Source organism: Cucumis melo, chromosome 6, assembly GCF_025177605.1.
Source record: "Cucumis melo cultivar AY chromosome 6, USDA_Cmelo_AY_1.0, whole genome shotgun sequence".
NCBI classification, from domain to species: domain Eukaryota; kingdom Viridiplantae; phylum Streptophyta; class Magnoliopsida; order Cucurbitales; family Cucurbitaceae; genus Cucumis; species Cucumis melo.
The window spans coordinates 12,249,814-12,393,992 of record NC_066862.1 but is presented as its reverse complement, the minus strand read 5'-3'; the positions used below and the strand labels follow the sequence as shown (position 1 = coordinate 12,393,992).

General features: G+C 32.9%; 9 protein-coding genes across 13 annotated transcripts in view; 3 read left to right on the top strand and 6 right to left on the bottom strand.

Moving 5' to 3' along the window:
* The window catches only part of LOC103496194 (pathogenesis-related homeodomain protein), a 17,344-nt gene extending 11,454 nt beyond the window's left edge, over positions 1 to 5,890 (top strand). For all 4 annotated transcript variants that reach the window (XM_051086256.1, XM_051086255.1, XM_051086257.1 and 1 more), the window contains exons 7-10: positions 1,441 to 1,767; positions 2,797 to 2,886; positions 2,965 to 5,087; positions 5,381 to 5,890. In XM_051086256.1, coding sequence (XP_050942213.1) covers positions 1,441 to 1,767; positions 2,797 to 2,886; positions 2,965 to 3,402 — 855 coding nt within the window. In that variant the 3' untranslated portion in view covers positions 3,403 to 5,087; positions 5,381 to 5,890. The remainder of the gene's footprint in view (positions 1 to 1,440; positions 1,768 to 2,796; positions 2,887 to 2,964; positions 5,088 to 5,380) is intronic.
* Positions 4,299 to 5,220, bottom strand: LOC103496238 (zinc finger protein 7-like). Its single transcript, XM_008458013.3, has one exon. The coding sequence runs from the start codon at positions 5,218 to 5,220 to the stop codon at positions 4,591 to 4,593; it is 630 nt and encodes a 209-aa protein (XP_008456235.1). The 3' UTR covers positions 4,299 to 4,590.
* Positions 5,891 to 31,352: 25,462 nt separating the features above from the next.
* Positions 31,353 to 36,720, bottom strand: LOC103496193 (alpha-L-fucosidase 2). Its single transcript, XM_008457954.3, has 10 exons — positions 36,248 to 36,720; positions 35,511 to 35,656; positions 34,195 to 35,060; positions 33,766 to 33,898; positions 33,365 to 33,523; positions 32,940 to 33,164; positions 32,743 to 32,844; positions 32,528 to 32,663; positions 32,102 to 32,297; positions 31,353 to 31,971 (listed from the first exon to the last, which is right to left on the bottom strand). The coding sequence occupies exons 1-10, from the start codon at positions 36,510 to 36,512 to the stop codon at positions 31,662 to 31,664; spliced, it is 2,538 nt and encodes an 845-aa protein (XP_008456176.1). The 5' UTR covers positions 36,513 to 36,720; the 3' UTR covers positions 31,353 to 31,661.
* A 22,224-nt stretch (positions 36,721 to 58,944) lies between these two features.
* On the bottom strand, positions 58,945 to 60,909 carry LOC103496192 (uncharacterized). Its single transcript, XM_008457953.3, has one exon. It carries the CDS (start codon positions 60,638 to 60,640, stop codon positions 59,060 to 59,062), a length of 1,581 nt encoding a protein of 526 aa, XP_008456175.1. The 5' UTR covers positions 60,641 to 60,909; the 3' UTR covers positions 58,945 to 59,059.
* A 924-nt stretch (positions 60,910 to 61,833) lies between these two features.
* On the top strand, positions 61,834 to 64,101 carry LOC103496191 (LYR motif-containing protein At3g19508). Its single transcript, XM_008457951.3, has 2 exons — positions 61,834 to 63,710; positions 63,802 to 64,101. The coding sequence occupies exons 1-2, from the start codon at positions 63,516 to 63,518 to the stop codon at positions 63,853 to 63,855; spliced, it is 249 nt and encodes an 82-aa protein (XP_008456173.1). The 5' UTR covers positions 61,834 to 63,515; the 3' UTR covers positions 63,856 to 64,101.
* A 1,962-nt stretch (positions 64,102 to 66,063) lies between these two features.
* On the bottom strand, positions 66,064 to 69,518 carry LOC103496190 (methylthioribose kinase). 2 transcript variants are annotated; one of them, XM_008457950.3, is made up of 7 exons: positions 69,059 to 69,408; positions 68,695 to 68,928; positions 67,947 to 68,256; positions 67,633 to 67,807; positions 67,028 to 67,229; positions 66,721 to 66,935; positions 66,064 to 66,520 (listed from the first exon to the last, which is right to left on the bottom strand). In XM_008457950.3, the coding sequence occupies exons 2-7, from the start codon at positions 68,878 to 68,880 to the stop codon at positions 66,352 to 66,354; spliced, it is 1,257 nt and encodes a 418-aa protein (XP_008456172.1). In that variant the 5' UTR covers positions 68,881 to 68,928; positions 69,059 to 69,408; the 3' UTR covers positions 66,064 to 66,351. The 2 variants fall into 2 exon arrangements, with proteins under 2 accessions (XP_008456172.1, XP_050941733.1); XM_051085776.1 differs by having other exon boundaries at positions 68,695 to 69,518.
* Positions 69,519 to 71,649: 2,131 nt separating this feature from the next.
* LOC107991464 (uncharacterized mitochondrial protein AtMg00810-like) lies at positions 71,650 to 73,059 on the bottom strand. The gene is made up of 2 exons (XM_017046408.1): positions 72,933 to 73,059; positions 71,650 to 72,806 (listed from the first exon to the last, which is right to left on the bottom strand). The coding sequence occupies exons 1-2, from the start codon at positions 73,057 to 73,059 to the stop codon at positions 71,650 to 71,652; spliced, it is 1,284 nt and encodes a 427-aa protein (XP_016901897.1).
* A 32,644-nt stretch (positions 73,060 to 105,703) lies between these two features.
* LOC103496188 (cinnamyl alcohol dehydrogenase 1-like) lies at positions 105,704 to 107,643 on the top strand. The gene is made up of 5 exons (XM_008457948.3): positions 105,704 to 106,094; positions 106,184 to 106,297; positions 106,382 to 106,609; positions 106,713 to 107,152; positions 107,238 to 107,643. The coding sequence occupies exons 1-5, from the start codon at positions 105,787 to 105,789 to the stop codon at positions 107,438 to 107,440; spliced, it is 1,293 nt and encodes a 430-aa protein (XP_008456170.3). The 5' UTR covers positions 105,704 to 105,786; the 3' UTR covers positions 107,441 to 107,643.
* Positions 107,644 to 115,195: 7,552 nt separating this feature from the next.
* On the bottom strand, positions 115,196 to 141,977 carry LOC127149687 (uncharacterized). The gene is made up of 7 exons (XM_051085548.1): positions 141,843 to 141,977; positions 140,977 to 141,673; positions 140,751 to 140,897; positions 140,253 to 140,684; positions 139,928 to 140,055; positions 139,689 to 139,836; positions 115,196 to 115,846 (listed from the first exon to the last, which is right to left on the bottom strand). The coding sequence occupies exons 2-7, from the start codon at positions 141,670 to 141,672 to the stop codon at positions 115,196 to 115,198; spliced, it is 2,202 nt and encodes a 733-aa protein (XP_050941505.1). The 5' UTR covers position 141,673; positions 141,843 to 141,977.
* Between the last annotated feature and the right edge of the window lie 2,202 nt (positions 141,978 to 144,179).

The following is a 144,179-nucleotide window of genomic DNA, read 5'->3' as shown; positions in this document are numbered from 1 at the left end:
TACCTCTTGGGGGCCGACTATGGAGTTTCCAACACTGATCCTTGGTATGCCGTTGTTTCTTGCAGTACGCACAAACGAGAATTAGTTTCCCATTATCATGGATCAAGGATCGAGCACTAAAGGCAACAGAGTTAGTTATATAGTTTGAAGGCATGTTAGGAAGCGAAATTATCAGGTTCTTGGAATACATCGGTAGATCGGTCTTTGCCAAGGATGCACCAACTTCAAAAACAGCCTTCTGTAGTTTTGGTTAATCCCGAGACCACAAACATATGGCTGTCCATAACCGGAGAGTGCTGATGACTCGCCCGCTTCATTCCCCAATCTGTTATGGTGTTGGTCAGCCCCGTTCTTATAGAAGAAATGTTGTGTACAGATTTGCACTGCTGTACAAATTTGACAGTTTTGAAGTTTGCTGTCCAACGTCAATGGGCGGCGCGTGCGGCAGCGGATGACTGGAAGGGTGAGACGGTTGAACAAGCGACAACGCGTAGAAGTGGATGGGATGGGTGGTGAGATTAACGGACGGCGGCGCGTGGCCCCACGCGCCTGACAGAGGCCACGTGTGAAGTGGTTTCTGGTCGGAAGGTTGTGCAGACGGCGGCGAGGGTTGGCCCATTGGATAGATTGACGGCGTCTTAATCCATTGGAGTAGTTTTTCCATGGTGGTTTCCACGGCGGTGGCGGCGGCTTCTGTTTTGGTCTGGGTACCCTAAACTTTTTCTTAGGGTTTTGTTGTCGCTTCGCTCTGATACCATACTAAAAGCAATAAACACGAAACCGGTTTACGTGGAACCCCGAGAACCGGGAGAAAAACCACGATGTTTTTAGTTTTATTATTTTCTAATAATCATACAATAAGTACAAAAAGGGAATAAATAGAAAAGTACAAAAAGATAAAAAAAAGGAAAGAATATTCAGGGTAAATCTCTCCAATGGGCTACCCACTAATTCTAACAATAACAACCAATATTCCCTCACTTCGGTTGCTGCGAGTTACTCTTTATTATCATTTAGGGCAATTTTTTTCATAAACTATTGTTTATCATAATAAACCTAATATTCTTCATAGTGAAGAGTAGAGAGATTTGTTTTCCATGCTTTTTAGCAGGTACAGAAGTACGTCCTATGAGTTTTTCCATGTTGTAAAATGCGAATCAGTAGCAAGTTATTTCTCATTCTTTTATTCTTTTGTAAATAATTGTTTTCTTACTTTTATTGTATGTACTTTGTCGAGAAATAGTAAAAGATAAATAAAATCAAGTGGCCTTATCTCCATCAAGATGTGTTTATGTAGCTTTAGTATGTCATGTTTGTATGTCGTGCATTAAATGCTTGATAGGAGAAAGTCTAGGTATTTATCAGGGTTATTGCTTAGTTTTGGACTAAATGAGTTAACATTTCTATTCACTTAAATTTTTGCCAATTACATTATTGAAGGAGACATATGGGAACGTTCCTACTGAGTCGAGCGATGACACCTACGGGAGTACTTTGGACTCAAGTGATGACAGAGGCTGTGATAGTGGTACAAGGAAGAGAGGTCCTAAAACTCTGGTTCTTGCATTGTCAAACAATGGATCCAATGATGATTTGACTAATGTAAAAACTAAACGCAGTTATAAGAGGAGAACTCGTCAAAAGCCAGGTGCTATAAATGTGAATAACTCTGTGACTGAAACTCCTGTAGACACTGCAAAATCTAGTTCTTCTGTTAGGCAATGCACATCATCATCAAATAGAAGACTCAGTCAACCTGCATTGGAGGTAACTTTTCTCCTTTTATGTGTGCATGTATATTCCATTGGTCTGGGATTTCTTGCTCCATTCTTTGTCTTATTTGTCATGCATCTTTTTTTTTTCCTTTTTTCTCGGGTGGGGTTGGGAAATAAGGGTTTACTCAAAGATTTCTCCCATTTGTCCCCTTGCATTTTAGAATGCATTCTGATGCGTAGAGACTACATCAAAGGAGACGAATATTGGAGTTACTGTCAGCCATTCGATCTAATATATTTGCTGTTTCAAAATATATATATATATAGAAAGAATTCTTGCTAAAATAAATATGTCATTCTAAAATTTGACTTTGAAGCCAGTCAGGTGGTCTGAATAATAGCTGAGAAACTCAAAAACAGTTTGCTTCTATTCTTCTGTCTTTCAAGTTTCATCTTGCTTTCATGAAATTTGGAATGAAATTCAGACTGAATCCTGTATTATGTTTCACATTCTCATTTAGCTAGTTATATGTAAGAAACATGATAATTAATTTAAATTAAGATGTTATTCCTTCTTGTAACTGGAACAAGACTTTTCTTTGTTGTAGCAAATAATGAGCATTTTAGCTCTCTTTATGTCCTTGGATCTTCTCTTTGCAAACGACAATCTCAATTTTGAGCAACTATACTCTTGATTTCATCTTAGATGCTTTACTAAAAATCTATAAGTTATCAGCTTGCATGCGTTGTTAATTAGATTAGCCATCAGCACCCTTCCTGATCTTCGAGTTTGGACTACTTATTGTGAATATCAGTTTCCCGCACTTGTATAGTTCACTTGGCTTTTAAAACAAACACACCTTAGATTTGAAACGTCAAAATGATTTCCACACGAAACTAGTCAGTTTTGAGTAAGAGGGCCAGAAGATAAGATGAAAAAGAGCCATTGAGATCTTTGTTTCTCTGTCGTGAGAAACAAAATGTATCAACTCCGATATATCAAGTTTTTTTATGCAGGTTCAACATTTTAATGGGAAGAAAATGGCATGTATTGTTCCTAATATTGTTGTAAATGTTCCAGAGACTTTTTGCATCATTCCAAGAAAATGAGTATCCCAAACGAGCTACAAAGGAGAGTTTAGCACAAGAACTAGGCCTCAATCTGAAGCAGGTTGTGCATTGGGTTCCTTTGAAGTTTTAGCTCAAATTTTATTCTAGTGAAAGGCTCAATAATCTATTCCATTTTCAGGTTAGCAAATGGTTTGAGAACACGCGATGGAGCACACGCCATCCCTCAAGCGGTGGTAAGAAAGCAAAAAGTTCCTCAAGAATGAGCATTCATTTATCTCAGGCAAGTGGAGAACTATCCAAGAATGAGCAAGAATCTGCAACATGTTTCAGAGATACTGATAGCAATGGTGCTCGACATCAAGACTTACCAATGGCAAATAGTGTTGTGGCCTCATGTCAGAGTGGGGATACAGGGGATAAGAAATTGACAACTCGGAAAACTAAAAGAGGAGAATCTTCTGCCACAAAATCCAGAAAACGGAAGGGCAGGTCAGATAACACGGCATCAAATTCAAAAGACAGGGAGGGATCACCAAGGCCTCCTGCCAAGTCACCTAAAGTTAATGAAACGCAAACAGCAGATAGGTTTAAGACAAGGAGGAGGAGGTCCATTTAGATTCTGAAGTATTGATGCGTTCACAGGAATTTATTCGACCATTCACCCTCTTCCAAGAACACATTAGATCAGATGCGGGGATTGTTTGAAGGGAGGTAATTATGAGAACAATCCCAATTGTTTGTAGGTTTTTGTGATCATATTGAAATTCCTCCTGATCTATTCCCTCGCGCATAAATGCTCAGTCTTAGTTACATAAATCTAGAGTTTGTTGTTAGATATTTATTTGCATTTTCAAGTGAATGTTCTCATCAGACCCTTCTCTTGATATGTGTTAAACAATCAATACCGCCATCCATTTAGTTGGAGAGATCCTTCAGTTAAACAAGCCATGTCCAGTATGAGGTGACATGAATTCATATCAGCTGGTAGTAGTCCATTTCTTGAATCTTCTGCAGGGCCATCTTTGACTTTTGCAAGCCATGCCAACTTGAACGCCCCTGGGAAGGAAGCCAGGCAAATAGAACTATAGAGCTACAGCTACCCTTTGGCCTAAGAAGCGATAGATCACTTATGGAATATGGATGCAACATCGCTCTGAAGTCCTATTCAGTAGTTTAATGTCCTTATCTTTATTGAAAAATTTTGCAATTAGTCCGGTTATGAGATTTTGAACTTTAGATTTGGCAAAATTGACACTAATGTCGAATTAGTTCTGTGTACACATTGAAAGAAATTGGATCTCCTGCAGTTGGAACCTACATTTATCAAATTTAATGAGTAAAAGTGTTGTCAGCGACTCAAATTGGTATCAAATGATCCTCCGTGTTGATGGAGCTTACTTCCAAGTTTTCTAGATGTTTTCATCTTGTAATTCAATGGAATCTTAGCTCTGGGTGGCCGTGATCTAGTACTGGGACATTTCTCCCTAATGGGAGACCACAGGAAGAGATGACTGAAGCAAGAATCTTAAAGTTTATAATTATTATTGTTCTTTTTTTCTTCCCCCTTACAGCCTACTTACTTAGTTTGATGTAATTTGTATACACTACATCTTATGGTTGAAACAAATCAGGCCTCTTGTGTTTCATCAAGCAGAAGAGATATAACATTAATGATGCATCTTCCTGATTTCACATTGGATTCTAGCTCTTCTCCTAAGTTAGTCATGTGCTTGATATATATGAATGAGCTATTGGACGCAATAGGAATGAAGAAGACAATCCCATATTATTACAACAGACAGAATTAAAGTCGGAGATTCAGGTCGAGCTTGAATGGTTCCATTGGTGGTTCTCGTGGTGGTGGTGGCTCTGGGAGAATCTGATGTTGAGCGAAACGGAAGCTTCCTGGCCACATAAAGTCCGTGGCATCCCCCAACATGAAAGGTGCTGCCCACGAACCATTTTTAACATGATTAAATCTTGCTACAACTGCAGTGTCTTCCCTGCCTGGTTTGTGCACAAGTGAATGTGGTTGAACACCAAGTGATCTAACCATAGAATTATGAATTGGAAGACCAAGCAAAGTCATCATTTTATGAGCTTGGTGCCTTCTAGCTGCACTTCTCTCCCTCTTGTGGGCATTCTGGTGGCCTCCTAATGCTTGTGAACTGTAAAATATTCTTTTACAGAAGTTGCATGAAAAAGTCTTGGTTGAAGCAGCAGATCTTTGTGAATCATTTAAAGGCTGTTTGTTCCTTCCCAAGCTCAAGCTCAGCCACTCCAAAGCTCCAACACCATCAGGTTGGTCTCTTGCTTCTTCTTCTAATTCTGCTTCTTCATCTAATTCTTCTTCTTCTTCTTCTTCTTCTTCATTTGATTCATCTTGTCCTTTGTTCTCTTTAAATGATTCAATTTGTTCTCCTTGAAAAATCATCGAAAACCCAATTTCCAAATTAGTAGAGCTAGAGATGATATCGAACTATAAAATGGACAGGAATAGGATTGCTTAGCTGATTCTGTCTAGTCTTAAAACTACTACTACTACTACTAAAAGCTTTGGTGATAACAAATTTTTTATTCTTGCTTTTCCCCAGATGAAGAAATGCTGAGAAAAACTATAAGGATGTAAGTGCAAGTTTTTGGTATATATGTTTTTTGCATTTCTTATCTTCTCATTCTCTCCCGACCATTAGTGGTCCAGTGGACAATGCTTAGGTCATCTCTACTGTTTCCCTTTCAAACTAAAGGATTCCCCACTACTTCCATCAATCTTTCCCATCCCAATTTCTCAAATTATACCACCTTTTTTTTTTTTTTTTTTTACGTTTGAGATGCTCTCAGAAAATCAGATATTCAACTGCTTTGATTGGATTATTTATCTCGACCGAATCATTATCGGTTAATCTAGATATCTTTGAAGTGTTAGGTTCACATCATGGTCACTAACTTAATTTCTTTAGGATATTGAATATTCTATTGAAATTTTCTACGCTAAATGTTTGAAATTAGATAGTTTTCTTGTGAGATTAAATGCCAAAATGTTATAGTTCTTTTGATGTTCGCCATTATGAAAATTAAAAAAAAAAAAAAAAAAAAAAAAAAAACAGTCAAAGTTTGAATTTGAAATCACTTCAATTATTTGCTTCAACCCCACAAAGGAGAAATGGTTTGATTTTCTTTTGTCTTTGTATTGCTACCTTCATAGCCACAGCTTTAGGAACAAATATACCAACCTTACACAAAAACTACTTTTAGGAAAGTTTGTGAAAAATACATGATTGAAATTCGTACAAAACCACAACAATCAATATCAGTCTCAGTCTCAGTCTAACAATCTAACAGTCTACTTGAATTGTCCCTCCAAGGCTACGAAGGAGTGCTTCTTATCCAACACATGTAAAACGAATCACTTTTAGAAATTACTTTTCTAGGATTCTTTTCAAGGCTGATGCTTGTAATACATATCTAAAACCAAGTATTAATTTTTTTAAAAAAAAAAAAAAAGAAGAAGAAGAAGAAGAAAGTTGGTTTTGTGAGAAGAAGCATCAGACAAAGCAGATAATAGTGGTTTGAACATCTTTATTTGATAGATTGGGTTTGCAATCTGACCTAATTGTACATGATTGGGATAATTATGAGGCCAGTTTTATTATCTATCTGATTTTTTTTTTCTCCCCCAACTTTTTCTGCGTTGGCCAATCACATGACTTTCTGCAGGGGAAATCCACTGAAGAACCACCTTTGTATTTGCAAATAAGTTCTTTCTTTCCATTATAATCTCATGAAAAGGGTGGCTAACCCCCACAAAGAAAAGATGGTTCTTTTGGCTAGTGAAGGGCAATGTTTCCAAATAATATTTGATTGGATGGTTTACTGTTATATATTTATATTTGCTATTACTTTATTTTATTTTTATTTATTATTATTTCTTGTTTGATAAGTTATTTTGATGGTAGCATTTTTAAATATAATAATTATTAGTAATATAGGCTATAAGTGACAACCTCTTATGTTTGTAAATTCTTTTGCATTTTGTTATATTTGTTAATACTTTAGGTTTCATTTTGCAATAGTTGTAAGTTCAAACGTAGCTTAAATGTGTTTATTACAGTGTGTATAAAACAGGGACAGGGAAATTAGAAGAAGTACTTATTCATGTCCTCTTGTCTGCAAAAACTTGAGGGTAAGACAGTATCTTTCTCTCCCTGTCTCCTGGAGAGAAGAGAAAGGAAGGAGACAATTCAACCTTTACCTTTCATGAATTTACTTATTGTTGTTTAATTCTTTTTTATTCAGTGTTTGCTTTACTTAACTAGAATTCGTGTTAGTTCTTTATGGGTGATAGTTTTCCTAGAAAAAGCTGAAATATGATATAGAACTGAAGATATTCTTAAGCAAATGTAAATAGTTGGTTAATAGATTATGGAAACCTTTTCCAGTGAAACTAGAAGGCAATATATGGAGACCTACTCAAAGAACTTCTTAGATACAAGGAGTTGTGAAAGCAAGTAGTGTCGGACCAAAAAAATTTGATCAGGCCACATCAATATTATATTTTATATTTTAGGAAAAAGGAAAATTCTTTTGATAGAAGTTACAAGCATAAGGGAAGAACCCATTTCACCAAATTTTGGTGAAGAATCAAGGAAAATATCAATTTCTATTCCTAAACGCTAAAGAGTAATAGTTTGATCAATTTAAATCTTGAATTTTCTTGTATCTCTTTCAAATTATCTTCATATAATCTAAGACACTCACATTAAGAACAAAATATGCTCTCAATTCACTCGGCAATTGTCCATAGGACAATAGGTTGTATTTTGAATGAATTTTTTTAGTTTAAATTACAATAATAATTTATACTATTTAGTTTGTATTATAAATGATGATTGAACGAGATGGATTTAAGTTTTATTATAACCTAAGGTAGATTAAAATAATTAAAACACCAACAATACTCAAGGTAAAGTTAGGGGCCAAACACAAGCCTCGTACTAAATGACCTTACACACCTTGGAACTTGTTCATGTTAACTAATTCGCAAATGGATATAACTAATTAGTTTGCCTTAGTTTATCTTCTCATTGACAAAAGAAGTCTAGTTTTCTTTAGTCCACTGATTTCATTAAATCAGTGTTTAGGTTTAAAGAAAGCTGGATAAACACTTTAATCAAACAACACAATCGTAAGACAAATGTAAAACTAGATATTAAATATGATGGAAATGTGAGTTGCTATTTGATGACGATAGTAGCAACTAAGTTTGGAATAAAGGTTCTATAAATCATGCAAAGTAAAAGAAAGTCGAGTGGGTTCTTTCTACTTTGTTTAACTGCACTTACTTTCTAACTTGGGTTCACAACACTCCTTTTTTCTGTTTATTAGATTAGACAATCAATCGTGCAAAAGATAGAGAGAAGAGAGAGTTTTACGATTTGAAATTCTAAATCTCTCCATCCACTAAGAATAACTACCTACTTTTATTGCCCAATCTTTTATATGTAGTAGCTCAAAAAAGTTGGTTTACTTCTAGAAGGAAATATCAAAGAATTATCTTCAAAACTCACCTCATTCTCAAAGACGCGTCGCTGGAAACAAATGAACATTAAAAACTTAGATGGGGTCAAAGAAGAGATCGATACTCGAGAGACCATCTCCCTCCTCACCCTGTTCATCATTTCCAATCAAGTGAGAGAGAATAAGTGATGGGGTTCGGAGGTCCACATTGATGAATAGCAGGTAATATTTTGGATTAGGGTCAGTCCAGTTGTAGGGAACAAGAACACCAGCTTGGCTTAAGGGTATGGGCCATAAAAATCAACAGAGATCTCCAAATGCTTGCTCTTGCAAGCAGCCATCCATGAATTGCATTCCCATTGTGGACCAAATGAAACCATAAAACCATAAACCTGCCTTTATAAACATATGATATGTTAGTGTCAATCAAATCAGGCTTTGGCAACCCCATGTGCCCGTTGCTATTGGAGCTCCCCACCTACAACATGGATTTCAAACACGAGCACAAGCTACAACACCCACTCAACACCAATCAAATTTTTATCACTCTTCAAAGCTTAAGAATATAGACAAGCATTTAAAACCTTACATGATTCTACTTCGTGTCTATTATTGGATATGTGATTACAACTATTCCATTCAAAACCATGACATACTTTAATCTAATTGGTGCTTCAAAAGCTCCATGTCCCTATGAACGAATATAGTTCACTCACAACTGAATATATGGAAAATGAAAATACATGTGTGTACACTAGTTGTCCACATATGGAAAGCCTTAATATGTGTAGAAATACACACAACCTTGTGTGAAAGGCATATATCAATCAAGTGTTGACACATTCATGTTGCAAACTTAATCTTCTGGGAATGAGGTATTATTTCTCCCTGTTGATCTGTGTCCAAATCGATAATTCTCAAGCCGAAGGTACTGGAGTGGTAATGGAAAGAAAATTTACATAACATAATTGTAAATCCAGTAACCGCCATGAGAGTATAGTCACAAAATTCAGGCCCAGAAGAAATAAATCAGGTCAGTAATCATAAAAAATTGATAATTTTAGGGAATCCGTTGGCAAACTGAAGCCTTGAACAGCTTGAAATTGTTTTATTACATCTGCCTACCTAATAAAGTTACCAGAAACTCCCTCTCTCTCCCTCTCTCTCTCTACTCAACTTCACCCCACATAGAATTGCTCACATGTGTGCATCTACCGGAGATCACTCAAGTACCTACAACGTAAAACAAAAGGGAAAAGCATAAGAACTCGATAACAGGCGGGCATCTTACAATTTTTATTAGCTTTCTTTGTAATTGAAGTGTGTTTGTTCGATGATGAAATGCTTCATGACTCTGAAAGTGCATCATAAAAATATCAACAGCACAAATTGTTCTGCTCTATAGTTTCATTTCTAATGAATGCCTTGTTTCTTTCATATTTTGTGATTGTCACATAGACTACAAATGCCATTAACTAAAAATGACTGCTACAAGATCCGAAAAAATTTAAAACCGAAGTTCCCTAATCCAGGAAAGCCTATAAGGGAAGAAAGGGAATACCTGTGGACGTACCAAGAAAAGATTAATATAATAATAAAAAAGACGGAGGAAAGGATCAAACTTCACGGTATAGATAAAATTTGTGTAAGATTTACACTATGAACAGGAAAAGGTTATATTATTTTCGATTCAACTCACGGAATCCGATAATGAACAGAGTGTGCAAACAAGTTATCAACCTTCTCAGCCCTCTAGTATTGTACTTGTGTCCAGCTTAACAGTACAGCACAGATTTTCCAGGGAAATAAGGCATGATTGAGATGAAGTATCATTCATCATGGCAGAAGCTTCTAAGTTTCTAACACCATTCTTGATAAGTATGCCCCCATCAATCTCAAATACATTTTTTCTGAAATAATTTAAGTGAGCGGGCAATATAACTCACTAATATCACGCCTCAGTAATTCCCCAATTTCTCCATTAACAACTAAAGGAAGTTAATTCATTAAACAGGATTTAATATCCTCTCTCTCTCTTCGCATAGAGGTACCTCCTTCCTTCTCACCCACCTCAACAGCATAAATTCACCATCACCATTCACCAGCACTGCTTCAGATATATATTCTTTTTAATGAAGTTTAGAAAAGTCCACAAAAAAAATACTAAAAAATGGAAATGAATAAAAAAGGCCAAAAAAGGGGGACCTACAAATGTTGCGACAGTCTCCCGCTTTCGAACGATAGAATGTCTGCGTGCATCACCCATCTTTTCCATTCCTCCCTATCAATCCCAATCCCAATTTCTTCTTATTAATGGCATTTTGACGGTAAAAAAATAACTTCCTAATCTATGCCACATCATATCATCCAAACACAAATCTCACTGAGATGTTATGATATGATCCTTATAAAAGATGATCACACACAATAATGGCCTCATGAAGAAACATTTAATATTATGTTTTTCATGTTTCCTGTAAACAAGACTCACAAAGAGGATACTAGCGATCCTGACAAGTACGGTAGAAGGTACCATGAGACAGCTCGCAAAAAGCCCGCATGTCAACACATAGGTGGGATGTCAAGCAGGTAGTACCCAGCATGGGCAGGAGAGAATGTGTGCATCCCAGTTCTCCCAAGTTCCTGTAAAGGACATTTTGAAACAAAAAGGGTTAAATCGTGCATCTAAGTCTAACTCGTGAGAAATCCAGAAATTTGCATTCAAGCACCAGAGAGTGAATATCACAAAGATCTTTTTAACCCAGATACTGTATTAAAAACAAGAGAGTGAAAAGAGGGCATCCTAGAGCCGGCGAAGAGGAAACCCCCTATCCCAAAAGGAAGGACCACAAAAACAAGCCTACCAATGAAAGTTGATCAAGAGAGAGAGAAGATAACAAGAATTAATGTAAATAAAAAAAAATCAATTAAGAGATGGTAGAGGAGACTAGAGTATAATGGAAACATTTCTGGGGTTCCCTTTCATGTCATTAAAAATCTTTGATTTCAGTATGGTTGAGAAGGCCATAATAAGGTAATAAGAAACCTGACAGGCTGTGTATACCTGAAAAGTTATTCTCCGAAAGTTCTGAAGTTGTTAAGGTTACATTACATACATTCGATTGAAAAAATGGCCGTATCTTTCTCTTCTAATGAATAATGTGGTCAATAAAAACCTTCTTTGGTGGGCCATACAAGGCACAATGAAGGTGCTCAAGTCTACCGTATTGATAGAAGGCAATGGTTTCTCATCTAGAACGCAGAAAACCAAGCTGGTGCAACATGATACTCAGAAAATTGGTAATTACCAAGCTTCGATTTTCAACACCTTTTGTAATTATTCTACAGGGACAATTTTACGTAGTTGAAGTCCTTTCTTATAAAGGTAGTCCCCTGTTTTTGTGGTCTAGGTCTTTTGTACGTCTATGTATTCTTTTTTCAATGAAAGTTGATGTTTTCATACTAATATTTTTTTTTTGGGAGGTAACTCAACTACCTTGAAATGAGTTGAACTTGAGAAGCATATAAAGTGGTGATGATATTTCCCCCTGGTAGTTGGGAAACAGATGTTAGAATTGGCAGGGTCTACCAGAAAAAAAAGCACCGAGTTTGCTTCAAAGCCAAAATTTAGTTAGTAATTTGGAAGGGGAGATATTTAAAGCTACTACTGAGTGAAAAGAATTAGGCTGGGAAGATCATCGTCAATCAACTAGTGTGGTTAAGATCCCTTGATCTCTATATTGTTCCCATCCCTGCAAAGAAGGCAGGGAGGAAAATCTCACATACTTCCACTCAGTTTTCAAAGATCCAGAAAATGTAGTTACAGATATATAAAAGCCCTTTAAAGATTTTCTTCTTCAGGAAAGGGGTAAACTAAGATTGAGAGTGCCATCTCATAAACTGGAAGATCTGCTTCCTTCTTTTCAAGTATTTCCATCTCATAAACTGCATGCATTCCATGACTCCATTCTAGGAGGTCACTCAGGCTTTTTGAGAACTTATAAGAGAATGAGTGGGAAACTTCAGTGGAAAGGGATGAAGGCAGATATCAAAAAGCATGTAGAGCAATGTGATACTTACCAGAGGAACAAGACAAAAGCTACACGACCAGCCGGTTTGCTACAACCAATTCCATTACTCGAGCGCATATTAGAAGATTGGTCAATGGATTTCACGGGGGATTGGCAATGGCTGGGGGAGTTAATGTAATTCTGGTTGTGGTGGACAGACTGAGCAAATATGCTTATTTCATCACATTGGAACACCCTTTTTCAGCTAAACAAGTGCAGAATTGTTTATTGATCAGGTGGTGAGAAAACATGGCATTCCCAAGTCCATCATCACAGGCTGGGACAAAATATTCTTAAGTAACTTCAGGGAAGAATTATTCTCAACCATGGGTACTATCTTGAAGAGAAGTACAGCCTACCATCCTCAAACAAATGGGCAAACTGAAAGGGTCTAGCTGTTTGGAGACCTATTTGAGATGCTTTTGCAATGAGCAATCGAGTAGATGGCACAAGTTCACACCGTGGGCAGAATTGTGGTATAATACCACGATTCATGCTTCCACCAAGACCACTCCTTTCCAACTGGTTTTTGGCAGACCTCCACCACCTTTGATTTCTTATGGAGACAGAAAATCCTCCAACAATGAGGTAGAACTAATGCTTAAAGAAAGAGATTTGGCAATCAATGCTCTGAAAGAGAATTTGAGTGTAGCTCAAAACCGTATGATGAAAATGGCTGATTTGAAGAGAAGAGAGATGAAGTTTAAAGTGGGAGAGACCCTATAGACAATGCTCACTGGCTAGAAAAAGGAGTGAAAAACTTGCTCCTAAATTTTATGTACCTTATAAAATAACAGAGGAGATTGAAGAAGTTACCTACTGTTTACAAACACCACCTGAAGCTGTTATACACAATGTTTTCCATGTGTCCCAATTAAAACTCAAGCTTGGAAAACAACAGCAAGTGCAACACCAGCCATCAATGCTACTAGAGGAATTTGAATTACAGTTATGGCCAGAGACAGTTATGGAATAAGCTGGAGCAAAGAGTTGGGGACAAATGAATGGATAATCAAATGGAAGGGCATGCCAGAGAGTGAAGCTACTTGAGAGTCGGTATACCAGATGAACCAACAATTTCCCACGTTTCACCTTGAGGACAAGGTGAATTTGGAACCCAAAGGTATTGTTAGGCTGTCGATCATCCACACATATAAACAAAAGGGCAGAAAGGTCATTAGCAAGCAAATAAACGATGAGGAAATGATTGGGGAAAAGATCGTGACAGGTGGGGCCCACGGGTAGAGAGATATGAATAGAACATTATGGGGATTGCTATAGGTAGGTTTTCTGTTAAGACACTTCCACTCCCTTTTCTATTTCCTTTCAAAATTCAGAGTACAGCCCAAGAACTAAATGACAAAGTAACACTAAGCTTAATAATATCGTCCCACCGAGCTTGAAAGAACACTCAAGCTTGTGAGCAATACACACAGATACGAAATGAAAAGTAACACCAAAACACAATAACAAGGAATTTCTTCCCCCCGTTCTTTCCTACCAACCTGCTACTTAAAACACAAAAAACCAAACGGTAACCTGGTGCTGCACTCTCCCCTCTCAGGAGGTGGCAGCCCTGCCTTCTGCTTCAAAACATTCGTACCCCTCTCTGTGCCTCCTGTCCCCTTTTTAATTCCCACTACTAACTGACTGTGGGTCCCCTCTCTGGTCCCCATCCCCCTTGCTTTCTTCCCCTTCAACACGTGCCTGCTCGGGATTGGTTTCATGGCCATGATCTTCTTTGCCACTTGTCTCCCCCTCATTGGTTTCATGTTTTTTCTTATTCTTCCTATGATACGTAAACAGAATTGGTGGCCTAGCATCACTCTCCTCTTCCACAAGGTGGAATTCCGGAAACTGATATTTCATGTCAGTGCAACTCTCCCATGTCGCCTCGTGTGGGGGCAGTCCTTTCCAACTGATCAAGGCTTCCCATTCCCTAGTAGTTGGATTCTTGCGATAGCCGTAAACCTCTTCCGGTTGTGTAATCCATTCGTGGTTTTCATTCATATATGGATTCAATGAGTGTACAGTTTCTCCTCTTCCGACCGCTTTCTTCAACTGGGAGACATGGAACACGGGGTGGATGGCAGCCTCAGCGGGTAGTTCAAGTTTATATGCTACCTTCCCGATCCTTTCTAAGACCCGATATGGTCCGAAATACTTTGGAGATAGCTTTTCATTTCTTTTCTTTCTGATGGATGCTTGTCTGTAAGGACGCAATTTGAGAAACACCATATCCCCTTCCTGAAATTCTACTTCCCTTCTTTTACTGTCAGCTTGTTTCTTCATCCTTTCTTGTGCTAGTTTTAGGTGTTCCTTTAAAGCCCCCAGCGTTATATCTCTGTCTTTCAGCTGCTGGTCTAGCGTTGAATTAGGTGTCTCCATATCTCCATGATAAATCAAGGGAGGAGGTAAACGTCCATAGACGGCTTGAAAAGGAGTAATTCCAATCGAACTATGATAGGTTGTATTGTACCAGTATTCGGCCCAATGTAACCACTGGCTCCACTCCTGCGGTTTTTCCCCACAAAAGCACCTCAAATATGTCTCGACACTCTTATTTACCACCTCGGTCTGCCCATCCGATTGGGGGTGATATGAGGAGCTCCTGTTCAGCTTAGTACCTGCCAGACGGAAGAGTTCCTTCCAGAAATGGCTTAGGAAAACCTTGTCCCTGTCGGACACTATAGACCTCGGGTACCCATGGAGTCTGACCACTTCCTTTACAAATGTTTCAGCCACCATCTTGGCCGTAAACGGATGCTTCAGCAGCAGAAAATGACCATATTTACTCAACCTATCCACCACCACAAGAATCACATCCCATCCCTTGGATTTTGGTAGTCCTTCAATGAAGTCCATGGAGATATCACTCCATATTGCATCTGGAATTTCTAAAGGCATCAGTAGCCCTGCTGGGGTTAATGCTGATGACTTGTTTCGTTGGCAGATGGCACACTCTTCACAGTACCGCATAACATCCTTTTTCATTCCTTTCCAATAAATTTCCCCAGTCAGCCGCTTATAAGTTCTTAAGAACCCCGAGTGTCCTCCGAACACGGAGTCATGGTAGGTGTGCAATATCGTTGGAAGCAAGGTGGATTTGCTTGAGACTACCAACCTGCCCTTAAACTTCAGCACCCCCTGCTGCAGTGTGTAATGGGGTATCTCCATCCCTTGTTCTTCGATTAACCGGATGATTTCTTGCAGCGCTGGATCGTGCCTTGTTTCTTCTTTGATGATCTCTACATCTATCATAGCAGGGGCTGTAATTTGATTCAGTCGTGCTGTTGGAGTTATCCTGGATAAAGCGTCGGCTGCTTTATTTTCCAGCCCGGGTTGGTAAACCACCTCAAACGAATACCCCAAGAGTTTTGCTACCCACTTCTGGTATTGGGGCTGCACCACCCGTTGTTCCAACAAAAACTTCAGCGATCTTTGGTCTGTCTTTACCGTGAACTTCCTTCCCAGCAGGTATGGCCGCCATCTCTGGACTGCAAGGACCACGGCAATTAATTCTCTTTCGTACACTGGCCTTGATCTGTCTCGCATACTCAAAGTTTTACTGAAATACGCCACCGGTTTCCGGCATTGAGTCAGCACAGCCCCCATTCCGAACCCTGAGGCATCGGATTCAATTTCGAAAGGCAGGCTGAAGTCTGGCATGGTGAGCACCGGAAGAGTCATCATGGCTCTCTTAAGTTTACCAAAGGCTGTCTCCTCTTCTTCACCCCATTTGTACGCACCTTTCTTAAGCAGCTGGGTAAGTGGCGCGGCTATTGTTCCATAATTCTTAACAAAACGCCGGTAGTAGCCCGTCAGTCCTAGGAAGCCTCTAACTTCCCGCACATTAGCCGGAGCTGGCCATTCGCTCACTGCCCGTATCTTTTCTGGATCTGCTTCGATGCCTTGTTCCGAAATGAAGTGCCCCAAGTAACTAATCCGCGGCTTTGCAAAGCTGCATTTCTCCATATTCACATATAACTCCTTTTCTTGGAGTAGTCCTAGGACCACTTCTAAGTGCTGGACGTGTTCTTCCATCCCTCGGCTATACACTAAAATATCATCGAAGAATACCAGCACAAACCTTCTCAAATACGGCTTGAACACCTGATTCATCAGAGCTTGAAAAGTTGAGGGAGCATTGGTTAATCCAAACGGCATCACCAAGAATTCATAGTGCCCTTCATGAGTTCTGAACGCGGTCTTCTCGATGTCTTCTGGGCACATTCTGATTTGATGATAACCGGCTTTGAGATCGATTTTGGAGAATACACTAGCCCCCTTCAATTCATCAAACAATTCTTCTATCACCGGTATAGGGAACTTGTCGGGGATCGTGACATTGTTCAATGCCCGATAGTCTACACAGAACCGCCAACTCCCGTCTTTCTTCCTCACTAACAGCACCGGGCTGGAGTACGGGCTTTTGCTCGGACGAATAATCCCTGAGGTCAACATTTCATCCACCAATCTTTCCATTTCTCCCTTTTGTTGATGCGCGTACCGGTATGGCCTTACGTTTACTGGATCAGCTCCACTCTTCAAATAAATATGGTGATCAATGCCGCGCTGGGGTGGGAGTGTCGAGGGCCATTCAAACACGCGAGCAAACCGCTGGAGTAGGGCTGCTATTGGTTCCGCGTTTATCTCCCCTTGCTCTCTGTCCTGTTCATGCTCTTCCAACGGCCCACACTCTAGGGTTCGGCACTCCACTAGGAACCCCTGATCATCAGCTCCCCACGATTTCATCAGATTCTTCAAACTTACTCGAGCTTTGGTAAGGCTCGGATCCCCTCGTATCACCACCTTCTTCCCCTGATGATGGAAGGTCAACACCAGCCTTTTCCAATCGACTTCGGTCACTCCCAGAGAGTGGAGCCACTGCATCCCTAGGATCATGTCAACTCCTCCCAGTTGCAGGGGTAGGAAGCTATCTGTCACCTTCCAACCTTCCAAGTGCACCTCGACATCCCGGCACACCCCCTTACCCTTGACGGCTGTTCCCGACCCCAGGATCACTCCATAGTTTGGTGTCTCCTGCAATGTTACTCCCAATCTGGTCACCAAATCTTCCGCAATGAAGTTGTGTGTCGCCCCACAGTCGATCAGAACCACCACTTCTTCTTCTCCTACCCTTCCTTTGACCTTCATAGTCCCCGGGTTATTCAATCCCACCACGGAGTTAAGTGACAATTCAATGTTTAAGTTCTCCACGCTTTGCACGTCTACTTGTTTCATCTCAGCCTCAGCATCAAAGAACTCCTCCTCCACAATCTCTAACTCTTCCCCTCCTTCTTTGACTACGAGCATCCGGAGCTCCTTATGTTCTTTCAATTTGCATCGATGCCCTGCAAAGTACTTCTCCCCACAACGGAAACACAGGCCCTTTTCCCTTCGAGCTTGGAACTCTGCGTCAGACAACCTTTTCGTGGGCCCTTCCCGACGGTTATCCCCCGTAGCTACCTCTCTCAGGGTTATCGTTCTCATTGGCCAACTTCCACTGGTCGTTCCTTCTTTCATGGCTGTCGCTATGGTGTTCTTAGTTTGCAGGGGTTTATGGCCCGTTTTACTATCGTAGGCACTGATCAGCCCACATTCCCTTCGGACCAATTCTCTATTTTCTATCTTCAAAGCCAGCTTCATCATCTGGGCCAGCCCATTGGGCTCCAGGGTTTCTACTTCAGACTTCAACCACGGGCTTAACCCGTTCATAAACGTTTCTTCTAGCACCACCGTAGGTAGGGAAGCCACCGGAGCCAGAAGCTTGTCGAAACGATTCCGGTATTCCTCGACCGTGGTCTCCTGCTTGATCGTTAAGAATCTGCCCACCAACGTTCCTTCCCTGGTCGCTCGAAACCTCACCAGCATTTTCTGTTTTAAATCATCCCAGCCGGCAAAAGCTTCCCGCTCTTCTTGTGATCGGTACCAGTCCAACGCAGGCCCATCGAAACTGATCACTGCCACCGTGAGTTTCTCTGAATTCGTCAGGTTGTGTATCTTAAAATATCGGTCTGCTCGGAAAAGCCACGAGTCGGGTTCGGTTCCATCGAAGACTGGCATCTCCACTTTCTTAAACTTGCTCCGATCTACTGATCTCTCTTCCTCTGTTTTCGTTTCCAGCTTCGGCTCTTCAACAATCGCTAGAGATGACGCCTCTGCCATGGTGACCTTGCTAGTAGATCCTTCGTCTACCTTTCGTCCGGGAGAATCCTCTTTAACGATTCCTTCGATGTACTTCAATATCACCTGCTGCTGTTGCGCCTGTTTGTCGATCTGAGAGTTCATTTCCGCGATGCTTTTGGCTAACAAGGCTATATTCTCCTCGATCACCGGTAGCCTTTTCATTTCCAACTCCACCGTCTCCAACCTTTCTTCCACTGCCTTCGTCATGGATACGTTTTGCCCAGGTATGATGCTCTGATACCAAAATGTTAAGACACTTCCACTCCCTTTTCTATTTCCTTTCAAAATTCAGAGTACAGCCCAAGAACTAAATGACAAAGTAACACTAAGCTTAATAATATCGTCCTACCGAGCTTGAAAGAACACTCAAGCTTGTGAGCAATACACACAGATACGAAATGAAAAGTAACACCAAAACACAATAACAAGGAATTTCTTCCCCCCCGTTCTTTCCTACCAACCTGCTACTTAAAACACAAAAAACCAAACGGTAACCTGGTGCTGCACTCTCCCCTCTCAAGAGGTGGCTGCCCTGCCTTCTGCTTCAAAACATTCGTACCCCTCTCTGTGCCTCCTGTCCCCTTTTTAATTCCCACTACTAACTGACTGTGGGTCCCCTCTCTGGTCCCCATCCCCCTTGCTTTCTTCCCCTTCAACACGTGCCTGCTCGGGATTGGTTTCATGGCCATGATCTTCTTTGCCACTTGTCTCCCCCTCATTGGTTTCATGTTTTTTCTTATTCTTCCTATGATACGTAAACAGAATTGGTGGCCTAGCATTTTCCTTTTGTGTAAGAGCTGCAAGAGCAAAGGGGAGAGGTTTCCCAGCCCTCTTTAAAGGTGCTGGGTACGTTATTACTGTTTTATTTGTTATTTTCCTTGTTGAATCATCTTGTGGATCTTATTTTGGTTAAGTAATATAAATAACAGAGTGCTGCCTCTATTTTTAACCCTCTGTTAGGATTGTTTATGCTATTTTAAGGTAGATTCCTAACAGAATGATAACATGGCAACAAAAAATGATATTAACTAGCTGTGGAGATACACAGTGGATTCTGTATGGCACAAAGTTGTTAGAAGAATATACTACATGTGACATTGGAAGCTAACCATGAAAAAACGAAAGCTAGGGCTTGAATTCTTGAGTTCTCACATGCTTTGAGAAAGAAGCAACCTTTTCTTCACCAGTTCATCTGTCATATAAAAGGAAATATGACTATCTTTTTCGTTTCTTCTTTTTAGGTATATTTAAAACCAATGGGCGTTGGTTAAATATAAGTTTCACAGTGTCATGCGGTTCTTGTCCTCAAGATATTTCTTTGTCACGAACGCCACACCCCTATAATAACGGTAGAGTAAGGGGTAGCCCCAAAGCAAAAAGTGATCAATGGCGTTTGGGTGCTAGAGGGAGTGGCCACTTCCAAACGTTCGGAACTACACCTACACTCCTTCCTACATTAACCTCCTTTCAGTAAGCTCTTGAAGTGTTGTCTTCCATCAGTAATATATGGCTAAATTGATTTTCAGCTGGTTCCTATACATCTAAAGTTTACCAGACATCCCCGACATTAGTGAAACGTAAGCAGTGTAATGTGTAAGGTTATTTATAGATATTTAAAATGAATACCATCAGCTGACAGTCCGAAATTTTGTTACAATAACCTAATGTGGAAAATTTCAAGCGACAAAGATCATGATTTTAACGCGGCAACAGAATCTAGCATCCAAATACATCGTCAAAATCTTCAACTGCATTTCTTCCTCAGAAATTCATTCATTTGACGACAGAAATCAAACAGGTAATTTAGAAACTTTTCTTTTCCTCTTTTTTTGTTTTTTTTTTTTTTTTTTTTTTTTTTTTTTTTTTTTTGATGAAGAGGTAAATTAGAAAGTTTGAGAAGTACCTGGAAGGGGAAAAAGAAAAGCGACGAGATTGAAGGGCAGGACGAGAGGGGAGAGGTGGGGGGCGGAGGCGAGGAAGAGAAGGAGTTGATCGGAGAGAAGAAGCCCTAAGGGAGGAAATGAGGGAGCGAGATAAAGATCCGGAAGAGCGCCAAGCCATTTTAGTTTAGCAATGGAGTTGTTGGTTAAGTTTTGATGATGAAAATTGGAGGAAGATGGAGACGAGGGTTTCCACGACGGCGCGGCGGGCGTTACTAATCTTTTCTTTCCCACTCAATGCTACAAATGCGTCGAATGTCATGTGCCTTTCGCATTTTAAACCGCACGATTCAAATTGGACAGTCCGATTTCATTTCTCTAAATCCTACCATTATTTTAGGATTATCACTATTCTATTCTTCTCTACTTTCTCACTCTTACTTTCTCTTTATACCTCCACCACCAAATCAATTTTCATCCTTTAATTTAAAACAAGTTTAAAAAGAAAAATAACAAATTTTCAAATTTTAAAGAATGTTAATAATATTACTATTTAGTTATAAAATAAATAATCAATAAACTAAATAAGAACAATGCAGCAACAAAAAAAAATAGAGAAGAGAGGAAATAAAAAACAATTGAACTCAATTTGTGGTGTGTCTTAGAAAGGCACCACACACCTCTATTTATAGAACATATCATAGTATATAGGATACATTATGAAATTCAATGGGATGAATGTTACAATATGAAATTAAACCGGAGTTATATGAAAATTGTAACTTATGTAGGTCATGAATATCTACCATTATAATATATCATTATATTTACAATACTAGAGATATCCATATTATATAAAAATAAATGCATCGTTAAAACCTTATTAGGAAAAAACCGAGGGGAAAAAATCCTAATAAAGGAAAAAGAGTACATCATTTTCATACATTAATAACTGCCTCACTAAAAACTTTGCAAGAAAAATCCAATGGAAAAAATCATAGTCAAGGGAAAAAGAGTGCAGTATTCTTATTCCTTAATGACAATATTTCTACTCCCCCTTATGAATACATCATTTGAATTCTTTGAGTCGTCGCATTCCAATGTTATATACCAGCTTTTCAAATGTTGATGTGGGTAATGCCTGAGTGAATAAGTCCGTCAAGTTGTCTTTTGAAGAAATTTGTTGAACACTGATCTCACCATTTTCTTCAAGGTCATGTATATAGAAGAGTTTTCGGTGAGATATGTTTTGTTCTATCTTCTTTTATATACCCTCCTTTGATTTGTGCTATACATGCTCTTCAAATAATATTGTTGCTAAACTTTTACTGAAAGACAAACCACATATTTCTCGAATATGATGAGTCATTGACCTCAACCATACACATTCTTTACTAGCTTCATAAATTGCAAGAATTTCTGCATGATTCGATGAAGTGGTTGTAATGGTTTGCTTTATAGACTGTCAAGATATAGCAGCTCTACATGTAAACATCTAACATGTTTGAGATCTTGCTTTGTGTGGGTCAGATAAATATCCACTATCTGCATAACCAACTAGATCTAAGTTTGATTTATTTGAATAAAACAAACTCATATCAATTATCCCTCGAAGATAATGAAGTACATGTGTAACTCCATTTCAATGTCTTTTTGTTGGAGAAGAACTATATTTTGCTTATAAATTTAATGAAAATGCTATATATGGTCTCGTGTGTTATTAACAAGATACATTAGTGCACCTATTGCACTAAGGTACGGTACTTCAGAACCAAGTAATTTTTCGTTATCTTCTTGAGGTCGAAAGATATCCTTTTTTACATCTAGTGATCGAATCACCATTGAAATGTTCAATGGGTGTGCTTTGACATGTAGAATCTTTTTAAAATCTTTTCTGTATGTATCGATTAATGAATAAAAATTTCACCGGCTAAATGCTCGATTTACAAGCCAAGGCAAAATTTTGTTTTGCCAAGATCTTTCATTTCAAATTCCTTTTTGAGATATTCTATTGCCTTTAAAAGCTCTTCAGAAGTTTCAATTATGTTTAAATCATCAACATATATACTTATAATCGCAAATCCTGATTGTGATTTCTTAATAAAAACACATAGACAAATTTGATTATTTTGGTAATTTTCTTTCAATAAATATTCACTTAAGCGATTGTACCACATTCGTCCTGATTGTTTCAATCCATATAATAATCTTTGTAATTTGATTGAACATAATTTTCTAGAGTTTGAATTATATGATTAAGGTATCTTAAATCCTTAGTATGTTTGGGGTGGGGTTTTAGGGGGAAAAGGATTAGGAAATTGGGACAAACGCGTTTGGCCCAAGGATTATGATAAATGGAGATTACGGTTATCATAATCCCTAAATAACTCTATCTTATCCTCTCTTTTACTTTCTTACAACTCTACCTTACCCTACCCAAATAACTCAATCCAAATTCTATTATTTATTTTTAAAGTACTACAATCATAACTCTTCCCCCAAACACATATTATTATAACACTACTATCATAATCTCTCCCCCAAACACATATTATCATAACACTACATTTCATATTCTTTCTCCCAAACACATATTACCATAACACTACCAATAATAACTTTTTCCCCAAACACATGTTATCGTGACACTAGGATTATCATAATCATTTTCCTCATCATTCTTTCCCTCCCCTAAACGCACCCTAAGAGATTTTCATATAATTTTCATTTTCCAAATATCCATACAAGTATGTTGTAACTACATCCATAAGATGCATATCAAGATTTTCACATACAGTCAGACTAATTAAATATCTTAATGTAATAGCATCCACCATAGGAGGATATGTTTCCTCATAATCAATGTCTGGTCTTTGAGAAAATCCTTGTACAACAAGTCGTGCTTTATATCTAGTGACCTCATTATTTTCATTTTGTTTACGCACAAATACCCATTTAAATCCCACAGGTTTTACACCTTTAAGTGTATGAACTACAAGTCCAAAAACTTCACATTTCGTGAGTGAGTTTAATTCTGCTTGGATGACTTCTTTCCACTTGGGCTAATCCTTTCTATTACGACATTCATCAACAAATTTAGGTTCATAATCCTCATTTTCATGAATGATATTATGTGCAACATTATACGCAAAAATGTTGTCCACGACTACATTAGTTCTATTATATATTTTTTCCCATCATGGTATAATTTATCAAGATCTCATTATTGTCTTCATATACTTGAGTCTCTTCAACATTTTTACCATTAGCCGCGTTCAGAACCCTTTCTTGAATGTTTCTATTGTCAATTAAGTCATTTTGACTATTGGTCACTTTTCTTTTTCGAGGATTTTTATCCTTTGAACCTATCGATCTACCACTCTTTTGGTGCAACGCTGATTCATTAATTGTATCAACTTACTGAGTTGGGATTTCAATTCTAGATGGAGCATTTGTAGTTGGAATATGTGACTTGGTCACTTTCTTAGGATCTGTAAATGCATATGACATTTAGTTTGCTACACTTTGTAAATGAATTATCTTTTGAACTTCAAATTCACATTGCTTTGTATGAGGATCTAAATGAGACAATAACAATACATTCCAGATAATTTCATTTTCCAACTTCTTAATTCCTCCCCCTAATGTTAGAAAATTTGTCTCATTAAAATGACAATCAGCAAATCGTGTAGTAAATACATCTCCGTCAAGGGTTCAAGATATCTAATAATTGATGAAGATTTAAATCCGACATACATTCATAACCTTCTTTGAGGTCCCATTTTAGTATGTTGTGATGAGAAAATTGGAACATATACTACATAACCAAAAAATCGTAAATGAAAAATATTTGGCTCCTAGCCATAAGGTAATTGTATTGGGGAATATTTATGATAAGATGTCGGTCTTATGCATATAAGTGATGCTGCATGCAGAATAGCATGACCTCATATAGATAATGGAAGTTTTACTCTCATAAGTAATGATCTAGCAATCAATTGTAAACGCTTGATAAATGATTCTGCCAAACCATTTTTTATATGAACATGAGCTACGGGATGTTCAATATTTATCCCAATTGACATGCAATAATTATTAAATGCTTGGGATGTAAATTCACCAGCATTATTGAGTCGAATGTTTTTTATTGTACAATCAGGAAACTGTGTTCTTAATTTGATTATTTGAGCAAGTAATCTTGCAAATGCAAGGTTTCGACTTGATAATAAACATACATGTGACCATCTACTTGATGCGTCAATTAAAACCATGAAGTATCTAAATGGTACACTTGGTGGATTGATGGGTCTATATATGTCACCATGAATCCGTTCCAAAAATGTAGGTGACTCAACTCCCACTTTGTCTGGTGATGGCCTAATAATTAATTTTTATTGAGAGCAAGCAATACATGATTATTCATTGGATTGAAGAATCTTCTAATTCTTTAGTGGATGTCCATGAAAATTTTCAATAATTCTTCTCATCACTATTGACCTAGGATGACCCAATCGATCATGCCAAACATTAAACTTATTTAAATTCATGAATTTTGGGTTCATGGTTGCATCTGTTTCAATTACTTGTATATGAGTATGATATAATCTAGAAAAAAAGGCAGACAATGTTTCCAATATACGTTTCTCATGTGAAACAATAAATGTAATATAAAGATATTCTATATTATTTTTATTATTGAATAATAACCATTTTGACGTATATCTTTGAAACTCAATAAGTTTCTTTTTTATTTACTAGATAACAAAACATTACTAATTGTGAATTTTGTTTCTCTAGGCAAAATAAGGTTTGCTTTACCAAAAACCTTCAATCAAGTTTGTAGAACTTGATATTGTATTGATATTTGTTTCAAGTATTGTCAATGTAGAAAAATATTTTTTACTTTAAGTATTGTGTGCGTAGTTACACTATCTGCCAAACATAAGCCTTCATTATTCATCTTCTAGACAGTCAAAATATGAGAAATGTCCATAACTCTTCATTTAAAAAAAAAAAAAAACGATTACAATAAGTCTCTTGGGCTAAAAAGAAAAAAAAACTAACATTAAAATGTGAATAATATAAATAAGCTTGTAAATGTTAAATAGAGAAAACACTAAAACATAATGCAAATATTAGTTTTAGACATTATCATAATTAAATGAATTATTTGCTACTCCTTCATTAACATCATTTTCTCTTCAGGAGACTCAAAGAAGTCTGCCACATCCAAATGGGTCATGTTGGAAGGGTCAAATATATCATCTTGATAATCAAAATTTACTTCCACATTCTTTCCTTTTTCCTTCAATAAGGCTTGATAGAGGTCGACTAAGTGCTTGGATGTACGAAAAATACGAGTCTAATGACCATTCATACCACAATGAAAGCATTAATTTTCACCACTTTTAATTTTCTTATTTTGTGGAGTCTTCCTTCTATGATCATCATTTGTGGTTTTCTTGAAATCTAAATGATTATTACCAAGTAAAGTATAATTACTTCTTCCTCTACCATGGTCACAACCTCGGCCACGACTTCGACCACGACCTCGATCTCGACCATTAATATTATTTGAAAATACAACATTCACTTCAGGGAATGGTGTTGCTCCAGTTAGTCGAGATTCATGGTTTTTCATTAATAACTCATAATTTTATTCAGCCACAAGAAAACATGATATGAGTTTAGAATACTTTTTAAAACCTCTTTCTCGACATTGCTGCTGCAGGAGCATATTTGAGACATGAAATGTTGAAAATGTTTTCTCTAACATACCTTCATCACTAACTTTTTCTCCGAATAATAATAATTTTGAACAAATTTTAAATAATGCGAAATTATAATCACTTACTGATTTAAAATCTTGTAACCTTAAGTGCATCTAATCATATCGAGTTTTGTGAAGAATCATACTTTTTTTATGATCATACCTTTCTTTTAAACTTTATCATAGTTCATAGGGATCTGTTACCGTAAGATATTCAATCTTTAGTCCCTCATGAAAAATGATGTTGAAGGAAAATCATGGCTTTCGCCTTTTCTTCACTTGAAGTCATGTTTCCTTCTTTAATCGTTTGTCCAAGATTCATGGCATGCAAATGAATTTCAGTATCAAGCACACATGATAAATAATTATCACCGTTGATATCAAGAGCTAAAAATTCTAATTTGGTAAAAATTGACATGGTAAAACTACAACAAAGCACATAGAAACTAACTTATATTAGAAATTTAATAAACATGTCAAACATGCATTATAAGACAACTTAGATAAATATCATACTATGCACATGATACAAAAATGAATGAACCCATATATAATAATTCAAAACATGCATGTTAATGTACAATAATTAAAATTACAATAAAAATTACATATACATATTATGGAAAGTTAACAACAATACACACAAAAAACGTTAATTTTATAACATTCTTATACATAATATGTTAAAACAACAGACTTAGGTAAACTGATAAAAGCATTTAGATCATAAAAATAATTACAAAAACTTATACTAATAGAAAGTAGACAACTAGATTATAGACACAAATCATAAAAACTCCATAAACTATATATAGATCTTAAAATAATTGAAATAAAAATCAAACACAAACAATCGCATAAATCATAAAAAAGTTAAGATAAATTAAACCATAATCTTATTATGAGTTAATAATATTTTTAATAAATTACAATAATCATGTAAACATAATATGTAAAATTACAGCATCCAATGGTTATAAAAGATTACATTCTCAAATATTTGAACTATCAATGATGCATACATGGATCATTGCATGCAATGTTCACAAATATATATAAAAAAAAAATAATGATAATAATAACTAATATTATAACCTACATTTTGCAAATGATAGAATTATAGAGACTCGTGCTGATAACGTGTTATAAAATAAATAACAAAGAAACCAAATAGGAACAATGCAACAACGGAAAGAAGAATAGAGAAGAGAGGAAGTAGAGGACAATTGAACTCAATTGTGGTGTGTCTTACAAAGACACCACACACTTCTATTTATAGGACATATCATGGTATAAGTTACATTATGGAATTCAATGAGATGAATGTTACAATATGAAATTGAATGGAAACTTATGTAGATTATGAATATCTACATTTATAATATATCACTATATTTACGATAACTATCATATTATAATCAAAGTTATTAATATAATTTAAATAATAAAAACTTATAGTCTAAGTAAAATATATAAAATTTAGAAGTTTAAACAGAATTTTTCGAAATTTAAATAGTATAAATAAATATGTGAATTTAATTAATTAAAATAGCATTTAAATATTCTTAGTCTGATTTGTACTTTTTATCTTTACATGATTTTCAAAGGTGATCTCATGTTCACCAAGCGGTCATAAATTGCCATTAACTCGATACTCTTATGACATATCATGAATAAAATTCCTTGACTTATGTAACGAAAATCTATTTTTTATCATTAATTATTGTTTTTCATAAAAAAGAAAATATTATTATTTGAGTTATTTTTTTAGCTGTTTGTTGACCCTTCTTTTGTCCAGATCACTATATCGACACTAATTAGCGGTTCATCGTAGTGAAAAATCCTGTTTGAAGCTCAATTTATTGAATGAACATCCTAATTAACCAGATTTAATAAAATCAATTGAAGAAAAATATGCAATGTACGTAAAAAAGAGTAGTGCAAAACCCAGATAATTATAAAAGTCGTCATCTCAAACACATATTATAATAACATACACTATATAATAATCTACACACCAAACATAAACTATAATAGTCTGCACACCAAATGCAGACTATTATAATTCTTAAACTATTATAATACTCAAACTCGCAGACTATGATAATCTCAAAACTATTATAAGTCACTCCTTGCTACAAACACTCTTTTAAATTTCATTTTCATTTTTAATTTATCAACTGTAAAATCCTACCCTCCTTAAAATGTTAAGTTACATTATATATAAAATAAAGAACAAATTAAAGAACTCTCAAATTTGTATTTATTTTAAGACTTAAATGGTTTAACGAAGTTGTATGTTAGTAATTTAGTATGTGTTAATAGTATAAAACATTAATTAGTATGTTTAAAGATGAAAATTTTATTTTCAAATTTTGCAAAATTGCGTGGATTTTTACGTTTTAATTTAAAAATTTTATTTATATTTTGAGTTCTTAAAAATTCGATGTAAAAATCGCATTAACGAAAGTATTTTTTTTTTAAGTTTAAGAGTATTTATAAAACCAATTTAATAATTCAAAGGTATTTTTTAAACAAAAATTTCAATGGTTTCTTGCAAAACTAATTTCTTTTTTCGATCCAAAACCAATTTTTTCCATTCAAAATTAATCTTTTACCTTTTTAAAAGTTAAAGAGTAATTTATGGACGTTATTTACATAAACCGAGAGTTTCTGTGATTTAACCAAAATGATAATAATAGCATACCATAGCATAGCTATCCATACTCGAATTACACTATGGGATTTAATTTGATGGGGTTGGACTCCACTCTTCTTTCACATTTATTCTTTGTCTTAGTATGTGATCTTAAAAAAGTATATTTGAAGTTTCAACGTTCATTCCTCATACTTTTGGTTTTAGATATGGATTTTTAATGTCTATGTGATCTCTAAGATTTCAAAAGCAACACTTTATTCCTTTAAGTTTGAAAAACCTTTGTAAATAGTTTCTAAGAATTAGTTGACCTAGCAGAGATATGATGTGGCAGTTAATTAGAATGAGATTTTGTTGATATGGCATATGTTAAATGAGCCAACAAAAAAATTAATATATATTATTTATCTCTCTTAACATCATTTTCTCTTAGTGTTCCCCAACAAACATATCTTGGGCCATCATTGGTAATTATTGTCATTGTCTATGGCATCTTTATCCTTCCTTCTCTAGACATTAGTTAATCCTTTTCATCTCCTAAGTTATACTTATATATTTAATTTTATATATATAAAAATAAAGCGGTTCAGTTCGGTTTTAGAATCAGTTTAATGTCTTAAACCAAATTGAACCACATAAAAAGCGATTTTAATTTAACACAAACCGAATCGAACCACGTGAATTTAGTTTTGGTTTGGTTTGTCAATCTATTCGATTTTCAAAACACCCCTATCATATGGAGTACACACCCTTCCTACTAACCAATTGATCAACATAAATTATTCAAATAATACAAAATGAAATATACCCTAATTTGTATAAGTCAACTTCATATTGACATAAATTAACTAATGGTTACTACTAATTATTGAAACAAAATTACAGAAGCAAATAATAATGATTATATATATTGTTTAGAAAGGATGAACATTATTGCTAACTTCATTATCATTCTTCCCTCATATACCACATGTATGCTTCCCAAAGTTTTTTGCGTTTAGGAAAAATGAAGAATATTAAAAGAATGCCCACAACCAAATGAGATAAAGAAAGCTGAGGATTGTTAGTTTTAGTTTTTGCCATCTCCTTTTTAATTATACACCAAATCATACATCCGTTACGTCAACTAATTAACTTTAGGGACCATTTTAGAACGATTTTCTAAACTTCGGAGACTAAAATATTGCTTTTGAAATCTTATAGATCAAATACATATTAAGCACAAACCTTGAGGACCAAAAGTACAATTTATCCTTAAATTAATTAATTTTTAAAATAATCCAATAATTTATAATTAGTTTAAAGTATGTTTATAATACATTTCCAAAAACAAATTATTTTGAAAAAGAATTATGTGTCTAACGTACCTAAAATGAATTTAAAAAAAAAAAAGGTTTACAAAATTAGTTGGTTCAAAATAAACGTCTAAAACTTACTTTAGAAAAATTAATTTTAAGTTAATTTTGAGTGTATAATTGTTAGTCTCTCTTTGCTTTGTATCAAAAACTCTGACTCAAATTCCTTTATAATACTATAAAACTAATAAACACTTTTAGTATATAACAATCCAAAAAGACTTTTATGTACAAATTTGATCTATCGAACCTAGGAGTAAGTTTGGTGTTTCATGTTTGGCTAGGGTCCCTTTACAAGGTACATTTCGATCTAAGCCAAAACTTGTTCATTTTCTCAAGGCCAAATTTGATCTTTAGTTTTCACTTTCAATCTGTGTCAAGCTTCTTCTTGATTTTGCCGTTTCTTAATGTCAAGCATTCTTTGGTCCAAAATCAACCATAACATCTTACATTGGAATCTCAAAAACCTATGTTTAGTCATATAAAATTATTGAGATGTCACGCATCTTCAATACTTAGATATTTTACGTTTACCACAAAAAATGAGTTGGGGAATCTAGAATTTACACAAAACAACTAGGTTTAAAGTGTAGTAGTATACTCTTAAATTTCAACTCTCTTTTATTTTGGTTCTTCAATTCTTAGTTTGAAATGCTAATTTATCTTTGAATTTTTTTTTCTAAAATATTTCTTTTAGTACCTGAACTTTTAAAATATTTAAAAGCAACTATTTAGAATTATCGTAACGTACGTAATTTGAATAAATGTTATCATTTGATATGTTATTATTTGATATACCAACAATCCTCCATACCATCATGTTACTAAAAGGTTTTCAGAAATACATTTCTACTTAGTTAAACAAAATCAACATTTTAAAGAAACAAAAAGTTGTTACAACTTGTGGAGAAAAATTGAACCTCAATCCTAAGTGCATAAATAAAAGATCCAATTATAATTCAAAGCATAACATGCTTTTATTAGTACAACAACCAGTTGTGATAAAAAATGAACATATCAATTATCAGTTTATGTCCATATGCCAATTATTGATATGACGTTCACAACTCCTGTTTTTGTTTTTTGTTTTCTGAGTACAACAATAACTTACACTTGCAACTTCTTGAAATTGATCAAAAGTATGATTCTTCATTTTATTATAATAGATAGTAAAAAAATCAAAAGCATTTCTAAGAACATAGTATTATCATTACCATTATGTGTGAATACAATCATCTTCCCCCCCCCCCCCAAAAAAAAAAAAAAAGTGGTCATAAATAATCGATTGACAATCATTGTGTAAATAAACAAAACGAAATTGTGGCCTTCCAGATGGAAAGAAGTTTCTTGTGCAGATTCTGAAATCTTTCATGTTTCTGAAAGAATCAAAGAACATCTTCAAAGATTTGGAAACCCATCGTTGTTGTGTTGTAGAAAATCATTTTGGTAGAGAGTATGTTCTAACACATTTCAACAGCTTATTGAAAGTATAGACTTTGCCAGATGATAAATTTGCTGCTACTGTAGTTTCTCTATAGTGTAATGTTGTAAGGGAAATTTGTTCCGACGACCAAAGACCGACCTCATCCAGATCTCCTCCTGTCCAGCACATGTTTACCGTCAATCCACCTCGTGCCTTCAATCCTTTAACGCAACCGTAGGGCCAAACATGACGGGGAAGAGCAGGAAGTAAGTAAAGATCGTTAATGGTGCTCTGGACGAGCATTTCAGCAATGGCAGCTGAGAATCTGGATAGGTCAGCAGCACCCAAGAGGAGCAAGAAAGGGTATTGTTTCATTAGGCTTTTAGTACTTCATTGGCAACTTTCACGCACAAAAAAGAAGTGAATACTACACAAGTGTAAACTATGTAGCTTACCCAAAGTTGGCATCTATTTGGAAAGGGGGGTGAGCAGTGAACAAATTGCTGTATAGACCACCTTCATAATCACTTTCATGATCTGGGTCAACAAGATCGAACAAATGTTTGACCATCCGGTATGCATGCTCGCTGTTATGAAGACGAGCCCATAGAGCAATTTTCCATGCAGTTGACCATCCTGGACCTTCCTCTCCTGTTTTGCAAGAGGAAGTTTATGAGTATTGTTGTTTAGCACAATGATCAAATTATGTTTATCTTATATCCTTTCAGATTATAACATACAAACCAAAATAATAAAAAATTACTGATTGCTATTTGCTAATCCGAAGTATAACAGATCATGATTTTTCATCCCTATCTGGCTATGTCTAATAAAGCCTAAAGTGGAAGGAAACCCAAAAAAGTTGGTTGACAAATAGAAACCTCTTTTGTGAAGAGTATTGTTTGCAGCTTCTGAAATGTTGGGTGTTTTCTGAACAGTTATGGTGTGCCCCGGATACAGCCCGAATAGGTGTGATACATGTCGATGATGCACTTCTCGGTCCTCAAAGTCAAGGGCCTAATCCAAGAGATGTTGAGTTAGGGCAGTCTAGATAATTCTTCAAAGCTCCCGATTAAGAGATGAGATACTTACATACCCATTCCATAAGAGAACCATCTTTAGCTATCTTATAAGGTAATAGCCTAGCTTGAGCCTTCCGAACCTTGTCGATAAAAGTATCCTTGCTTTTTCCCAGAATCTGTTAAAACATGTAAATTACGAAAACATAAACAAATACATCCAGCAGGCAAAGTAAAACAGTTTCATTTTACGAACACAGAAAGAAAGCTTCACCTCTGCAGCAGATATGATGGATGAGAAAACCTCTTTTGTGATAGCGATATCCATTGTTGTTGAATAACTCACACTAGCAGGTTTACCATCAGGAGCTATGAACATGTGTTCTGGGGATGTTGATGGGTTTGTTTCCAAATATCCGTCCTTGCCATTAATTAGCCAATCCAACAGAAATGATGCGCATCCTTCCATCAGAGGATATGCCTTGTTTTTTAAAAAGTTCTGAAGGTGGATTGAATTATATAAGATAATGAACAGAAATTTTCATTTATAAAGAGGTGACAGTTCACTGAATTTGCAGTACACCGGTAATTTATTTTTATCTAGAAGTAACACTGTTCTGTACTCAACTTCAGTACAAAACATCTGCTCAAACAAAACACTGAACAAAGACAGCCATACAATTGTAGGCAGGAACTTACTTTGTCCATTGTGTAAGTGTAATGCTCCCACAGATGGGTACAAAGCCATGCTCCACCCATTGGCCATAAAGCCCAAACAGCCTGTCCTCGATCCGGAGAGCTTTTTGCCCATATGTCTGACACCTGATGAGCCACCCAACCACTTGCTTCATAGTTCACCTATAAAATTTAAAAACATGTGAGGACAATGTCACAGACAAGGTAAAGAATGTTTGCCCTATAATGGAAACATAGGTGATAGGACAACCCCTAAAAACGACGGCTTCCAAAAATCATCAAAGAAACTAAAACAGAACCATGTATTTTGATTATTGATTTCTTTCTAATATCACTAAAGGGAACTAAAATTGAATTATTAAAACAGCATAGAACAAACAAGTATCAAAGGTACGGATGCTTACTTTTGCAGTCTTACGTCCATTGACAGATAAGAAGGATGTGAAATCAAACAATGGTTCCTGGCACTCCTTAAGGTTGCACGGAAGGGATGGCCAATAGTTCATTTGTAGATTAATGTTCAAGTGCGGAGCACCACTGAAAAAGAAAAAGAAGGGAAACCAGATAAGCATCTAAGAAGATGAACCAAAGCAAAATGTCTATGGGAAACATAATCTATCACGTTTTGTCATTAACCGTTTGTATTGAATTTCATTTTGTTATGCAACATTCCAAACTGTGAAGTGTCAAGACAAAGGTAGGTAGAGATATACAGTTACGGTTCACTTGGATCACTTTCTCCTATATTTTTCTTGAAAACTTACTTCTAAAACGCATTAGATGAAAATATAAAGCAACAGAACATTAAAATAATGATAAGGCTAGAAACTTACTCCCATGCTGGTTCGACATTCTTGTTCCATATACCCTGAAGGTTGGCCACCTGAGTTCCAGGCCGTGAACAAGAGATAAGTAGATACCGACTATATTGGAATAGCAGCTCTACCAAAGACGGATCTTCATCATTCTGAAAAGATTTTACCCTCTCTGCAGTAGAAGCTACTCTAACTTCCTTTCCTCCAGAATTAGTTGAAGAAGATTCGTTCTTCGAGCTCTTTGAAAGATGCAACGAAACACGTTGAAAAAGACTCTGATAGTCATTCAAGTGCCGTGCATAAAGATTGGAATAAGACAAATTTTTTAACTTCTTCATTGTCGCAAGAGATTCAGAAGAAGGATCCTTTCCAGACAACGAAGGCTGCGTAAATGGTCCCTTAAAAGAAGATGAAGCCACCAGACGCAAGACAGCCCAATCTGAGCCATTAACCTTTAATTTCTTTTCATCTAAATCGTGTACTACTCCACTGCCATCACTAACCTGTAAACTAAGAACGGCAGAATATTGAATGCCCTTGGGATTGTCATCTAATTCCATTTTTGGAGGGATCCTCACACCTCGACAGCTTCCATGTAGTACAATTAGACTTTGACCATCTACTACATGCGAGCTGTGATGTAACTTGCTATCAATGGACACGATAAATGACAAAGATCCTGGTTTGCTTGCAGCAATCTTGGTTACAATTGCTTGATCAGGGTTAGAGGCAAAATGTTCCCTTGTAAATTCTACATCACCCACAGAGTACTTCACCCTTGCTGTGGCTGTATTCAAGTCTAATTCTCGATGATAAGTCTCAGGTGTATATGACTGATGGGAAACTTCAAACTCTAGCTTAATATCACCCAGGAGTTGATAAACCTGCATGATCGCAAGATTGTCAGAATAACATATATTCAAACAAACTGCTTCAATTTCAATGCTCTATCAAGTCTTCAGTATGATAAGAAACTAAAGCACCGAAAAAGAAAAAAACAATAAATAAGATTTTTGGAGAATGACAAAATTGTTTTTGAAATGCTAAAATAGGCATCCCTTCCTATTAAGGTAAGTTGGATGAGTAGAACCTATTCAACTAGAACAAGGCATTTGATGACCAGTTACTTATAAGCTTTGCACAGTAGTTTAAGAGAGCATGAAGCACATACATGATGAAAAAGGAGATTAGCTTAGCAGAGACTGGAAACAAAAAGATAGCAAAGAACTACAACCAATGATTCATAAAGAGCTGCTTTAGCAAGGGATTAAATTCATTTAAGGATCCCATTTGTGCACAAGGAAAGCGTATTATGAGGAGTTGAGAAGCATTACATCAGAAGGCTTTCCTGACAGTTTGACTGCAGCTTCGGTAGCTTCAGCATACTTTCCATCGTCAACAAGCTTTCTAACCTCTCTTAGAGCCTGAGGAGCATCTGGGTTGGTATAGTTTGCAGGAGTTCCAGTCCAAAGTGTGTCCTCTGCATGAATTTTTATTAGCCTTCAGATGGTATAATTGAAACTTAAACTGTAACATTCATTTACTAGGTTTGCATGAAACCAGTAAAGTTCAGTAGGATACCCAAAAGACAATTTTCCCAAGAAAAAGTTAAAATGACACCAGATCCATCCAGCTAGAACAGAAATATACAACTCTGTAGTCTGTAATATTTTATATCTTTTCCATATCCTTCATAGCCATTCAAAACACAGCCTACCAACAATGAAGGAAGGAAAATCTAGACAATGTGTTAATTATATTCCCAACTACATTGCTAGTTGACAAATTATAGAAGTTAAGTAAAAAAAAATCCACATCAATCACAAATATTCTACACAAAGGAATAGGTTTCCCCATCAAAAGTAATATTCCCAAATTAGTAATGGCAAAAATTAAAAAGAACGAAAGTGAAAGGCAGAAACTCATATATATGATATAACGTCAAACACACACACACCCATCTGACTTCTCAGTAACCAAAACTGCATACTGCATCCAAATACATCTCTATTTCTTCCAAATTAGTTCAACCAAAACGAAAAAGACCTCAAGAGTTAAAGGGGGACCAAACCATTAAGCTGAAGAATCTCAGTATCGACACCACCCCAAACCATCGCTCCAAGCCGTCCATTCCCAATAGGAATGGCATCAGTCCAGTGCTTGGCAGGAGCATTAAACGTGAGCTTCAAAGGGTCGGAAGAATCCGACATTCCCACCAAACTCGACCTCCAAAAGTCCTTCTCCGCCATGGCAAAAGGGAAACAGAGAAGAATGAGAAGCAGAGAAAAAAGAAATCCATTTTCATGGAAATGGGTCTTCAACATTGGAAGCAACATGAAGAATGGAAGTGGGTAGTAGTAAGTGGGAAGATGGAAATGTGGGTCGAGGTGTGGTTTAAAATCAAAGAAAGAGGGGGTATTTCTACTGTTCTAAAAACGCCATTTCTATAAGCTAATTAGATGCGTAGAGGCTAAAAGCTACAAGGCACGCGTAACAAGGACTAGTGGCAGAGTTTTCACGGGAAAAACCAGGATGATTTCAGATCATTTATCTTTGCATCTTAATTTATAGTATCAAGGAAAGTATCTTGCTAAGGAAAGACGGTGCTTTTCTTTTCTTTTCTTTTCTTTTTTTTTTCTTTTTTTCCTTTGAGTTTTCCAACACTTCATGTGCTGTTTAGTTGGTTGTGTTTCAATGTCGTGTTTATGATTGAATTATAGGGCTTAATTTTCGTTTTAACTTTTCTTTAATTTTGGAAAAGTTTATCTTCTTCCTTTTTTGTCTCAATTTTTCGATACACCTAAAATGCTCAAAAGAAAGTTTGACTACCATTGCATAAATAAGAAATATAACAAAAATGAAAATACCCCAAATAAAAAGAATTTTTACAGTGTAAAAAATTATTAAAATGGTACAAAAATCCCTTCTTAACCATATAGTTTCTCAAATTATTATCTACTTATACAATATAATAAAGTATTGTTTATTTTTACTGGTGGTAGAGGTTTATCACTCTCTTGAACTTTGTTAGGTGAGACACATTTTAATATACTGTGGTTGCAATGATAATGTGATAGGTTAGGATAAGTTTGAAAGCTAATTAATTGATATATACATACCAAATGTAGGCAGTAGTGAGAACAAGATGTGAGTTTGTGGGATGTGTAATTGTGATAGCTAGGTTGGGATGTAATTGCGTCATTGCAGCAACTCTTTTCACCAAAGAAAATGGGGCGAGGCGTAGGGCTTCTTCCCTCTCACTCTTTCCTCTAATGTTTTGGATTGGAGTACTCATGTAGCCACCTTGTCAACCATAGGTTGTTGCATGGGTTCTATTGATTTGTGTTTTTCATAAAGTTTCTGATCAAACCACAGCACACTTAAGTGTCATTTTTCTTTTACAATATTTTTTTAAGCACTGATGGAGATAAAAGTGGATTGGACCCACAAATTCCGTCGCTACCAAGCAACATTCCATTTTTTTTTCCCCTACAAGTTCTTGGCAATTAAGGTAGGTTTAAATTGAGAATGATAGTAAGACATATATATATATTATTATTTTTGTCAAAAAAAAAAAAAATCAAAAGTTATAACTTTACTTAAATATTTTCTTTTGAAAGTTACTTTTAACTTACTTAAACCATAACAACTTTATTGTTAATCTTATTAATATTGTCAACGCCATAAATAAATTTAGAATGTAAAGTTGCTATGGGAATAATCATGCATAAAGGAATAAATAGGAAATTTTAAACAATACAAACAGAATTTAAGAATGGCAAAATTTGGTAGAAAAAGAATTGTATACTTAGGCACATAGAAAACGAAATTGCATAATTCATAACAAAAGTACGTTTATCAACACCTCATGTATTAATAGCTACAAAAATTATAATTTAAATCAATTTCAACTTTACGATCATTCTTAAATACTGCGAAATGAATAATATCTAATAAGTATAGACGATGAAAATTCGCTTCTATATCAACAACAATAATAACAATCATAAAATGAGAAACATGCTTGATAATAATGTGGGTCAAAATTAATAATTGCAAGAAAGAAAATCAAAATTATATCTAATGAATGAAGATTAGAGATATAGAAATGTGTCATTGTAAACTAAAGGATCTTAATTATTGGGAACAAACATATCTAAAAGGCATGAGGGAGTGCCCCCTCGAGTCCAATATTAATTAACTAACTAATAAATATGATTAGACAAATTAATAATTTAATACAGCTAAGGAATATCCACTGCTTGATTTTTTTTTTTTAAGAAAAAGAAAATACATTTCTAAATATTAATTGAATGTTTGAGAGTAGTAAATAGTGCTTTGTGGTTAGTTGGTTATCAATAAACTGGGGATGCACTGTTTCAAAAAGCTAGAAATTCAAATTTATATTCTTCACTCATTGTATTAAAAGGAAAAATAAAAGTACAAATAAATTTGAATTCTCATGAATAAATGGTTTATTCATATTTATAAATTTGTTTATATGTATGTTATCTTACTACTCATTTACTTCTTATACTATTGTATTTTCTTATTGTATTCTTCGTTATCAGATACATATTATATAATTAAAGACGATTAGATGTCAAATTTTGCATAAGAGTAAGTATAATTGATTATTATGTTTCAATAATATTAATAGTGAATTTATTTGAATAAGGGAGAACATGAACTACAAAAGAAAAAAATATATCCTACACTGGTAAATATATATGTTTGCCACGTACACTCTGATGCCTACGTCTGAGAGTGAAATTAAGAGTATGAGAGCTAGACTCAAGCTTATATCATATAAATTAGTTGTAACGATATATCTTTATAGAAAGTTGACCTCTACATCGCAATAAAAAGTAAGTTGTACCCAACTCTTCTAGATGAAGTATAAATGCTCTCAAAATATGGTATTATATGCTTGTATTCCATATTAGAAATATTAAAAATTTTATTTGAATTCAGAGATTGTTCAATTTTAGTGTTTGTACTTTCAAATGTTCAATTTTAGTCAACAACCTTTCAATAAATCTTAACTTTAGTCTCTACTTTGCTAGTTTATTGTAGTTTTTTTTTTTTTTTACTTTTTTTTTTTTTATCACATGAACTAAAATGAAGCATCTTGGACTTAGAGTGTTATTTTAGACCGGAGCATATGTAAAACATATCTCATTGGACATCTGACAAGGAAAAGGCCTAACCCAAATCAAACCCTTTTTTCCTAATCCCACTTTAGTCCTGATTGTTACTAATTTCAACATTTATCAGGCTTCTTCCTCACTTTGTTATTTTTAAAAGTCAATTATATTTTTTAGTTCAAAATCGTAAATAACAAAAAGACTACACCATAATTTTTCTTTTTTAAAAAAATAATGTTACACTAAACTCGAGAGGTGCATCAATTTAAATTTCAAACTAATAATTGTATGAGAGTTAAAATTTCTAAACTTTCACTAAATTTTATTTTAAAAAGACGAATGAGCAATTTTATCAATTAGTTAATTTTATCTTCTTTAAATTATAAATTTTATCACTAATGTCACGTGTATGCACAACTTTCTTCCACCGATAAATTTGGCATCTAACACAAACAAGTACCCAGAGTAGCAATAATGAATCACCGATAGATAGTAGTCAATATCAGTGATTTCAAAAGTATGTTTTAAGTATTAATGATTAGATGTATATAAGTTTATGGTAAGACAGAATAATAATTGTGTAAGTTGAAGGGATGGAGAAGATAAAAGGTGGTGTTGTTTGCTGCACATTAATTCTGATCACCAAACCCTATCAAATCTATTTCAACCACACACCTATTTATATATAAAGAAATTTCTTTCTTTTCATACAGCTACAAAGTTTAATACCAAAAAAAAAAAAAAAAAAAAAAAAAATTGTGTTGTCCCACCTATCGACTATAAACATTACTTTTTAGATCATTTGGAGTATATTTATTGAAATCATTGACTTTATTTAGACAAAAAAAAAAAAAAAAAAAGATATTTCACTTTATTATAACTTTTCAAAATATCAAAAGGAATATTCTGTGCCCTAGGTAACATGTGATAGAAATTTTGGTTTAGAAGTTTTTTTTTTCTTTTTCTTTTTGCACAAACGTTGATGGTGGTTGAAATATCCCAACATGTGGTTGTGACGGATATTTATGAAGAAAAAAAAGTTCAAATTATTTTTTAAAGAAAATATTTGATTAATAAAAAAAAAAGTTATCAATATTTATTATTTATAACCGTGTTTTTCTTTTTCAAAATATATTTCACTCAACGATATATATGATTAATTTATCCATCCATACCGAACTCAAATAAACATATAAATACTAATGAAAATGACAACATATATATATTAATGGGAAATTTAATATTGCGATTAAAATCATGTGTTATTTACTTGTATCGATGAGATGCCGTATAGGCTTTGATGTCTAAGTTAATATATGGAGTATTTAGCTCAACCAAGCACAAATATGGATAAAGTTTTTGATATGAAGTTTAGTTAGTTACCTCCCATGGAGTTTTTAAATAATGCTAGTCATGAAACCCTTTCATGTGAGGGATGGTTGTGGCCCTCAAAGTTGCAAAGTGAAGTGTTGAGCTCAACTCAATTATTTTCCTTTTTGTACAATATTCCTTGGGGCAAGTCAACTTAGAATCTAATGATCAACTTTTCCATCTCTCAATTATATAATAGGAATAGACCAAAAAAATAACATTTTTTTTAAATCAATAAAAGCAAAAAACAGTAGACAAGAATTTACGTGAAAAACTACAAAATTGAAGAAAAAATCATGGACCATAAAAATACTACTATGTAAAAAACTATTACAATTACGCACTGTTTTTCCCTCACTATCTTCAACTAGAAACCACTCTTTTCAAATCTTTTGACCATCCACACCTTAGTGTATTGGATTAGAACATCTATAAACAAAGGAGATGAGCTTTTTTTTTTTTTTTTTTTTTTTAATAACATTTACTCTTAAATTAGATTATAGCATTTACTATTAAATATTGGATTAAAATATTTACTCTTAAATTTAGAAAATACAAAACAGAACTTAGTTTGAGCCAATACACAAAAGTTTAAAATGTATTTGAGTAAAATATTTATAACTAAAGGAGATGAGCTATTTTGATAGGCTTGGAGCCACTCATCTCTTGCTGCAAAAATAAATAACATGGGATTCTCACATCTTGCCAAACCTAACACTCTTATGTTGCATTTTAATTTCATTGGACTTAGTCTTGCTCGTAGATTTTAAATCTTATACAGTAAAGGTATGTAAACTATTATTTTTAACTAAAATTAATAAATAAATTTAATAAATAAAGATGAAAAATGAGACACCATATTGAATTGATAACATATAAATAAATTAAAAGTTAAAACCATAAAGATCAAAAACTTGAAATTGAATCAAAATAATTATTTAAAGATAAACGATCAATAAAGAAGAAAAAGAAAATTAAGTTTAAAATATACCAAAAGAGTAGTTTTATTGTTCCAAAATAAAGGAAGTCCATGACAATAAATAGCAGCGTAGTTTATAAGTTGCAATTAGTGCGACAATGACCTTTTCTTTTCTTTTCTTTTCTTTTTTCTTTTTTTTCTCTCTTTGATTTTTGCAAAATAAACATGTCATTTTAAGCTGGAACTATATCTCACCTTCCATTTTAATAGAATCGGATAAACGGTGATGATTAAATCATTTCCAATCAATCAATTACATTTCTTAACTAATTAAGATTTAATTACCTGATTGATGAATAAAAAAAAGTTCAATTGTTGTAATCTTCTGTCTTTGGAGAAAATCTCTCCATTATTTTCCATCAACCACACTGCAAGAAAATGAGTTTCCATGACACATTTTTCAAAGCCCAAAACAACAAAAAGAGTGAAAAATCTCATAAATGTCAAAGAAATGTTTTTTTTCACTTAAAAAGGCCAATATGTTTGGATTTTTGAGAATTTATGTTACTTTTTAAGTACCATTAGATATAAATACTTAAATTCTTTTTTTCAAAAAATAGAAAAAATCGATAAACTATTTACACTCCATCAAACAAAACCACTAAAAGACAAAATTGATTGACAATAATCTTTTGTATGAATAGTAAATATTTTGTCTAATGTTCTATTTTTTTTTTATAATTTTTTTATAATTAATTAATTTAATTATAAATATTTATTTCACTTGAATAAAATAACTTTTTACTTTTTTTTCCTCCCCTCTTCCCCGGACCCATGCCCGGTACCATTTTCAGTTTTCCCTCTCCTTTACCTCACTCTTTTCCTCCCTTTTTCACTCAACTTCATTACCAACAAACAGATCAATAGTCAGCAAACATAATGACGTCAACGAACTCGAATGAAGAGGGAGATTTTTAACCGTGGAAGTTACTGTTTGTTAAAGTATTTGTTTTTATTTCACTTTGTCTCCCTAGTTTTCTAGGAAGGTCTTATACGGACCGCTTCAAACTTTATGGTATCTTCTATTTAGCCTCTCTATTTTGTAATTTGAATTTGGGCATGATGGAAAGCATACAACCGCAACGGAAATTACGAATCGAAACTTTACTCTAGATTGCATCTAACTAATTAGAAGATTAACATGCAAATTACCCTAATCAGAACAAAAATAGGGTTACAGGAAATACATACCTTTGTAGCTTCCCAATTCCTCGAAATCTTCTTACGAACACGGTCTCGGACCTCCACTAGAGTTGATCCGCTATTCTCCAAACTTAGAACCGGGTTGTGGGACCCGTTCAATGTGGAGAAATTAGAGAGAGATATGGAAAATTTGGAGGGAATTATGTTAAGATATTTAATTCTTGAAGAGAGGAAAAAAAATATTTTTGAAATTCAAAAAATATCAAATGGCCAAAAGTGTTTTTTCAATTTGAAAAGAGGACTATTTATAACTAACAAATAGAGAGAAAATGTATATGGAAAGCTTTTCTTATTACTTTCACTTATTGTATTTACACATTTCAAGTTCCTTTTATAGAAGAACTTGTTAGTTTGTTTAACTAATTTACAACTGGAAAATACAAACAGATTCAAACAGAATGTAACTGATATATTGTTGTAACTGTTTAACTGTTTTACTGTTGATACTCCCCCTTAAGTTGGACGATGAATGTCAATGATTCCCAACTTGCATATTAGCTTAGACAAAGTAGATGTAGGCAATGCTTTAGTGAACATGTTGCGAGTTGTAGACTTGATTTGATAGGAAGAACCTTAAGGAATCCATCAACTATCTTGTCTCGAACAAAATGACTATCGATTTCTATATGTTTTGTTCTCTCATGAAATATTGGATTAGAGGCAATTGCAATGGCAGCTTGATTGTCACAAAACACAGTAGTGGGCAGTAGGATCTTAATCTGAAGATCTTTTAGGAGCTGAGAAATCCACATTAACTCACTTGTAACTGAAGCTAGTGCTCTGTACTATGCTTCTGCAGAAGATTTGGAAACTGTGGCTTGTTTCTTTGATTTCCATGATATGATAGATTCCTCTAGGAATATGCAGAAACCTGTAATGGACCTTATCGTATCAGGACATGATCCCCAATCAGCATCCACAAAAGCTTTTAAGTGAAAGGAAGTGATAGGACTAATTAGAATGCCTTGTCCATGAGACCTTTTTAGGTACTTTAGTAAGTGATGAGTGGCATTTAAGTGATCTTTAGTGGGACTTTAGATGAATTGGCTTAGCCGATGAACAACGAAGCATATGTCTGGCCGAGATATTTGTAAATATATAAGCCTGCCAATTAATCTTCTATAACAAGTGATATCATCTTCCTTTAGAAGTTCTCCTCCATTCTTTAATAGTTTTAAATTGGGATCCATAGGAGTTGTAGCTGGTTCAGCTTCAAGAAATCCAGTATCTTCAAGTATTTGGAGGTAATATTTTCTTTGGGAAATCATGATCCCTTGTTGAGATCTTGATAATTCTAATCCTAGAAAATATTTTGCTTGTCCTAGGTCCTTGAGTTTGAAATGTCCTTTGAGGACTTCTTTGACTGAGTTGATTATTTGGAGGGATGACCTGGTTAATAATATGTCATCGACATATACTAACAATGCTACAAAATCATGTCCATGTCCTCGGGTAAAGAGAGAGTAATCAGATTTGGATTGATGGAAGCCATGTGAGGATAAAGCTGTTGCAAACTTGAGAAACCATTGTCTTGAGGCTTGTTTAAACCCGTATATTGATTTGTTAAGTTTGCAAGCTAGTTTCTTACCTTTCTGTGGTACTTGTGAGGTTTGATAGCTCAATGGTAAAGACATATGCACTTCCTCGAATAAATCACCATTTAGGAAGGCATTATTGATGTCCATTTGAGTGAGAGACCAATTGTTGGACGCAACAAGGGCTAAGAAGATTTTAACAGTGACAATTTTCACGACAGGTGAGAAGGTATCTGAGAAGTCTATTCCTTTTTGTTGATTGTAGCCTTTTGCTACAAGTCTCGCTTTATATCTATCAACTGTACCATCTTGTTTATACTTAAACTTTGTAGACCCATTTATTGCCTACGGTATGATGATTCTTTGGAAGGGAGACAATAGTCAATGTATTAGTTCTTTCCATGGCTTCTATTTCCTCTACCATAGCTTTCTTCCAATTTTGGTGATTCACAGCTTGGTGGTAATAGGTGGGCTAATAGATGGAGGTGACATTTAGGATGTATTTCTTGTGGTTTTGGTTGTAATTGTTATATGAGGGGTATTTTTCAAGAGAAATGGGGATTTTCTATGGAATGTGAGGTTACAGTGAAAGTCTTTTAGGTAAGAAGATGGGCAATGTGGTCTTGATGATCTTCTTGGAGCTATATGGGAATGGTTATTTGGATGGGATGATTGGTTTCTTCGAAGGTTTCAATATGAGGTTATGGATCATCAATACCGTGGTTATGCTCGCATAGGCTTTCTAAGGTTTTATCAACAAGATTTTCAGTAATACCTTTGTTTTCCAAGTGATCAAATAGTGGGCTTGGTATGATGAACTGATCAATAAAGTCATGTGAAATGTGCTTGTTGTCTTCTTTGATCGATTGGAATGGGAATCTTTCTTCAAAGAACAAGACATCCCTGGAGATAAAAAAATTTAATATTAGTCATATCATATAACTTGTAGCCTTTTATACCTGATGGATATCCCATGAAGACACAAGGTCTTGCTCTTGGATCAAATTTGTTCCTGTAGACCGTTGGTGTAGAAGCATAGGCAAGGGATCCGAATGTCTTTATGAACCCATAGTCAACAGTTTTGTTAAACAGAACAGTATATAGGGTGTTGTTGGAGAGTAAAACCATTGGTGTTCTATTGATCAAGTATGCTGCAGTCAGCACACATTCTCCCCAAAAAGTGAGAGGAACATTAGATTGAAACATTAGGGCTCTTGCCATGTTGAGGAGGTGTTGGTGTTTCCTTTCAACCACTGCATTTTGTTGAGGAGTGTATGCACAGGAAAACTGATGAGTAGTTTCTGTTTTGGTAAAGAATTCTCTGAAGTTCAACTCAGGGGCATTATCAGAACGAAAACTTTTGATTTTTTTTTAGAATTGAGTTTCAATAAGTTTGAAGAAATTGGGAATAACTTGTAGAATGTCACTTTTATTTTTCAAAAGATGTATCCATGTGTACCTTGATTTATCATCAACAATGGTGGTAAAGTAGGTATGACCTGCATGTGTTTGGGTTTTAAAGGGACCCCATATATCATAGTGCAGGTCAAAAATATTCCCAGCAACATTATTTAAGGCAGGAAATGAAAGGCGCTTCTGTTTAGCTAAGGGACAAATATGACACACTTGTTTACAATTTGAGAAATCATAAATCTCTATTAGTTTGACAATTCTTTTATTCTACTAATAGAAGGGTGTCCCATACGTTTATGCCATGTAGTTGCAGAAGCTTTACACAAAAGGACAGCAGATTCGATAGAGCAGTCTTTATTCTTTTCATCATTTACTTTCAGTAAGTATAAGTCACTAATTAGCTCAGCCCTCCCAATCGTTTTCGAAACTGACTTGTCCTGAATCATACAGTTGGTGTTAGTGAAGGATATAGAATATCTTCCATCCTTAAGTAGAGCACTTACTGATAGTAGGTTGTATTTGAACTCAGGAATGTATAAAACATCCTTCAATATAAGTTGTTTTGCTATTAGAATGTCACCTACATACTCAACCTTTAAACGAAATTTAGTTGGTAGTATAACTGACATATTCTGAATGTTGTGTAGTTGTTCAAACATAGATTTATCATGGCATATGTGGGAGGAGGCTCCAGAATCTATGATCCAACAAAAATTTATGAGTGAATTAGAAAGACATGTACCTGCTATGTAAGTAGTTTTTTTCTTAGAGATCTCATCAATTTGTTGAGAGTTTAAGTGTGCTTGCATCATATTCAAGAGCTGTGAGTATTGGTCATTATTAAGACTGGCGAAGAAGGCAGACTGATTGCCTTTTGTAATTTCTGATGGCTTTTCATTGCTGATTTGCATAGAATTCTTTGGCCTTTGTAGATGGACTGAATTATTATTTGCTAGTCTATGTCCCGATGGATAACCATGTAATCTATAACATTTATCAATAATGTGGCCTCTATATCTACAGTTGGTGCACACTGGCTGGGTATCTTTCTTCTTGAATTTCTCAGTTGTAAACTTTTTCTCATTGTTAGCCATCAGACTTATATTGTCAATTGTAGATATAGATCCAATAGATCTCTGCCTTTCTTCTTGAATGATAAGAGAGAATACCTTGTTTATTGCTGGTAGAGGGTCAATCAATAGAATTTGTGCCCTGATTTGTGCATATGACTCATTCAATCCCATAAGGAATGTCATTACAAATTTTGCATTAAAAAAATTCTATCATCTTCTTTGATCCTTGACAAGTGCATTCATCCATTGGTCTGTATTCAACAGGTTCCTGCCATATAGTAGTGATTTTTGTGTAATATACTTCCACTGGAAGATTTCCTTGGGTAGTAGTCACGAGATCTTTTCTCAACTGGTATATATGTGGCCCATTAGATTGACAGTACCTCTCTTTTAATTCGTCTCATATCTCTTTGACGCTCCCGCTGTAAACTAAGCTGGCAGCAGTGTCCTTTAAGATTGAATTGATAATCCATGAGGAAATTATGTCATTATTACATCTCCATGCTGATAGTAAGCTTTCCTCTGATGGTTTTTTAATTGTTCCAGTAATGAAACCAATCTTATTTTTTCCGGATAATGCAAGTTTCATTGCTCTGCTCCATGAGGAGTAGTTACTTGATCCTACAAGTGCTGTAGATACCAGATTGGTGGTTGGGATGATTGAGTGATGAAGAGTGAAAGGGTTCATTTGGGTGTCAAGTTCCGAAGATGTGATCGAAACTGAGTTGGGAACTGAATTGAAATTGTCGGCCGTTGAACTCTCTAATGTCGTCATGATAAGATTGCATGAGGATAATGGCGTTTGGGTGGGGTTTTTAACTTTCTCTCTTACGAAAATGCTCTGATACCATAACAAATAGAGAGAAAAGGTATATGGAAAGCTTTTCTTATTACTTTCACTTATTGTATTTACACATTTCAAGTTTCTTTTATAGAAGAACTTGTTAGTTTGTTTAACTAATTCATAGCTGGACAATACAAATAGATTCAAACAGAATGTAACTGATATATTGTTATAATTGTTTAATTGTTGATAATAACCAATTGCATGTAATTAGTTGGCCTAATTTCAATACCTAACATTCCACTAACCATTAGTGGAGCTTAGTGGGTTAGGTATCTACATCTCGTGTAGCCACTTATCCCGCTAAGTGTTAGTGGGATTATCCAACAAAATGTTGGATTTTTCCACTAACTTAGTCCAAGGGTATTTTGGTTATTTGACTATTAAAGTCAAAGTCAAACTTTGACTTTTTTAAGCTAAAAGTCAACATTTTGACTTTTTACCATTTTGTCCATCTTGACTAATTTCGACCTCACGAGCTGGATCCACATTAATTTTTTAAAAATTCAAATCACATTTGAATATTTGAATATAAAGCCGGTCAAAATTCGACTTTTCAAATTCAAAAGTCAACATTTTGACTTTTTACAACTTTGACAATTTCCATCAATTTTGAGCTTTCGAATATGAATCCGTATTCATATTTTTAATATTTAAATCACATTTAAACATAAAGCTCTTCCTCAAAGCTATAATCAATGATTATATCAAATACACTTGTCGATTTCTCTCTCTTTACCTAATTCGAACAATTCGAATTATTCCAACATGTTGTTCTAAGTTAAATCCGTATGAGCTAGCATAAGCTTCAATGATCTGAGGTTAACTGACTAAACTCTTTTAAATCGAGCTAATCAATATTTGTTAACTAACGGGTCATTCCACTAAAATCTCATAGTTGCATTCCCCTCACTATATAGATATATTTATGTCCATCTAATATAACCATGATCAGTAAGTTAATCCTTCACCGGTTGTTCGTAACCTTGGCTGGGTCAAAATATCATTTTACCCCGAGACTACATCTTACTCCTTAAGTCCCACTGATCCACTATTGAACAATTGGTTTAAGATCCAACCTATAAACTGAATCCCTCTCGAGCCAATGAGAGGGTGGGACCCCTTGTTCAAGACTTGAATTCAGTTCTTAAGGGAAAACTATCTACTAATCCTAAAGCGGGTAGGAGTAAATTCCGTCTTGCATCCTATGTCCCTAGCTATCCACTCGATTTTACCCTTGAAATGGGAGACTTGTTGGGCCAGTGCCATTGAGCTGCCCTTACTTATGCAAATTTAAAGATAATACTGTTTGAACAGAAATTCATAGTTAGCTTAAGATTAAGATTAAGTTACCTATGTCATCAAAAAACGAAATAGTCAGTTATTATATAATCAGGGATGTTATAACTTAAAAGTTACTATTTGGTTCTAGTCTTATGTAAACTCTTTACATATAATGCCTCCACTCTCATGTCTCTATATGAACGATTCAAGATCATTTTGATTGTACCAGCTACAAAGCGGGTCACATCCATAACGTTCCCAGAATAAGGCACCCAATCTTATTCATACACTAAAGACCATTTGAGCTATAAACTCGAACTTGATCCACGTTAATGTCTCTACATAAAGTTTCTAGACAGCCTCGGGACCTTAGGATTCAAGATTATAGTATTCTATTTTCACTAATAAGTCCTCAATAAACACTTTATTGAATAGAATGTAATTTGAACTACACACTACGAGTTTTATGACATAAATTCTAACAGGATAATGGCTGTAACTTGAAAAGATGGAATATTGATGACATTTGTTGAATGTACACCAAGTGTTTGCTTTAAGTATTGAATGAAAATGTATAAATTTTAGAAGGTGAAATCTGCTTGGCATGTACTTAATGAATGTTGATTAAGGTTTGCATTTCATCAAATTTGTAGATATTTAAAGAATCCATGGACCATGAGATCGATTGTAAGACTCGTACCTAAATTGGAGGCCAGTATTGGTAAACAAGAGTTTTGAAGAAGTATTTTTGTTAAATGATCGTGTAATAAAGTAGGCGATCGTGCAGGAAGTTAAACGATCGTGTAAGAAAGTTAGACGATCGTATAAGAAGTAAATGATCATTTGAAAAACTAAACGATCGTATAAGAGGCTAATCGATTGTGAAAGAGGACTGAATGATTGTATAAGGGGCTAAACGATGGTGTAGAAGGTTGAACAATTGTGTAGAAATCTAAATGATTGTGTGGGAAGTTTAAAGAGGTTCTCAGAGTTATGTGTCAGTCGAAAGCTTTTTAATTATCAGATCATTGGAATTAGACTCCATGTGTCTTGACGTAAAAATACTCAAAATTTTAGGACACAGGAACTGGCAAGATACTAGGAGTTAAAAAAATGACTAATATACTTTGAGATTAGTACTATTAAGAGGTAAAGACAAAAGAAAAGGATTGTTCATTGAGATTTTACAAAAAGAAAGGGTTGGGAGTTGTGTTATGGAGAAGCTTTCCAACGAATAAAAGGGTTTAGGGCAAAGTTTTTTGAACAATGTTTGTGAGTGATTTTCAAAAGAACTACAGATTTCTAAAACTTTCCTTTCTAAGGGTCATTGTTTTCATGTATCAGATGTTGCACATTTACGTTATGAAAAAACATGATTTATTCATAAAGCTTTATTGCTATGTTTTAAAGTTAAAGTTCCATGCTTTATTGATTGTATTGTATGCTTGATTGAGAGTAAATCATTAGTCATATTCCTACCAATGAGCTAGTTGTTATGTGCACATAAAGAGTAAAGGCATCCATGTAGAAAAAGCTTGCATGGTGGAATGAGGAGGGACGATGCATAAAAGATGTGTATTGTGCCTCGACCTAAGCAACGAGAAGTGAACCAGGATTATTCCCAAATGCTATTGATGAAAAGAACATCACAGTAGTCTAAATGCGAGATACATGTTGAGTCTTGGCATAGGGATGGTTCATGTTTTTTGTGGAAATGAGTGTGGATATGACTAATGTGTGCTTTATGTTTTATTGAATTGAGACGTTGAAAACTTATTTATGAAACGAAAATGAATTTATTGATTGAATTGTATTTCCAAAAGGTTTTTCAAAAATATCACTCATTAAGTCATAAACTTACGTTTTAAGTATTTTTCACTCCCTAGGTTGTAAGAAAAGGTGCAAGCGATTGGGTTGAAAGGTAAACGATCGGGTTGAAGGGTAAGCAATTGGAGCTAAGTGATCGTTTAGGAAGCTATGCGATCGTGTTTAAAAGGTAAGCGATTGGAACTAAGCAACCAATCAAGAGCTAAACGATAAGACTAGAAACTAAGTGATCGTTGAGGGTTGAAGGCGTTTAGCATTTCTTTATTGAGATCTTGTATTAAGAATGTTTGTATTATTTTGATTGTAGAAGACATGAGTATGAGTTAATAAAAGTGAAGTATTGTGGTATTTCCGTTGCATATGTTTATGTTGGTTATGTTTGGTTATGGTTATTTTTTTATGGCTTTGTACTATTCAAGAACCTAAGCGGAGCGTTTTGGCGTTTCACATATTATAGGTGCCAGGATTGCTCAAGTTGTGTTTCGTCTCGCACAACAAGCTTAAGGACACGTGCGCCCCGGGTGTACATCGATCAAGTCCATTTATGTGTTTGTTTTATTACACTAGGTCACCTATGGATACGTGTATTATAGTTAATTTCTCTTTTGGATTATTGTAAAACCTTTACCGATAATGTAATTTAAATTTTTAATTATCAATATAAAAATCTTTCTAAACATATATGGGTAACGTTGAATCATGTGAAAAAAAATTTTACAACAGAAAAATGTCGAAATAAGTAAATATATGATAGAAAAATGTGTTGTGAACTGAAAAATAACGACGTTGAACAATTGTTGACATATAAGCATTTATTCACAGGAACAATGTCGTGAGAGCACATTTATTGACAAGAATTATGTGTAACAAAATGTTAAAACATGACACGAAATACACTACAAGAAAATGGAGCATTCCCGACGCCGAAAAGGACGTCGGCATAAAGAACGTCGAGAATAAGGTCTTTCCCGATGCCATCAACACCGCGTCGGGAGAAGCGTCGGGAAAACACTCTTTCCCGATGCATCATGAAAACGTCAGCAAGTACTCGTCGGGAAAATGGTAAATTAATTTTAAAAAACGAACTATTCCCGATGCCATGTACAGTGCGTCGGGAGCGGCTTCGGGAATAGGGATTTTTCCCGACGCAGCCTTAAGCGTCGAGAAAACCGTTTAATGGGCGTCGGGAATTCCCCTTTTTCCAACGCTTTTTGGGGGATTTTCCGATGCCGCGGCACTGCGTCAGGAAATCCCCTTTTTAATCGTTTCAGTTCTGTATTTTACAGAACTGAAATCGAGAGGGGAAAAAAGAGAAGAAGCCGAGAGCCGTCGCCGTTTCCGTCGCCCTTCCGCAGCTGTTCTGCTGCTGTCTGTCATCGTTGTCCCTCGCCGCCGTCTGCCACTTTAGGTAAGTGAAAAATTAAAATTTATTTAGTTTAAATTTATGTTTTAGGGTTTTTTTTAGGAAAATTTTTTAGGAAAATTTATGGCAATTAATTTACTAATCAAATGTATTATGTTTCATGTTCAAGATTTTAATATTTTCCTGAATGTCATTATCTTATTAGGTAATAGGATATCGATATAATGGGTGTGTCCTCCATGTGCTCTGTCTTTTTAGGACTGCCCATCTATTAATTGTTTTTTTTTTTTTTTGGTTCATTTCTGAAAAGAGAGGATTGTGATTATACTCATTGAAGACATTTAAATTGACATTCTAGTTTTGTGTTTGATTAAGTTTTTTTTTTAGTATAAGCTATTTGTAAGGTTAAATTCCATGAAGGTAAGTTTCCAAATTACCATCAAATTTGTTTGGAACCCTCCGATTATATAATTTTTGGGTGATGTATTGTCATTTTTCATAGATTTGAATTTGGGTGTTTTGGATTTTAGCTGCTAGAATTGATTAAGAAATTTCTATTTATATAACAAATATTCAATATTGATAAGAATGAATATGTTAATTTAGATATAGCTGCTTTATATTGATATATCTACTACTTGCTGAGGTGTTAATAGACTCACTCACTCTAGCATTTAAATTGAAATTTAAGTGGGAGGGAAAAATAGAAAATTTCAGCCATTAGATTTGGAGAAAATTAAGTTGGATAAAATATGTTTAATTAAATAAATATTTTTCGTAATAATTTTGTAGTGTAGAGTAAATAGTTTATATCTAGTTTATATATTTTGATTCTAGCTTTGTGTTCGTATTTGGTTATTGAATGTTTGTTTTCTATGTCCATAGCCATTATATCATATCGACGATTAAATTTTATGGAGACTGACGATATGTTCCTCCAGTTTGAGGACGATTTAGATAACATCGCGGGAGAGTCGTCATCTGTGGGCGACAATACGGGTGAGTCTAAGAATTTTCTTCATTTTAACTTACAAATATTTCATGTTCTTTTTTCTAACTTTATATGTTATTATCGATTTATTGAGCAGGGTCTTCTTCTCAACAAACAACTCCGACTCCTAGAAGATGTGTGCAGTCTCGACTCTTGAAGTTAGAGTGCCACGTTGCAATAAATGGGCGCATTCCGATGACGATCGCCCCTGGAGCGGAGAAACCTATTTCTCCACACGCCGTTCGCTTCAGCCAGGCGATAGACGTGTGCGTGCGAAAGACATTTTCCGTCCGCTGTCTTAAGTGGGCAGACGTTGGGAGAAAATACATTGAGGTCATCAAGAGCGACCTCCAGGTAATTAAATGCACTACACATTTATATATGATTTCATTTGAAACATATCTAATTTTAACCAATCTAATGTGTTATGTTTGTAATGTGTAGCGATTGTTTGTGCTTGATTTCAATGATCAAGCAATGAAGAGGTTTGTTGAGCATCAGATGCTCACGACCTTTAAAGAGTTCCGGACCGACTGTCATAGATATTTCAAAAAGTACAGCGACCCGGAGGAGGCTCGTGCCAACCCACCAAACGCATTGGTTGAACGTGATGACGATTGGCACTTCCTCTGCGACCATTATATCAGCCGTGCATTCCAGGTATTTGTCATGTTTAATTATGATAACAAGTTTTAATATGTATAAGAAATAAACAATATAATTGTTTTAATGCAGGAGCAATCACGGATGAACAAGGCTGCTAGACAGAAGTAGCCTTACAATCATAGTAGCAGGTCCAAGTCGTTTCTACAACGACAGTATGAGCTCGCTGAAAGAAAAGGGGAGTCGGTCGATCATGTAGAATTGTTTCGGGAAACACATGTTCGAGCTGGGACATTCATGCCGCAGGCCGTCGAGGATGCGCATGTAAGTTATGCCCTTATTAATTATCCACTTTCATTATATATTTTTGCGCGTTACCTAACATAGTTTTTAAAGTTGTTGCAGAATCAAATGCTGGAACTCCAATCCCAGCCTACCCCAGAGGGTAGTTAGCCACTCTCTAAGGATGAGATATGCGATCAGGTGTTGCGTAGACGACCAGGCTACTCAAAAGGTCTTGGTTGGGGACCCAAGCCGAAGGCCCGCAGAACGGCGAGTGCAAGCAGTTCGTCAACATCTTGTTCATAGTCCACAGAAAAAGATATTGAATTACAAGCTAAACTTCATGAAGCTTTGGAATGGATTGAAGTACAAGATAGAAATCACCAAACATTAGCTTCACAAGTGGAAAGTATGAAAAAGATGATAGAAGAACTAACTCGTGCACAACAGGAACCACCACATGATCCCTAGCTCTGCGGTACATATATGTCTCTATTATTCTTAAGTTTTTGCAATATATGATTATGTACTAAATTTAGTTATTTTTATACCATTTTTAGGACCGAAGGTGTAGAATAACGTGCATACGCACCTCGTTGGGAGACTTTTTCTTAATGTTTATGTTTTTTTTTTCTATTTTGAGAACTATATTTTGTTGTAGTGAACTTATTCGTATTATTCATTTTAATTCTATTTTTTTAATTTGTGTTTGTATATTTCTTAATTTATTTTAATTTATATTTAATTTGTTTTAATTTAATCCAAAACTTCGGAAATTTTTTTTGAGCAATCCGAACATTATTGTGAATGTTTGAGCAAAATATTATAAGGAAAAAAGTAGAAATGAAATATTTAAAATATATATATAAAAAGAAATTTCCGACGTAAAGAAACGTCAGGAAAAAACGTTGGAAAAGAAGTTTTCCCAACGTCGAAATACGCATCAAGAGAGGCTGCGTCGGGAATGAGGTATTTCTGATGCAGCCTCTCTCGACGCCTTTCTCCCGACGTTCTTCTCGATGCCGTTTGGTACGTCGGGATATCCTTTCCCGACGTACTTTTCATTTTCACCGACGTTTTGTGGCGTCGGGAGTACCCCCGTCTCTTGTAGTGATAAGTGTCCTCAATAACAAAAAAATGACATGAATAAATAGATTACCACATGAACAACGACATTTTTTTTATGTCAAGTTATAGATAACGGTGACACATTTAAAGTGTCAATATAAGGGTATTAATGACAGTATATTGGTGTCATCTAAGCATATGTAACGACATTTTTTTCGAAGTATTGTTAAATTGCCTATCTTGACAGGGGCTTTAATGACGCAAAAATTGTATCGTTGAAACTCTTTACGATGCAAATTTTGTGTTGTTAAAACATTGACTAGGTCTAATTTATGTTTTTCTGTTAACAAAGTGTACTAGTCCTTACATGCTCCTACTATGAATCATTGCACTGTGGTTAAATGGATACAACGTTATTTACATAGGCTACTAGTTCTTTGGGTTTGTCCTTGACTAAATCTAGAGATTTATCGTTGACTGGTTACATAGATGCTAATTAGGCTAATCCTGATAACAGACGAAGTATTATTGGTTTCTGCATGTTCCACGATTCTAATTTAATCTCTTGGTCTTCCTCTAAGCAAAATGTTGTTTCTAGATCAAGCGTTGAGTGTGAATATAGAAGTATGTTTAACACCACTGTTGAAATTATTAGGTTTCTATCTTTACTCTCTGAGATTGACAATGTTTCTCCTTCGGTTCCTTTGTTGCTTTGTGTGAAACTCACGTCCTAATAAAGGGGTTTCTTGTAATTAATTTGTGAAGTAAGCATAACTAAGCTTGAGTAGGCGTTTTGAGATAACGCAAGGAAAGGAGCAAAAGGCAAAGGAATTAGACAACACGTTATGAAGAAAAGCAACGCGGTACAACAGGATAACACGAAAAAAGAATAAGAAAGGTAGGGAGATCATATAATATGGTAATGAAGCTAGGTGATGTGCTAAGACAACAAGAAATAAAGGTGACAACAAACAACCAATTATTAGGTGACGAGCTAGGGGAGGAGTCTGTTAAGTGTTAAACATGAATGATTAGTCGGCTAAACAAGTGTTAAGTTTAAGTCAAACAAAAACTAACACATGTAACACACTAAGTACCCTGTCGAGATTAGGAGAATTGTAATGTTGACTAATACGATTTGAGGAAAGTATAAACAGGTTTGAAGAAGGATTAATTCAAGTGTCTATATATATAGGAGGAAGTTCTATCAAGGAAGTAAAAGGTGAAGCTTCGTTGTAGGACCATGCAACAAGAGGGAAGAAAAGTTGGGCGATAAGAAGGAGAGAAACGGAAAGAGAAAGGCTTAACTGAGTGAGTGATCCTTCAAAAGAAAAGCAAAGCTATTGAAAAATGTTTTACTTTCAAAGTCATGTTGTTATATCACCATGTTGTTAGATATGCTAATGTTGATATATATATATATATATAGAACACCTGAATAATTTAAAGCATGTCTGTGTGAAGTTGTATTGTTGTGATGTTTGTATGTATAAAAAACCAATATTAGCCTTATTTATGATTAAAAACTAGCTATTATGTGCACATAAGAGTGGAGGATGTCATGTGTTGAATGGTCTGCGTGGTAGAAGAGATGGCTAAACGTGTTGGGTGGTCCATGTTCAAATGAATTGTCTAAGTAATTGGTATTGATGAATGAGGGTTTGTATGGATGCTGAATGCGAAATGGTAATCATCACAGTAGTCCTTGCGTTGAGAGAGTTCAATATCTAGGCGTTAGGAACAAGTAGAGGCTAATGTGACTATTGTGTTGTATAATGCATAGTGAAGCGTAAGATGCTTTTGAAAATAAGAAAGCTTTTATTATATGCAATTATATTTCCCAAAGTGTATTTATAAGTTCTTGTCACTCACTAAACTATTGACTTAAGTTTTAAGTTTCTCCTCCTCAGGTTAAGCAAAGAAGTGTCATCAGGCGAGGTGCGAAAAGGCCGCTGCTAAGTACTTCATGTGCCGCGTAGTAATAGTTAGCTTAAGTTTTGTAATCTTTTAAGTTATAAGTTGTACACTTGTATCGTTGTAACAAGTTATTAATAGAAGGATTACCAAATTTCGCATCGCGTTATGTCTTATCGCATAGTAGAAGCTTTTACCAGCATGTTCACGCCTAAGGTTTAAGTTAAGTTTAAAGAAGTACCAAGACGTTTTAGTGTATCACCTCGAAACGTCGTTTTGCCCAAGTCATGTCCAAACTCAATATGCAAAGGGCGGATTCCAGGTGGAGGCGTGACACTTTGTGATAATATAAGTGCTATATATTTGGCTGCCAATCCGGTTCTCCATAAGAACTCCTAGCACATAGAGGTTGATCATCATTTTAATTTATTTGGGAACATGTGGCCCGTGGACAGCTTCTTGTTCATTTTGTGCCTTCCGAAGATCAATTAGTCGATATTATGATGAAGCCCCCTTGCTACAACACGTTTTTGTTGCCTAAGAAACAAGCTCTGATCTGTTCAATATCAACCAGTTTTGCTTGCGGGGGATGAAATATTATATTTGTGGTCTATTTTTCCTATTGGTTTATGGGCCTTTATTCGCTTTTGGTTTGTTTTGTTTTCTGTTACGTTCTCGGCCTGTCTCTATACTACACATGACTTGTTTCTTCGGACCCTAATTCTCTCCTTTCGGCAATAAATATAATACTTAACTAAGTCAATGAATTGAAATTCCTTCCTGTTATATGGCTCATAGCTCAATTTGAGGAGTTAATGAGACTTTCTTACCTTTTCTGGGTTGCTCAAGCTTGATGAGTCCACGGGCTGAAGCCTCCCAAAACAATTTTGACAATACGATTATAGTATTATTAAAGAGAATTTCAATTTTCAAGTAATTTAGCCCACATTATTAAGTTTATAGTATTTTTCAATCTCATCTAAAGATGTCACACGTGAAAATTACATAACAATAACAAAATTGTTAGGAGATATTAATTTAATGGAACCAGGAAGACAAAAATAAAATCTCTAAAATTAAACTATCAGAATTTTGTAGTCTTATACTGTTGCCGGCTTAATTCAATGGGTCAAAACATAATTTTTCTAAAAGAAAAAATGATTGATTGATTCTCCAAAGCTCTAAGAATGTGAACTCCACCTTAAAAAAAAAAAGGAAAAATGGAAAATTGCATTAATAACTTGGACTTGGTTACAATTACACTCTTGAACTCTCAATTTGATCTATTATAATCCTTGTAGTTTGTTAACTAAGGTGAGACATTTTACATGATATTTGATAAAGTTTGGGTATTTTCCAGTTGTTGTGTTTTGGATTTTTGTTGTTGCTGTTGTGTGGTTTCCCTATTATACATGTAGCTAGCAACATGTCCTTCCATTTGGTTTTATATATATTGGTCTCTGCTCCTTTTCCTTTGAATATTTGAGAGGGCGTTATTTCCATTTTGTTGAAGCACCAGAATTGTCTCCATCTTCCTCTGCATTCCATTACTATTGAGAGCTCTTTTCGCCATCCCTTCCCGGGTTTTATGCTTCTTGGACAGGTTGGGTTGGAAGAAAGGGCAAGAGATGAGCTTACTCTACACATAAGGAAAGGTTATAATGAAGGGATTTCTTATTATTATTATTATTTATTTATTTATTTTTCCTTTTATATCTTTTTATAATCTTTATTTTGTTATTTGCTATAATTATTCATTTAAAATTACAACAAATCAATCAAATAATAATGTAACAATATCTTATTAATTAATTAGAATCATTTGAAATCTTTTACTACATGAACTAAAATAAAACTACTCTACTATAAAATTTAAACTTAAACTTGAACTTAGTTTAGTATTAGCATAGGATTTAAAGCAATACAAAATACAGAATAATTAGTAAGATATACATTATATATAAGATTGGTAGTGTACGTTAATGTTCATTTGGTGGGAATTAGAGGCAAATCAACTTCATCGCACCACTCCACAAACCTTGTTTCAAAATAAGGAATCCTCATCTCATTTGGATAATAAGTTAACCAAATTTGGCCTCCAATTCGCCACTTCAACACACTCCCTTCCGTTTCTTTACTCAATCTCCATCCCACCTCCTCCCCATACTCATCTCCCCCAAAAACCACTCCTCCGCTTTTACTAAATGCCCGGTCCGTACCACCATACCGGTTCGCAAAGCTCTCCCCACCGCCCTCCTCCCCTTTCTCGCTCCCGCCATTATTCTTCTTCATCGCCACCTCATTCCCCGTCGTGTTGTCACACAGCACTGCCTCGAACACCGCTGCATTCCCCTCCGCCTCCTGATCCCACCGCCAGTTCCTCATCTTCGTTCTTGTCGACGTCCTCGCCGTCGCCTTCACCGTCGACATTTTTGCTTTTCCATATCTACTCTTCAAAATCTTCTGCACTTTCACTTCCCGTTCAACATTCTCCGTTGACCGTCCCAAACTCATCGCCCCGACATAATTCGCTCCGACTTCCGGTCCGACCCACACCCGAACCCGTGAAACGAAATGCCTCTCCTCAGCATACTCCACGTCATCAACGCTCCCGAGGGCCAGCCTTGCCACGTGGAGTCTAATGTTGTCGACTCGTGCTCCTACGTGGACATAGCCCTCCTGGTACTTAACCGAATATTCTAACTGAATAACTGCCTCTAGCTGCTGGTGAGCCAAAGCGTATCTCAACGCCGATTCCTTCGCTTCGATTAACGGAAACTGATACTTCCGACCAGCGCCACCGCCTCGTGTAACTCTCATCCCCATAACCGGCGCGTGACCTTTCAAAATCCACAACCCGTGCGCCTCCGTTGCGTAAGTGAAACCAAGGCTTCGTTTTGGCGGCGCGTGGGTTAACGTCTGTAACCCCACGCCGACTTCTCTAAGGATTAGCCATTTCGCTATTACATACCCAAGCGTGCGAGTGAAACAGAGCTCAGCATCGACGCCAATGGTGATGAGAAACGTTCGCAATACCGGTGCGTGGTTGGACGACAGGGCTTCAAGGTGCGGAGAAAGCAAGTACTTGAAGTAGAAAGAGCCAATTTCAGCAGGAGCATCACAAGCGCAAACCCAGAACAGTCGGATGAGGAAGATAAGGTTAAAAAAGCCGGAGAAAGATTCCGGCGAGTGAGAATCCATGATCCACGCGACCGGGTCGGGTTTAAGTTTCTGTAAACGAGATCGAGGGCAGGTGCTCTTCTGCCCGGCGGGTGACCGGGAAATGATTTCTTGAAGAAGTTGAAGAATCAGAGGAAGGAATGGCTTATCCGAAGAGAGAGAACAGGCGTTCGAAACCCATAAGGTCTTCATCTCAGCGGATGAGGGGAACCCATTAAGTTCAACGGCGAAAGTAAGAGATGTATCGGAATCAGCGGAGGCGGTGGAGCGGTTGGCAGTAAGTTGAATGGAGGAGTTTCCATGGGTGGCGAGGTTGAAGGTGAAAGAAGAGGAGTGAGTCCAATCGTCGGAACTGGGGAGGTCGGAAATCCAAGACCAGAGATCCATTGAGAAGTGAGTGAAGAAGAAAAGAGAGATGGTGGGGGGGAATTTAAGAGAGGAATGGGTGATGAAGGGAGAGGGAAGGTGGAAGAAATAGAAGCCATGGAAAGGAAGGGAAGAATTGGGTGGCTGATATTGTAAGTCGATGGGAGTGTGAATTCAATGGAAGAAGTGAGAAGACAATAAAGAGGGAGAGGGTTTTGTTTCACTTTCAAATGGCAGAAGAGTCTGAAATTTTTTCTTTTGGCATTAGAAGGTGACAACGGAAGGCTTGGCGGCTTACACGTAAAACGACAGAAATGTTGCTTGCATGTAAAATTGTGAATCATAAATAATAATAATAATAAGATTTTCCAAGAGGATGAAAATGTGATTTTTGTCTTTATTGATTGATTTGGATGCATCCTTGATTTTTGGCTTTTATTTGGAAGGGCTATTGTCCATGAATTTTAGTGATATCACTTCCATCCATTTCTCTTACGAAATAAATTAACTTCTCTAAGTTCAAAAGTTATATATATCAATTGTATCATGCTTTTAAATTAATAATTATATCCATTTTAATATTAAAATAATTATTATATCAATTTAAACCATTAAATTTTATAAATCTATCATTTTAAACCCTTAATTTTCTTAATTATATTAATTAAAACGCTTCATTATGATACACATTTTAAAGTTCAAAACTTTTAATAGATATGTCTAGCTCAAGTTTAAAATTTGAGTAAATGGATTTTATAAAAATTCAAAATTTTAAATTAATAAAAATATTAATTATGGATTCAAAAGATACAACAATTTAAATTAATATAATTATTAAATTATATTCTAAATTGATAGACCTATTTTCTATTACATATATACAAGTTATGGATGGGAAATTCAAACATGCGATAAAAGATGCAGAGCACATTCATCATTTTAGCTATGCTGTTATTTATTTATTTTACTCTTCAAGTGAACCTACACATAAAGATTAAAGTACAAAATTAATATAAATTAATAATTAACTTCTTTTTACCTCTAGACTTGCATCACATATTACCTATTATTATTGGTATTTATATTTAAGATTTTATTTTCTAAAAAAAGATTGTGGTGGAAAAACTAAGACTTTTTTATTTATAAAAATATATGTCAATATCAACGTTTGATCAATATATCAAAAACAAATATAAAAATCCAATTTCTTTTTATTTTTTGATTGTTTTTTTTTTAATTGTTGAAAGTTTATGGGAATTGTAGCTTTATAATGGTATTGGTTTTAAAGAAAATAAAAATCTTTTCCTATTTTGTTGATGGAAAAAATTTTATTATCTCCTGTCTTTTACCTTGGTTACAACTCTTGTGAGTCTCTTATAAGAAATATCTTCTTGTGTTTTGTGGTGTTGAGCACTTTGTGATTTACTAGATTGAGAAGATTTGTGAAAGTCAGGGGAAGTATAACATTGAAAATTATTCTAAGTAGTCTCTCCTCCTGGACATTGAGACACAAGGGTAAAACATGAAGCATTTGATCTAGAGAGAGCTTAGATCGATTCCCTTTTTCACACTTTAAGTGGGGTTTAGGAGAAGCCTAAACATTTATTTTAAGAAAGTTGTGTATGCAGAATAATTCTTGATAAGTTATGTACTTGTAAACCTTTTGAATCCCCAAATGTAGGTGTTATTACACCGAACTAGATTACAAACTTGTTGTATATTCTGTCTTTTTTAACTGTTGCTTATGTTATTTACTTTGTCAATAACTTTGGTGTAAACACAATTCTTCATGTTAATATTGTTTTTTTTCACTTATACCTATGTACCATTTTGTTTAAATTCCATTTTAAGACTGTGTTTCTCTCCTAAAATGGGTGCAATTAGAAAAGATACACTACAATTTGAAACCTTGGGAGATTTTGAGAGATTTTAATTCATAATGGATTTCAAATAATATATATATGGCTTGTTACCATCAAAAAATTAAAATCTAAAATGATTTCAAATCTTGTTTTTACTTAATTTTTTTTTTTGTTTTGCTAAAATGCTCAAGTTTGGTAAGATTTCATAGAATTTAAAAGTAAATTACCTTACCATTTTCTAATTTTCAATTAAACGCATCTATAGATAAAAACCTACAAGTAAATTCTTTTAACTTTAGGTTCCTTTTCAATTATGATGGAAACATGAAAATTTGAATGCATTTGTTTCAAATCTTTCTCATTCGAAACAAAATAATTAATTTAAAATGACTTGAAGCCAAACGGATAGAAAGCTCATATATATATATAAATATTATTCTTATATGCGAATGTATGATGATGAAAAATGATAGAGACATAGGCTACATAAAGCTTACCCTTCTTTCTTTGTTCTATATTAATTTCGTTGTAGAGGTGGGAGAATCTGGGAGACTCCCAAGGAGATGTGCATGCGACCTCCTTCTTTGTCCCATTAATTAATTTCGTTTTCAATTGTTCCCATTTTCTTTCTTTGCCCAGAAGTTTTGATCCGCAACTTCCACGGCTCTGGGCCTTCTCCTCTCATTTCTTCCTCAATAGCAATAGCACGCGGCGCTGGCACCAAATACATATTCTCATTCTTCTTCTCCTTCTCCTTCTCCTTCTCCTTCTCCTTCTCCTTCTCCTTCTTTACTTTACTTGAAGACATGAGTTTATGATTAGTTATTCCAATGGTTTGATTTAATATAATTCTTTTTATAATATTATATATATTTAGAAGAAGGGGAAAAAAAAAAAGGCAAACAAAGCCTACGCTATTGGGCCTATTGGGCCGTGATAAACAAAACAGGGCCTCAAATGAGGAATGATTCGTGTAGTTAAGAAGAGGAAGAAGGGGAATTTGTTGGACCTAGAAGCGGTTAGACGGCGGCGAAATGGAGAAGGCGCTGAGAGTATATGGAGAAGTTTTGAGGTTAGTGAGGCGGTTACCTAAGGACACAAGGCCTTACTACGCCAAATACGCTAGAGAGAATTTCGTCAACTACAGAGAGGTCGATGCCAACGATGCAAAATCCCTAGAAGAACTCTTCCACAGAGCTTACAATCACTCCCTTTGGGTTCTGAACAAGGTTTTAACTCTTGAATTCTCTGATCTTGAATTTGTTCGTTCGTTTGTTTGTTTTGTTTTCCATGTGTTTTAGAGGTTGTGGTGATTGGCAGTATTCGGTGGATGGATCTGCGGCGGATAAGCTGAAGGAGATCTGTTATAGTTAGTGGTGGGGGGTGGGGGAAGAAGTGAATAGAATTCATTAGGGGTAGGGAAGTGGAGGATTATGGGTTCATAAAGAGAAAGTGAGGACGTAAATTGATCTGATTTTGAGTGTTGTTGGATTTGTGTAAAAATAAAGACTAAAGAAGAGAAGAGAAGAGAAGAGAAGAGAGGTGGTGTCTCTATACTTCATGTTTCTAACTTTGTATCCATTTGTGGATCCACATTTATGATATTGTGATTATGAATGATGTTGGATTTGTTTTGGATTGTGGTTAAATAATGTTCTCTTTCAAATTTAACGGTATCTTAAAACTTTTTATGAACAATAATGAGATATTACAAAAACCGAAATCATTTATTTTAGCCTAAATTACCAAAAAAAAAAAAAAAAACAGTGGGATGCTTTTATCAAAAATATTTCTAAACTTTCAAAAAAGTTTCCAAAAGAGTTCAAAAATACTATTGCAATTGAAACTTTCCAAACCATTGAAGTTTTAAAAATACCTTTTACCTAATTAAAATATTCAAAAATATCATCGACATTAAAATTTGTTAAGAAAATCTAAAATTTATATCATTTTTTCCCATTAAAATCAATAGTTTAAAATTTATTTAACTATTGATAGTATATCATGAACACAATCAATCTCAATAGTTATCGTTAGAATTAATATATAGTCAATTGTCAAATAAATAAAAAATTGAATATTAACATACAATGATAGTCTGATAGATCTATCAAGTGTGACGTTTTTAGGTTAATTTATATATATACAACAAAACTAAAAAATATTTAACAAAAAATAAAACTGCATGAAGTCATAGTTGTTTTTTTTTTAAATTTCAGATTTGTTCTTGTTGGTTTTGAATTTCCCAGGCAAAGTATGGAATTCATGTACATCTTCGTATTGTTACTTCCCTTTCTTCATATTCCCACTTCTACTTGTTCGCGATTTCTTCATTTCTTTTTCTTGAACTTTTTCGTTCTTCGTCATCTCTTTTTTTTTTCAGTACACAACCATATACCAAAATCTAAACGATTCGTCGTCTATCCAGCCAAAGAGAGATCACTGTCTATTCCAGATAGATAAGTAAGTGATAGATCTAAACGATAGTTTATCAAGATTTGGACAATCGTGTACTAATATCTAAATGATCTTGGTACAAGATTGTGTACCAAAATGTATCAAGATCTAAACGATCGTGTACTAATAACTAAACAATCTTTGTACAAAATCCTTTACAAATACTATTTAGATTTGGTATAAGATCGTTTAAATTTGGTACATGAAATGGTAGAAAGAGATAGACCATTATCACACGTAATGGTACAAGATCATGTACCAATATCACACAAAATAGAGATATTTGTATACGAAACAGTAGACAGAGATGTTGGTACACGAAATGGACAAGATCGTGTTCCAATATCTAAACGTCTATCTCAGATAGACAAAGATAGACCATTATCACTATCTATCCCAGATAGATAAGTAATAAATTCAATCAATTCTTTACCAAGATCTGAATGATCATGTGCTAATATTTAAATAATTTTTTAGATATATTATACGATCGTTTAAACTAAAAGCTCTTCGCTCGTGTATGTGGCCAAGTAATTGCAGGGTATTTTTGTTATTCATGTTATGGGCTTGTGAAAATTTTCATTTTTTAAAATTTTTCTATACTATGAAAATATTTTTCTATGATGTAATGAAAATATCGATTTACCATTTCTATCGATATCGAACCCATGGAAATGTGAAAACATCCATAGAAATATCCACATCTAGATGGAAATCTAAAACTACCGTTTTGACTTAAATTTTTTGTTTCTATATTGAGGGTTATAAAAAATTTTGGGTAAAAATTGGATTAGTAGAAATATTTAGAAATTATTTTTATATGTTTATAAGTACTTATCAAACTTTTTAATAATTCAGAAATATTTTTTAAACAAAACTTTAACGATTTCAATTCAAAACTAATGATAAGGATATTTTTAAATTATGCTCATGATATTTTTTTTTTTTAAGTTTAGAAGTATTTTTAAGTTAACAATAATACATTAATAAACAAAGGAAAATTTATTCAATCAAATGTATCAACTACAATTGTGATAAACACCAACAAAAAAAAGGGATAATTCCATGCCGAAAATGCAATTATTTGGTGATGAAAAAGATTAATTACAGGAAAAGCTCAAAATGTAGAGTAATGAAGATAGGCATTAGTTTTACTAAGGCAAATGATAGCAATTCCAATCAAACTCGTTCCTTTTTCTTTTTTGGACACTTTTGAGTATGGGCACATCGAACCTCTGTTTATGAGGCTGATAGTACAAGTAGACAAGTTGTATGCCAAAATGAGCATAAGCCTATCATCTTATTTCAACTAAAAACTCCTAAAATCATGAATTGGGAAAACAGAAAACAAAGATTATTGGGTACACAAACACTTTGTTTCTGTGTCCAATGAGCAGAGTCAGACAAATAGATTTATTGGATCTCACGAATGGCAGAGATGACCTGAGATATTGAATTGAAATTTCTCCTTTTCTTCAGAACTAACTTCGCCAATTCAAGGGCTTGCCTCTCGCACTCTGCTCGCTTGCTGGGGTCCTTGATGGTTTCAAAATCTGCCACATGAGCCACTCCCACTATTCTCCTGTGCACACACAACACATACTTCATGAAAGTCAGAAACACGCAGTGAAGATCACAGATTTCAAAATGGCTAAAATCGCTTTGGTTATGTTCAAATGTCATGAAAAAATCAATCCAGGGTTCAGTTTTAACATGACAAAGTTGGTTTCAAAATCCCTCTCAAATCTATATACCCTAGGTATTGAAAGAAGTGGGCTAAACCTGATCATTTTAGCAGCTCCAAAACCAAGGCTGTCATGGAACAACTCAGTCAAATATTTGTTCTGAACGAGCTGCTGAAGCTCGGGGTTGTTGTAAATGGCAGGGAGATAAGCCTCCCCAGGACCATCCTTGTGCAGCTCCCAAAGTGCCACAAGCTTCTTACGAAACAGATTCCAAGTCTCTTCAATCATTCTCAGAATCCACTCTTTGTATGCCTGGAGTTGCACCACACAAAAAGCAACCAATGGTAATAAATATCTTATCCACTAAACAATTCTAATACTCACTACAAAAATTTATATCATACCTTTCGATCGTTACCTTCCACAGCATGTCCATCTTGTGAAAAGAAGGCCAAGATTAAGTTCCCCAAAAACGCTCCGATATCAAAACCCATTGGTCCATAGAATGCAAACTCCGGATCGATGACTTGAGTTGACTCTTGAGTGACCATAATTGACCCTGTGTGAAGATCTCCATGAACAAGGGCCTGGGTTCTCTCTATAAACCTGCACAGTAAGACCAATTGCCACATATATCATAAATAAATTTCCCTATGAAAAATTAGGTGAGTGGTTCTCCTTTTCCATAGAAAACAATCAATATCTCAACAACATTGAAAGAATCTAACATCTCAGCAGCATAATCAACATAAATTAAAATGTTCATCATTTAGTTTATTTTGGTTCTAACTAGAAACAGGATAGGAACGGAGCCAGATCAGTCAGATACTTGAAAATAGACCAGGCATAGCAGACTTGCACTCAAAAGATTCGTATGCTTAACATATATTATTAGAAGTAAGAACTTTAGCTGACAATCAAAACATCCAAAATCAATCTTTAGCTTGCTTACTCATCATATGTATTAACTAAATCAGCAAAGGATCAACAACAGAAGAGTATAACATACTTAGCTTTCAACTCAGCAATCTCAACCTTCAAATCATTGTCTTCTCTAATAGCCTCAGCATCACGATCAAGATATGGTGATGTCCACCGGTTGTGTTCAGACACTTTATATGGGTCAGAAAACACAACTTGTTCAGTGAGCCTGCATAACTCCACATTCCCACAGAACTCTGCAACTGCACAAGTGAAGTATGCAAGCTAAATAACCATGCCAATGCAATGCAACAAAGTAAATTGGGACAAAAGGAAATAAATCTTTTCTCTCTATCTTTAGATGGTAACTAACTTCATAGGCAAGCAAAAACATGGAAGTACCGGATTCTTTGTGCACTGTGGTTGAATTATAAAGGATGGATGTGCCGAAGAGAGTCTTTGCCATGTATTCTGACATGTGATCTGCCAGCAATGGGTACTCAATTCCAGCAATCAACCCCTTCCTCAAGATTATATGAGGAGGTTCCAAGTAACGCATGCCAATCAACGACATTGTACGATCGAAGTGATAAACATCAGGAACATGATTTGGGCACAAATGTCCATGCTTTCTCAATGCCACTGCCTCAAAATATGCTCGCTCCTTTGTCATTGGCCATGACTCCCCTATGCAACGAACGTAAGGAATAGCCTATACGATAAAATAGCAAGCCAGATTTCAAACGATAAAATTCCTCCAAAAAAACAGGTTAACTCAATACGTTTCAACCCACAAATCATTAACTACTGAAGAAGCACTCTGACATGCAATGCAAACATTTCAAACCCATGGATTAAGTTTGAAATCGCCTCTAAAGCTAGTGTTTCCTTATTAAGCAGTCTTTATTAAGCTGTGACAAGAATTAATTAGGACTACTTATCCTTCTTTGATTCGTGAAACCCTAAAATGACCCTTCAAAATAAAATCTTCAATCAAACAAATTCGCTCCCCACATAAACCCTAACCCCAAAACTTTCCCAACACAAACAAAATCCGCTCTCCATTTCCAAACCACCAGAAGCAAATAAGGCCAAACCCCGACAGAAATTCAACAAATAAGCTAAAAATGACAAAAGGAAACTAAGTCACCTGCTTGATAACGAAGGAACCGGATGAACCCACGACTATGTAAACGAAATTAAGGTTACCATCTCCGACTTCCTTAATCTCAATGCCATCGAACTTATTGCCGAGCTTGTCGGACAAGGAAGGAACAGTCTTAATATACTCAATCAGGGAGGTCTCGTCGAGTGGACGGAACTGAGAGAAGTCCATTAGAAGTGGCGGAGAGTGAGGAGCTCCGGCGGGATTTGCTTTGTGGGTCTAAGAAAGTAAGAAGTGAAGAGTGAAACTCTACTTCATCAGCCTAAATTCTTGACTGATAAGGGAATGGGAACCTGTAGAGGAAATGTAAAAATTTAAGGGAGGAAATCGGAGGAGAGTGACATTGAACCTGGACGATTATTGGGTTAATCGAACGAGAAATTGAACAGAGATTAATGGGGTCTTCCGTCTCTTTTAGAAGATATTGAAAAATTCCTTCTTGCGGTTCGATATTACTCGATTTTCTTCAAGCATGATCTTGATTGTTCAAAGAAAAAGGCACTCTTTTGTTTTTCTTCATCCTCGGGCGTGGTTCATCACTCAATTCTCTTCAACTGCATGATTGTTTTTTTTTTTCTTCTCTTTTATTCAAAACAATCTTCTCTTTGAATTTTTCAAAAATGGTCCATTCTGAGCAGTAAATTTTTAGAGATGTCTTGGCTAACGGTGGCCAGCAGAATCGGTTTGAACATCTATTAATTCAACATAATCGGTTTGATGGTAGTTTAATAGAAAAATAGGCTACCAACGTTTCATTCCCACTAGCTAATTGTAAAGTCTCAAAGTTCTTCCATCTTTCACCTTCTTACCAATCGTTTTAACAAGAGCATTTGAAATAAAAATTGACTTACTTTATAAGATATTTCAACAAAATTTAAATATCTATTCAATGTAATTATATGAAGAAATAAAAAAAACAAGGTTAGATGAATATTGAAATAGGATTTGAAAAACTTTCTTTAAGAATTTAGGAAAGATTAGGTAACAATAATAGCAAGTCTACCTTAACTTAGGAGGAGTGTTTGGGGGAGGGAAAGGTTCATATAACCCAACCCACCTTTGGGAGAAAGATTAACATAACTCTTCCTCAACCTCTAACCTTCCCTTTCACCCTTCCTTAATTATAATTAATTCATTTAAGTTTAAAATATTTATTTAATTCATTTTTTTTTCTCATTTATAATTTTTATAAGTTTTGTTGATTTTAATCTTTTTATTTAAAAAGCATAGTTCGATCTTAAGTTATCAATTTTGTACAATCACATGAATTTAAAATTTTTATTTCTTCCTTTACTCTTGAATTAGATAAATTATGGTGATTACACCATTTGACCCTTTTTTTTCTCCTATATTATGTTTCCTGTATTTAACTTTAGTTTATAACTCCTTATAATAAACTATTTTGCTCAACAATATCGTTTGGTTTGAATGAAATTCTATTTCCAATAATACGTATAAAACAATTATTATTTGCACATATTACACGTTGACGGAATACGTGTCAGATTCATAAACACAAATTTCTAATGATTACTTAAATAAGGTTGCAAATGGACGTCGTATTTAAAGAAATTAAGACAAATTGTTTTACAAACAAATTCAACGATTTGGTAAATTAAATATATAAAATTTGTGTATTGAAATTAAAATATGAATTAAAAAAAACTAATAATTTTTGCTCCGGCATTGTGTCCCAGGTAATTGACTTCAATTTATAATTCTCTTCTTAGAAATTATTGTGTTCTGTATATCGTTTCATTTGAATGAAATTACATTGTTAGTCATTGGTTTAAATCAATTGTTAAATATACCCAATTTACGTATTGCATTTGGAATATCAATTAAAAAACAAAAGTATAATTTATTCGCACCTAAAAAAGGTTGAAAATGGACACTGTACTTGAAGAAGTTACTAGAAATTGTTTTATGAAAGCTAGACGGTTTAATAAATTAAAATATATATAATTTGTGTAATGGAGTTACAAAACGGATTTAGAAAATAATAATAATTTATTCGTACGAACCACTTGCGTAAAAACCATTTAAAACGGACTTCTTGTTTAAGAAAACTAATGGAACCTGTTTTACGAAAATATATTTTAATTTAGAATAAGAATTTTTTTAAAAAATTCCATAATCTTTCCCACATAACCCTTCCTCCAAACAAATCTTATCATGACCCAATCTTTTACATTCATAACCTAAGGATTATCACAGTCCATTCCCACTTATAACCCAATCATTCCCCGAAAAGGCTGAAGTGTCTACCGTTAAAATTTAAAATAATTAGTCAAAAGGGTTATTATTTATATATTAAAGCTTCAACTTTGAATATCAATTTACATAGATACCTCTTTTGCTAAATCAGAGTAGATTTCATATCAAAGGTTATTTACACCAAAATTGTTGTATAAAGTTATTCCAGGACAATAGACACACCCTTTCTAAAGTCAATCGAAGATAGTGAATCTAAACATAATTAAATAAACATGAATACACTATTATCACAAAATTGGTTCCATATTTATCCAACAAAATTTTTGAACTTAGTAAGAAGAAAAAGAAGAACAAAATTCAAGGTATAAACATATTAATATAAATACACTATTCTAAGTACAATACACTGATAATCAAACGAAAAGTAATAGGTTGTGTAATTTTTTGGTATTTTCTTGAAGAATATTACAGTATACATGTACAATTTATACACACAAATGGTACCAAACAAGGAAAGAATATTGGTGTTAAATATAGAGTAATTTTCTCCTAAATTATAGGATCTAATTTCGTTAATACCCTCCCTCCAATTCAAGATGGGAGAGTTGAGACCACCTTGAGTTTGTGAATTAGTTGGGTGAAACGAGGAGAATGCAGAGCTTTGGTGAAGATATCTGCAGGTTGATTGGTGGTAGAGATGGATTTGAGATGAAGAGTGTTGCTCTAAAGGTGATGGCGAACAAAGTGACAATCATTCTCAATGTGCTTTGTTCGTTCATGGAATACATCACTGTGTGCAATCTGAATAACACTTCGATTATCACAATGAAGAATAGTGGGTGATGTCTGGGGGCCCCCCATATCAGTAAGAAGCCAACAAAGCCATAGTAATTCTGAAGTGACATCAGCTAGAGTACGATATTCAGACTCGGTGCTGGAACGGGAAACAACAGATTGTTTCTTGCTTCTCCGGGAGATAAAAGCATTACCTAGATAAAAGCAATAACCAATTGTAGATCGTCGATCAGTAGGATCACCTGCCCAATCAGCATCAGAGAATCCAGAGAGAACCAGAGATGATTGGGAGGAGAACTGTAGACCATGGCCCAAAGTGCCTTTAATGTAGCGAAGAATACGAAGAACGACAGTGAAGTGAATTGTGCGAGGAGCAGCCATGAACTGACTAACAATGTGAACAACATATGCAATATCTGGACGAGTTACAGTTAAGTAAATTAAGCTGCCAACAAGTTGCCGATATAAGGTGGGGTCCTCAAGAGGGACACCATCAAAAGGAGTGAGGCACACATTGGGATCCAAAGATGTTAAGGATGTAGCAGAGTCAGTAATACCAGATCGATTGATGAGGTCAGAAGCATATTTTGCTTGAGATAAATAGTAGCCACTGGGTGACGATGAGATCTCAAGACCAAGAAAGTAGTTGAGATTTCCTAAGTCTTTCATCTCAAAATGCTGACCAAGGTAACGTTGTAAATCAGATATGGCTTGAGGGTCATCTCCTGTAATGATCATGTCATCAACATACAAAAGCAAGAGGACAATACTAGTAGATGTCTGACGAGAAAATAAGGCGGAATCATGAGTACTGGAGGTGAACCCAAGTTGGGTAATAGTGGAGCTAAATGTTGCAAACCAAGCTCGAGGAGCTTGTTTGAGACCATAGAGAGCACGACGAAGGATATATACTTTCTGCGGTGGTGGAGTAGTGCCAGGTGGTGGCGTCATGTAAACTTCTTCAGATATGGTTCCATTTAGGAACGCATTTTTAACATCCATTTGAAGAAGGGGCCATTGTTTGGCAGCAGCAATGGCTAACAGACTACAGACAGATGTCATTCGAGCTACTGGGACAAACGTTTCTTCATAATCAATACCATATTCTTAAGAATAACCTTTAGCAACAAGTCGTGCTTTGTATCGTTCAATAAAGCCATCAGAGTGTGTTTTTATTTTAAAAATCCATTTACAACCAATTGGTTTCTTACCAGGAGGTAGATCAACATAATCCCAAGTATGGGTTTTCTCTAAGGCTTGAAGTTCATCATTCATTGCTTGCTGCCACAAGGGGTTAGTACTAGCTTCCTTATATGAGGAAGGTTCATCTAAAGACATGATAGTAGAGAAGCAATGGTACTCTTTGAGATGAGAAGGAGTTTCTCTTACCCGAGTGGATCGTCGGACAGGCGTAGGTTCAGATTCCTCAAAGGAGATAGATGGAAGATCCGGGAGCGTAGAGATGGAGTGAGCTCAGATGAGAGTGGAGGATAAGGGATAGTGTTGGGTGGTGAATCAGGTGTAGGGAAGAGAGTAGTAGAAGGATCAGTAAAGAATGATTGAGAACTAGATAGAGAGGCATGAAATGAAGAAAGACTAGAAAACATACGATGTTCCCAAAATGTGACATGACGAGAAATACGTAATCGTTGAGAGATAGGATCCCAACAACGAAAACCTTTGTGTTCAGTGCCATAACCCAAGAAACAACATAGACGAGCACGAGGTTCAAGTTTTGTATGTTCATGAGGGTGTAATAATACAAAACATTCATAACCAAAGATTTTGAGATTAGAGTAGGAGGGAGGAGTACCGTGTAGGCGTTCAAATGGGGAAATATTGTGTATGACCTGAGATGGAAGGCGATTGATGACATAAACAGAGGTGATGGCAGCTTCTCCCCAAAAATTTTTAGGGCATGAGGCAGAGAGGAGTTGAGCACGAACAGAGTCTAGAATGTGACGGTGTTTACGTTCTGCTCGTCCATTTTGCTGGGAGGTGTGAGGACAGGAGCGTTGGATCAAGGTGCCTTGTTGGGTAAGGAAGGAAAGAAAACGAGAGTCCTTGTATTTCATTGCATTATCGGTGCGAAGAATTTTAATAGTGCTGGAAAATTGTGTTTGGACCATATTGACAAATTCAACATCTATTTGATATAAAGAGGAACGATTTTTAAGAAAGTAAATCCAAGTAAATCGAGAATAGTCATCAATAAATAAAACAAAATATAGATAACCATTGACCGTAGCACATGGAGCAGGTCCCCAAATGTCAGAGTGAATTAGGCCAAAAGGTTTATCACATAAAGAAGCAGAGTTCGGAAAGGACAAAGCAAGTTGTTTGGCTAGTTTGCAATTTAAATAGTCAAGAGTACTAAACTTAGAGACATTATTCAAATGACCATTAGAAGCTAAACTACGGAGTTTATCAGAGGATGCATGACCTAAACGAAGATGCCACTGAAATATAGTGTCATCAGTGGCTGGAGCAGAGATGGCGGGAAACATATGAGAGTGCTGAAGAGATGTGAGCTCAAATAATCGACCCACCTTCTGTCCCGTACCAATCACTTGTCCCGTCTGAGAGTCCTAAACCTAACAACCATGAGAAGAAAAGACAATAGTAAGTCCAATGTTACATAATTGGCCAACAGAGGCTAGGTTGAATGTAAGATTGGGGACATGGTAGGTGTTGGAAAGTTTTATGGTGGGTGTATTAACAGTGCCAATGTGAGAAATAGACATGTGACTACCATCAGTAGAGTGAATTGGAGGAAGTGAGTGAACAGGGATATGAGAGGATAACAATGAAATTCCAGAAGTCATGTGATTACAATAAGTTGAGTCAAGAAGCCAAGAGGTACCTGGGGTGACAGCAAGAGCAGTAGAGTTGGAAGAGATCACCTATTTTAGTAGATCATGAAGATCAGTTAACTGAAGACTCGAAGGTGCAGTGATATCAGATAATGTAGCAGCAGCAACAACAGATGGAGAACCAGTTTTAGAGGAGAACTTGGGTTTCTGTGAGTGACCAGAGGGACGAGGTGGACGAGTTGGACAATAATCCAAAATGTGACCTCGTTTGTGACAATATCTGCACTCAATAGTAGGACAGTTAGCAAACTTATGGCCATGAAGTTTTCAATTCTTGCAGAAACTGGTTCCATTAGGCTGTCGAAGATAAGTAGTGGCAAGAGCGACGTCAGATGGTAGAGCAGAGACAATGCCAAGTCTTTTCTCCTCAAATAAGATTTCCTGAACAGCAGCGTCAAGAGAAGGTAGAGGGTTGCGATGTAAAAGAGCAGCACGAACGGATTCATATTCTGGTCTGAGACCCATTAAGACTTTGATAAGACGAATATGATCAGGGTTAATTTTTGTCTGGTCTAACTGAGTCCAAATGGGTTGAAGAGTAGCTAGATACTCGTTCACAGATTGGCCCACTTCCTGATTTAGATTAATGAGTGTAGAATACAACTGATAATAATGAGCAAGACCTATAGACTGAAAACGTGTAGCCAAAAAATCCCAAAGTTCTTTTGCAGTATCGAAAGAATCAAGCTGGGTATGGATGGCTGGAATAGAAGTGTTACCTAACCAGGTGATGATTTGATGATTTTTGCTATCCCAGTCCTCAAGTCTTTCAATATATTTAATATCCTCTGCAGTCGTTTCATGGATCAATACATCTGAAGTGTTTGCAGTATTATCGATGTTTTTCATTGGGGTAGTGGGTTTGATAGGTTTGGTGATATCTCCTGTAACAATACGCCATAATTTCCTACCTATCAAAAAACTCCTCATTAGGTGTGCCCATGTAATATAATTTGTACCATCAAGAATGGTGCTAATGAGGCGTGCAACATTGTTTTTCTGCATGGGAACGAAGATGTAGATCTATAATCACAGAATGGAACACAATGGGAATGGTTTTATAAATGGCGGACTTGGGAGCAACAGTGAATCTGCAAGAGTTTGAACGGACTGAATAGATTTGATCGTGGGGACAGATCTGAATGCGGCGATGGATTTAAATAGATATGAATGGGCTTACAAATTGCAAAAATCGGGCATGGCGAAAAACTAAAGCTGAAATGTGCTCACAACGAGCAACGACGACGATAATCGGGCTGGGCGTTCAGAACGCAGACGGGCGGCGAATGGCTGGGCGTACAAAACTGCGGATGGGCGACGAATGGTGAATGGCAGGACGTACAGAGACGCAGATGGGCGGCGAACGGCTGGATGTACAGAGACACGAACGGGCGGTGAATGGATGGGCGTACAGAAGAGACGCGTACGAATGGGTGGAGAACCACGTGCGTCGGAGAAAACACGAACATAGATCGGCCGTGCTGGAGAAAAGTAGAAGAAACTGCTGGGTCTGGGTTACTTTGCTACAGACAGAATAAAATGTGGATGAATATCGGTTGCCGGAGGATCGCGTGTAAACAGAACACTGTAATAGGCGGCGGCGGCGGAATAGTAACCTAGGGCTCTGATACCATGTAATTTTCTGGTATTTGCTTGAAGAATATTACAGTATACATGTACAATTTATACACACAAATGGTACCAAACAAGGAAAGAATATTGGTGTTAAATATAGAGTAATTTTCTCCTAAATTATAGGATCTAATTTCGTTAATAGGTTGCTTGAGAGAATAGATCAATGTAAAGCCTGAAAACAGTAAAAGAAAAAAAAAAGGCTCAGTTAAAAACTATGACCAATCCAAAGTTACAAATTAATAATTTCAGTAAGGGACTTCAAACAACTTTGAATGATTGTTTCTATTGTTCTCCTCAATTTGAAGGTTGTGTGCACATAAACAGTTTCCTCCCAACATAACTTTTAGCTTCGTTCTTTGTATTCGTTGATTGGGTTTTCTTTTTTTTTTTTTTTAAAAAAAATGTGTTATGAATTAAATGAGAAATTTTGACATATTGGAGTAACTTACCATACGATGGGGGAGAAAATGGAAGTAAATGTGGCAACTATTGTTATATGGGATATTTGGAACTCTTGCAACCAAAAATTAACAATAATTGACAGATTTTTAGGGCATCTGAGTGGGAGGAACGCCTCTTCTTCGAGTAAGGACAACCAATGGAATATGTAGTTGCAAATGTAGGTTCTTGTTCTACCGTGATACATTAACTATTTTGAGAGCAAAAATTGGTGTGACCTCAATGTTACATTGTAATTATTGATTGGTTTACATAACATCCATCTCAAACATGACTTTTGGAGAAAGGAATGGAATCAAAGAAAGATTTAGTTAGAGAAAATCAAAGATGGTAGAGAGGAAAAGAAAATTTTCTATATCAAGATCGAAATTTTTGTCCTCAATTAACAGGGAAACATTTTAGATATAAAATTAATTTAAGATCTTTAATGGTCAAGCATATTAAAGTGTTGTTGCACTTCGGTCTTCCAATACACAACACATTCAAATTTTGCAACTGGTACGACAAAGGCAGACAACAATGGCAAGATGGATCTCGGTTGAGGAACAAAAGAAAAATTGCAAAACAGAAAGAGATTAGTACGGCTGAGTCGCGGAGCACGCTCTCTTTAAGACGTTTCGCGGCTCTATTCTGAATTGTGCAAACAGATTATTGCCTCGTCATCCCCAGGATAAAACTGTTGGGTTTTATGTCATAAAACTCGTAGATAGTAAATATAATCCATTGATCGTTATTAATAAAGTGTTTTAATTCCAATAAGTGTTATTGATTATATTATTAGTTTTGTCTTAATAACCTAAATCCAATAAACTAACATCTTAAGTTGTTTGATGAGTCTTGAACAGTATGTAGAGACATATGGGGATCAATGGTCAAGATCAACTTAAAGGGTCTATAGTATAAGGTTAAGGTTGGGTATCTTATTCTGGTAGCACTAAGGATACGACTCATTTTGTATTTGATATAAACACATTGATCCAATGCGTTCATGTATGTGACATGTAAGTGAGGGTATTCTATACAACGAGTTTGCATAAGACTAGACCACGAAATAGTAATCACTAGATGTAACTCCGTTAACTAGTTGGGTTTCTATTTCATTATGATGACCTAGGAACTTAGTCTTAACCCTAAGTATATTATGAACTCCTGGTTGCGAAGGATTGTCCTTTGATTTGTACGGGTGAGAGTGGCTAGATTGTCGATTCAATATGCTTATCATTTTGGGGACAAGACCGAACAGGGAGTTGTAAACACAATCACACAAGATCGAATTCACTCTTTCTCGCCTTTAGGGTAAGTAGATAAGTGTTCCCTTTAATGGTGTCTTCGAGACTTGAACAAAAGGGTCCTACCCTCTCTATGGCACGAGAAGGATTTCTATTTAATGGTTTGACCATAAACAGGTTGTTCGTTAGAGAAGCATGGGTATTTAAGGACTAGAAGTAACCCAAGGGTAAAACGATAATTTGACCCAACTGGTGTTACGAACACTTGTAAAGGACTAACTTATTGGTATTGGTCTATATCCGTTGACATAGAAATATATTTACAATGGGAAGAGTTTAGTTGTGAGTCTTTAGTGGATTGTACACACAGTTAACGAATATTGGTTAATGTGGTTAATGAGTTTAGCCAATTAATCTCATTTCGTTGTAGCTTCTGATCTACAGGTCCATTAGATCCACTTCCTAGCTCGTAAAGGGTAATGAGATTTATTTATATTGGTTGTAATTTGAAATGTTCAAATTTACTTTGGAAATTAATATAAAGTATAGTGATACATTATAATATAAATTTTATATTTTAATTAGATTTTAATATATAAATTTAATTTTGGATATGATTCAAAATTAATTTATGAGAGAATAAAATATTTGAATATGTTCAAATATTAACTTAATGTGAATTAGATTCATACTAAAACTATAGATTAAAATTTAATGTGTATATGATACATATTAAAACTATAGGTTATGAGAAAAATTCATATTTGAATATGATTCAAATTTGGATTAAATTAAATATAAGTATTTAATTTAGAAATTAATTAATTGGAGAATTAATTAATAGTTTAGTTTATTTTGATTTAATTAAATTAAAACTATAGGTTACGTGAGAGATATTCATTTAAATATGATTTAAATGAAATATTAATTAAATATGATTTAATTAATTTATTAATTAATTAATTAATTTTAATATTAATATTAATTTATTAAATTAATAGGAAACCTGGGTGGTTTTCCCACATTCCCACTTTTCTCTCAACTTCCTTCTTCTTCAGTCTGAAGAAGAGAGACTTACTGGTACGATACATAGAAGGGGTTCTGTGACTCTTACGTACATTATCGTTTCTCTCCAATAATTCCCTCCTTCTAATTTGGTTCCCACAAACCATCTTAATCCAGAGAATATGAATATTTCCAAGTGGTGGTGCTCCAAATTGGCGTTTGATAGATTCATAGTTGTCAACGTGCGTAAGTTCTTCTCTGTATTTTTCTTCTTGAAAACTTGTTTAGCCATAATTAAATTATGTTTTACCAATGTACTGGTATTTTTAGGTTCCAATTAAAATTGGGTTAAGATCTCTGTAATTCTTCTGTTGTGCAAAGGGCTTTTATCCCTTTAAAAACAACTTTGCCCTTCAGTTGATTTTGTACAGAAATCAACTGGTAATCACTAAATCACTTAAAGTTGATAGACACACACAACTCGGGAAACTTGTGAATTAAGAGAAGATCGTTTTGTTTTTTTTTTTTCTTTTTTTGTTATATTTACAGATGAAAACTGAGGGACTTATATAGTAGTGGAAGAGATCAACAATGGAAAGATTAATTAACGATCAACGTATAACGTTTCTAAAGAAAAGAAAAAAAAAAGAAAAAAGGAAATTTTTAGTAAACCGACGGCAGCATGCGCGTGTGGAGATGTAGGCATATCCTCATTTGCCTATCTCCTCCCTCCTTCCAAAACTTAGGTGCCTTAAAGGTCCAAACTTATTGGTCAATCAATGGGTATATGAAGGAGCCTCCACATTCTAAAATAATCAATGTGGGAATGCTTTGGAGAATAAAATAATATATTATTTTTCTTTTTACAAAATTTTCATCCAATAATCACTCACTTAAATTTTTTTAATTATTTCACCTCACTAAAATGATGCTGCTCCCGACTCAATTAAGATAGAAACTACTAACTCAGTTAGAGTTCTATTTTTTCTTTCTACTTTTCCATTTATTTTAGGAGAATAAGGTGCAGTAGTTTCATGTACTATTCCTTTTGAGTTATAAAACTCATTGAAGGCAACTGAATCATATTCAGTTCCTCTATCACTACGAAGTCTCTTAATTCTTTTGTTAAATTGATTCTTTATTTCAGTTATAAAAACTTTGAACATGTTATAGACATCACTCTTATTTTTAAGCAGATAAATAAAAGTATAGTCAGAATAGTCATCTATAAAGGTAATTATATACCTTTTACTGTTTCTAGTTAAAGTGCCATCAAATTCACATAAGTCAGAATGAATTAATTCTAAAGACTCTATTACTCTAGTTACAGACTTATGCGAGGTTTTAGTTATCTTAGCTTGACTACAACATGCACATTTCTCAAAATCATGCAATGATAACTTAGGTATAAGATTTAACCTACTCATATCGCTAATTAACGTTTTATTAACATGATAAAGTCTAGCATGCCAAACATTAAAAGAAGACAACATATAAGCAGAAGATGAAATCTTATTAATTTTCAGATTCAATTTGAACATGCCATCAGTAGCGTAACCCTTCCCCACAAATACATTGTTTTTAGTTAAGGTAAATAAGTCTAATCTTATGGTTTGTGTGAATCCAGCCTTGTTGAGGAGATATCAGAGACCAAATCCTTTCGAATTTCTGGAGTATGCAGAACTTCCTTCAGCACAAGCATCTTGCCGAATGTGAATTTCAATTCTACTTCTCCAATGTCGGCCACCTTGATTGTGTGATGATCTCCTAGAAGGATATTCTTATCCTTAACCTCATTATATTTTCTAAAAAGACTAAGGTCGTGACGGCGGGATGCACCAGTGTTTAGTCACCAACCTTCAGACCCCCCTAATTACACTAACTTCAAAAATCATAGTTAATTTATCTTCTATCAAGTTTGCCTACACAGCAGGACGACTCTTGTTTCTACAATTTCTAGCTAAATGACCATGCTTATTACAATTATAACAAAAAATTTATATTGTACTTCTGGACTAGGGGTTGTTCTGTTTCTTGGATCCTCGTTTCATCTTCTTTCCTTTCGGCTTCGAGTCCGATTTTAGAACTGCAGTGAGCTTCTTTCTAGGGATAGCGTTCACCTTTTCTTTTTTATCATGCTTCCTTACCTCTTCTATCCTTAGCCTCGTGATTAGGCTTTCCAATGAGAACTCCTTGGTTTTGTGCCTTAGAGTGTTCTTGAAATCCTTCCACTGTGAAGGTAGTTTATCAATAATAACAGCAACTTGAAATTGATCATCGAGTGGCATACCTTCACTGATAATTTTGTGGCCTATTTTATGGATTTCATGTGATTGTGCCTCCACGAATTTGTCATCAGTCATTTGATATCTCAGGTATGGGCTGACAACGTACTTCTTCGACCCTGCTTCTTTAGTATTATACTTCTTTTGCAGCGCGTCCCATACTTCTTTTGCAGTAGTCATGGTACTGTAATAGCCATATAATTCATTAGTAAGACCATTAAGAATTAGGTTCTTACAAATGAAGTCGGTTTCTATTCAGGTGGCGAGGTCCTTCATTTGTTCTTTTTTATGATTTTTTTCTAAGACCTTCAGCTTTTCAGTAGTACAAGCAGTGGCCACCTTCTTCAGTGAGAAAAAATAACATCTTTTGTTTCTGCCTTTTGAAATGTGCTCCTTCAAATCGGAAGACATCAAATCAGATTGAATTGTAGAGAAGAAATCTGGCCATCATTGTAGAGAAGAAAACATCTTAAAATTGTTGTTACACTTCGATCTTCCAATACACAACACGTTCAGATTCTGCAACTAGTATGACAAACGCAAAACAACAATGGTAGGATGGATCGGTTGAGGAACAAAAGAAAAAGCTCTATTTAAGAGTCTCCAGGATAAAACAGCCTCAACTAAAGGAGAAGATCGTTTTGTTTTTTGCCACGACGGACGGCGGTGGTGCACACGTGTAGAGATGTAGGCATATCCTCATTTGTCTATCTTCTCCCTCCTTCTAAAACTTGGGTGCCCTAAGGGCCTAAACCCATTGGTCAATCAATAGGTATATTAAGAAGCTTCCACATTCCAAAATAATCAATGTGGAAATATTTTGGAGAATAAAATAATTTACTTTTTCTTTTTACAAATTTTTCATCCAATATAAAGTATTAAATTTCTAACCACATCCATCCAAGAGTTACAGGATTTGTAACAATCAAAATATTTTTTCAGATTTGTAACTTAAAATTGTCACAAAATTAAAGATAAAAGTCATTAACAAAAACAAGTCATTCCGAATAGAGTCATATTCCATGGAGACTACTATTGTTGGTAATTTGCTAGAAGATGAACACAAATGCAGCTTGATGAGATCGTATCAACATTGATGGCATCAGTTGAGTGGTCTCTCATTGGTTGGTCAGATAGGTAGGAGAATATGGATGGGAAGGGCGGATTTTTCTTTATTAGTTTTACATGGACAAACACTAAAAAACATAAAAGTAGATTCCCAATGTTGTTGGGCAGTTTTTTATTAACCCACCTTAGTAGAAAAGAACAAAGTGACACAAAGAGGGATTCAGAAATAGAAACAAAAATTCTTTGGATCAAATAAAATCTTTTAAATAATTAAAATGATAAAATCTTAATTTTAAAAAAGTTAGAATAATCAGTAAAAAATCTTAGTTTGGAGGTGAAAAGTAATTTTAGAAGGAGATGACATCTATATCAAATGATTGGTCATATTTCATTAAGAGCAAACCAAGGAAACCGTGGAAATAGCAAAATCCAAGATAGAAAAAGGAAAAATAGAAAATCCTAAAATTATTTTTATTTATGACAAAAACTACTTGCTAGATGATTTTTTCCTTTTTTTTTTTTTTGCCCGAATTTACCACTCCGCGAATGATAATTGCTCATATACAAATACATTGTATTTGTTGAGATCAAAAAATCAAACAAAATATCACATATCATGAAAATAGTTTATTTGTAAACACATTCACTCGTGATAAATCTTAACTAAATCAAAAACTATTCTGTTATTGCAGAAGATTGAACCAACAATTGCTAAAGATATAGTTTTAGTTTCAACATTCCTTAATTATTATGATACAAAATCAAGTAATTAACGAATTTGTATATTTCATATTATTTATAAAAAAAAATATACTAAATAATACATATTATAAATTTTTAATCACAATTTCAATCTACATCATCCCCTAAAATCGTTAATTTGAATTCAAATTTCCTAAAATAACTTCAAAGATAAATTCAATTATTTCGCAATTTTTATTTTTCAAATTATTTATGAAAAAATATAAACAATACATAATACATATTTGATATTCTAACATTATTTTTAACATTATTTTCCACTCTATTTTAACAGTTAGTTTAAATTCAAATTTGTAACACTATTTTTAAATTCAAATCTTACACCTTAATTTTAGATTGTTACTTTGAATTTCTAAAATAAATTAAGGCAAAGATAATGGATAATTCCTTAATTTTAGCATTTTTTATTTTTCAAATTCTTTATGAAAAAACATACATAAATACATTAATTTTAGATTTTTAATTTGAATTCCTAAAATTATGCCAAAGATAATGCATAATCCTTTATATATATATATATTATATATATTGTAGTTTGAAGCCCTACAATTATGCCAAATATAATTTTGATATGTATCTCACCCTAATTTTACTCCATAGGTCATGGTTTTTTCTACTTTTAATTCAAAATTTTCAAATTATTTTTAAATTCAAAATTTACACTTTAATTTTAGATTGTTACTTTGAATCCCTAAAATTATGTCAAATATAGTATTTGTTATATATCCCACCCTAAAATTACACTTTGGTTTTAATTAATTTGAATATCTAAAATTATGCCAAATATAATGTTTGAATCCCTAAAATTAGTTTGTATAATTTATAAAACAATAATTAAATCTTTGCAATTTAATAATATTTTAGCATATATCTCTTCAGTTAATTACTTCCCACATATTTTAAATAATGTTGTCAATTTAAAAGATATATTGTACAATAATTTAAGATACATCTGTCATATGCTATGAGCTGAAAATCAAATATTTGCAATTTAATAATATTTTAGCATATATCTCTTCACTTAATTATTTCCGCAAATTTTAAATAATTTTTCCAATTTAAAAATATACTCAACTACCCAATAAACGTGTTCCCTTTGTAGACTGTAACAATTTTTGGACTACTCACTAAACATGTTCCCTTTGATTTTTTTTCCAATGGCTTTACAACAAGTGAGGACTATGTTGGATGGTAGATGGATTGAATCTTCTCGATATATTGATTATCGTGTTCTTGATTTATATATTCCAGTTTCATCGTCGTTTCAAGAATTTGTAACCTACATCCAAGATAGACTTTTTCCAACTTTAGAATTTTCTGTCTCTCGGCCGACCGTTTACTGAAATGATTGCAACAATTTGAAGCTCATTCGAATTTTTGATGATAAGGATGTGTTTTGGCTTATGTTAGTCATGTCGAAATTCCCCGACAATGATTTACTTGTTGCCGTTGACACTGTATCTGCCAGTGATGTTGGAAATACCCCGTATTTGAGTAGCGAACTACCTACAACTCAAGACTCACTGAATGAAACTGGAATTATTGACCTTGATGCATTTGAATCGGCTCATATTGGTACACCTATTAGAGTTGGATCAATGTTTAGGAATAAATAAGTTTTGAAGAAAGCTATTTATATGTTTGTTGTGAATAATAGCTTTGAACTAGTTACTAATGGAAAATGACGAAGCAAACGAAGATGCGAAGCCAGAAGATTGAAGATTCATATGAAGATTTGAAGACTCGAAATAATATAGCAACCGATCAACGTGAAGATTCGGACGAACCTGAAGATTGAAGATGTGAACCTTAAGAAACGAAGCCAAATGACCTTTTTTTTTAATGAATAAAGGTTGAAATAAGCGAACCTAAAAATTGAATGTTGAATTTGAAGCAAAATACACTGTATAATTCGAATGGAATATGTTGTATAATATAAACGACAAGTACAAATGGTTGAATACCTAAAGGGAAACGAAAGAAAATGGACAAAAGCGAACTCGAAGTGAAGTGACGAAGCCAAACAGTTCTTCAACATTAAAGGTTCAACAACGAACAGAGGAGTGAGGAATGACAAACAAAAAGTGAGGAAGGTAAACGAGAATCGAAGGGAACGAAGATGTGTTGGGACAAAGATATGGTGGGACGAAGGGAATGAAAGAGATGCGAACCGAAGGGAAGCGAAAGAAGATGTGACAGGATAAAGGATCTCAAAATATGAAAGGTAGAATAATGGGAAGGAAATGCTAGGGTTTTCAAATGTGAAGAAGGAGATGCTAAGCATTTCAAATGCAAAATAATGGGAAGAAAATGGCAAACAGTGAAGGCTTAAAGACCCTTTGTTTCCAAACATGCACAAATTGAATGAGATGTGATAACTTGCAGAGATTTGAATGTGATTTGATGGTTTATTTTCTGTTTTGGGGAGAAATTAGAATATTCAAGTGTGGATGCATAGTTTTAATTAATTGTAGGGTATTTGTGGATTAGTAAACAAGTGTATTTAGAAATCACATTTGTCACTTAGGTAGGGGCATTTAAGACGTTGCTCTCCCATTTTTTATTTAAAATTTTTTTGTTTTGCTATTTTGTCAATTTAAAAATAAATTTGCCATTGATCCAAAGTAAACCTCTGATTTTGTCATTCTTTTTGTCGGTCCTTTCATTAAGGGGTTGTTTAGGCTCCAAATTAACAAGAAATGGAGTGGGCTATACTCCTTGTTTGAGGTCTAGGATTAGGGTTTCCATAATCGTTCTCAAACCCTTTTTCACTCCTCTCTCATCTGCCATAATACTCCCCCAAAATCCACGTAATCCTCCCCCAAAATTAGCGTAATCCCTTGCCTTCTCCATGTAATCCTTCTCATCTTCTTCCTCTTTTCCTATATCTCTTTTCGTTTTCCTCTCCAAATCTCAGCAATAAAAACGTTTCTTTTTTGTTTTCCTCTCTGAATCTTAGATCTTCGGCCTAAGTTTCCTTTTCGTTTTCCTCTTTGAGTCTCAGATCTTCATCGTGAAAAATCTTTTCTTTTCTCTCTCCAAATCCCAGATCTTCGTCCTTCGTTTCATTGGCGGCTTCCAATCCACGTGTTGCCTCCGAAACCCTTCTCCTCCCTCTATTTGGTTTTGTTGAATGATTGGGCTTCCACCTTGCCTCCAAAACCCTTCCTTGCATGTTCGAAGAGGATTCTTGATAAACATGCAAGGATTTCTTCCTTGCCGCTCAGACTTCCCTTTTGTCGCTCTTATATGTATACCGAAATGCCCTTAAACAAAGAGATGCTATATCCGAAGAATGGTAGGGGCATCGAAAGTTTGAGCACGGTAGGGGTGGTCGGTTGTTCTTGGGTTTGTATACATGCCTTTAAAAGTCGATGAGTTTCAATAAAAAAACATTGAGTTCAAATCAAATCATCTCAACGTGTGAGGCGATCAACACAACCCAAATCTCATTAACAAACAATACAACTTATATAGAAAACATTTCTTTTCAAATCATTCATAATAACTCATATCTCATAATCATGCATCTCACATAATGCATCATTAAATCATATCGCAGAATTATTCTACGCATTCAATTACGTCTTTGTACCCTTTCCTTAGCTCAAGCGCTTACCATTCTTTTATTAAGTTGCAGCTGTGCGAAGTAATCTCAATGCAACAATAATTCACCATTAATTCTATCATGCATAACGCGTCTTCCAATACTAGATCACATAACAAGTAAATGACATCCCATACCAGATCACACAACAATTATGAGACATCCTATTCCAGATCACATAACATGGATAAGGTATCTCATCGCATAGGGTATCGAGGATCATCTCATCACGTTATTCCAGTTCACTTCAAATCCAATTAATCTATAAATCATATGCATTTTAAGAATTGAAAAACATAAGAGAAAGCATGCAATTCAGGGTTTCAATAGAAATACATTTAAGGATTTAAATACACTAAAAATTCTTTTAGTTTTGAAAACATTTTTAGGAAGAACCATTCACAGCCAATTGTCCTCCTTGCCTAAGTCCTTAGATGAAGCTCCATTGCACTTGCTTGCAATTTCTTGTCGAAAATCCAAGCTTGGAATACCTTGAAATCAATTTGTGAATTCTTCAACTTTTTAAGAAGTTATCAAACAAAAATAAACTCTTAGTCTTGTCGTAATCCTCCTATTTATAGACTTTTTTCGGTGGGATAATCCATACTGGAATGATTATCTCTATCCAGTGGTGAGAATTGCCAATATCATAACTCTACGTATCACTTCCTTATCCTGAATTCAATTGGACGAAAAAGTCAAGTCAGTTGCTGGCTATCTTACATAAGGATGATGTCAACTACTTCTAGGTGAAGGAAGCTCACATCGCCTCCTAGTTCAATGCATAGATCCTTCACATTGCAAAACTTACCAACTGCCAACTTTTATCGCATGTTGTCTCATCGTGTAATTCATTCTAGTCGTGTGTATTCTTAACGCACTTTTATGTCTCTTTAAAGTGTGCTGCATTTAATATTCTTAACGCACTTTTATGTCTCTTTAGAACGCGATAAAGATCTCACACCTTCTGGCTTACGTTTGATTTTAGGCAAATCATATGTAGTGATTTGTTTGCTCATTGACTCTAGGAACACTTTTATGTCTCTTTAAAGTGTGCTGCATTTAATATTCTACATTCTCTGACTCATCTTTTCTATAATCATTTAATAATTCGTGAGAATATTTTTTCCATAGTTTTCCACATCTAGGGTTCACAATTAATACACTGAAATTGTTGCAAAAAGTCTTCGAAAAACATAAGGCATCTCAAACGAAGCTGCTTCATCCAAACATTCTATTACATTTTCATCATATTCTAGAAGCCCACTTTCTTGTACTAAATCTTTAAATGTTTGAACTCTTTTTCCATTGACTATCAATAAGGACTAAAACAATGTTGGTTCTCTGCCATTGTTTAGTAACAAATGCAAGTAATATCTTTCTCCTTTCCATCAATTTACTTCTACAATGCGTGATACAACCATTTCTTTTTCCTCTCCTTCCAAATTCGTAGTTGTTCATGAAACTCTTTGTATAACAATTTTCGGGTTGTTTTCAATGTTTGACACATATGAAAGTACTCTGATAACATTGTTCTTTAGACATGATCTCAACGAATAAGTTTCTTCAAATTTTGATTTTCCCAATAAGAAACACACTTCATATTTGGAAACACTACAAGAAATCTGGTCTTTAATGTCACTTAGCGACTGACATCTTTGCGAGCGTTATTAAAGGGCTTTAATGTCGGTTAGGCTTCAATGTCGGTTTATAGCCGACATTAAAGACATCTTTAATGTCGGTTATAAACCGACATTAAAGGCCTTCAATGTCGGTTATAAACGTATCTTTGAAGGTGTTATTGAAGGCCTTTAATGTCGGTTCATCTTTAATGTCGGTGGATAACCGACATTAAATATGTCTTTAATGTCACTTATGATAGATCTTTAATGTCGTTTTTCCACCGACATTAAAGCTGTCTTTAATGTCGTTTTTCAAATTTATTTTTATTAAATCCTTGCATTATTGTCCATTTTGTATGACACCAACTAGTTAAAAATGAAATCTTTTACTTGTACATATATAAAATGAAATTTTAATAATGTGTACATTTATATAAAATCATCCCACTTATGTGAAGAAAATATATTCAAATGCTACTGTTCATGTCTCATACATAAAAAGTCAAGTAACAAAAACTGATCTTTACATATTGCCCTGCACAAAATACAACTCAAAAGATTTATAATACCCTACACAAAAATGTTATTTCTATGGTTAAGTATTCTCACAAAAGATAGTCACTCATATATCATTCAATAATCCAACACGATGATCAACCTTGTACAATTCTTGGTCTTTGTACAATTCCTTTTTCATCAACCTACAAAAAAATTATGAACAAAAACTAAATGAATAATTAAGTTTCAACTTTTAACATCCAAAAGTTTAAAAGGATGGCATATCATTCATTTCCATTCACAATAATACACTCAACTTTAACATCCAAAACAGAACTTAAGCAATATTGGCATATCATTCATTTCCATTCACAGCAATATAGCTTTAACATCCAAAATAGAACTTAAGCAATATTGGCATATCATTCATTTCCATTCACAGCAATATAGGCATATCATTCATTTCCATTCATTGTATATCATTCATTTACATTTCCATTCACTTTGCTTCAAGTTATAGGCTATAAAGTTACTACTGAAGTTCATGAAATTTATACAAATTAAATTTTCCTAAAACTCGACAAGAACTCACATTTGACATGCCTAAATCAGTTGCTGAACTTACAAAACAGATTTTAAAGCCACTGAGTTGCTGAACTTTAAATATTTCTTTTCCCACAACCCCCCCCCCCCTTCTTTTCCACATCTTTAGAGGTCTCTAAGCTAGTATGCTCTTGACGAATAAAAATTTGACATTTATTTGATACTTCAAAGTTCAAGAATATAAACATAAAACTAGTCATATTTAAAAAGGTGCATCAAGAAAAAATTAGAACTATGGAGGAAAATGATCTCTTCTTAAACTCAAACTAAGAAAAAACGGTCTATGGAGTTTTCTTTTTATTTCATTTACTAGGCAGAATCCATCTCAAGAAATCACATCTAAACAAACGGTGCATCAACAATTCATCTAAACCAAACAAACCTTACCAGTAAGATAATTTCAAGTATTTTCTACCATTTCAAGAAATCACATATTTCTGTTTCATTCACTAGGCAGAACACATCTGAATACATGAAATTTGAACATTCATATACCTCGCCAAAATGGGACAGATTTTAGAACATTCATATACATGAAAATAACAAAACTCATACAATTAGATCAAAGAAAAATGAGAACACTTAGATCATACATGCGCTAACCTTGCCTGATCCTTGTTGGGATGTAGTTCTAGCAGGAGAGTAAATAAGAACCTGATATAATTACATAAAAGGAAGACAAATGAATCTAGAGGGTCAGTATAGAAAACGAATAACATGACAGGAAAATATGAACCAATGGTTACTGTATTAGAATTACAAGATTAAACCTCAAGTCACTTCTCCACTTCTTTTCATCTTTTCTACAGTTTAATCAAACGAACAAAGAAACAAAAGAAATTAAAATAAAAAATAAAAAAAGTAGCTATTTTGATCAACATATCAGTTTATTTCCACAAAAATAGACAAGAATCATCGCTAAAACTAAAATACATTTAAAACAAACACAAACACAATTCTTCTGAAGATTGATCACAAATATTTAATTCATATTCATAAAATCAAATCCAGAAGAACCAATATCAATACAAGATACTGTGAAACAAAAGATGATGATGAAGAAAAAAAGATAGAGTAATCTCCAATACATGGAGAAGACTACCCAGTATACAACCTTTTCTTCAAGAGTCAATTTACTTGCGAAGTTCAAGAACTTTAGCCCAAGATGTTCAAGAACTTTAGCCCAAACTGAAGGACTCACCTCCTAAGTATTTGGATTTAGACAGTCTTTTCTTATAAATGTCAAAGACTTTGCCTAATTCAGTTTCACTTTGCTCAACCACTGCAAGATCGACATCACCCCACCCAAAAACTGGTTTTAAGCAAAGCTTGAACACTAATTTCATGATTACTGGGTCAAGTAAATAATTATGGCTATGTACAGAGAAATTTGAGTCAAAGAAAGGATGATGACAAATTCATTAATTTTCACACTACTTTTCTTTTAGAGAGAAATGCATTAAAAAAAAGTTTGAAGTTAAAATTGTTAATGAAAGTTAATCTCATTAATTTAATTTTCACACTACTAAGAAATGAAAAAAGGAACAAAAAATTGATACTCAACTACGATCATTCAATGAGGAAAAGAAAGCATGATTAAAAACTATCTCCAACCTACAAGCAACAAACAAACCATGACACTGGATATTAAGCTCTGGGTCTAAAAACTTGAAGTATTGGGTACTTCTATGTGTTCAAAGCCGTTAGTCCAATTGGTATGCATTTCTCAATGCAATCATACCAAGATTACCACTGTACCAGCAGGCTAATTCATTTGCTTCTGTCTCAGAGTTCACAAAATGTACAACCTTTATAACAAAGTGAAAAAAGTAGAAGTTTAAAGCAATACAGAATTAGGATATTACTTAATCAACTCCTCCCTGAAAAAAAAAAAAAAAAAAGAAGAGAAAACCCACCTCAAATCCTCCTTGAAAGAAACCCAAAGAAGCAAAAGGAATTGTCTTTCATAGCAGACATGAATCAACTTTTAACTTCAATAACATAATTACTAGTTTCGTCAACAATAGCAAAACCAAAACTAAATCCAAGAAAAAAATCAATCAACCCAAAATCAAAAAAAGAGAAAAATAATCCCTAAAAAAGCAAACTGAGGGACCAAAACTAAATACGATATTTTAAATCTAAATTCAGCAACAAAAAAAAAATATTTTGAAGTCTGTCAGATTCCAAACTTCCATCTTTTGAACAACATACATTCACAAAAATAATATTCAAAAACAAAACAAAACACTCACGCAATGCATAAGAAAAAGAGACTTTTAAGGGACACTTCATCAAACACCTTATGAGCATAAACTAATAACTCAAGTATGCATCTTCTTCATCTTTCCACACACATCACAAGTTGAAATCTAAATTCCACAAGCAACAAAAAATTTTTTTTTGAAGTATGTCAGACAACCTTGCAAATCCCAGCAGAATATACCTACCAAGAACGATCCTCTACAGCCGCAGACTATGGGTTTATGAACCTAATCACGCTATAGTCAGAAGGGAGAAACTCAAAGAACAGTGAGAGAAACTTGATTGGATTTGAAAGATTTGTTCAAAGGTCGAAGATAAAAGAGTGAGAAATGTGAGAATAAGATCTGAGAGGGAAACAAAGCACAAAAAAACTCACCACTTTGATGTCAAGAAGAATCGTGAAGACTTGCGAATAGAACAAGCTAAATACCATTTTGATAACTGCACAGACTGGTAGAGGAAAATACACAGTTGCGATGGTCGACGATGAAAGGAGTTAAAGCTGACGAGGAAGATGAGAGAAATGAGAGAGAGAAGGGAGATGGAACTTTGCGACGGTGGAGATTGAAGAAAGGGAAGAAGAGGAGATGAAAGATGGACGAAGATTAGATGCAAGAAGGGGAGACGAGAGGAATAGAGGGAAGGGATGGAGGCGGCTGCTAATGGGTTAAAGGAAAAAGCATTAAAACCCTAGTGTAAAAGGGAAATATTAATTAAATAAAAATAAAAATAAAATAAAAAGTAGCTTTAATGTCGGTTTTAAACCGACATTAATCCTTCCTCTATGATATCGGTTTTAAACCGACATTAAACATCCGCATTTTGAAAACTGACATTAAACATTCATTTTCATTTTTTTCAACCGACACCAAAGGTCATATTTCTTCTAGTGAAAGTGAAGTTACAAGTTTATAACCGGAGGATATATCTCATTCAATCTAAAATCATAAATTATCCCTAATGCCTCTTGAGCTGATACTCATCTTACATCTTGATAATCTCTTATTTCATCAATACTTTTATTCTCACCATCATGTGATGTATAGATTGCTGCTTTATCATCCCTCTTGTAAATATACTTGTATAAATATTTAACTGCTTTCAACCTCAAGCATATTTCAACATTAACGTGACAATTGTATCTCAAAAGTAGGTATGGATTATAAGGCACAACCCATTGATTATCAAAACTTTTTTTCTTATTGTCATCTAATATAATTTAGGATATATTTTTTAACAAATAAATTGAGTAACTTATCACTATTATGAAAGAAATTATAGAAAAATAAATATAAAATAATAAAAAATATTATTATTATAAATACTCGTGTTATGCCGTCTCTCATTTTATATATTGGGTACACATCCTTTCATTTTCATTGTTTTTTAGGAAAACTATCGTGGATAATAGAATTTACATTTTCCATTGATCATGCAAGGACACTTTTCGTTATCTTTTCCTCATGGGCCATGCAACATGCACTCACAACAGCATGAAGTGCTTCCGAAGATTCTTTTGTAGACGATTTGGTCTTTTAAGTCCATTAACTTTTCTCTAAACACTCTTAAATTTAGATTTGGTCTATCATGAGATTGTTGCCCTTCCATAAATTGTCTTATTTCCTTCCATTTAGCATTGCAAGTCATTGTTATGAAAAGATCTAACTTCCCATAACGTTGTACTAAGGTCATAGCATCTCACATCTCTAGGACCACCAATAAAAGTTGAGATGCTTCCATATCTACCACATCATTGCCCTTCCATACCTAGGCCCTATGATATGCTTCTATATCTGTTGCGATATTTCGATAAGCTGCAAATGCAACCAGCATTAAGCTTTACGGACCCAACAATACACAAAATTGATTTAAGAGGCAAACGCAATCAAGATTGGCATAGGATTCATGCGAAGTAGATCATAATGTGGCATTCGTGTAATGATCTTTGTGTACAAGGAGAAACAACACACAAGCCAACCGTATCAAATGACTATTTTCTCTAGTACACGTCAAATACAAGACGATTTATCACACCTAATGGCACTTACTATTATTGCATGGTAAGAATTTTAATATGATTTGTTTTATAATTTTATAACATGCACATTATTTAAATTATATTATTTGTAATCTTTCAAAATAATTTTGTTCAAAATGTACATACTTACCTAATGGAACATAATTACAAGATTTTAACTCAACATGTGATCAAACATTGGAAAATATAGAACATTTATTTAGCAGACCAGATGACTCAATGTTGCCGACACGGATCGAAGACACATTCGACATAGACGACGACAACAGGGTGATAATGTCGCAAAGGAAGATCAAGATAATGCTTAGTTTGTAAATCAAAATTTTAATTCATATAAATTTCAATTTTAAATGTAAAATTATACAAAAAATGAATTTTTACTTACACAAAAACCCATTGTCATATTACAAAATTTTGAAAGCTTAAAGAAAAAAGTTACCTAAAAATATACAAATTTTTGTTTTTAACTTAAAAATTTTATAGCAAATCTCATAGCACTCTTTTAATTCAATGCTTCCAAGTTCCAAGACACATCCTTCAACTATGCATTAAGTTGTCGGTATGGTTCCAAAATTTAAACCATAAGAATTATTCTAATTAATTACTTTAAATGTGATAAAAAGTAAGTAATGTAAGTGAATTAGGTGGAGAAGGAATTTTAAATGTTTGTGTTAAAAATAAAAATGTGTGGAATAATTTTTAATACAGGTGAACATAGAAACTAAAGTTTGATGTAAATGAGCATAATAATCATAATAGTTTTGGCTGGAGTAGAACAAAAATAAGAGCATGATTAATTAAGTTTTTGAGAAATTAAACCACATTTTCCCAACATTGGAAGAAAGTCATATACCCGATACACGACTTCCTTTACAAAAACTACCAATTTTTTTTTTTATACAATAGTTTGGATTTTTACTCCATTTTTAAAATTTCTTTACATACTACCACACTTTTGTCATTATTAAACAAAAAATCTTATTTCTGAAAATACTTCTCGTTAATTGTATGTCATATATACCATGATAAGTTATGATAAATCATAAATGTAATCAAATAAATATTAAATAATTTAAAGTTCAAATATGTATGCTTTAATATTCATAATAAATAAAATGTAAAATATTTATGATAAATAAATAAAATGATTTTCATATAAATATTTTATTTTAATATAACCTAAAAATTTGGAGGAAAATAATATTTTATAGGAGATAAGATCTAATTTTTGGTGATAAGTTATGATTTGGGCCTGTTTAGCATATGGGAATGGATTGGGGTTCGAAGCATGTGGACTCACTTGGTCTGAGTTTTATACATCTTAACCTGATTTGGGCCGAGTTAAAGTTAACCACCTAATAAGACTTCATCTCATCTAACTCAGCTCTATTGTTATTGTTATTGTTATATGTCAAAACATTATCACTGTGTCTATGTTTACACACTATTAATATTCACATAAATAGAGGCATTCATATATTATTTATTTTAATAATATCTTTTTGTGCCTCATTTTCACATGATTTTTTTGTTTTTAAAACTCTTTTGATTAAAACTGTTTAAATAACAATTCAAAAGCCATTTTGAGGGATTTTCCAGCCCTCTAATTTCTCTCAAAATTATTTATTTTTTTAATTTAAACAATTTAACATGCAATCCAAACACACACTTAAATAGTAGTAATAATTATTCAAAAAAAATAAAGTTTTGAATATGGGGTCTTTTCAAAAATATAAAAAAAAAAAGGCAAAATATTTACACTCTATAAAACAATTCTAAAAATGAAAAAAGTCCAGAAGCCTACCGTGTAAAATGCCAAAAATGTCCCGTCAACCACATCGTTAATAGCGCGCAAGTAATATATTTGCGATCATTTAGATATGGCTACAATCTATACGCGATCATTTAGATATGGTTCAATATAGTTGGGGTTGATGCCCTAAATCTCGTGATCTTATAGTTTGTAATTGTATATATTATACAAACTTTTTATTTATCTAATAAAATAAAGTGTTTTATTTTATTTGACATTTAGTTGCATTAACTCACAAAACCAATAAACTAACATCCAAGGTTATCTTCTATAACTTAAACATGTATGTGGAGACATGCAAGTGGATCATGTTTAAGTGATAACCTAAATGATCTGTAGTAAATGGATAAGGCTGGATACCTTATCCTGGTGACACTACGAATACGGCCTGCTTTGTAGTTGTTACAATTGTTCTAAAGTGCTACAAATGATTTGATCCTAATCATTCATGTCGAGACATTAGAGCGGAGGTATTCTATACAAAGAGTTTGTATAAGATCGGACAATGAAATGAATAGTCTCTCTTATTAACACCGTTACTAGTTGAGACTACATTTCACCAGGATGGCTATAGGTGACTTGACCTGAATCCTGAGTGAGTTGTGAACTCCTGCCTATGAAGGCGATCCTTTGATTTGTATGGGTGAGAGTGGCCTATGTAGCCGACTCAATATGCCTACCATTTTGGGGATTCGTCTGATTGGGGAGCTGGGAACGCAGCTACACAAGAAGGAATTCACTCCTTTTCTATAGATAGAGTAAGTAGAGAATTTGTTCTCTTAAGGGTTGATTTCAGGCCTTGAACAATGTGGCACCACACCCTCTCTTGGCCTGAGAGGAGTTCAGTTATAGTAGGACTATAATTATTGTTCATTAGAGGAATCAGTGGTACTTAAGGAGTTAGATGTAACTATAGGGGCAAAACGGTATTTTTTGGCCTAGCTGTACTTACGAGCAATTTGTGAAGGGTCATTTCACTGTTGATTGGTTATATCTAATGGACACAAAAATATATCTACAGTAAGAAGAGTGCAACTATTAGTCTTTAGTGGAATAACTAATAGTTAATGAATAGAGATTAATTTAATTAAATAGTTTAATTAATTAATCTCATTTCATTGGAGCTTCAATCTGTAGGTCCATAAGGTCCTCTTGTTAGCTCAATAAGGATAAATGAGAATCAAATTTATTTTGGTTTAATTTGAATTGTTCAAATTGATTAAAGAGAATAAATTGTATATGATACAATTAATATAATGTATTTGATACATTATAATGTAAAGTTTTTATGAGAGAAGTTAATATTTGAATATGATTCAAATAATAATAATAATATGAATAAGATTCATAAATAAACTATAGGTTAAAATTGAATTCGATTCATATTAGAACTATAGATTATATGAGATATCTAAACCATTGGTTATATTATATATGATATAATATGAAGTTTATATTATATGAGATATAATTAAATTTATATTGATTTTATATTATATAAGATATAATATATATTAATTAAATTTATATTGTTTTTATTTTATTTAATATATATATTTAAATAGAATGAATAACTCCCTTGGGAGTTATTCTACGAGGGAAAGAAGGGGAAGTTATTTGATAACTTCCCCCTCCATGGTTAAGATTTGTTTTTTTTTAAAAAAATACAATCTGACGATCTCTGTATTTTAAAAAAGGAAACAAAAATTCTCTCAAAAGCTTCTCCCTCACCAAAATTACAGAAGCCCACAACTCTCTGTGATTCTTTACTTAGAGAATAACGAGGAAGATTTTGTGGTGTCTCGAAGCTTGGAAGAAGAATTTGTTCTACAAAGGTTAGTTTATTTTCACCTTTTCCTCCATGAGAAGCATGTTTATTATTTTTCTTTGAATTTATTGGTTTCATAAATTGAATTTCACTTGCACGACGTTCATACGCTTTTGCTTTAGGAATTCCATTCCTTCAATTGGTATCAGAGCCAAATCGTGCAATTGTTTTTTAAATTTTTTTTTTAAACAAAATTCAAAGAAAAGGTGAGTATTTTTCTCTGCATTGTTAAATATGGGTTTGCAAAATAGATGTTTTCGATTTTGGCACCTTAGATTACAATTTTTTTTTCATTAATTTGATTGATGTAAGGGGTTGTTGTTTTGGCCATGTTAAGTCCGTGTCGTTCGAGGCAAGTGTTGCTGGGTTGATGAACGATTTTCGGAGGCATTACAGAGGATTTTTTTTCCAGTTCGTACAAATTCAAATCTGTACAGAGTTGCAGCAGATTTTGTTATTAAAAAAAAAAGAAAAACAAATATATGTTTTACGCGTGTCTTCAAAGTATCGTGGATTGCTTTGCAAGAGGTCGTAGCTTCGAAGTTTCAAATCGTGTAGTTTTTCGTTTTTTTTCTTTTTGGTTTTAATTAATTAAATCAATATAATTTGATTATATTAATTTGATTATTTTTTTAGGAGTGCCAAATTCGATCTATTTTGCTTTTAATCTTTTATTACATGTGATGTTTTATTAAACTAATTATATGCATAATGTATGTCATATAGTTTAAAATCCCATCTTAGGATTATAATTATCATGCATCATACTTAAATATAAGTGTTGTATTTTAGTTGCATGATTTTCTAAGCATGCTCATGCTCATGCTCATGCATCATTTTTACTTTTTTATACGTCGTTTACATTTGGCTACTCCAATCTAAATGATTTCTTTCAAGATTATTTATACAATCTTTTATTTTTTTTACACGATCGTTTACATTGGGCTATTCCAATCTAAATGATATTTTTTTTCAAGATTCTTTATACACGATATTTTAGATTTTGCTATTTTGTTGTACACAGTCTTATACACAGTCGTTTAGATTTGGTTACCCAAATGTAAACGCGTAAAAAAAAAGAAAAAAAAAACGATGAAAAGAAATCACAGCGAAAAAAAAAGAAAGTAGAAAGACGATGGAAAGAAATCGAAGCGAAAAAAAAAACAAAGAGGAAAAGAAGAAAAACGATGGAAAGATTAAACGACATAAATAAAGAATTGAAAAATAAGAAAGATGGAAAGAAATCGCAGAAAAGAAAAAGAGAAAAAAAGAAAGACAAAATCGCAAGGGAAGACGATGAAGACGAAATAACAGGAAGAAGACCAATCGCCAGTAAGAAAAAGAAAGATGAAAAGACAAACCTGAAATATTTAAAAAATGACCAACTTTATGGGCTTTTTATTACACGAGCCTAAATAGTTTACCGTTTTGTTATATTTATGTAAGTTTCTCTTTGAATATTTATACTTTCAAGTTCTTAAAAATAATTCTAACACGCTGAAACGAGAGATATTTGTACTAATTTTATATTATTTTTTTAGCATCATTGTGTGTGAAGAGATAGAGAACTTATTTGAGTTATTGATTTTTATATCAAACATATATATGAATAACCTTTTCTTTTCTGGTTGGACATGGTAGAAAAATCAAATGGCTAATGTTGAAATATAATACAAAATTATGTGAATTAAACTATATGCATATTGGCACAAGAAGAGTAGGTAGATTAAGTAGATATACGTGTGAAATAGTGTACTATGAAAATTTCTAGTTGTTTGTTTGAATATTATGTGAGGTTGAATAATATGAGTGAAATTGTTTGAAATTTTGCACAATTAAATAGACGCAAGAGTTAGTTTCAAAAGCTAGACTTAGAATTATAACATAGGTCCACATAATTAGAATTTTCTTTTATAAAACTAAAATTATACACCCCTCCTTTCAAGTTCTCTCTACCAACCGGCCATTATTCTTATGAGAATGACCCTTTCCAACTTTTTTTGAGATTCAACACCTAACTTATACTAAATCTTGTTATTGATCTACAACTTTTTTTTTCTTAATATAGAATAATGTACAAAATAAGTATCCAAGACAACGTTTGGTTAAAATAGAATATGTGAAGATGGATATGACACTAGCTATAAAAATGTGAAGTTAATTAACATAAAAACAACATACAATATTTAGATTAGATTAATGGGGGCTTGTGTTATATAGATATTACACTAAACACACAAGTAGTTTATAAAAATAATGGAGAGAGATGATTTTGTGAAGGTAGGTATGGACAAAAGCATGGAGTGAAACAGAAATAATATAATAAAAAAGGAAGGAGGAGACTTCAATTAATGAGTTTGGTTAGTTTAGAAGTTTAGGTAGAAAAGGGAAGAAGTGGATGAAATAGAAACTCATTTCTTTATAGTTTATATATATATATATATATATTGGGAAAATAAAATAAGATAAAAAAAAAAAAAGAAAAGTTGAAAATATTTTCTTGAAGTAGAAGTGAAAAGATAATATTGGCGTTGAAGCGTGGGAGGAAGGAAGGGTGAAGAAATTATGCAAAAGGCAATAAGAAGCGGTTGACAGCCCATATCTTGATTAGGGAAAGTGTGGTAGTTGGTGTGTGTTCACCCTCTCCTCTCATCATTTATCATCATCGTCATCAGAGACAACTTTCTTTTCTTTCCTTTTATTTTTATTTTTATTTTTATTTTTATTTTTACGGTTTTAAGTAAAACAATTAGAAGCATTATGCATTCGTACCCATAAAAATAATACAAATCCCATATCTACTTTTTCTCACTCTACCATCTCCTAATTAACTTAACCTTTCTAAATTCAAACTCCTACCTATTCTACTTTTTCCTAATACAATAAAAAAGATACTAATTAATTATACAAATAGTATGACATTTATTTACTCATAATTTTTTTAAATACATTTTTCAACTTCATTCTTAAGAGACCTCTTACCCAATATTTGTTATACGCGTGTGTATATGACTATGAAAGAATTTGATAGTATATGACTATGAAACGATCCATTCAATCAAACTTTAGATCAATGAGTAGATTTTTTTATATGTATCAATTACATATCAAATGTTTAAATAGATTGGAATTTTGGACATCGATTACTATTTGGACATTTGTGCTAATTCTATATTTTATGTATTTCTACCCTATTCAAAAAGTATAATTATTTAACAAATTTTTCGATAATTATAATTAGTTATTGTTTAGAAATGAGTAATTAAATTTAAATGAAAATATATTGTTAAAATAATACAAATAGAGAAGACGATATTTTCCTTCAATCCCTCAATTATAAGATACTACATCTTTACATCAAAATCATACTTAATTACAAAGCAATAATAAAAATTTGAAAAACCTAGTTTTTTAGTATTCTCATGTCACTTTGTTATTTCTTGGAAATGACACTTCTGACTGATTTCTCTTTAGTCTCTCACTTTAACATTCTTCATCTTTGAATTTTCATGATCAATTTCACTACATCTTTTTTATTGGGTCGATGGTTTGCTCCTAAGCATTGAAAAAAAAATCAATAAATGAAGAAATATACATAAACATATTTCTATATAAAAAGTAAAAAATAAAATAAAAATAAGAAAAGAATTAAAAGAGAATAAAAAGTGTGATTTGATTTTTTTCTTCATAACCTTAACTTTTTGTCGTAAATTGTGAACATAAATAGAAAAGAAAAGAAGTAAGATATTTATATCCAAAGATTTGAAAAGGAAAAATAATTGAAAGATTAAGAGTGATATACAAAATAGTAATTATGAAAGAATGAGATATAAATAGGTGGAAGACGAAGAGATGTAAATAGTTTTAAAAAAAATTTAATAACATAATTAATTAGAGAGAAAATGTTAAAATTATTAATATCCAAACATTTACAGATAATTAATTTTAAATTAAAAATAAATAAAAACTAAACGGTAGAAAAGAAGTAAATTGAATAAGAAGGAGGCAAAATTCTTTTATATATACAATATATTATATGGAAGAAATTTTGAATCACTGATTTGTATTTTTTTTTAGTAAAAGATTAAGGCAATCAAATAAATTTAACTTTTCTTATGGGTCCCACTGCACAATAGGAATTTGATATAATTGATTCATTCCATTTGATATAATTGATTAATTTCATTTGATATAATTGATTAATTTCATTTGATATAATTGATTAATTCCATTTTGATATAATTGATTAATTCCATTTGATTTGGTATACCAAATTATGAAATTACTTTTTGTGGTGCTTTTGTTTATTTTGTACAACTATGGTTGGTTGGTTTCTTTTTTCTTTTCTTTATCAGCAGAAAAAGGCAAGAAACTGACATCAGTTCTACACCTACACTTGAAGCCAACAAAGGAACCATGAATTGATCCAAAAGATTTTACAAAGTTTTTGAATACCTGCTTAATTACTTCAAACCTCTTAACAAAATATAGCACTGGCCTCCTCCATCACCTTTTAACTAATTTAATTTCTTAACTTTCCATCTTAACAAAACTATTAGTTATTTTGGCCATTGGTTGCTCAAGCAAGCCTTTTTGCTTATTTAAGCTTAGACTTAACATTACCCATTTTTTCAACATAATTTGACTCTATCTATTTTAACATTCTCCAAGCTAACTGGTTCAAGTACCAATTTTTGCTGTTTTTAGTCATTATAATACATATTTTGATCTATACAAGTCAATTTCAAATAACATATTTGACTTCTTTTCACGTATTTTCAATTTTTCATTTTTATATTCATATACTCTTTCAATTTTTATGACATCTATTACATTTCAAAAAAATTATTTTGAGAAATCATAGCCTTCTTTTTCAAATATGCGTTCAATTAATTAATTTCACAAAAAAAAAAAAAAACTTTCATTTTGTGCATTGAATATATTTAATTTTGACCTAACTTAATTTCATTAAATTAATTGTTGTTTTAGATTAACAACGTTTGTTAATTAAAAGGTAAGTCAATCAATTGAATAGAGTGTAACATTTTTCTAATTTTATGTTTACAATGATGAAATTAAAAGTTACGTTGATGGTATAAACTAATATAATTTCTTTAGTTTAAGACTGAAATTTATATATTTTCTTCTATTTCATTTTTTGTATATTAACTTACTTAGAATTAAAAATAGCTTGATTTTGAAATGACTTAACAAACAAATGTGTTTCTAAAAAAAATGTATTTTCATTTAAACATTTTTTCTAAAAATTCATTGCAAGAAGAAAACATGTGTTTGGCAACTTTTTTCAAAAGTATTCTTAGATAAAAACTTATTTAATTTGTAACAGAGTATATATACGTATATATAGAATCTATCTATGGGAATTTTGATAGAAGTTCGACAATGATCATCGATGGTGGTTTGAGATGATTGGAGACAGTCACTGTAAAATGATAATTAGAAGTTGGTGATAGTGATCATTAATGGAAGTCAAACGATGACAATAAAAAAATGATTGTTGGCTGATAACATTTATAAAAAAATGATTGACAAAAGTTGACTAATAAAAGTTACCATAAAACAATTGACAAAAATAAGTCAACAACAATTACGAAACAATTACCAACAAAAGTTAATAGGCAACGACCACGAAAAATGATGAAAGAAAGTTGGCCAAAGATAGTCGATAGGATGGTTGTCAAAGTCTAGTTGGTAAAGATAGTTGAAGGTGTTCACCCAATTGTTTCATACAAATTAGGGATTAAGGAGATTAACCATTAAACATGAAGGTGAGTGGAAAAAAATGTGAAAAATTTCGTCCTACATGTTAATGAACCTAACTTAAATAATACGGTGAATTGATACTGTATCCTTTAAATCTGTATGCTTTTTCTTTCTTCTATGTTTGGTATTCATCTCATTTTAAATCATTTTTTAAACCATAAATACAATTTCTTATAATTACTTTTTCTTTCTAAAATTGGTCTTAATTAAAAAAGGAAATTTGTAAGAAATACAGAATATGACAGGTGACCATAGTTTTCTTTGAAAGGAAAACATAATCGATTACCCCCAAAATAATAACAATTCTAATTATTATTATCCCGATCTATTTTTGAAAAACTATCACAAAATTGGTTAAAAAAATTTATAAAATGTAATAGATATAAAAGTATTTTATAAATATTTTTGTTTATTTTGTTATATATGCATTTAATTTATTCCAGTCTATATATAATTCCATACATTATCGAATCAATCTCTCTTTAATTTTATGCCTTTTTTAATCAAATTTACTCATTATTTGTTATTATGTGTAATTCTCTTTAATTAATCAACTCTATCATTTTAATTTTCTTTAGAAAAGTTTTACTAATTGAGTTGTAAATACAATGGTCAATAAATGATCAAAGATTTATGGGAGAAGAAAGAGAGAGACTCAATACATCTTAATACTTGCAAAACACCAATTTAAAGTATTTTTGAAGTTAATTTACTCACTTTTAGGGTTGTGTTATTTAATTGATATTTAAACTTCTAAAAAGTAATTGTAATTGTAACTCTTTTATTCTTCTTATAGAACTTTTTGGAGAAATTTATAAGATTTGTAAGAACGCATTTGACCTAATATAAAATATAAAGTTAATTTTATCATACATTTTTAAAGTTAAAAGATATATGGAGATGCAAAATTATTTCTTAGGATAAAACTAAAAAATTTAATGGTTAATCTATACCTTAGAAAAATAACTAAGAAGTGAAAATCTAGAGGTAAAAATGTAAAATCTATATCTAATATAAATTATATTTAAAACTAAAAAATAAATGGTAACATCTTAAAGTCTTAAAAAGACTAATCAAACTAAAATCACAATTTTTTTTTTTTTGGTAAAGTTAGAGAATAAATATAGATTACTGGTAAAAGAATTTAAATTTCCATTCGATAACTATTTTACGAATTACTTTGATCTCTGAATTTATAAGTAGATCGTGTACTTTTTATTATTCATATTTAAAAAAAAAAATAGTATGAAATTTGGAAAAAAAAAAGTGTTTTACTATATATTTTTGTAATTATTTTGTTTAATTTTTTTTATATTTGAAAATGTGTGTTGTTTTGATAATTTAAAAATGGTTAGTAGATTTTGAGTTTGAAATGTTAAGTGGTCGTTAGAAAAGAAAAAGTAAAAAAAGGAAGAAAACAAAATTGGGAGGGAAGAAGTTAGGTTAAGTAATGTGGGTCCGTGGTCCATTATAATATTATATCAGATGACGCGTGTTGTATATCACACGTATGAAATACCCACTCCCTCCCTCAAAAATATCAACAATTATTTTTAAAAAGTTAGATGTGGAATGACACGTCTCACCATTCCATTTTCTTTAACGTTGGTTAACTTCTAACGATCGCTCCCACCAACTTGTTGTCACTGTTGTCCCACGACCATTGTCGAAAATCTCCGACCATTCCTCCTTACCAACAATTTCTTTTATTATGATTTAAAATGTACTTTTAATCTGTAGAAACATCTACCTATAAACACTTTTTTAAACCAATTTTTAGAACATGTAATTATTTTTATTCTAAATAATTTTTATCCAACTTGTTGCATTTTTTCTTTTAAATCATTCAAACAAACCAAAACTCAAATAAAGAAAATTAACACGAGTATTAAATGATATTATATCAAACAAATTTTTAAATCTTATTTAAGTTTCTAAATTTTGTATCTTATCCTATTTTGGTTTTTGATCTTTAAAGTATTGGTTTTTTGTCCCCTACTTTTGAAAAAAATACTTACTTAGTTATGCTATTTGAATTGTGTTAAATCTTTAACGACACAACTTTTTATATTTTGATGATTAAGCTCTAAACCCATCATATTAATTAAATTGATAAATAAGCGAGACATTTTATTAATTTATTCTATATTATTCCATAGATCTTTGGTGTCAATATACAAATATAATTAAATACTTGAATTAACTAAACCCAAATTTAAAACTAATTTTGTTCATTCTCGAAAAAAACTTAAATATCTCACATCTCCTTCCCACTTCTCACCCTTTATTTATTTTTCAAATTGAAATCATGGAACAACATATCATAAAAACATAGAGCATAATAATAATAAAAAAAGTAAAAAAAATAAAATAAATGAGAGGAAGAGAAAAATACTGGTGAATAAATCAGAAAATGTCCCATTTATATATAGATGAATAGCATAAAAAAAAATATGAGTTGAAAAAATGGAATAAAATGAGAATAGGCCAAAATGACAATGAGAAAAGCTGTTGAGTTCTCCAATAAATATCAATTTAAGATTTTAGGTTTTAAGTAAAGATTAAAACCATATATGGTTAAGAGTGATTATGTTGTTAACGTACTAATTATCCAAACATGGAAGGAAGTGGAAGTGGAAGCGGAAGAAACTACAAATTATAGGAACAAATAATAAGAAAAAGAAAAATGCGATGCAGGTCAGCAGAACCACAGGGATTTCACCTACCCCAAAGTCTCAATCATCTTCCACTTCATTCCTTTCTCCATCTTCCTTTTTCCTTTTTCCTTTTTCCTCTTTCCTCCCTCTCTATTTATTCGTTTTTCTCCTTCCATTTTCCACCATAACTCAATCTTCTTCTTCTTCTTCTTCTTCTTCTTCTTCTTCTTCAAAAACAACAACAACGACAACAATGGGCAGCATTGAATCTGAAAGAACTGTTACAGGTTTCGCCGCCAAAGACCCATCTGGGATTCTCTCTCCTTATACTTACACTCTCAGGTCTTCTTCCTTTCCTCTCTCCCCTCTCTCCCTCTTCTCCTCTTCATCCCTCTCACTCCTCTCCCTTTCTTTCTTTTTTTCTTTTGCAGAAACACCGGTCCACAAGATGTTTTCATCAAAGTCATTTGCTGTGGAATCTGCCACTCTGATCTCCACCAAGTCAAGAACGAGCTCGGCATGTCCAATTACCCCATGGTTCCTGGGTAACTAGCTAATTCGGGGGTTTTATTTTTCTGGGTTTCTCTGTTTTTTTGGTGTTTTGGGTTTAATTTCTTTTGTCTGAACAGACACGAAGTCGTCGGAGAAGTGGTGGAGCTTGGATCGGAAGTGGATCGTTTCAGAATTGGGGAATTGGTTGGAGTTGGGTGTATTCTTGGATCTTGTTCCACTTGTAGTCCTTGTAACTCCGACAAGGAGCAGTACTGTCATAAGAGAATCTGGACTTATAATGATGTGTATCACGATGGCCGTCCCACCCAAGGCGGTTTCTCCTCCGCCATGGTCGTCCACCAGAAGTAAATTCTCCCCATTTGAAATCCTCTGTTTTACAATACTCTTTTAACTTTTTTATTTTACTAATTTAGCAATACGTTTGTTCGATGGGTGTTTATTTTAAAGGTTTGTTGTAAGAATCCCAGAAGGGATGTCACCGGAGCAGGCGGCGCCGCTGCTGTGCGCGGGAGTGACGGTGTACAGTCCATTGAGTCACTTTGGACTGAAACAGAGTGGGCTAAGAGGCGGAATTTTGGGACTGGGCGGCGTTGGACATATGGGTGTGAAAGTGGCAAAGGCTTTGGGCCATCACGTGACGGTGATAAGCTCGTCGGAGAAGAAAAGAGAGGAGGCTCTGGAACATCTTGGTGCCGACGATTACTTGGTCAGCTCCGACAAGGCTCAAATGGACCGAGCCATTGACTCACTCGATTACATTATCGACACCGTCCCTGTTTTTCATCCGCTCGAGCCATATCTCTCACTGCTAAAACTCGACGGAAAATTGATCTTGATGGGTGTCATTAATACTCCATTACAATTTGTTTCCCCTCTCCTTATGATCGGTAAAATTCTCGCTCTGAATTGAATCAAAGTAATGGTGTGTTTATGGCTCTGTTTTTTACTCTGTGTTTTTGTTGGGAGGAACAGGGAGGAAGACGATTACAGGGAGCTTCATCGGAAGTATGAGAGAGACGCAAGAAGTATTGGATTTCTTTAAAGAGAAGGAACTGACCTCAATGATTGAAGTGATAAAGGTTGATTATATAAACAAGGCTTTCGAGAGGTTGGAGAAGAACGATGTTAGATACAGGTTCGTGGTGGACGTTGCTGGTAGTAAGATGCCTGAGTGAAAGTGATGGGCAGGGGAGAATGTGGAGGGAAAAGAGAGGAGAGTTATAATGTGTTTTGGGTGGTTGATGAAATTATGAATGATCTTTGTACTATGAAACTTGGATGAACATGTTGGGTTTTTTTTGTTTGGGTTTTACGTTGTCAAGAGCTCCAACATTCTGTGGTTTGTGATGTTGAAAAAAAAAGATGCTGTTTATTCAAAGACCAACTCTACCCCCAGGTAACAACTAACCAAAGCATGTCATTGAAATTAACTATCTTTTAAGAGTGAGGATGTAAAAAAAGAATATATTCTTTTAGAAAAAGCATTTACCTTTTAGAAAAAGCAAAAGTAGCCTAATAATATGTTTAAGATCAAATTTATAAAGTTCAATTTTCAGTTTCTCCTTCAAAAATGAATGATTGTATCCATCTCCTCGGCTATAAAAGATAAGTTAAAGTATTGTATTATAAATTCAATGATTGAATCCACTTCATCCACCATCAAAGATTTCTAAAGAAAATTTATTATTATACTTTGATATTCATGAGATTTGACCAATCAAAAATAAACTTCCTAAATTCTATAAATATCTTATTCAATTTTCTTATTCGCAATAATTCATTTTGTTAATATCTATAAAAATAACTTTGTTTAAAAGTTATATTTTTAAATTTTAAAAATACTCTAGCATTGTCTCGTCTAAATATATGTTTGCAGTTCATTGGATAAAATATTTTTGTAACATGTATTCAAGTCAAAATTCCCCATTCCCACGATTCAAATTGTAACATTTTTCACCATTAATTGGGAAAGACTTAGATCATTATCTTGGACTTGTTAAAAGGAATAATTGGATTTGTTACTTTTAATTAACAACATAAGTATATATGCATAAATGACAGTGGAGTTTAATTTTCTTTAGTATATAATTTGGAACGGAAGAATTGAAATTAAGATTTCGTATCTACAAGTGTTAGTTGAGTTTAGTGGAGTTGAATTTTAAAGAAGAAAGATCTAGTCACTAATGTCTTAAGATTTTATTTATTATCTTAATTAAAATTTCATGTTTTTTTAAGACCATTTTAACCTTCACCTCAAAATATTTAAATATAATTGATTTTTGAAAATATGTAATAAATATTATCTTAATTATATTATACCAAATTTATTACCTATTTTATAATTTCCATAATTATTATAATAAATAATCCACAATTATATTTGTACTTATTATTATGATATTTTATTGCAAATTTACTTTTAATATGATATTAAGTTGAAGCTAATATGATAATATTATATTTAATAATTTCTACAAATTCACTTTATTCAATTTTTTTTTTGAATTGGTAATATTATTATACAACATCAGGGAGGGCCTCACAGTCTGAGGTCAAGGCAACAGAGCATAAAACGCTCACAAAAACAAGGATACACAGCAAACATAACAAAAGTACGAAAATAAAGTATATCAATGTCACAAAAAGACAAGGACAACAAACTCAAAACAGTCCCACAAACTAGGGGGAAACAACACAACAAACCTACTTTCCGACGTCGTCCACCATTACAATTTTCTCCGATAAGTTTTTCTGTTTGGTATTCCGATTTTGTTCTTTTCTTTTCCATCTCCTTCAAGTATATCTAGTAAGTCTAAATTTTTTTGTTCATATTTCTTTATTCTTTCTATTTATGTAAATTTTTACATATATATTTCATGTTTAATTTTTTGCCTGAAGTGTCTATAAACTAAAAGTTCTTCAATATTTCAATCATCTTTTTCATTTTTTTCTTAAATGTTTCGTCAACAATATATACTATTATATACCACTGTATAACCTAATTCTCTTTCATGATATATTAGATATATACATATGTATATTTTTAATAATACATAAGTTGTGACACATATACAGTTATATATTATTGATTGTCAGTGCATATTTATTTCATTAAACTTATTTCTTTTCTTATTTTTGTTTCTTAAATGTGTCGTCAACAGTATATTATGATGATTTTTTCAAAGATTGTGACAACTACATTAGTTATAATGTTTATGAAATATTAGTGAATGAACTCATGTCTTTTCAAGACTTATATAATAGTTTTCTATCCAAGTTAGGTAGTTATATTGATATGGATAATATTTATATATGCTTCTATTCATTTGAGTGCATAGTTATTTCATTATTATTATATACCATTGCATGTTTAAAACAATTATGTGTTGTGACCTATATATACATCCGTATATTTTGAAATAATATGTAACTAGTAACACGTATAGTTCTATGATTTCTTGTCAACTTTCGACAAAATTGCTGAATATTATGATGGTGATCTCCTTTAACTAATTGTTTCATGTTATTAATTTTCTTTTTAAAATTATTTAATATAGTATACAATATATAATAAACTTATTTCTTAAGTTTATGGACTTTGCAAACATACAACATAGAAAATATCATGTAAACTATATATCAATATCATTAAGCATTAAACATTACACACATAATATATAATGAAGCAGCAGATACATAATATTTTATATATGTTACAATATATATTAGATATCATTAATCATTAAATATCTAAGCTTCATACACATAATATATATTTAAGCAGCAGACACATAATATATCATATATTATACGGTATATATAAAATATCATTAGCAATACATTTTTCTAATTGTATTGATATAAATTTGTACTTTCACATAATGGAAAATTTGTTACAAATTAAAATAAAATGTAAAATATGCACACATACATTGTTATCTAATATTATGTTAAATATACAAGAGTATATAATGATCTATTTAAATCAAATACAGTTTTAGTCGCAGTAAGATTTTACAAATTAACATTCATTATATGTAAATCAATGCAAATTTGATGAAATATAATAAGTATATATTAGGAATTATTAAATTATGTGGAATATATGAAAAAAAAATGTAAAACGAAAGAAAGAATGAACATAGAGAGATTGGAAAGTGAGTAAGAGATCGAGAGGGAAGAATTTTTGAACAAAATAAAAAAAAAGATAATTTTGATTATAATATTACCATAATAGAATTAATCACATACCATATTTACATAAGATATCTAATAAATGCAAATCTTAATCTTGGTCCACTTTTCTTATTTCATTTTTCTATTTCTTTAATATATTATTAATAATAAAGATGGGTAATTTTGTCATTTGAACCCTATATTTGTGTAAAATATAAGCCCATTTAGGACATTTTTGAAAAATTTGGGGAAGTTTGGGTCCATCTTGTAATATGATATACAATTTTAGGCCTTAGTAGTTAAAACCCCTTTCAAGAATGCATTATATTATATTCCATTGTTCTAATATTGTGGTTCTCTTGGCCAATTCCACACAACCTAGTAGCCCATTGCAACTCATCAACGTTCTTAGCTCAAACATGCACATCCCCTACTATCAATCAACTCCAAGGATCCAACCAATTTAATTAGGGGTGTTCACGATTCTGTTCGAAGTTGAAACCGTACTGAACCGTAAAATACAAAAAAATCTCATCTGAAATTGAATCGAACTGCTCATTTGTGTCAAACAAATCAAAATAGAACTGCAAATGCGATATTTGAATTAAATCTGGTCTCATGATAACCGATATTCAGAATACTCTCAAGTTATCATTCTTATAATTAATGTTTGCACCAGACCATATTTAATAAATAAATACTTGAGTATTTCTTGGACTCCATCTTATTTTTGCGTAGTCCAAGCAACTATCCAACAAAAAATTCTCATGTGGTAGTTTTTTTTGTTTCTAAAAAAAAGATTTATTTTTTATTTTTATTTGTGAATCAAACTACAAGAATATGAGTTTTAATGATACATTGGATCAAAGAAATTGAGGTTGAAGGGTGAAAAAACTGTCATAAATGTGAAAAATGCAAAATTTTAGTGGGAAAACGTTAGTTTTGGATTGAAGATTTTTCTTGACACATTTTTTGCATCATTAAACAACGGCATGCTTTAAATAGGTTTAGGGGGAAAATGTGTCATTAGTGCCAAAAAGGCTTGTTGTTTGCGGACAAAGACGAAACTTTCGACTTCATGTTTTTCTTGATACATTTTAAGCGTCATTGCTTACCTATATTTTTTTATTAATTTATTATTTCATTAAATCAAAAAGAGATATTTTATAAAATATCCCAACACTAGTCCCCTGTCTTTTTCTTTTTTGTGACCCAACCGCCCCTCGCTTCTTGAAATGTGTAAGTTTTTTTTTTTGTTGAGATTTTTAATTAATTGGTTGAGGTTCTTGCTAGAATAGAAACTATTGATAGGTTTTGAACTCATTTATGATAATACTAAATTATTTGGCCTTTTGAACTTCTAATAATACTTATACTTTATACTTACAAGTGAAACTATTTTACCATGCGAAACTATACATAATCCATCAAATGAAATGCTGAGATTCAGTACAACAAATAGTACTTTTGTGGTAGCACAAAATTTAATCTCTTATAGGTAAATGTTTTTGTTTTTGGGTGTTATTAAAATAATATGAAAAGTTCCTTTTTATTTATTTATTTATTACAATGTTATTTTGGTTTAAAATTTAATGTGTAGTGTGGTTTCTTATTGAATTATAGTTTGTTTTCATTGATGTTTACCAAAGATTACAAGTCTAATTATACACAAAGTAAAAGACAATTAAAGAAAGGATATGCAAAATAATTACATGAGAATAATATCCCAAAAATATTCTTTACAACAATGCCCTCCCTCAAACTCAAGGTGGTCTCTACTCTACCATCTTGAAAGATCCGGGGGGCAACTATGAATTGAGTGAAGCATAGAGACCACCTTGAGTTTTTGAAGTAACTGAATGAAGAGAGGAGAATGGAGAGTTTCAGTGAAGATATCTACTGATTGGTTAGTAGTGCAGATGGATTGGAAATGGAGAGTGTTACTTTGAAGATGATGACAAACAAAATGGCAATTATTTTCAATGTGCTCTGTTCATTCATGGAATACATCATTGTGTGCAATCTGAATAGCACTACGGTTATCACAATGAAGAATATTAGGTGATCTTTATAGGGTCTCCATATTTGTAAGAAGCCAACGTAACCATAGTAATTATGAAGTGGCATCAGCCAGAGCAAGATATTCACACTCTGTGCTAGAACAGAAAACAACAGATTGTTTCTTACTGTGTCAAGAGATAATAGCATCACCTAAATAGAAGCAATAACCAGTGGTGAATCTTCTATCAGTAGGGTCACCCGCCCAATCAGCATCAGAGAATCCAGAGAGAACTAGAGAGGATCATGAGGAGAACTATAAACCATAACCCAAAGTGCCTTTAATATAAGGAAGGATACGAAGGACAATAGTGAAGTGAATAGTACGAGGAGCAACCATGAATTGACTAACAATGTGAATTGCATAGGCAATATCTGGACGGGTCACAGTTAAGTAAATCAGGCTGCCAACAAGTTGCCGATACAAAGTGGGATCGTCAAGAGGAACCCTATAAAAAGGAGTGAATCACACATTTGGATTCAGAGGCGCTGAGGATGTGGTAGAATCAATAATACCAAATCGACTGAGAATATCAGAGGCATATTTTATTTGAGATAAGTAGTAGCCATTAGCCAAGGAGATCTCAAAACCAAGAAAGTATCTAAGGGTTCCTAAATCCTTCCTCTCAAAATGCTTACCTAGGTAACATTGCAAATTAGAATTAGCTTGGGGGTCATCACTTGTAATAATCGTGTCATCAACATATAAAAGAAGAAACACAATACCAATGGATGTCTGGAGTAAATAAGGCCAAATCAAACATTTGGATTCTGAGGCGCTGAGGATGTGGTAGAATCAATAATACCAAATCGATTGAGGAGATCAGAGGTATATTTTGTTTGAGATAAGTAGTAGCCATTAGCTAAGGAGATCTCAAGACCAAGAAAATATCTAAGGGTTTCTAAATCCTTCCTCTCAAAGTGCTTACTTAGGTAACATTGCAAATTAGAATTGGCTTGGGGGTCATCACTTGTAATAATCGTGTCATCAACATATAAAAGAAGGAGCACAATAACAATGGATGTCTGACGAGAAGACACACTTTCTAAGGTGGCAGAGTAGTACCAGATGGTGGTTCATATAGACTTCTTCAGATAGGGTTCCATTGAGGAACTCATTTTTAACATCCATTTGAAAGAGGAGCCATTGTGTTTTGCAGCTGCAATGGCTAAAAGACTGCGAACAGACGTCATTTGAGCTACTGGAGCAAATGTTAATTAATGCCATATTCTTGAGAATAACCTTTGGCCACAAGTCGTGCTTTGTATCATTTAATAAAGTCATTAGAGTGCATTTTGATTTTAAAAATCTACTTGCAGTCGATAGGTTTCTTTCCAAGAGATAAGTCAATATAGTCCCAAGTATGAGTCTTTTCTAAGGCTTGAAGTTTTTCATTCATTACTTTCTGCCACAAGGGGTTAGTACAGACTTTCTTATATGAGGAAGGTTCAAACAAAGACATAATAGTGAAAATAAATGGTAATCTTTAAGATGAGATGGAGTTTCTTTTACCTGGGTGGATCGTCAGACGTGCAGTTTCAGGTTCCTCCAAGGGGCAGATGAAAGATCTGGGAGCGCAGAGATAGGATTAGATTAGGCGAGGTTAGATATGGGTATAATACAAGGTGTAGTGTCGGGTGGTGAGTCAGAAGTAGGAATAGGTCAGTAGAAGGATCGGTGAAGAATGAGTCAGAACTAGATAGAGATGCATGGAATGAAGAAAGACTAGAAAATATACGATGTTCCCAAAAGGTGACATGGCGAGATATACGTAATCATTGAGAGATGGGATCCCAACAACGAAATCTTTTATGTTCAGTATCGTAACCGAAGAAACAACATAGATGAGTACGAGGTGCATGTTTGGTATGTTCATGAGGATGTAATAACACAGAACATGCACAATAAAAAACTTTAAGATTAGAGTAAGAGGGGGGAGTACCATATAGTTGTTCAAAATGAGAAACATTGTGAATGACTTGAGAAGGAAGGCGATTGATGACATAAACAGAGGTGAAGGTAGTCTCTCCCCGAAAATTTTTAAATGTGCTAGAGAATTTATATGTGAACCATATTTGTAAAATCAATGTAGATTTGATATAAGGAAAAATGATGTTTAATAAAGTAAATCCAAGTAAAATGAGAATAGTTATCAATAAATAAAACAAAGTATCGACAACCATTAACAGTAGTACATGGAGCAGGAGCCCAAATGTCTGAATGAATAAGGTCAAATAGTGTATCACGTAATGAAATCGAATTAGAAAAGGATAAAGCAGGTTGTTTAACAACTTTGCAATTTAAACAGTCAAAAGGACTAAATTTTGAGACATTATTCAAAGTGCCAGTAGAAACTAAATTACGAAGTTTATCAGATGATGCATGACTTAGGGGAAGATCCCACTGATATATAGTGTTATCAGTGACCAGTGTAGATATGGGTGGAAACACATGAGAATGTTGGAGAGATGTGGGCTCAAATAATTGTCCCACCTTCCGTCCCATATCAATTACTTGCTCCGTATGAAGATCTTGAACCTGACACCCATGAGAAGAAAAGACAATGGTTAGTCAGAGATCACATAATTGGCCAATAGAGGCTAGGTTGAATGTGAGCTTTTGGACATGATAGTTGTTTGACATATTTATGGTGGGTGTATTAACAGTGCCAATGTGAGAGATGGACATGTGATTACTATGAGCAGAGCATTGAGGGAAGAGATTGAATAGGAATAAGGGATGATAACAACAAAATGTCAAAAGTCAAATAATTACAACAAGCTGAATCAAGGAGCCAATAAGTACATGAGGTAACAGGAAGAGCAGTAGAGTTGGAAGAGATCACCTGTTTTAAAAAGTCATGAAGATCATTTAACTGAAAGTTCGAAGGTATTATGATATCAGATGGGGTGGCAGTTGCAACAACAGATTGGAGAACTAGTTTTAAGATAAGACTTGGATATATCTGAGTGACCAAGAGGGTAGGGTTGGGCGAGTTGGCAGTTTTCCAAGATGTGACCTCGCTTGTGACAATATCTGCACTCAATAGTAGGATAGTTAGCAAACTTATGACCATTAAGTTTACAATTTTTGCAGTAAGTAGACTCATTAGTAGGTCGTAGATGAGTGATTGAAGAGCGACCTCAAAGGACAAAGAAGAGACAATGTCAAGTCGTTTTTCTTCAAATAAAATTTCCTGAACGACAGCGTCAAGAGATAGTAGGGGGTTGCGATGTAACAGAGTAGCACCAACTGATTCATAATCTGGGCGAAGACCCATGAGGATTTTGATGAGGCGAATAGGGTCGGGACTAATTTTTGCCTGGTCTAACTGAGTCCAAATAGGCTGAAGAGTAGCAAGATATTTATTCACAGATTTTTCAACCTCTTGGTTTTAAACTAACAAGTCGAGAATGTAATTGATAATAATGGACAAGCCTAATAGACTGAAATTGTGTGTATAAGACTCTCACCTAAATTAAGAGAAAAGAAGTAAAACTTGGCTAAGTGTTTTGAATTAGGCATTTTGAAGTAAGAGTAGGCGAGAAGAAGGAGAGGACCATGGTAGCTCGCGGGGAAGATTTTCGAAGTCTAAGTGTTTCTATGCGATTAAGGCATTACGCGATGGATCTCAAAGAGGAGCACCTTGCTTGGTATGCGAGACGCGATGATGAGAAGATTTCTTAAAAAAATAATAGAAAATTGTTGCAAGGGTGGATCTCAAAGGGACGAAGAGAAGGGTTTTCAAGGGACGACGGTTGATGAAAAAATAATAAAAAATTACAAATAAACCCTAATTCGTTTAGGCTCTGATACCATGTGGTTTCTTATGGAATAATAGTTTATTTTTCTTGATGTTTACTAAAGATTACAAATCTAATCATACACAAAGTAAAAGAAAATTAAGGAAATGATATGCAAAATAATTACACAAGAATGATATCCCCAAAGTTATTATAATTATGGCAACATATAGCTTTGAAGAATATCTTGTTGTCTTTAGTTTTCATTATGTTCTTGTTCTTAAACCCCCACTTTGATTTGGGGTTTAAAACCATGTTTCTCATGGCATTTGAAGGTTGTTTGGGAACTTTGGTGGAGTTTGTGTTGCTGTCCATTTAGTTTGACTTGGTTTCCAATGAGGATTTCGTTAAGTTTTGTTGTTGTCATTATGTAAATCCAAATTTTACCATTAGTTAACAATTTTTGTATTGACTTAATCTTTGCATTTGGAAGGTTTAGAGTTGTTTTCCATTGAGATTAGAAGATCCTTTGTCGGAATAGTGTTTGGCTCTTATTGAATGACATTATTTTATATTATTTGGATCAAACTACTTTGGATTTGGATGTATGGAATATTTTGCGTTGTTAATTCCCAATTTTCTAGTAGTGGTAAAAAAGAGTATGAAATTAGGTGTAATCTAAGTTGCGCTGAATAATTGTTATTCTTATCATTCATACATATATGTCCATTAAATAACTTAAGTTGCTTGTCATTCCAAAGGATGAAGCTAAGTTTAGTAGAAAATGTTAAAAATTGTTTGAATAAATGGAGGTTGCAATTACCGTTGCTCTTTTAGATGACATCAAGATATCATATTTAAAAAAGAAAAAGAAAGAAAATTAAAAAAAATAAATGAACATCATAAAATGAGATCTAAGTTATAAGCTGAAATTAGTAAAAAAAAAAAAATATATTTAGAAGAGCAACCCAATTTAAGGTCACAATTGAACCAATATTATTTTTCTGGCTTAAATTGGGGTTGCTATTTTTGAAAAGCTTTAAGCTTAAAACAATTAAGCAAAACATCCCCACATACACCACCTAATTAGCACCTTAAACGTCAAAATCAATCATTAAAAACACACCCAACAAATAGACAATTATAACTTTCCTTACCCACAATGTCCACATTACACAAATGCCCAATTTAAATGTTGTATTAATTAAAATCTTAAATTATTAATGGAGTTTTAACTATTATAGTGTAAATAGGGGTGCTTCATTACAAGTTGAACTTAATGTTGCCAAATTTTTCATAAATGTTTTAATGAGATTCAATTTTACACAAAAATAGAGTCCAAAAGACCAAACTACTTATCTTTATTATTAATAATATATTACCATAAAATAGAAAAATGAAATAAGGAAAGTGGATTATCGCATATGATTAAAATTTGAATTTATTAGATATCCTATATAAATATGTTATGTGCTTAATTCTATTGTGGTAATATTATAATCAAAATTACCCCTTGATCATTTTTCTTTTGGTGATTTTGTTAAAAAATTCTTCTTTCCATCCGATGTCTCTCTCACTTTTCGTTCTCTCCCTTCATCCGTTCTTTTTTATTCCATTCATCTCCTTCAAAATTTTCCGGTGAACAAGAGTTTATGGTTATATACAAAATTTATTAGAGTATATAAAAAATCTATAGTATATATAAAAGGATGGAAGTGGAGAAACTTTTTGTTTCCAATTTTGTCTATTCTTTTACTTCATTAACTTATTTTTTTCTTTGGTTTATTATAATTTGTCTTTTAACTTTATTTTAATTTTAAATTAATTATTGTCTCAATTTCTACCAACTGTTCCCATTCTCTTTTCATATTAATTCTTTTGTATCTCTTTCAACCTTTCAAATTCTGTTTTTGTCTTTTAACTAATTTGTTTTTTAATTTGAAATTAATTATTGTAATTATTAATTATCTCATTTCTCCTAATTATTCACATTCTTTTCTAACTCTTTTCTATCTCTTTCAACCTTTCAAATTCTTCATTTTTCAAATCTTTGGGTATAAATATCATTCATGTTCACAAGTCACAACAAAATACTAACGGTGAAAAGAAATCAAATCATGCTTTTCTATTCTCTTCTATTTTTTTCTTTTTTTATTTTGTTGTCTATTTTTTATATAGAAGTATGATTGTGTATATTTTTTCATTCATAGGTTTGTTTTTAGTACACAACATAAGTTGGGAAAACTTAAACCACCAACTTCGTCATTGACATGTACACAAATACTTTTTATGTTTAAATCATGTAATATTGAAAATCTTTTTTTAATGTAACCATGAGAATCTTACTCATGTTTTTTCTTCATTTAATTTTCTTATTAAAACTATTTTATTAATGAAATTGATCAGTTACTTATACTTTGATTTTGTTAAAACAATGTAAATATTGTTGAAATTTATTAAGTATACATAAAGGTAATAAAATGTGTAAAGTAAAAAATATTAAAGTCTTTTCTTTAATTTTTTTACCTACAAAATCACTAAAAAAAATTATGATTTCACATTTATAATTTCATAATTTCAAAAGAAATATGATTTTGATGGATGTTTTACCCTTTCATTATAACCTCTTTTAGTCTTGCTTGAGTGGTAATTTTGTCATTCACATAGATTTAATGTTTGTTGTCACTTTCATATTCAACAAGAGATAGAAGTTACACTTCGCTAACTTTTCATCTCCATAGCCAATATTAGTTAATAATCTCTATGTTATTAGGGCCATATTATACCTTTTCCATCTTTCATAACTAATATTATATAATGATATATGTTATTACACAACTAACAACCTCTCTATCTTTCATTTTATTTGGATATATTAGATGGTTAGTTTGCAACGTATAAGCTCAAGATGTTAAGTAATGGAATTTGAATTATGCAAACAAATCAATTCAAATATACATTCGAAAGATGACAAAAAGGTCTCTTTACTGAATAAATTCATTTTCCACTCATTACAATGTGAATATAAAAATGATATAAATATGAAAATAATAAAATGACTGTTCAAATTTTATAAAATTGAGCTAAAACTATAATTTTTTTCGTGTGTGATTTTCACGTGCATTGCACGCATTCTTTACTAGTATATAGTATATTACGTAGTTCATGTTTTAGGGTATATGAAAAATATATAGTATATCATGTAGTTCATGCTTCGAATTTATTTTAGGAAATATGAAAAATGTATGGTATATTATGTAGTTTTCGGTCAACAAATTAGGGTATATGAAAAATATATATAGTATATTATAAAAAATATTATTATGTATGTATATGCGTGAGAATAGAAATGTGAAAAAATTAGTTGAAGGAGATTTCTCAAATTGTGTTGCAGATGAAATTGAATAAACGACAAAACTAATTGGTGAAAACGTGGACGATGCCGAAAAGGTGTAAGATAATTTTTCTAATTGTGTTATGGATGAAATTGAACAAAGTCAATTTGAAGAAATTAATTAATATAAAATATCACCATATTAAATTCAACTTTATACCATATTAAAATTATTTATCTAATAAATGATATCTTAATATTAAATACAAATATAAATCTAGATTATTTATTACCTTAATTATGGAAATTATAAAATAGATAATAAATGTGGTATAATATAATTATGGTATTATATATATTATATATTTTTTCAAAAATCAATTTTATTTATAATTGATGTGAAGTTTAAGATGATCCTAGAAAAACACAAAATCTTAATTTCGAAAATAAATGAAATTTTGAAACATTTGTATAAAATCATCTCTAAAATAGGTGATTTCTCTAAATCTTTCATTAATAATTACATTGATTTAATCTTTGAATTTTGGTAAATGTATGAATATAAGCTTCTTTACTTTTAAAAATTATCAATGCATTAATTTCTCAAAAATGCATGTATCTTTTTTTTTTTATTATTATTTTACAAAATAGAAAATTAAAGTAAAGGTAGGCAAGTTTCAAAGAATTATCCACAAGATAAGAAACTGATTCATTTATAAATGTGTAGGAGTTTAATTAATATTTAATTTAATTAAGATTTATACACAAGATTCTTTTCTAACATGATGTAGTGAAAAAGATATTTCGGTATTCTTGTGATATTCATATCCAAGTATTAACTTAAAATTTAAATTAATTAAACCCCTAAACTTTATGAGTATAATTTGATATTTTTTTTTCAAAAAAAATTGTGCTATCACTCATTTTAGTCCAAAGTCAATGAAATTCAACATGATATTTCTTTAGAATCTTTAATGTTAAAATTCTTTGATACTAATACTTTAGTTGGTAGCGGAGAAAGTATGATAAAAAATAAATGAAAATTTGTCTTTCCAGGCTTCGAGTTTTGAAAAATATATGTATTTAATCCCTAAGTCTTCAAAATGTATTTTTTAGTCTCTAAGTTTATAAAAATAAGTTTATTTAGTTCCTAAATTTTCAAAATCTACATTTTTAGACTTTATAAATTTTTAAAAATAAGTTTAAAAGGGCTATTGAAATAATTTTTTGAACACTCATTTTTGTTATTAATTTGCAATTAGAAATGAGTTAATCATAGTCTAATTAAATTGAATAAAGTTTGTGCTTCATCAATTATTGAGAAAGTTGTTAAATTTCACATCTATCAGCTAACTTGAACTATCTATCACAAATTCTTCCCCTCATAAGTTACATAAGTTGTTAAACTAAAGTTGGTTTAAAATATCAATAAAAATATCAAAGTTTTGATTTTACAAAAATGTCGAAACAAATATCGATTGTTAAATAACATAATCGAGGACTAAACAAAATTAGGTTTTAATTATTTATAAATTCAGTGAATCAAAATGAAAATCGACAAAGTATATCTAACAAAGAAACACAATTAATTTTCAAATACAAATCTATTTTAAAAACCTCTTAATTGCTATATTATATGTTTTTTTATTTGAGGATAAATCTTTAATTTTACATTTGAGATAATTAATATCTTTAAATCGTTCAAAATTTAGATTTTATCTTTAACTTTAAATCAAAATTTGTCTCCACCACAATTTTTATTCCAAATTTCACATCAAATTCAAAATCTAAGTCAAATTAGCTTGCATATGTAGTTTTTTTCTCTTTTTTTTTTTTTTCTTTTCAATTTCAAACTTGAATTTGAGCTATAATCTCAACTTTATTTCAAGATTGAGAACTTCTATTTATCTCAAATTGAAAATTGGTCATATTCTAAATTTTTGTGATCTTCAAAACAAATACAAATTAGAGTACGAATGAGACCTCAACTTTATCTCAAATTAAAATTTAATTATATTCCAAATTTTTCTCAAATTCAAATTTAAATTTTTATCTTCAAATCAAATCAAATGGTGGATATAACCTCAAACTTGTCCCAAATTAAGGTTTGGTCATATTCCAAACTTTATCCCAATTTTAATCAAACTCATGTACTAAATTCATAGTTTGATTAATTTCATACATTAAATTGAGCCAAAAAGAAAAAAAAAAAATTGCTTGTATTTTGATTTCAACATTATCTTTTTCGAGATTCATCCACCCTTATACATATATAAATCTCGAAAAGGGGGCATTTCTTGAGTGAGAATTTTTGAAACAGTCACAAATTGCAGCATCATTTACCAAATTAATGAGAAAAATACAAATAATTGAATTTGGGACTAATTAAAAGTTGACATGTGTCCCAAAAACGACAAATGAAATTGAAGACATAAATTGGTAAATCCTGTGATGCCACGTGTTTTCTTCAAGACCGTTTGATCAAGTAAATTATTGTAGTCCAATTAAATATTGAGAACTGAATAAGATGACAAAAAAATTAAGAAAAAAACAGCTTATAGCACATCTTTTTTGCATACTGCGAATTTGACAAATATTAGTTTGTATTTTTTGTGTTTTGGTATTTGTGAACATTGCATGCAATAATCTATGTATTCATAGTTTAAATGTTTGAGAATGTAATATTTTATACCTATTGCATGTTGTAATTTTACATATTATATTTACATGATTATTTTTTGTTAAAAATATTTTTAGTTCATAATAAGATTATAATTTAGTTCATCTTAATTTTTTATGATTTATGTGATTGTTTATGTTTGGTTCTTATTTCAATTATTTTAAGATCATGTATAGTTTATGAGTTCTTTATGATTTGTGTCTATACTTTAATTGTCTACCTTCTATTAGTATAGTTTTGCAATTTTTTTTATGATCTAAATGCTTTTATCAATTTACCTAAACATGTTGTTTTAACATGTTATGTATAAGTATGTTGTAAAATTAACATTTTTGGTGTGTATTGTCGTTAATTTTTCATAATATGTATATGTAATGTATAACTTTAATTATTGTACATTAACATGCATGTTTTGAATTATTATATCTTGGACCAATTGATTTTTGTATCATGGACATATTATGATATTTATCTAAGTTGTCTTAGAATGCATGTTTGACATGTTTATTAAATTCCTAATATAAGTTAGTTTCTATGTTCTTTGTTATAGTTTTACCATGTCAAGTCTTACTAAATTAGAATTTCTAACTCTTGATATCAATGGTGATAATTATTTATCATGGGTGCTTGATGCTGAAATTCATTTGGATGCCATGAATCTTGGAGAAATGATTAAAGAAGGAAACATGACTTCAAGTCAAGAAAAGGCGAAAGCCATGATTTTCCTTAGACATCATCTTCATAAGGGACTAAAGATTAAATATCTTACGGTAAAAGATCCTTATGAACTATGACAAAGTTTAAAAGAAAGGTATGATCATAAAAAAAGTGTGATTATTCCTAAAGCTCTATATGATTGGATGCATTTAAGGTTGGAAGATTTTAAATCAGTAAGTGATTATAATTCAAAATTATTTAAAATTTGTTCAAAATTATTGTTATGCGAAGAAAAAGTTATTGATGAAGATATGTTAGAGAAAACCTTTTCAAATTTCACATCTCGAATATGCTTCTGCAGCAGCAATATCGAGAAAGAGGTTTTATAAAGTATTCTGAACTCATATCATGTCTTATTGTGACTGAACAAAATAATGAGTTTTTAATGAAAAACCATGAATCTCGACCAACTAAAGCAACACCATTCCCTGAAGCGAATGTTGTATTTTCAAATAATATTAATGGTCTGTTGGGGTTGATGCCCTAAATCTCGTGGTCTTGTAGTTTGTAATTGTATATATTATACAAACTTTTTATTTATCTAATAAAATAAAGTGTTTTATTTTATTTGACATTTAGTTGCATTAACCCACAAAACCAATAAACTAACATCCAAGGTTATCTTCTATAACCTAAACACGTATGTGGAGACATACAAGTGGATCATGTTTAAGTGATAAGCTAAATGGTCTGTAGTAAATGGATAAGGCTAGATACCTAGCTTATCTGGTGACACTACGAATACAGTCTGCTTTGTAGTTGTTATAATTGTTCTAAAGTGTTACAAATGATATGATTCTAATCATTCATGTCGAGACATTAGAGCGGGGGTATTCTATACAAAGAGTTTGTATAAGACCGGACCATGAAATGAATAGTTTCTCTTATTAACATCGTTACTAGTTGAGACTACATTTCACTAGCATGACTATAGGTGACTTGATCTGAATCCTGAGTGAGTTGTGAACTCCTGCCTATGAAGGCGATCCTTTGATTTGCATGAGTGAGAGTGGCCTATGTAGCCGACTCAATATGCCTACCATTTTAGGGATTCGCCTGATTAGGGAGTAAGTAGAGAAATTGCTCTCTTAAGGGCTGATTTCAGGTCTTGAACAATGTGGCGCCACACCCTCTCTTGGCCTGAGAGGAGTTCAGTTATAGTAGGACTATAATTATTGTTTATTAGAGGAATCAGTGGTACTTAAGGAGTTAGATGTAATTATAGGGGCAAAGCGATAATTTTTGACCTAGCTGTACTTACGAGCAATTTGTGAACGGTCATTGCACTGTTGATTGGTTATATCTAATGGACACAAAAATATATCTACAGAGACTTTTTTGAGTCTCCTAAAGAGAATAATGATGTTAATGAAGGAGTAGCAAAATACTTCCTTTAATTATAATAATATCTAAAACTAATATTTGCATTATGTTTTAGTGTTTTCTCTATTTAACATTTACAAGTTTATTTACATTATTTACATTTCAAGGTTAGTTTTTAGTAAAAAAAATTTTTAATGAAGAGTTATAGACATTTCTCATATTTTGACTGACTCAAAGATGAATAATGAAGGCTTATGTTTGGTAGATAGTACAACTACACACACAATACTTAAAAGTAAAAAAATATTTTTCTACATTGATAATGCTTGAAGCAAATGTCAATTTAATATCAGGTTCTACAAACTTGATTGAAGGTTTTGATAAAACAAACTTTATTTTATCTAGAGGAACAAAATTCACAATTAGTAATGCTTCGTTGTCTAGTAAGTAAAAAAAAAATTTATTGAGTTTTAAAGATATACGTCCAAATGGTTATCATGTTGAAACTAATAATAAAAATAATATAAAATATCTTTATATTACATTTATTGTTTCACATGAGAAGCGTATATTGGAAACACTGCCTACCTTTTTTTCTGGATTATATTATACTCATATACAAGTAATTGAAACATATGCAACCATGAACCCGAAATTCATGAATTTAAATATGTTTACTGTTTGGTATGATCGATTGGGTCATCCTAGGTCAATAATGATGAGAAGAATGATTGAAAATTCTCATAGACATCTACTAAAGAACCAGAAGATTCTTCAATCCAATGAATTATCATGTCTTGCTTGCTCTAAAGGAAAATTAATTATTAGGCCATCACCAGCCAAAGTGGAAGTTGAGTCACCTACATTTTTGGAACGGATTCATGGTTACATATGTGGACCCATCAATCTACCAAGTGGACCATTTAGATACTTCATGGTTTTAATTGATGCATCAAGTAGATGGTTACATGTGTGTTTTTTATCAAGTCGAAACCTTGCATTTGCAAGATTACCTACTTAAATAATCAAATTAAAAGCATAGTTTTCTGATTATACAATAAAAAACATTCGACTTAATAATGCAGGTGAATTTACATCCCAAGCATATTGCATATCAATTGGGATAAATATTGAACATCTTGTAACTCATATTCGTACAAAAAATGGTTTGGCAGAACCATTTATCAAGCGTTTACAATTGATTGCCATACCATTATTTATGAGAGAAAAACTTTCATTATCTATATAGGGTCATGCTATTCTACATGTTGCGTCACTCATACGCATAAGACCGCCATCTTATCATAAGTCGAAATGACTTAATTGACAATACACTACTACAAATATGGGTTTTAATGACGGAAATTTTGCGTCATAAAGACTTTCAACGACACAATTTTGGCGTCATTGAAGCCACTGTCAAGAAAAGCTATTTAACGACACTTTAAAAAACGTGCCATTAAATATGCTTAGATGACACCAAAATTGTGTCATTAATACCTTTACCTTGACACAATAAATATGTCATCGTTATCTATAACTCGACACCAATATATTGTCATCAATACCCTTATATTGACGCAAATTATGTGTCACCGTTATTTATACCTTGACACTAATATATTGTCATTAATACTCTTAGATTGACGTTTTAAATGTGTCACCATTATGTATTACTCGACACGAATTTTTTGTCATTAATAACCTTATATTGACGCTTTAAATATGTCAACGTTATCTATACCTTGACACAAATATATTGTCATTAATACCCTTACATTGACACTTTAAATGTGTCACCGTAATCTGTCACTCGACACAAATATATTGTCATTAATACTATTACATTGACAATTTAAATGTGTCACCGTTATCTATCACTAGACACCAATATATTGTCATTAATACTCTTATAACGACGCTTTAAGTATGTCACCTTTCAATATAACTTGACACTAATATATTGTCGTTGTAAATATTTCGTTACACAAAATTGTTGTCAAGAAATGTGCTTTAACGACACTGTTTCTGTTTAATAAAGGCTTAAATGTCGACACATGTTTGGTGTCGTTATTCTTCATTTTCGCAACACATATTTTTTTGTCATATATTTCTTCTTTCAAAAAAATTAAATACTAAATTTTAGCATTACCCACATATGTTTGGAAAGATATTTATATTGATAATAAAAAATATAACTTACATTATCGATAAAGATTTTACAATAATCCAAAAGATAAATTTACTGTAATATTACATGTATGTGTGACCTAATCTAATCAAACTGACGCATAAATGAGAACTTGATCGATATCATGATCCATAGATTCTTCAACTACCTGCAAATTTGAAGAAAATGAACCTTAGTCAACATTCATTACGAAAAATGCATAAGCATAAGCATAAGCATAAACATTAAGTACATGCCAAACAAAAATCACCTTCTTAATAAGCAGACTAATAAACTTTTCAAAATAAGCGTCTAAAGTTCATACAACCAAGGTTTTTAATAAAAGACCCATAAGGAATGAAAAATATTAAAAAAAAAAACATCAACTACATAAGCATAGGCATAAGCATAGTATATAAATGTTGCAAATGTAAGTTTCGATTCAATCTTTACAGACCAAGCAATGTTCTAGTTTGCATCAAGTTGAAACTTAGCATAAACTTATCCTTAGCCCCCCTCCTCCAAAGTAAATACAAAACAACATGATTTCAATAACATATGTCTAAGCGGATTGAACAAAATAACTTTTCAATTACTACCATAACTGTAGAATAGTCAACACAACAAAGTATCAAGTTCCTAAGTACGTGTCAACATGATTCCTAAAACATATGTCGAAGCGGATCGCACAAAATAAATTTTCAATGGCTACCACTGCAGGATAGTCAAAGCAACATTCCAAAGTACATGTTAACATAATTCCTAAAATAAAATAGTTAAGTTACGTTACATAACATAAAGCACGCTTACCTCTTTCTTTTACTCAATCTCCACCCCCATATCTTGATTACCCTCCATAGAGGCTTCTTCTTTCTTGCAAGTTCGAAAGCCCTAATAATGAATAGTAAACTACGTAAGTTATCAATTATTGTTTCATATGCAATATATTAACTCATTATTTGATCCCTAACAGAGTTCATGATAAATTAAGTTAACATCATTCTCAATGTTGATTCAAGAACAAAAGTTGCAACCGATGTTACGAGAAAACAACAAACAATATAATAAATAACAAACACTTTAAAATTTTACCCAAAAATCCAAATAATATATAAAATCTAGTTGCAAAATAAGTAAGTTTCAAAACTTTCTTACCATGAGGACTGGGAAGTGTTGCTATCAAAGATCTCTTGTAGTTCCTCTTCTATCAAATTCAACCCAAAAAATCGAGTAGACAATATATTGATCTAAATAATCCTTGTTTTTTCCTGGGAACCATAGCACAAGAAAACATCATCATTGATATACAACACATGAGCAAATCTTTAATGGCTTAAATTGAGAAGTCCTAGTTTTGTATCTTATCCTTTTATAGTTTTTTAATTTAGTCTATCACTATTCGTAAATGTTAAAATTAGATGATAATGAAACTTACATAGATATTTTGGCAGAAGTTCGAAAATGCAAAAAAAGTCATCTAAGTGAGAAAAATGAAATCTTTTTACTAATTGAAAAATATAATATACTAGTTGCAAGCCAAGAACCATAAAATCCATAAACGAACATTATTCTTTTCCGTCTCAAATTTTTATATCTATATGGCAAACAACAAATAAATTTTTCATACATTTTGCAATTATAGAAATTGAAAAATAAATAAATAAATAATAATAATAATAATAGCAAAACAATGTGAAATATGACAAATATAGGTTGGGAAATAATTCAGATTGACAAATGATTTGGAAATAATACAGCAAACAATATAGTTAACAAATAATAATAGTTGAGAAATAATATAAAATACAGGTTGAGCAATACTATATTGAAAATAATATACAATTTGAGAATAAATATATTGGAAATAATATAAAATAATATATTTGAAATAATATAAAATAATATATCGAATATAATATAAAATAATATCTAATATAATATATAAATAATACATGTTTGTGAAATAAATATCAAACCTAACAAACTATTTTTTCTTTTACAAGTCTAATCAACAGTAAACCAACACATTAACAACAACCAAATTAAATTAATTGGGAATATAGAATAAAATGACCTAAATCTAACAAATTTGAATCAATTGGTCTAAATCTACTTGAAGCAATCATAAATTCAATTGACCTAAATCTAACAAATTAAAAGCACATTGAAATTAATTGGCCTACTAAATTTGATGCAACAATAAATTTAATTGACCTAAACAACAATAAATTCAATTGATATAAATTTGAATTAACAATAAAAGCACAGTAAACCTGATTGACCTAAGCTAAGCCTAACCCTAACAAAATTAAACCCACCTTAAAATTAATTAACAAAATTACAACAAAAACAAATTTGAAAATTATAATTGATCACACTCTCAAAAGGGAAGGGAAATGAAGGAAATTAAAAAAATTACATTTGAAGACCAATTTGACAGAATAATTTTACTTAGCTTTTTTCAACCCTCAAAAGGAAGGGAAAGAGAGAAAATTAAAAAAAGAAAATTTACCTTTGACATAATAGTTTCCAAAGAAGGTGGGAGTGAGAAAAAATTGGGTTAGTTGAGTGAAAATAGGGAGGAGAGTGGAGAACGTGGGAGCCAATTTAGCTTTTTTTTTTCAACCCTCAAAAGGGAAGGGAAGGAGAGGAAATTAAAAAAAAAAATTACCTTTGACATAATAGTTTTACTTAACTTTTTTTTTTTCAACCCTCAAAAGGGGGAAGGGAAGGAGAGGAAATTAAAAAAAACTTACCTTTGACATAATAGTTTCTTTAGCTTTTTTTCGACCCTTCCAATCCAATTGATCTCTCAAACCTACCCTCCAAAAAAAACACTCGGAGAAGGTGGGAGTGAGAGAGAAAATTGAGTTAGTGGTGAGAAAATAGGGACGAGAGTAGAGAAGATGGGAGTGGAGAGAAAATTGGGTGAGTTGAGGGAAAATAGGGAAGAAACTGATATTCATTTTTTTTTTTTTTTTAAAAGCAAAAGTTAAATTCAAATTCAAATCCAACTTTCAAAATAAAATAAAAATAAAGTAAAATAAATAAAATAAAATAATAAACAAAAGAACAAAGTGTTGTATCTCCAACTTCTTAGAAGATTACCCTCCATTGAATCAAAAAATATTTCTTGTAGACAAAGATAATCAATTGAATGTTGCACTTTAATTTTCTAAACAAAATGTATCTTGCATACTAATTAAACAATCAATCAAGAGCAAATTAAAAGATTGTTTCATAAAGATCACATAAAATTGAATTCGTTCTTGAACAAAAAGTAAAGAATCAACATGCTAAATTGGAAGAAAAATGGAAGAAACTCTCAAATAAATTGAAATAAAAGATTGATGGAATATCTTGCTGGAATTTTTTCTCCATTGAAATAAAAGATTGTCGGAATATTTTTAGGGAAATAAAATGATAGAATGAGATGGGAGAGTTGTGAAAAAATGATATTTAAAGAGAATTTGGGTGAAAATTAGAGTTGGATTTATGAATGAATCAAATATAATTAAAAATTGATTAAGATTTACGAAAAAATGAGTTATATATAGAAAAGAAATGAAAATAACCGCTTGATGGGTTTCGAACTCATAACTTCAAGGTCAGACGTGCGCTCAATTTGACAGAAATTAGAGGATTTTTGGAAAGTTGTTATGTATTTACAAGATTGCCATTGAAAATATGTGAGAAAAAATGATTTGCAGGCTATGTGATTCGAACACAGGACATCAAAGGCGTGCGCGTGAAGAGAAGACGACACGTGGCATGCGTAGATTGGCTGAGGTGCGGAGAAGGTGCGCACGTGAAGTCTTTCGAAAATGGAAAATAAAGGAATACGCTCGCCTGAGATTCGAACTCGCGACCTTGAGGTGTTTACGCACATGGAAGTATTGAATCTTTTTGGTTATTTACCAATTGGTCTATGTTTTTCGATTTACCCGTTTTTGTTTGTTCGGACTTCGTTTTAAGTGTTTTTCATTGCATTGGGTTCGTAATAGAGTCTAGATTCTAATTATGTATAAAATTATAAAATAATGAATATATGCATGATATAGGTAGTGAGAGCCTAGGCCTTCGTGTTTTTGGTAGAGAGAGAAAATATGCTATTGTCATATAATTTTAATTGCGTGAGTGGGGGAATTAACAAACTTTGAAATTTGAGGTTTTCTTATTTCGAAATTTTTTAAATGACACAAAAAATTTGTTGATAATTAACGACGTTTTAAATGTGCCAAGAAAAATAGAATTGTGTCAATAAATAATTTTCAACGACACAATTGTACCTCACCCCATCTTTTTTATTTTCAACGACACAATATCTTGATTAGTAGTGTCATCAAAACCCATTTTTCTAGTAGTCGAGGGAGAAGAGAAATCGGAGCGGCCAAGATTCTTCAACAGCAGTCTCTTAGATTGGTGGGTTCGACGGTAGTCCCTTAGACAATGTTTGCTTCTTCGACGGTGAGAGATTAGTGGGTTTGACGACAGTCTCTTAGATTTGAAAATGAGTTATGTTGTTTCCCGTTTTTTGGTAAGGAGAGAGAGAAAATGTTGAGCGAATTGTAAAACTCTTTTTGAATGTCGCACGAAGAGGGAATTGAAAAATTTTGAATTTTTGGTTTTTTTATTTCAAAGTTTATTTAATGACACAAAAAATTTGTCGTTAATTAATGATACTTGAAATGTGTCAAGAAAAATTAAATTGTGACAATAGAATTGTGTCAAGAAATAGTGTGTCACTTCTATTTTCAACGACACATTTTACTCCTACCTTACTCCTTTTTTATTTTTAACGACACAATGTTTTGATTTGTAGTGTTGTTAAAATCCAAATTTGTACTAGTGATAGAAACATTCAAGAAAAGGTTCTGGACACGACTAATGGTAAAAATGTTGAAGAGACTCAAGTATATGAAAACAACAATGAGATCTCGATGAATTATATCATGACAGGAAAAGGATGGAATAGAACTAATGTAGTCGTGCACAACATTTTTGCATATAATGTTACACATAATATCATTCATGAAAATGAGGATTATAAACCTAAATCTGTTAACGAATGTCGTAATAGAAAGGATTAGCCTAGATGAAAAGAAGTCATCCAAGCAGAATTAAACTCACTCATGAAACGTGAAGTTTTTGGACCTGTAGTTCATACATCTAAAGGTGTACAACCTGTGGGATTTAATTGGGTATTTGTGCGTAAACGAAATGAAAATAATGAGGTCACTAGAGATAGAGCACGACTTATTGCACGAGGATTTTTTCAAAGACCAGACATTGATTATGAGAAAACATATTCTCCTGTGGTAGATGCTATTACGTTAAGATATTTAATTAGTATGACTGTATGTGAAAATCTTGATATTCATCTTATGGATGTAGTTACAGCATACTTGTATGGATCTTTGAAAAATGTAATCTATATGAGAATCCTTAAAGGATTTAAAATACCTGAATCATATAATTCAAACTCTAGAGATTCGATCAAATTACAAAGATCATTATATGGATTGAAATAATCAGGAAGAATGTGGTACAATCACTTAAGTGAATATTTATTGAAAGAAGTTTATCAAAATAATCCAATTTGTTCATGTGTTTTTATTAAGAAATCACAGTTAGGATTTGCGGTTATAGCTGTATATGTTGATGATTTAAATATAATTAGAACTCTTGAAGAGCATTCAAAAGCAATAAATATCTCAAAATGGAATTTGAAACGAAAGATTATGGCAAAACAAAATTTTGTCTGGGCTTGCAAAGCAAATCGAGCATTTAATCGATGAAATTTTTATCCATCATGTCACTATGTACCCTAGACGATGCGGAGCGGCCGACGTCCTTAAAAAGGGTTTTATTTTAAAAACGAAAAAAAGATGTGATTGGACACCGAAATAAGTAAATCATTTTAAATAAAATAAAAACTAGCCTATGAAAAATTAGAGTTGAGTTCGGGAGTCATTCATGTACGGGGAAGGTGTTAGCACCCCGTAACACCCATTTTAGAAAAGGGTGGCCAAATTTAATATCTTGAATAAAATTCATTTTTTTAAGAACTATGTTTTATTTCATTGCTCACCACTCTAATATTTGGAGCAATGATCTCATAAAATAAGTGAGATACACCAATTAATTAGACTATATTAAGGAGAAATTCCTCATCTTAAGAGAATAAGAAATTATTACAATTTCTCAAATTCTATCATTGGCTAGTCTTCAAATAAAGTTTTTTTAAAACATTGATTAAATTTTTTTTTTCTTGGGTTCAAATCTCGGACTCTCAAAGATATTGATCCTCACCTCAAGAATCTAGAAATAATGAACTCCCAGAAATTTCTAGATTCCATCGTAGGATTTTTTTAGCGAAATCGGCGTGGGTTATTATAAAAAAAGTAGATTATGAAACCTTATGAAATATATATTTAGTTTTGAATTTAAAAGAAATAATTTTAAAGCAAAAAAAAATCTAAATGGTTTAAAGAGAGAAATTTAAAAAAAGATTTCAAAATTACATGCAATTATGGTTACAGGTATTTTAAAATTTTCAAGAAGTTTTTAATGAAAGTCAAATAGAAATAACAAATATACCACACAATAAATTAGGCAAATAATTTAGGATATCAATGCATAGGTTAAAAGAAAAAGAAAAGAAAGATACATAATAATGATAAATAAAAGAGGAGAAAAAAAGGAAGAAAACTAAAATGAAATAATACACAAATAAAAATATAAATAAAAAGAAATTAAATAAAGAAGTAAATAAAAGAAAAAAATGGGACAGAGGGATAGCAATAAATTTAAAAATAAATAATAATAATAATAATAATGATAATAATAATAAAGATAATAAAAGTTAAAGAAAATTATGAGTGTATGAAAAAGAAAACTAAATAAATAAATAAGTAAAAGTTATATGTAAAACAAGGAAAGAACCGAAAGTGAAAAAAATTATAAAATAAAATGATGATAATAATAATAAAAGTAATAATAAGTTAGAAATAATTATAAATAAAAAAGGTAAATGAATAAAAGGTTTATAAAATAAAATGATAATAATAATATAATAATAATAAGTTAAAAGTAATTATAAATGAAAAAGTAAATAAATAAACAGAAAAGAGAAAAAAATGAAGTAAAAAAGGTTTATAAAATAAAATAATAATAATAAAAATAATAATAATAAATAAATAAACAGAAAGAAATGAAGAAAAGAAAAGAGAGAAGGGGTGGCTGTCGCAAAGTTGCCGCCACTCTTAAAAGAAAATTAAAATAAAACTACATAATAATAACAATAATAATAATAATCACGATGATGATAATAATAATTAAAAATAAAATAAAACTACATAAACAAATAAATAAAAATTTAATATAACAATAATAATAGTACACACTTTTTCCATCTTTTTCTTTTATCTCTATTTTTTAGAGAGAAGATAAAAAAGTTAAAAATATAGGAAATTTTCCTTATACATTTTTATTTTTCTTTCTCTCTACATTTGAATAAGATGAAAATAAAACAAAATAAGGATCAATTTTGAAGGAAATTACTTGTTGTATGAGGCGCAGATCATTGGGAGTAGATCCCTGCTTAATGCATCATCCAACTAAGTTTTACCTAATGCAACCTCAACTAAGTTTTTCCTTGGAATTAGGTTAATTTAGAGTAAAGAAAGACAAATAATTAAATAAAAATAATAAAACGAAAAAGATTTAACAACCCACATTTTGTAGAGAAATATGTTTCTTCAAAAATTTCGCACGTATTCTCTCTAAACACTTTTTTTCTCCTAGAGAATTTCTCTAAAACATTTTTTTCTCTCTAAAGCCATTTTTTTCTCCTACATAACAAATGACAAAAATTCCTATTTATAGACTCGAGGTGTGCCACAAATTAGGAAAATTTAATAAGTATAAAATTAAATTAGATATTATGAAATTTTCTTAATTTTTTTTCTAAAATAGTAAAAATATGATATTGAAAGATTTTGTTCAAAATAAATTTATATGTTTTTTTCCTAATATGATAAATCAAAAAAAGATTTTGTATAAATAAATTAATTTGTTTTTTTTCTAAAGTGATAAGTCAAAATTGATTTGGTTTTTCTTTTTTAATAATAGATATTTTCATTAATGATTTTTATTTTTCCTTTTAATAAAAGATTTTAAAAATAATAATAATAACAATTATCATAAAATTTTATATTATTACAAAAATAAAGTTTACTTTTTTTTTCTTTTTTTTTTTAACAAAATGAGCAAATAAAAAATCTTAACCATTATTACAATTAATATGTTTTTTAACAAAATGTGGGATAAAATTAGGTGGCTACACATCAATCGACATATACAGAAATTTTTTTAACAAGATTCTACATGGACAAAGCACACCCATTGAACATTCAAATGGTGGTTCGATCACTAGATATAAAAAATGATATCTTTTGACCTCGAGAAGATAATGAAGAAATACTTGGTCCTAAAGTACCATATCTTAGTACAATAGGTGCACTAATGTATTTTCCTAATAAATATAGCATTTTCAGTAAATCTATTAGCAATATATAGTTCTTCTCCAACAAAAAGACATTGGAATGGAGTTAAGCATATAATTCGTTATCTTCAAGGGATAATTGATATGAGTTTGTTTTATTCAAATAAATCAAACTTTGATCTAGTTGGTTATGCGGATGCTAAATATTTATCTGACCCACACAAAGAAAGATCTCAAACAGGTTATCTGTTTACATGAGGTGGAACTGCTATATCTTAACGGTCTGTAAAGCAAACCATTACGACCGCTTCATCAAATCATACAGAAATTTTTGCAATTCATGAAGCTAGTAGAGAATGTGTATGGTTGAGATCAATGACTCATCATATTCAAGAAACATGTGGTTTGTCTTTCAATAAAAATTTACCAACAATTTTATTTGAAGATAATACCGCATGTATAGCAAAAATCAAAGGAGGGTATATAAAAGGAGATAGAACAAAGCATATCTCACCAAAACTTTTCTATACACATGACCTTGAAGAAAATGGTAATATCAGTGTTCAACAAATTTTTTCAAAAGACAACTTAGCAGACTTATTCACAAAGGCATTATCCACACCAACATTGCATAAATTGGAATGTGATGACTTAGAGAACTCAAGTGATGTATTCATAAGGGGGAGTAGAAATATTGTCCTTAAGGAATATGAATATTGCACTTCTTTTCCTTTGACTATGATTTTTCCCATTGGGATTTTCTAGCAAGATTTTTAATGAGACAGTTATTAATGTATAAAAATGATGTACTCTTTTTCCTTCACTAGGATTTTTTCCTATATGATTTTTTCCTAGCAAGGTTTTAACGAAACATTTATTTTTATATAATATGGATATCTAAGGAGGAGTATTGTAAATATAATGATATATTATAAATGTAAATATCCATAACCTAAATAAGTTACAATTTTCATATAATTTTCATTCAATTCCATATTGTAACATTCATCCCATTGAATTCCATAGTGTAACTATATCCTGATATGTCCTATAAATAGAGATGTGTACTTCCTTTGTAATACACACCACAATTGAGTTCAATTGTTCTATACTTCTTTTATGTTGTTGCATTGTTCTTATTTGGTTTCTTGGTTCTTTATTTTATAACACCTTAAATATTATTAATTTTGGCTAAAGTTCAATTGAACACAAAAATAGGCTTAATTTAAGGACTGACAAGTGGAATGACAAAATAGGAGCTTTACTTAGGATAAATGGCAAATTTATTTTTAAATTGATAAAATAACAAAATAGAAAATGTCTCAAAAAAATTGTTGGAGCAAAGTCTTAAATGTCCATACCTAAGTGACAAACTTGAATCATAAATACAATTGTTCAATAAACCTCAAATACTCTATAATTAAATAAAACTCCCAACACACAATTAACACCTATCACCATCAAAGTTCCACATAATTTCTGTAGTTGTTTCATATCTTCTTCAAATCGTGCGCGTTCAGGCAGAAATGATTGGAGCTAGCTTCCATCTTTGTAAATCCTTAAAAGTCTCCATACATTTGGCAAATCAAGAAATTTTCTTCTTGTCGGCTCTTCGACTGGAGACTCACGTGTCGAACAACCCACTACAAACCCCAAGAAAAACCAGACTGCAAAACAAAACACCTATGGCGAAATTCATCGTGGAACTCGTCGAAAACGTGCTCGATCGCCCTTCTATCCTCCTACCGCAATTAAACCAGTAAAAGTTGACTAAATCAAACTCTAACAAACGTCAAAATGTCAGAACCTGCCACAAAGCCACGACCAATGTCAGACGCCATCAAATGTTGCTTGAAAAAGCCCGTTTTCTCCTCTCTTGTTTGTAAGAAAAACTTTCTCCCTCTCATTGTGCTTGTTTCTTGCATTGGCTGCCTCCCCCAGTCTCATTCTTTTCTTTTCTCAAATATAACTAAAAGAAGAAGATTCAAATAATTGCAAAAATTTCATTGAGGCATAATTACAATTCTAAAATTTAAATTCAAATTGTTATTAAATATATATTATGTAATATTTAATAAACTGTTTTAAATATAAAAAAACTGAAAAATCTTGTATTTATATTTGGCATTATTTTAAGGGATGATCTAAAATTTAAATTCAAATTGTTATTAAAAATATATATTGTGTATTATTTAATAAATTATTTAAAATATAACTAAGCTGAAAATCTTGTATATATATTTGTCATTAAGGGAGGTTGTTGCATTATTGTCCAAGAACAAAATAGTAGATTTAGTTAAGATTTACCAAATTTGAATGTTGTTTGCAAAATACACTGTCTATCATGTCTCATTTTTTGAACTATTCAAATACACTGAATTTGGAATATATGGATTATCCTATGCCTAGGGGAATTATACTATATCTTGATGACCAAATTTTTTACTTTTTTGTGTGTGTCTCAAATCTGTTATTTATAACATCATTCATACTCAACATATATTATGTTTGAGAAATCTCAATTCTATTGGTTATTATAAAGTTTGGTTAGTTAAACAGCTGTGATTATGATTTAATGACACTATTTAGAAAATTGTTCTTATTCTTGGTTTTGTAAAAAAATCCATCTTAATGTTAAATTTTTTGGATTGGAAAAGTATATGATTATATGAGTATATAAATATTAATATTTGAATATGTGATCATGATATAAAACGAATAGTTTATCACATTATTTAAAAACATAAATTACAATGTCATTGTTTCAGAAACATATGTTATACGTTCTGTTAAATACTATGTGGATCTAATATGGAAAGAATAATATTGTCATGTAGCATGTACAAATACACTGTAACTCTATAGAAAATCAACGCAACCAAACCTGGCCAAGTTAATCAATAAATCAATTTCGTTAAATTAAGGAAAAAAAAGAAAGAAACAATAAAACAAATTGAACAAATTAAATATATTCAAATTTATACTTTCCTTACAATTTTCCAAACAAATATTTTCAAGTAGGATGATAAAATATATTTTTTACTTACCATAAAAATATTTTTCAGGAGCTTCATGAAATATTTTGGATTAAATCGAATTTATTAATTTTTTGTTAATAAATAAATAAATTTGGAGATTATCAAAACAAATTAGTAAAATATTTTGGGAAATTGCCAAAAATAGGTTAAAAAAAGAGATTTAAATGAATTTTGGGACAAGTTTTCAAAAGAAAGACTTTTAGGACAATTTGGGTGTGAATAGACAAAAATGCCCTTCATTAAATTTCTATCGCTCTCTATTGATTGTTTCGCCTACCCACGTTCGCTTTCCCTTCTCTTTCGCATAGAACACCTGAAGTAAAAAAAAAAAACATCTCCTTTCTTTGGCTTTTGAAATTTCCCGCTCTGCTCTTCGAAGATACTCCGACTGTTCGTCTGTCGTCGGTCCTCCAGTGCATTTCGTCGCTTCTCCTTTTCGAACCTAAGAATCAACTTTGAGCGTGTTCTCTTATTTCAGTGAGTTTTATCTGTAACCCATTTTCAATATATTTGCTTTTTCTTGGCTTGAATCATGACATCGACTTCAACATCGACCGACGGACCCTTCTACAAGATTAATCCTTCCCATCATTTTTATTCCCTAGTAAGCTGTTTGTCTCATTTGGAAAAGACAACACATAATATTAAGGCCAAACTCAAACCCGATCAATTAGCCTTATTTAGGAAAACAAAGTTTGGGCACTTTTTGGACCTAAATATTGTCTTCAATGGGCCACTCATCCACTACTTACTGTTAAGGGAGGTGGAAGATGAAGGAAAGGATTCTATAAGTTTCCTACTAGGGGGCGTTGTTTGTACTTTCGGTAGGAGAGAGTTTAACATCGTAACTGGACTATGGGGTCCTAAAGAGGACTATATTCAGTTGGGTGGGAACAGTCGACTGTTGGAGAAGTTTTTCAAAGACAAGGACTGTGTTTACGTTAGCGACTTAGAAGATATATTTTTGGAATACGAGGGTGATGACGATGATATCGTCAAATTAGCTTTAGTCTACTTTATAGAGATATCTTTGTTGGGAAAAGATAGGCGAACCAAAGTGGACATTGGTTTTTTGAAGATTGCTGATGATTGGAATTCATTTAATAATTATGATTGGGGTCGGATTGTTTTTGTACGCACGCTAAGTGCATTGAAAAGAGCCTTGGACAAGCAATATGCCAAGGGAAAGAAGAAATCAACACAGACAAAAAAATATACTATCAATGGATTTCCGCATGCATTACAGGTATTTGACTTCTTACTTCTTACTTCAAAACTTTAAAAAGATCGTTTAGTTATTTGAAACGATCGTTTAGTTATTTTAAACGATCGTTTAGTTATTTAAACGATCGTTTAGTTATTTAAACGATCGTTTAGTTCTTTTTAACGATCGTTTAGTTATGTTAAATGATCGTATAGTTGTTTTCAAACGATTGTATAACCACTTGTTTATATATCTATATATATCTTGTGGCACTTTCTAAACTTGTTTGTCAAATGTGGAATAGGTTTGGGCATATGAGTCTATACCAACCATCATTGGATGTGGTGTAGATAAAGTAAACGATCATGCCATACCACGAATGCTGAGGTGGGTGTGCCAACAATCACCAAAGTCCCAAACTATAAGCCAGGTGTTTGACTCGCCAATTCACAAAGTGCAAGAGGTTGGCTCACATATGGAACGGTAGTAATCATCTGTGGCAGGTCTGATTCTTTCTGAATTTGATGACTTAGACTATCCGATATATCTCTTATAGTCATTAGCAAGTCTGCATCCCTACCGTCTATGCTTATATCACTACCACGTTCCTCTTGATGTTCCCTAAACAAAATGAGAAGAAACATGAGAATAAGAAAAAAAAATACAATTGTTAGGTATTTATAAACTAGTAAACAATGAATGAAATGTTAACCTTTGGGTTTCCTCTTGATGTTCAGTATGTTGTTCTTCAGTAGGTTGTTGTTGAGTATGTTGTTCTTGAACAACATACTCATTGTCATTCTGATCAGTATGATCATTCCCTTGATTTTCAGTTTGATTCTAACAAACAAATAAAAACGAACATAAAATTAAAAAAATAATGTATTGTTAAACCATCGTGTATATAAAAGTAAACGATCGCGTAACTTTGATAAACGATCGTCTATCGAAGTTAAACGATCGAGTAACTTTGATAAACGATCGTCTATCAAAGTTATACGATCGTTTATCTAATGTATGATGAAAATAAATTTTACCTGGACCAATCTCTCCAGCATCTGCTTCATTTCATACAGCTCCAATGACTGCTTTGTGATTGTGTCATCCATCCTACAGACTATAGAAGTCAGTGTGGATAAATCCTTACGAACTTCTTTTATTTCCTTCTTCAGTTTCTTGTAGGATTTTGAATGACTTCGTTCTTCTTTGTCATTGGACTTCTTTGATCTGAAATGTTTCTTCTTGGTGATTGGATGCATTTCAGACTCCTCAGCCACTGTTTGACTTTGTTCCCTTTGGGGTGAGAGTTGTTCTCTTTGTGGAGATGAGTCTGATTGCTCCAATGATTTGTTGTTCATTGCTCCAATGGATTCATCCTCCTCCATTTGCATGTTATCATCCCCTCGAATTCGACTCTCCATGAAAGCCTTCTCTTGGGTTGACATCTTGAGTTTAGGTTGAACAACAGTCTGCAATGTAATTGTATTATTGGATTGTGTAATTATATTAAACGATGACTGACAGGTTTTACTTACATTTTTGTTGTCGAATATGTTATTCTGCAGCATTTTGTAAGATGGAGCTTGTGTACAATTCCATCTCAATATCCTTGGGATTAATCCCTTACTGTTTCTTGTGGCCAGGTGCTCATTTGCGGTTGAGAGTACTTCATAAGCCCACACCTACAACATTTAAACAAATATGTTAAACTTTGATGTTCAATTGGAATTTACTTAAAGTGTATGAAGAAATAAAAATCACCTGAAAAGCAAGGACGTAGCCTTTGATGTTATAGTATGACACTGCTTTGGAACTTCGTGTCTTCTTCAGCTCGTATGCTTCTTTTTTGCCTTGGAGACTTGTCTTTAAACTGTTGAGCAGACGAGTGTAGAAGAAAGTTGACCAATCGAAGCTTTTAAATGCTTCTTCATCATCAACTCTTCCCAAAATGTCCATGTCAAACTGTGTTTTCTTATCCTTCCCGACCATCACAGTTTCTATAAAGACGGCCAAGGCGACCTTCACAGCATCGTCATCATTTGTAAACTCAAAATTCTTGAAAATTTCCTCAATTTCCAAGCATGTTATTACTTTCTTATTTTCTGATCCGAATAGAAGACTTTGCAGTCGCTTGCTATCGCAATCTTTCTCCAATGGATTGTTTGTTGGCCACAATCCAGTTATGATGTTGAATTCCTTTTGGGTAAAACGGACGTTCTTCCCTAAAACCGAGAAACAGATTCCATCTGCGTTACCGTCTTCAGGTATCTGCCTCAGCAAGAAATGATGGATCAACTGGCCGTTGAATACCATGTTCACATTCAGCAATGGACCAAAAATTGTTTTTTCGAACATTTGCAGCTGGTCCTTGGTCAGTTTATCCTTAATAAGACTGCCGATCTTGTGCACTTGGCATGACACAGTGGCAGGGAAATACTTTTCGCTAGGTACAGCCATCCTGAAATGAATATAATATATTGAAGACAGAAGTCGAACCCGAAACCCTAAACGCTTCACAATAATAATATAAGAACACAATGATAGTTTTTGAAGACAGAAGTTGAAACGTTTGAAATATAAACAAAGGAAAAGTGTAACGTTATAGTAGGAAAAGTTCGGGAAAATACCTTTTAACGTTGACGAAAACTATGGACTGAGACAAAAATGGTCTGAGAGAACAATGGACTGAGAGAAAACGAAGGTGTGATCAGTGCGGTTGTGTATTGCGTAGTGACGAAAAACGAAAAGTGAGAAGGCGGAACGTATATATATATCGGTCGTTTTTACCAAAGGGGCAATATTGTAAATTCGCATACTTTTTTTGAAATGTTGAATCGCGGTTGTAAACAATTCGCGGGTGTCTTTCGTTGTTTCAAAAGATCGTTTAGTTTATGTAAACGATCGTTTAGTTTTTTATAGTCGATCGTTTAGTTAATTTCAAACGATCGATTGGTTGTTTTAAACGATCGTTTAGTTTTGTTCGACCAATCGTTTAGTTTTGTTTAACTGATCGTTTAGTTAATTTCAAGGTATCGATTGGTTGTTTTAAACGATCGTTTAGTTTTGTTTGACCAATCGTTTAGTTTTGTTTCACTGATCGTTTAGTTGTTTTCCAACGATCGATTGGTTGTTTTAAACGATCGTTTAGTTTTGTTCGACCAATCGATCGTTTAGTTTTGTTTAACCTATCGTTTAGTTGTTTTCAAACGATCGTTTGGTTGTTCTTAACCGATCGTTTAGTTATTTTTAAACGATCGTTTACATATTTTTAAACGAACATTTAGTTATTTTTAAACGATCATAAAACCAGTGTTTGTGTTCTTAAATGAATAAGTCAATCGTTATTTTCGTCTTCTTCATCCATTTGGAAGCACAGAAAGTAAGAATGTTGGGACAAATCATTAAGAAAACACATCATTAACAAACATTCATTAATTAGTGTAATACTTAGTACATTGGTAGGGAAATTTCTAATCTTGTATGCTCGACTTGTCGGTATATGAAATTGGATTGGTACACGTTAATCTGTTGTGACCTATTTGTTTACACCGACCACACTTATGCAATTTCGGAGCTTCACCAACACTTGGAATCCTCTTTTTCTTCGGTCGACCAACTCTTTTGACTACTTTTGGAGGTAAAACAGTCATATGTACGTAGTCTTCGCTTGTCTTCCAATCTGACTGATTCCCAACTGGGTAGACGGCCTCCGCATATGCAGCCAACAAACATTCATTAGTGTAATAATTAGCACATAAACTATAAACATTTATATTACGAACCCGTGCTGCAGCAATGGCATGTGAGCATGGTAGTTGCTCAGCTTGAAACTCCTTGCAAGTGCATTCTTTAGTCTGAAGGTTTACGACCTCCTCCTTATCTAAATCTTTGACATGAAATTGGTAACAGTCAATTGGGTTGACCTTCATTGTCAAAGCTCCTTCTTGTTTCTTTTGAATAACTAACTCTGCCCATTTGGTCAATGTAGACGTCACTTTAATGCCTTCTTCTCGACGCTCCCAAAACCAACGTTGTAGCAAAGCTCGAACATTTTCAAGGAATGAAGCAATAGGCAAATCTCTAGGTTCTTTCAGTATAGAATTCATGGACTCCGCTATATTTGTTGTCATCATGTTATACCGTCTTCCTGGGCAGTGAACACGAGACCATCGTGCTATTCCAACATCATTTAAATATTTCCCTGAACCATTAGGAAATGAAAGAAGATGTCTCCACGCTTCAACAAACGTTGATTCACGATATGTTCTCGATGCATTATAAAACAAAGTAGCAACCGTGTCATTCTTATATTTATCATGCAAATTTTGACTCAAATGTTGGACACAAAGGCCGTGGAATGCAGATGGGAAAACTGATGAAATACCCTTGGCGAAGCATGTTTTCCGATCTGTCACAAAGCCTAGATTAGGCACCTCCCCTATTGCACCTTTCAATTTTTCTAAGAACCACTGTATTGAGTCATCTGTTTCTCTATCAACTACTCCAAAGGCTAGAGGATAGATCTGATTGTTACCATCTAAACAAACGGCCACTATCAACTGACCCCGATATTTGTTCTTAAGAAATGTTCCGTCCATGACTATGACCGGTCTAATGCAATTTAAGAATCCTCTAACACATGCACCAACAGCCATAAAAAGATATTTAAAGAAACGATCATCTTCGAGTTCCATGTGAAATATTGTACCTGAATTTGTAAATTTGAGTGCTTCACCATATCTACGCAAAAGATTATATGACTCTTCAGGAGACCCTCGCACTCGTTCATATGCATTTTCTCTGGCACGCCATGCTTTCTCATAACTCATATTTATGCCATAGTCTTGCCTCATGTCTTCTATGATATCACGTGGTTTGTATATGCGACCGGGCCCCTTGAATTTGGACTTTATTAATTCTCCAACAACCCAAGATTTTGCTTGCCTATGGTCACGATTCAAAAA

Coding starts and splice junctions, on each gene's coding strand:
- LOC103496238 (XM_008458013.3), bottom strand. CDS start 5,220: ATGATTTTTCAAGGAGAACAAATTGAATCATTTAAAGAGAACAAAGGA.
- LOC103496193 (XM_008457954.3), bottom strand. CDS start 36,512: ATGTTGCTTCCAATGTTGAAGACCCATTTCCATGAAAATGGATTTCTT. Junction 33,899..34,194: donor AATGTCGAACCAGCATGGGA/GTAAGTTTCTAG, acceptor TTTCTTTTTCAG/TGGTGCTCCGCACTTGAACA. Junction 33,524..33,765: donor ATGGACGTAAGACTGCAAAA/GTAAGCATCCGT, acceptor TAAATTTTATAG/GTGAACTATGAAGCAAGTGG.
- LOC103496192 (XM_008457953.3), bottom strand. CDS start 60,640: ATGGATCTCTGGTCTTGGATTTCCGACCTCCCCAGTTCCGACGATTGG.
- LOC103496191 (XM_008457951.3), top strand. CDS start 63,516: ATGGAGAAGGCGCTGAGAGTATATGGAGAAGTTTTGAGGTTAGTGAGG. Junction 63,711..63,801: donor CCCTTTGGGTTCTGAACAAG/GTTTTAACTCTT, acceptor GGTGATTGGCAG/TATTCGGTGGATGGATCTGC.
- LOC103496190 (XM_051085776.1), bottom strand. CDS start 68,880: ATGGACTTCTCTCAGTTCCGTCCACTCGACGAGACCTCCCTGATTGAG. Junction 67,230..67,632: donor ATTGCTGAGTTGAAAGCTAA/GTATGTTATACT, acceptor CTTACTGTGCAG/GTTTATAGAGAGAACCCAGG. Junction 66,936..67,027: donor TGGAAGGTAACGATCGAAAG/GTATGATATAAA, acceptor GTGCAACTCCAG/GCATACAAAGAGTGGATTCT.
- LOC107991464 (XM_017046408.1), bottom strand. CDS start 73,059: ATGTCTTTAGATGAACCTTCCTCATATAAGGAAGCTAGTACTAACCCC. Junction 72,807..72,932: donor TTATGTTGATCTACCTCCTG/GTAAGAAACCAA, acceptor TTGATTATGAAG/AAACGTTTGTCCCAGTAGCT.
- LOC103496188 (XM_008457948.3), top strand. CDS start 105,787: ATGCAGGTCAGCAGAACCACAGGGATTTCACCTACCCCAAAGTCTCAA. Junction 106,095..106,183: donor CCTTATACTTACACTCTCAG/GTCTTCTTCCTT, acceptor TTTCTTTTGCAG/AAACACCGGTCCACAAGATG. Junction 106,298..106,381: donor AATTACCCCATGGTTCCTGG/GTAACTAGCTAA, acceptor TTGTCTGAACAG/ACACGAAGTCGTCGGAGAAG.
- LOC127149687 (XM_051085548.1), bottom strand. CDS start 141,672: ATGGCTGTACCTAGCGAAAAGTATTTCCCTGCCACTGTGTCATGCCAA. Junction 140,056..140,252: donor TGCTGGAGAGATTGGTCCAG/GTAAAATTTATT, acceptor TTTGTTTGTTAG/AATCAAACTGAAAATCAAGG. Junction 115,847..139,688: donor TGATTACTACCGTTCCATAT/GTGAGCCAACCT, acceptor GCTACTCTTCAG/CCTATTTGGACTCAGTTAGA.